Here is a 144,179-nt window from a genome sequence, read left to right as displayed (position 1 = left end):
GCAATCAAATTTGTTAAGACTTGATTAATTGAAATATGTTTCATATAGACAATTGACCACCCAAGTTGACCGGTGATTCACGAACGTTAAAACTTGTAAAAACTATATGATGACATATATATGGATATATATATAGTTAACATGATACTATGATAAGTAAACATATCATTAAGTATATTAACAATGAACTACATATGTAAAAACAAGACTACTAACTTAATGATTTTTAAACGAGACATATATGTAACGATTATCGTTATAAAGACATTTAATGTATATATATATATATATCATATTAAGAGATATTCATACATGATAATATCAAGATAATATAATAATTTAAAATCTCATTTGATATTATAAACATTGGGTTAACAACATTTAACAAGATCGTTAACCTAAAGGTTTCAAAACAACACTTACATGTAACGACTAACGATGACTTAACGACTCAGTTAAAATGTATATACATGTAGTATTTTAATATGTATTTATACACTTTTGAAAGACTTCCATACACTTATCAAACTACTTCTACTTAAAAAAAATGCTTACAATTACATCCTCGTTCAGTTTCATCAACAATTCTACTCGTATGCACCCGTATTCATACTCGTACAATACACAGCTTTTAGATGTATGTACTATTGGTATATACACTCCAATGATCAGATCTTAGCAGCCCATGTGAGTCTCCTAACACATGTGGGAACCATAATTTGGCAACTAGCATGAAATATCTCATAAAATTACAAAAATAAGAGTAATCATTCATGACTTATTTACATGAAAACAAAATTACATATCCTTTATATCTAATCCATACACCAACGACCAAAAACACCTACAAACACTTTCATTCTTCAATTTTCTTCATCTAATTGATCTCTCTCAAGTTCTATCTTCAAGTTATAAGTGTTCTTCATATATTCTACAAGTTCTAGTTACATAAAATCAAGAATACTTTCAAGTTTGCTAGCTCACTTCCAATCTTGTAAGGTGATCATCCAACCTCAAGAAATCTTTGTTTCTTACAGTAGGTTATCATTCTAATACAAGGTAATAATCATATTCAAACTTTGGTTCAATTTCTATAACTATAACAATCTTATTTTAAGTGATGATCTTACTTGAACTTGTTTTCGTGTCATGATTCTGCTTCAAGAACTTCGAGCCATCCAAGGATCCGTTGAAGCTAGATCCATTTTTCTCTTTTCCAGTAGGTTTATCCAAGGAACTTAAGGTAGTAATGATGTTCATAACATCATTCGATTCATACATATAAAGCTATTTTATTCGAAGGTTTAAACTTGTAATCACTAGAACATAGTTTAGTTAATTCTAAACTTGTTCGCAAACAAAAGTTAATCCTTCTAACTTGACTTTTAAAATCAACTAAACACATGTTCTATATCTATATGATATGCTAAGTTAATGATTTAAAACCTGGAAACACGAAAAACACCGTAAAACCGGATTTTCGCCGTCGTAGTAACACCGCGGGCTGTTTTGGGTTAGTTAATTAAAAACTATGATAAACTTTGATTTAAAAGTTGTTATTCTGAGAAAATGATTTTTATTATGAACATGAAACTATATCCAAAAATTATGGTTAAACTCAAAGTGGAAGTATGTTTTCTAAAATGGCCATCTAGACGTCGTTCTTTCGACTGAAATGACTACCTTTACAAAAACGACTTGTAACTTATTTTTCCGTCTATAAACCTATACTTTTTCTGTTTAGATTCATAAAATAGAGTTCAATATGAAACCATAGCAATTTGATTCACTCAAAACGGATTTAAAATGAAGAAGTTATGGGTAAAACAAGATTGGATAATTTTTTCTCATTTTAGCTACGTGAAAATTGGTAACAAATCTATTCCAACCATAACTTAATCAACTTGTATTGTATATTATGTAATCTTGAGATACCATAGACACGTATACAATGTTTCGACCTATCATGTCGACACATCTATATATATTTCGGAACAACCATAGACACTCTATATGTGAATGTTGGAGTTAGCTATACAGGGTTGAGGTTGATTCCAAAATATATATAGTTTGAGTTGTGATCAATACTGAGATACGTATACACTGGGTCGTGGATTGATTCAAGATAATATTTATCGATTTATTTCTGTACATCTAACTGTGGACAACTAGTTGTAGGTTACTAACGAGGACAGCTGACTTAACAAACTTAAAACATCAAAATATATTAAAAGTGTTGTAAATATATTTTGAACATACTTTGATATATATGTATATATTGTTATAGGTTCGTGAATCAACCAGTGGCTAAGTCTTACTTCCCGACGAAGTAAAAATCTGTGAAAGTGAGTTATAGTCCCACTTTTAAAATCTAATATTTTTGGGATGAGAATACATGCAGGTTTTATAAATGATTTACAAAATAGACACAAGTACGTGAAACTACATTCTATGGTTGAATTATCGAAATCGAATATGCCCCTTTTTATTAAGTCTGGTAATCTAAGAATTAGGGAACAGACACCCTAACTGACGCGAATCCTAAAGATAGATCTATTGGGCCTAACAAACCCCATCCAAAGTACCGGATGCTTTAGTACTTTGAAATTTATATCATATCCGAAGGGTGTCCCGGAATGATGGGGATATTCTTATATATGCATCTTGTTAATGTCGGTTACCAGGTGTTCACCATATGAATGATTTTTATCTCTATGTATGGGATGTGTATTGAAATATGAAATCTTGTGGTCTATTATTATGATTTGATATATATAGGTTAAACCTATAACTCACCAACATTTTTGTTGACGTTTTAAGCATGTTTATTCTCAGGTGATTATTAAGAGCTTCCGCTGTCGCATACTTAAATAAGGACGAGATTTGGAGTCCATGCTTATATGATATTGTGTAAAAACTGCATTCAAGAAACTTATTTTGTTGTAACATATTTGTATTGTAAACCATTATGTAATGGTCGTGTGTAAACAGGATATTTTAGATTATCATTATTTGATAATCTACGTAATGCTTTTTAAACCTTTATTGATGAAATAAAGGTTATGGTTTGTTTTAAAATGAATGCAGCCTTTGAAAAATGTCTCATATAGAGGTCAAAACCTCGCAACGAAATCAATTAATATGGAACGTTTTTAATCAATAAGAACGGGACATTTCAAATATTTTTACTACAAATCATTGTATTGTGAGTTTCATTTACTCGCCTTTTAATTGCTTTTGCAATATATATTTGTGGGCCGAGAATACATGCGCTGCTTTTATGTTTGACGAAATAGACATAAGTACTTAAAATATATTCTACGTTGAGTTGTACCACCTTGCATATCTTCCCTAATAGCTTGGTAACTAATATTTACATGTTGGAAGAACATGTAAGCGCGAATCCTATTGATAGATCTATCGGGTTTGACCACCCCAACCGGGCTAGTCGCTCTAGTATCGTAAATGGTTGCATAGTACTTCGTTTTTACTACACTTGGTACAGTGTAGGGAGATTTCATAATAAAGGGAATATGCCACATTAATTGTTAAGTATGGTTACGGAAGCGCTCAACAACTTATAGAATACTTTTATACACTTGCGAGTGTACATATATATATAAACAGAAATCTTGTGGTCTATTAAAATATTGAAGTGATTGTTATGATAAACCTATGAACTCACTAACCTTTTAGTTGACACTTTTAAGCATGTTTATTCTCAAGTATGAAAGAAATCTTCTGTTGTGCATTTGATTATTTTAAAGATATTTCATGGAGTTGTACATGGCATATTTAGGTCAGTACCTCGCGATGGGACCAGATGTTGAAGACTTCGTCCAGGAGGATTAGGACGGGTCATCACAACAGAATGTTCATGTTGGACATGGCTAGAGCTTTATTAATCTACACCCCCCGCTGAGCTTATTACACCTGATTGTAATAGTCTAATTAATGAAGGTGAAAGAGTAGATAGGAATTTTGACGCTAACGCCATATGGAGGCGTATGTCACAATTTAGGGAATTTACGTGGGGTGGAAGACACTCCTACTTAGATATTGATAGAGCCGAGCTTCGGATAATACATAGATTCTTAGCGAACTCGATTACACAACGAGGTAGAAAAAAAAGAAAAAATGACCCTAAACGATTTATTCTATCTTAAGTGTATTCGAGACCCGAGGAGCTTTGTTAACATTCCTTATTGCGTAGGCCACTATTTGTCTAAAGTTGTTGAGGGTATGTAAGCAGGAAGTATTATAGGGGGAGGTGTTTTTGTTACTCTCATTAGAGAGTACTTAGGTGTAGATAAAGAGCATGGGGTCCGATGGTAGAGATTGAGGAACAAGCCTAGAGCATAGGCTTGCAGGTTTATCAAGGTGCGAAGGTACTAAAACGGAGGCATAATATGTCAATACCATATTAGGGCACCCATTCACAGGTAGAGAGGGGTTCGGATGAGGAGATGGAGGAAGCAGATGACATTAGGGATGTCATTAGGGATAGTTATACTGATGTCTTCCAGCATGTAGATGAGGTGGAAATGAATAACCAGGCTAGGCATCATTATTATGTGTAGTGGAGAGCCGCGAATGAGTATGAGAACTCCAGGCAACGCCAACACGATAGCTGGCAAGTTCATCAGCACCAAATCATGAGCCAGCTATCATATTAGGTACCACATAACTACATCTCGACTAGACCTGCTTTTTATCCACCACATCAGCCCGACATGCGACCACCCTTTGACCTGTACGACCTCAATCAAGCCTACCAGGACACCTATCACCAACCATGGAACCCGAGCGATGATATGAACTGGAATCCCTATCCAAATCAATAATGTTCCATTGGTGATTTCTTATCTTTTATTATTTTTATCTATTTATGTTAAACATTTAACATTTTGATACTTTTATGTAATGTTTAACATTTTTATTATTTTGTACTAGTATTTCATTTTTGTAATTTGAAAGTGGGATATTAAATCCCATTTCAAAATACCATGCATGTTTATATTTGTATTGTATGTATTTTATTTCATGTACACAACAGGGTAAAACAGCGCACTTTCAAAGACTGGCATTAAGTTAAGCAAAAGCAACTAATTTTGACGACAAGATGCAAAATATATGTGAAATAAAAACTGCAGGAATGAATAAATGATGTGCACCATTTATCATTCAAACAAACAACAATATGTTTGGAAACTTTGGTAAAATTTAATCATTTTTCTACGCTAATCACCCTCAATAATTTAAATTGTTACTGATTTCTTGCAAATGAGGGCATTGCAAGATCTTAAGTGTGGGAAGGGATTAAATTCTTTCGGTTTTAAAAATTTGACTTATACACTTGGTTTAGCAGCCACCGTTAAACTTTACTATTAAAACAGTAGTTGTATTAGAATCTAGTACTCTCTGATAATAAAGAACAGCCCTAGTCTTATATACTGACTATCCACTTCTAGTAAAAATTTTAAAATTTTTTCAATTAAATGAACTCAAAATCATGTTTATACATATTTATGAACGATAAAACTAGGTGTTAACACCGAAATTATTGTTACCTCGGAAAGGACATAAATTGAGAAACAACCCAAAACGCTTGAATTCATTTAAAATGGAATAGAAGAGAATAAAAAGGCAAAGAAAGAAAAATAAAAGCCAAGTGTGGGAATATTTTACCAAGTTATTTAGAACATATATCACATATTATTGTACAAATAATTAAAGATACTTTTGTTTTGGACGATATTAAACAGTTTTACCTAGTTTATTGTAATATAAATGGAATGTAAAAGGAAGTAAAGTCTTCCGAGAAAAAGACATGTGCTTCTTGATTTCGGTCAAGAAGTTAGAGTCTACGAAAAACCATGAAAAGTTTTTTCGAAAATCAGCTAGAAATCCACGAACCTCAGCATCAAACAGGGTCGCCATGTGGTCAGACTTATCTTAACCATGAGAGGATCTGCCTCGTACAATGGGGGGGGGGGGCACCGTGCAAATTAGCTTATAAGACTAATGAATCAGATCCCCAGAAAGGATAATCTCCTTAAAGATCAAAAATCAGATTTTAAGCCTGATATTACTCAATCCTTGAGATTGAACTTAAAGATTGAGAATTAAAATTAGATGATATCTAAACTCGAGCTTGAACGAGAAAATATTTTGATCAAAATTACAAACCGATTTGTTTTCTGAAAACGCAATTTCAATGCGTTCATTACCATTGAACGTAAAATCCTAAGAATTCATCTGGAATTCAATAGGTCACCTGAACCAAATCGGGTGTCAACCGTAAGAACGGTGGTTGCAAAGCATGGTCGAAGACAGGACTTATGCCAGACCGAAAAACTATAGGGTGATCTTTACTATTGCTCCTATAAAGGATAGTAATTGCATCCGACACGTTATGGACCATGAAAATCTGCATGTCATTAGATTTTGCCTTAACAGTTGCTTGTTCAACGCTTTCCTTTACAACCGGACGGTAGTTTACCGAAAGGTAATATACGGAACAAGTAAACTGGACATGTTGCTTTCCTAATATAAGGTTAGCAAGTGGGTGATACAAAACAGCAAGTTTTGAGCTAAAATTTTCAAATCTGAAACCCACAAAAACATTTTGAAAATATCGGTGAAGGGTTATTCTGGAAAACTTATTTAGGGTAAAAGCTAGATTGAATTTTCAAAAGATCAAATGTTTTCATAAAGATCCAATTTCCTAAAAGGATCTAAATTTTTATAGTCATGTGGGACTGTAAACCACAACGTTACTATCATTGTTCATATGGCCGTATCAAAATCACTGATGTACAAAGTGTTAAGAATAAAGAAGTGATTCAAGTATGTTTTTATTTCAAGTTCTATATTGCTTGAGGACAAGCAACGCTCAAGTGTGGGAATATTTGATAATGCTAAAAACGAACACATATTTCATAGCATTATCCTTCAAGAAAGACAAGCTTTTAGTTGCAATTGTTCTATTTACAAGTGATATTCTTTTAAATAATAAAAGGTGAAGACTGAAATGTCCCGTTCTTATTGATTAAAAACGTTCCATATTAATTGATTTCGTTGCGAGGTTTTGACCTCTATATGAGACGTTTTTCAAAGACTGCATTCATTTTTAAAACAAACCATAACCTTTATTTCATAAATAAAGGTTTAAAAAGCTTTACGTAGATTATCAAATAATGATAATCTAAAATATCCTGTTTACACACGACCATTACATAATGGTTTACAATACAAATATGTTACATCGAAATCAGTTTCTTGAATGCAGTTTTTACACAATATCATACAAACATGGACTCCAAATATTGTCCTTATTTTAGTATGCAACAGCGGAAGCTCTTAGTATTCACCTGAGAATAAACATGTTTTAAACGTCAACAAAAATGTTGGTGAGTTATAGGTTTAACCAATAAATATCAAATCGTAACAATAGACCACAAGATTTCATATTTCAATACACATCCCATACATAGAGATAAAAATCATTCATATGGTGAACACCTAGTAACCGACATTAACAAGATGCATATATAAGAATATCCTCATCATTCCGGGACACCCTTCAGATATGATATAAATTTCGAAGTACTAAAGCATCCGGTACTTTGGATGGGGTTTGTTAGGCCCAATAGATCTATCTTTAGGATTCGCGTCAATTAGGGTGTCTGTTCCCTAATTCTTAGATTACCAGACTTAATAAAAAGGGGCATATTCGATTTCGATAATTCAACCATAGAATGTAGTTTCACGTACTTGTGTCTATTTTGTAAATCATTTATAAAACCTGCATGTATTCTCATCCCAAAAATATTAGATTTTAAAAGTGGGACTATAACTCACTTTCACAGATTTTTACTTCATCGGGAAGTAAGACTTGGCCACTGGTTGATTCACGAACCTATAACAATATATACATATATATCAAAGTATGTTCAAAATATATTTACAACACTTTTAATATATTTTGATGTTTTAAGTTTATTAAGTCAGCTGTCCTCATTAGTAACCTACAACTAGTTGTCCACAGTTAGATGTACAGAAATAAATCGATAAATATTATCTTGAATCAATCCACGACCCAGTGTATATGTATCTCAGTATTGATCACAACTCAAACTATATATATTTTGGAATCAACCTCAACCCTGAATAGCTAACTCCAACATTCACATATAGAGTGTCTATGGTTGTTCCGAAATATATATAGATGAGTCGACATGATAGGTCGAAACATTGTATACGTGTCTATGGTATCTCAAGATTACATAATATACAATACAAGTTGATTAAGTTATGGTTGGAGTAGATTTGTTACCAATTTTCACGTTGCTAAAATGAGAAAAATTATCCAATCTTGTTTTACCCATAACTTCTTCATTTTAAATCCGTTTAGTTAATGCTATGGTTTCATATTGAACTCTATTTTATGAATCTAAACAGAAAATGTATAGGTTTATAGTCGGAAAAATAAGTTACAAGTCATTTTTGTAAAGGTAGTCATTTCAGTCGAAAGAACGACGTCTAGATGACCATTTTAGAAAACATACTTCCACTTTGAGTTTAACCATAATTTTTGGATATAGTTTCATGTTCATAATAAAAATCATTTTCCCAGAATAAAAACTTTTAAATCAAAGTTTATCATAGTTTTTTAATTAACTAACCCAAAACAGCCCGTGGTGTTACTATGACGGCGTAAATCCGGTTTTACGGTGTTTTTCGTGTTTCCAGGTTTTAAATCATTAAGTTAGCATATCATATAGATATAGAACATGTGTTTAGTTGATTTTAAAAGTCAAGTTAGAAGGATTAACTTTTATTTGCGAACAAGTTTAGAATTAACTAAACTATGTTCTAGTGATTACAAGTTTAAACCTTCGAATAAGATAGCTTTATATGTATGAATCGAATGATGTTATGAACATCATTACTACCTCAAGTTCCTTGGATAAACCTACTGGAAATGAGAAAAATATATCTAGCTTCAAAGGATCCTTGGATGGCTTTAAAGTTCTTGAAGCAGAATCAAGACACGAAAACAATTTCAAGTAAGATTTCCACTCGAAATAAGATTGTTATAGTTATAGAAATTGAATTAAAGTTTAAATATGATTATTATCTTGTATTAGAAAGATAACCTACTGTAAGTAACAAAGGTTTCTTGATCTTGGATGATTACTTGGAATGGATTTAGAAAACTTGGAAGTAAACTTGCAATCTTGGAAGTATTCTTGATTTTATGAAACTATAACTTTTGGAATTTATGAAGAACACTTAGAACTTGAAGATAGAACTTGAGAGAGATCAATTAGATGAAGAAAATTGAAGAATGAAAGTGTTTGTAGGTGTTTTTGGTCGTTGGTGTATGGATTAGATATAAAGGATATGTAATTTTGTTTTCATGTAAATAAGTCATGAATGATTACTCATATTTTTGTAATTTTATGAGATATTTCATGCTAGTTGCCAAATGATGGTTCCCCCATGTGTTAGGTGACTCACATGGGCTGATAAGAGCTGATCATTGGAGTGTATATACCAATAGTACATACATCTAAAAGCTGTGTATTGTACGAGTAAGAATACGGGTGCATACGAGTAGAATTGTTGATGAAACTGAACGAGGATGTAATTGTAATCATTTTTGTTAAGTAGAAGTATTTTGATAAGTGTCTTGAAGTCTTTCAAAAGTGTATGAATACATATTAAAATACAACATGTATATACATTTTAACTGAGTCGTTAAGTCATCGGTAGTCATTACATGTAAACGTTGTTTTGAAACCTTTAGGTTAACGATCTTGTTGAATGTTGTTAACCCATTGTTTATTATAACAAATGAGATGTTAAATTGTTATATTATCATGATATTATGATATATAATATATCTTAGTATGATATATATACAGTTAAATGTCGTTACAACGATAATCGTTACATATATGTCTCGTTTCGAAATCATTAAGTTAGTAGTCTTATTTTTACATATGTATTTCATTGTTAATACACTTAATAATATATTTACTTATCATTTAACATAATTAACCAAGTGTATCAATATCTTAATATGATTCATATGTACCTAGTAAGACGTTGTCATAACGATAATCGTTATATATATCGTTTTCGAGTTTCTTAAATTAATAGTCTCATTTTTATGTATATAACTCATTGTTAAAATACCTAATGAGATACATACTTATAATAAAATCATGTTAACTACATATATAACCATATATATGTCATCATATAGTTTTTACAAGTTTTAACGTTCGTGAATCACCGGTCAACTTGGGTGGTCAATTGTCTATATGAAACCTATTTCAATTAATCAAGTCTTAACAAGTTTCATTGCTTAACATGTTGGAAACACTTAATCATGTAAATAACAATTTCATTTAATATATATATAAACATGGAAAAGTTCGGGTCACTACAGTACCTACCCGTTAAATAAATTTCGTCCCGAAATTTTAAGCAGTTGGAGGTGTTGACGTATCTTCTGGAAATAAATGCGGGTATTTCTTCTTCATCTGATCTTCACGCTCCCAGGTGAACTCGGGTCCTCTACGAGCATTCCATCGAACCTTACCAATTGGTATCTTGTTTTGTTTAAGTCTCTTAACCTCACGATCCATTATTTCGACGGGTTCTTCAATGAATTGAAGTTTTTCATTGATTTGGATTTCGTCCAACGGAATAGTGAGATCTTCTTTAGCAAAACATTTCTTCAAATTTGAGACGTGGAAAGTGTTATGTACAGCCGCGAGTTGTTGAGGTAGCTCCAGTTGGTAAGCTACTGGTCCGACACGATCTATAATCTTGAATGGTCCAATGTACCATGGATTTAGTTTCTCCCGTTTACCAAATCGAACAACGCCTTTCCAAGGTGAAACCTTAAGCATGACCATTTCTCCAATTTCAAACTCTATATCTTTTCTTTTACTGTCCGCGTAGCTCTTTTGTCGACTCTGGGCGGTTTTCAATCTTTGTTGAATTTGGATGATTTTCTCGGTAGTTTCTTGTATTATCTCCGGACCCGTAATCTGTCTATCCCCTACTTCACTCCAACAAATCGGAGACCTGCACTTTCTACCATAAAGTGCTTCAAACGGCGCCATCTCAATGCTTGAATGGTAGCTGTTGTTGTAGGAAAATTCTGCTAACGGTAGATGTCGATCCAAACTGTTTTCGAAATCAATAACACAAGTTCGTAGCATGTCTTCAAGCGTTTGTATCGTCCTTTCACTCTGCCCATCAGTTTGTGGATGATAGGCAGTACTCATGTCTAGACGAGTTCCCAATGCTTGCTGTAATGTCTGCCAGAATCTTGAAATAAATCTGACATCCCTATCAGAGATAATAGAGATTGGTATTCCATGTCTGGAGACGACTTCCTTCAAATACAGTCGTGCTAACTTCTCCATCTTGTCATCTTCTCTTATTGGCAGGAAGTGTGCTGACTTGGTGAGACGATCAACTATTACCCAAATAGTATCATAACCACTTGCAGTCCTTGGCAATTTAGTAATGAAATCCATGGTAATGTTTTCCCATTTCCATTCCGGGATTTCAGGTTGTTGTAGTAGACCTGATGGTTTCTGATGTTCAGCTTTGACCTTAGAACACGTCAAACATTCTCCTACATATTTAGCAATATCAGCTTTAATACCTGGCCACCAAAAATGTTTCTTAAGATCCTTGTACATCTTCCCCGTTCCAGGATGTATTGAGTATCTGGTTTTATGAGCTTCTCTAAGTACCATTTCTCTCATATCTACAAATTTTGGTACCCAAATTTTTTCAGCCCTATACCGGGTTCCGTCTTCCCGAATATTAAGATGCTTCTCCGATCCTTTGGGTATTTCATCCTTTAAATTTCCCTCTTTTAAAATCCTTGTTGCACCTCCTTTATTTGAGTAGTAAGGTTAGTGTGAATCATTATATTCATAGATTTTACTCGAATGGGTTCTCTGTCCTTTCTGCTCAAGGCGTCGGCTACCACATTTGCCTTCCCCGGGTGGTAACGAATCTCAAAGTCGTAATCATTCAACAATTCAATCCACCTACGCTGCCTCATATTCAGTTGTTTCTGATTAAATATGTGTTGAAGACTTTTGTGGTCGGTATATATAATACTTTTGACCCCATATAAGTAGTGCCTCCAAGTCTTTAATGCAAAAACAACCGCGCCTAATTCCAAATCATGCGTCGTATAATTTTGCTCGTGATTCTTCAATTGTCTAGACGCATAAGCAATCACCTTCGTCCGTTGCATTAATACACAACCGAGACCTTGCTTTGATGCGTCACAATAAATCACAAAATCATCATTCCCTTCAGGCAATGACAATATAGGTGCCGTAGTTAGCTTTTTCTTCAATAATTGAAACGCCTTCTCTTGTTCATCCTTCCATTCAAATTTCTTCCCTTTATGCGTTAATGCAGTCAGGGGTTTTGCTATTTTGGAGAAATCTTGGATGAATCTTCTGTAGTAACCAGCCAATCCTAAAAATTGACGTATATGCTTCGGAGTTTTTGGGGTTTCCCACTTTTCAACGGTTTCGATCTTTGCCGGGTCCACCTGGATACCTTCTTTGTTCACTATGTGACCGAGGAATTGAACTTCTTCCAACCAAAATGCACACTTTGAAAACTTAGCGTACAGTTTTTCTTTCCTCAATACTTCTAGCACTTTTCTCAAATGTTCTTCGTGCTCTTGATCATTCTTTGAGTAAATAAGTATGTCATCGATAAAAACAATGACAAACTTGTCAAGATATGGCCCACTCACTCGGTTCATAAGGTCCATGAACACAGCTGGTGCATTAGTCAATCCAAACGGCATAACCATAAACTCGTAATGACCATAACGCGTCCTAAAAGCAGTTTTTGGAATATCATCCTCCTTTACTCGCATTTGGTGATATCCAGAACGTAAATCGATCTTCGAATAAACCGACGAGCCTTGTAGTTGATCAAATAAGTCATCAATTCTCGGCAGTGGATAACGGTTTTTGATGGTAAGTTTGTTCAACTCTCTGTAGTCAATACATAACCTAAATGTACCATCCTTCTTCTTGACAAACAAAATAGGAGCTCCCCATGGTGATGTGCTTGGTCAAATGAAATCACGTTCTAATAGTTCTTGCAGTTGGCTTTGCAGTTTTTTCATCTCGCTGGGTGCGAGTCTATAAGGAGCACGAGCTATTGGTGCAGCTCCTGGTACAAGATCTATTTGAAATTCAACAGATCGATGTGGAGGTAGTCCCGGTAATTCTTTCGGAAATACATCGGGAAATTCTTTTGCGACGGGAACATCATTGATGCTCTTTTCTTCAGTTTGTACTTTCTCGACGTGTGCTAGAACAGCATAGCAACCTTTTCTTATTAGTTTTTGTGCCTTCAAATTACTAATAAGATGTAGCTTCATGTTGCCCTTTTCTCCGTACACCATTAAGGGTTCTCCTTCTTCTCGTACAATGCGAATTGCATTTTTATAACATACGATCTCTGCTTTCACCTTCTTCAGCCAGTCCATGCCAACTATTACATCAAAACTCCCTAACTCTACTGGTATCAAATCAATCTTAAATATTTCGCTACCCAGTTTAATTTCTCGATTCCGGCATATATTATCTGCTGAAATTAATTTACCGTTTGCTAATTCGAGTAAAAATTACTATCCAACGGCGTCAATGGACAACTTAATTTAGCACAAAAATCTCTACTCATATAGCTTCTATCCGCACCCGAATCAAATAAAACGTAAGCAGATTTATTGTCAATAAGAAACGTACCCGTAACAAGCTCCGGGTCTTCCTGTGCCTCTGCCACATTAATATTGAAAACTCTTCCGCGGCCTTGTCCATTCGTGTTCTCCTGGTTCGGGCAATTTCTAGTAATGTGGCCCGGTTTTCCACATTTATAACAAACTACATTGGCATAACTTGCTCCGACACTACTTGCTCCGCCATTACTCGTTCTGACACTATTTGTTCCTTTCATTCTGTTAACCCCTGGTCCATAGACCTCACACTTCGCCGCGCTATGACCATTTCTTTTACACTTGTTGCAAAATTTGGTGCAGAACCCCGAGTGATACTTTTCACACCTTTGGCATAGCTGCTTCTGATTGTTGTTATTGTTGCGGTTGTTATTGTTGTTGGGATGATTGTTGTTGTTGTTGTTGTTGTTGTTGTTGTTGTTGTTGTTGTTGTTGTTGTTGTTGTTGTTGTTGTTGTTGTTGTTGTTGTTGTTGTTGTTGTTGTTGTTGTTGTTGTTGTTGTTGTTGTTGTTGTTGTTGTTGTTGTTGTTGTTGTTGTTGTTGTTGCGATTGATGTTGCGATTGTTGGGATAATTGTTGCGATTATTATTGTAATTGCTGTTGTTGTTGTATTGGTGATTCTTATCACCGTTTTCCTCCCACTTTCTTTTGACTTGCTTCACATTGGCCTCTTCAGCCGTCTGTTCTTTAATTCTTTCCTCAATCTGGTTCACTAGTTTGTGAGCCATTCTACATGCCTGTTGTATGGAGGCGGGCTCGTGTGAACTTATATCTTCTTGGATTCTTTCAGGTAATCCTTTCACAAACGCGTCGATCTTCTCTTCCTCATCTTCGAACGCTCCCGGACACAATAGGCACAATTCTGTGAATCGTATTTCGTACGAGGTAATATCAAATTATTGGGTTCGTAACCCTCTAAGTTCTGTCTTGAGCTTATTGACCTCGGTTCTGGGACGGTACTTCTCGTTCATCAAGTGCTTGAATGCTGACCACGGTAGTGCGTACGCATCATCTTGTCCCACTTGCTCTAGATAGGTATCACCATGTTAACGCAGAACCTGTGAAGGTATGCGTAGCGTACTTCACTTTGTCCTCTTCAGTACACTTACTTATGGCAAACACCGATTCTACCTTCTCGGTCCACCGTTTCAATCCGATCTGTCCTTCGGTTCCATCAAATTCCAAAGGTTTGCAGGCAGTGAATTCTTTATAGGTGCATCCTACACGATTTCCTGTACTGCTAGATCCAAGGTTATTGTTGGTATGTAGCGCAGCCTGTACTGCGGCTATGTTTGAAGCTAGAAAAGTACGGAATTCCTCTTCATTCATATTCACGGTGTGTCGAGTAGTCGGTGCCATTTCCTTCAAAATAGTCAAATGGAACAAGTTAATCACACAGAATATTAAGAGTAGTTAATAGTATTTCGTAGCATAATATGAACTCATTTATAAAAGTTTTTTCTTCATATTAGCGTTTTATAAGTTTAAATTCGGGTAGTACCTACCCGTTAAGTTCATACTTAGTAGCTAATATACAATTCAACTACTACAATTCTATATGAAAAACTGATTATAATAATATTTCGCGTTCAAACTTTTATACAATATTTTACAAACTTACAATACCGCTTATCTTACATAAAGCATGAAATATAGCACACAATAACTTTGATACAAGATAGTTGTGAAGATAATTCTAGCTAGTACACAAGTCGTTCAGCAAAGGCAATAAAGACATGTAATTCATACGTCCAGAAACAAGTCATGCATTCTGGTTTTACTAGGACTACTTCCCATCCTTGATCTTGTGGAATATAACCGTTATGGCCATTGATAAGACAGCGTGTTGTAACGTCGTCAAAGGGACGAGGGTTACGTAATGACCAACAGTCTCGTAATAACCTAAAAACCTCATTTCTTACCCCAATTACCGACTCCGTCACTTGTGGGAACGTTTTGTTTAATAGCTGTAGCCCGATGTTCTTTTTCTCACTTTGGTGAGAAGCGAACATTACTAACCCGTAAGCATATCATGCTTCTTTATGTTGCATGTTAGCCGCTTTTTCTAAATCATGAAGTCCTATATTCGGATACATTGAGTCAAAATAATTTCTTAACCCGTTGCGTAAAATAGCATTTGGGTTCCCCGCAATATATGCGTCAAAGTAAACACATCGTAACTTATGAGTTTCCCAATGTGATATCCCCCATCTTTCAAACGAAAGTCTCTTATAAACCAAGACATTCTTGGAACGTTCTTCGAATATCTTACAAACTGATTTCTCCGTAAATAGTTGTGCCGAAGAATTCTGACCGACTCTAGACAAGATTTCATCAATCATGTCTCCGGGTAGGTCTCTCAAAATATTGGGTTATCTATCCATTTTGTGTTTTTATACTGTAAAATAGACAAGAGTTGGATTCATAAAAAAAAATACTTATTAATACAAGCAATTTTTACATATATCATAAAGCATAAGCATACTATATTACATATATTACACCACACGAATACAACTATCTTATTCCGACTCGCTCGTTTCTTCTTCTTCAATTTTGGTTCGTTTTGCCAAGTTTCTAGGGATATATGATGTTCCCCTAATACGAGCTGTCGTTTTCCACAACGGTTTAGAAAAACCTAGTGGTTTAGAGGTTCCCGGGTCATTGTTACAACTTAAGGGCTTCGGGGGTTGACGATACATATAAAGTTCATCGGGGTTGGAATTAGATATCTCTATTTTTATGCCCTTTCCCTTATTATTTTCTTTTGCCTTTTTAAATTCAGTTGGGGTAATTTCTATAACATCATCGGAATTCTCGTCGGAATCCGATTCATCGGAGAATTGGTAATCCTCCCAATATTTTACTTCCTTGACGGAAACACCATTGACCATAATTAACCTTGGTCGGTTGGTTGAGGATTTTCTTTTACTTAACCGTTTTATTATTTCCCCCACCGGTTCTATTTCCTCCTCCGGTTCCTCCTCTTCCGGTTCTGATTCTTCTTCCGGTTCTGATTCTTCTTCCGGTTCTTCTTCGGGAACTTGTGAATAAGTCCAATATATATTTGACTCTTAGTTATTATTAGGTGAGTCAATGGGATTTGTGCTAGAGGTAGACATCTATCACACAATATCAAACATGTTAAGAGATTAATATATCACATAATATATACATGTTAATAATATATAGTTTCCAACAAAAATGTTAAGCAATCATTTTTAAAGAAAACACGGTCGAAGTCCAGACTCACTAATGCATCCTAACAAACTCGATAAGACACACTAAAGCAAATTTTCTGGTTCTCTAAGACCAACGCTCGGATACCAACTGAAATGTCCCGTTCTTATTGATTAAAAATGTTCCATATTAATTGATTTCGTTGCGAGGTTTTGACCTCTATATGAGACGTTTTTCAAAGACTGCATTCATTTTTAAAACAAACCATAACCTTTATTTCATAAATAAAGGTTTAAAAAGCTTTACGTAGATTATCAAATAATGATAATCTAAAATATCCTGTTTACACACGACCATTACATAATGGTTTACAATACAAATATGTTACATTGAAATCAGTTTCTTGAATGCATTTTTTACACAATATCATACAAACATGGACTCCAAATCTTGTCCTTATTTTAATTTGCAACAGCGGAAGCTCTTAGTATTCACCTGAGAATAAACATGCTTTAAACGTCAACAAAAATGTTGGTGAGTTATAGGTTTAACTTATAAATATCAAATCGTAACAATAGACCACAAGATTTCATATTTCAATACACATCCCATACATAGAGATAAAAATCATTCATATGGTGAACACCTAGTAACCGACATTAACAAGATGCATATATAAGAATATCCTCATCATTCTGGGACACCCTTCGGATATGATATAAATTTCGAAGTACTAAAGCATCCGGTACTTTGGATGGGGTTTGTTAGGCCCAATAGATCTATCTTTAGGATTCGCGTCAATTAGGGTGTCTGTTCCCTAATTCTTAGATTACCAGACTTAATAAAAAGGGGCATATTCGATTTCGATAATTCAACCATAGAATGTAGTTTCACGTACTTGTGTCTATTTTGTAAATCATTTATAAAACCTGCATGTATTCTCATCTCAAAAATATTAGATTTTAAAAGTGGGACTATAACTCACTTTCACAGATTTTTACTTCATCGGGAAGTAAGACTTGGCCACTGGTTGATTCACGAACCTATAACAATATATACATATATATCAAAGTATGTTCAAAATATATTTACAACACTTTTAATATATTTTGATGTTTTAAGTTTATTAAGTCAGCTGTCCTCATTAGTAACCTACAACTAGTTGTCCACAGTTAGATGTACAGAAATAAATCGATAAATATTATCTTGAATCAATCCACGACCCAGTGTATACGTATCTCAGTATTGATCACAACTCAAACTATAAATATTTTGGAATCAACCTCAACCCTGTATAGCTAACTCCAACATTCACATATAGAGTGTCTATGGGTGTTCCGAAATATATATAGATGTGTCGACATGATAGGTCGAAACATTGTATACGTGTCTATGGTATCTCAAGATTACATAATATACAATACAAGTTGATTAAGTTATGGTTGGAATAGATTTGTTACCAATTTTCACGTAGCTAAAATGAGAAAAATTATCCAATCTTGTTTTACCCATAACTTCTTCATTTTAAATCCGTTTTGAGTGAATCAAATTGCTATGGTTTCATATTGAACTCTATTTTATGAATATAAACAGAAAATGTATAGGTTTATAGTCGGAAAAATAAGTTACAAGTCGTTTTTGTAAAGGTAGTCATTTCAGTCGAAAGAACGACGTCTAGATGACCATTTTAGAAAACATACTTCCACTTTGAGTTTAACCATAATTTTTGGATATAGTTTCATGTTCATAATAAAAATCATTTTCCCAGAATAACAACTTTTAAATCAAAGTTTATCATAGTTTTTTAATTAACTAACCCAAAACAGCCCGTGGTGTTACTATGACGGCGTAAATCCGGTTTTACGGTGTTTTTCGTGTTTTCAGGTTTTAAATCATTAAGTTAGCATATCATATAGATATAGAACATGTATTTAGTTAAATTTAAAAGTCAAGTTAGAAGGATTAACTTTTATTTGCTAACAAGTTTAGAATTAACTAAACTATGTTCTAGTGATTACAAGTTTAAACCTTTGAATAAGATAGCTTTATATGTATGATTTGAGTGATGTTATGAACATCATTACTACCTCAAGTTCCTTGGATAAACCTACTGGAAATGAGAAAAATAGATCTAGCTTCAAAGGATCCTTGGATGGCTTGAAAGTTCTTGAAGCAGAATCATGACACGAAAACAATTTCAAGTAAGATTTCCACTCGAAATAAGATTGTTATAGTTATAGAAATTGAATTAAAGTTTGAATATGATTATTACCTTGTATTATAAAGATAACCTACTGTAAGTAACAAAGGTTTCTTGATCTTGGATGATTACTTGGAATGGATTTAGAAAACTTGGAAGTAAACTTGCAATCTTGGAAGTATTCTTGATTTTATGAAACTAGAACTTTTGGAATTTATGAAGAACACTTAGAACTTGAAGATAGAACTTGAGAGAGATCAATTAGATGAAGAAAATTGAAGAATGAAAGTGCTTGTAGGTGTTTTTGGTCGTTGGTGTATGGATTAGATATAAAGGATATGTAATTTTGTTTTCATGTAAATAAGTCATGAATGATTACTCATATTTTTGTAATTTTATGAGATATTTCATGCTAGTTGCCAAATGATGGTTCCTACATGTGTTAGGTGACTCACATGGGCTGCTAAGAGCTGATCATTGGAGTGTATATACCAATAATACATACATCTAAAAGCTGTGTATTGTACGAGTACGAATATGGGTGCATACGAGTAGAATTGTTGATGAAACTGAACGAGGATGTAATTGTAAGCATTTTTGTTAAGTAGAAGTATTTTGATAAGTGTCTTGAAGTCTTTCAAAAGTGTATGAATACATATTAAAACACTACATGTATATACATTTTAACTGAGTCGTTAAGTCATCGTTAGTCGTTACATGTAAACGTTGTTTTGAAACCTTTAGGTTAACGATCTTGTTGAATGTTGTTAACCCATTGTTTATTATAACAAATGAGATGTTAAATTGTTATATTATCATGATATTATGATATATAATATATCTTAGTATGATATATATACAGTTAAATGTCGTTACAACGATAATCGTTACATATATGTCTCGTTTCGAAATCATTAAGTTAGTAGTCTTATTTTTACATATGTATTTCATTGTTAATACACTTAATAATATATTTACTTATCATTTAACATAATTAACCAAGTATATCAATATCTTAATATGATTCATATGTACCTAGTAAGACGTTGTTATAACGATAATCGTTATATATATCGTTTTCGAGTTTCTTAAATTAATAGTCTCATTTTTATGTATATAACTCATTGTTAAAATACCTAATGAGATACATACTTATAATAAAATCATGTTAACTATATATATAACCATATATATGTCATCGTATAGTTTTTACAAGTTTTAACGTTCGTGAATCACCGGTCAACTTGGGTGGTCAATTGTCTATATGAAACCTATTTCAATTAATCAAGTCTTAACAAGTTTGATTGCTTAACATGTTGGAAACACTTAATCATGTAAATAACAATTTCATTTAATATATATATAAACATGGAAAAGTTCGGGACACTACAAAGACAAAAGACAGATTCGACGTTTTGAAGACGCAAACGACCAAAAAGCTAAAAAGTACAAAGTACAATCCAAGTGGTTCAAATTATTGCTGAGAAACGTCTCAAAATTACAAGAGTACAAGCCGCAAAATGTAAAGTACAAGATGTTAAATCGTACAAAAGGACGTTCGAAAATCCAGAACGGGGACATAAGCCGAGTATCAACGCGCAACGAAACGGACCTAAAATTACAAGTCAACGATGCACAAGAATATAATATAATATAATATATATATATATAATTATATATATATTATATTATATAATAAAATAAACCAGCAACCCACGTTTTGCTAAACAAAATATCTGGATCCAGCTGGCCATGCGATCGCATGGCCTGGAAGAACAAAAACCATGCGATCACATTGTGACGACCCGGAGAATTCTGACCAAATTTAAACTTGATTTTAATATGGTTCGACACGATAAGCAAAGTCTAATAAACTGAATTTCAAAAACTTTGAACTGTGATCATGTATACATTTGACCTTTGACTAGTCCCGACGATTCACGAACAGTAGTTTACAATTAGATAAGCATATATACATATAACAATTTGTAAAACAATTACAAAGTATTAATTGATATACTATGAGATAATTGTATCAATACATGATTAATATATTTAACTACTCGATATTTAAAACATAATTATAAATCTATAATAGTTTAATTATATATATATATATATATATATATATATATATATATATATATATATATATATATATATATATATATATATATATATATATATATATATATATATATATATAAGATTGCTGAAAAGGATTACTGACTATTTTATATTAAATTAAAATGTAGTTGTCTTATTAGCACTAATATCATCATATGTATACTAGTATCAGTATTAGTATTATTGATATAATTATTATAAATATAGATATTAAAAATTCTAATAAAAGTTATGATAATAAAAATAATAATTTTAGATATAAATATTACTAGAAGAATAATAAAAACTAGAATTTACATCATCTACCATTAGTAAAACTTATCATAATATTTTTTCATTATCATTAGAAAATAATACATTTTTAGCATTTTTATCATTAATAATATTATTATTATCAAATTCATCAAAAATTAGTATTATTGTAACTTATTATTATTATTACTCTTATAATTATTATTAATATTATTATTAATTATTAATTATTAATATATTATTATTATATTTAGATTATTATTAAAACAATTAATTAATAATAAAAGTTATATAAAAACATACGCACAATCTCCTTTAGGATCAATTCAGTTTCATATACCTATCACAACTGTATATAGTTTTTGTTTATATCTCTAAAAACGTTTCCATCCCAATCAATCGTACAAATCATGGAAATTTATAACCAAACTTTATTTATTTTCTTCTTTTTTTATTTACTGATTGAATTATATGTCATCAAATTAAATTACTATATATCAAGCGAATTGTTCAATGAAAGGAAGTTACACATTCAGTCTATCATTAACATTATCACTTATCAATTTTAATTACTTCAACTTGTTCGAATTTATCAGAAAAAGAAAATGAAGAAAAAGGTCTGCTCTGTTCGGTGTCATTTAATCGATAGCTCGATTTCGATAAAAAACATTACAAAATCTAAAAGTGTAAACTTGTTAGAAATCCACTGTTGAATCTTTCTGCAAAATTAGAGCTTTCAATTCTTAAAAACGATTTCAAATTCTTGAGTCAAAGTTCTAAGTTTAAAAAGTCAACCATCTTGTTCATTGAGAAATTCGAATTCTGTTTGTTGTTTTTGGAAAAATTAAAGATTCAGAAAGTTTATAGAAGGTATTTAACACAGATTTCATGTTGTAACTTTTGTCTAAAAACAACTAAAAATCAAAAATCAAATGTCATGTTCTTCGCTATATTTTATGAGCACAGAGACATTTTTTTTTGTTGTTTTGTTTTATTTTGTGTTTGATAAATTAATATGTCAAGTATAAGCGATTTCTGTTTCACGTCTGTTGTTAAATCAAGTTTTTGCTTTGATTAGTCTATTGTTGGGTCGATTGACATACGAGGAAGAAGAACATACTCATAAAATATTACGGATTATAAAGAATTGTTGAGGGTTATAAAACAGAAAATGAGCGATAGCTCAATGGTTTGAATGGGTTTCGGTTTAGCGATAGGTCTCAAGTTCGAGCCTAGGCAAGGGCGATTTTTTTTTAAAAGACTTATTCTTGGAGGTAACAATCTTAAAAATTATTATTTTTATTAGTATTATTATTGTTGTTATTATTATTATAATTAATAATTAATATTGTTACCATTATTGATTATTGATATTATCATTATGCTTATGCATAGGATTATAATTAGGAGATAAAATGATGATAATAGAAAAATATTAAATAAGATAACTAGGAAACTATTAGCATTATGATTTAAAAGATGATGATAAAAATTATAAGTATAACATAATATATAATTACGATTAAAATTGTTATTTTGATTATTATCGTTAACCTCATTATTAGAATTATTATCATTTTAGTTATTAGTATAAATAAGTAGTATTATTATTAGTATTAATAACATAATTATCATTAATATTATCATTATTATTATTAATATGATTATTAGTATTGTTATTGTTAAACTTATTATCATAATTATCGTTATTACAAAAATTATTATATTGTTGCCATTAAAACTATCAATATTATTACAAATAGATATTTTTATATATATATAAATACATTACAATAGTATTAATATTACGTATCACGCTATTTTGTTATAATAACTAAGCTATATATGAAGAATATCAATTAATATATAAAAATACATTTTTTATCATATATAAACCTTAATATAAAATAGTATTATTAATATGTTATAATGAATATTAGTTATATAAAATATACATAAATTTAATACATTAACTTTATCTATATAACACATAATATTACAAGTATAATTATTAATAATAATATATATAAGTTTGATCGATTACGAGTATATGTTTTAATATATATACAAATGATATAGGTTCGTGAATCCTAGGCCAACCCTACATTGTTCAATATAGTCATATGTATTTTTACTACAAAATACATTAGGTGAGTTTCATTTGCTCCCTTTTTAAATGCTTTTGCAATATATATTTTTGGGACTGAGAATACATGCACCGCTTTTATAAATGTTTTACGAAATAGACACAAGTAATCGAAACTACATTATATGGTTGAATGATCGAAGCCGAATATGCCCCTTTTTGCTTGGTAACCTAAGAATTAGTAAACCAGTCTACTAATTGACGCGAATCCTAAAGATAGATCTATTGGGCCCAACAAACCCCATCCGTTGTAGCGCATGCTTTAGTACTTCGATGTTGTTTTTATCATATCCGAAGTATTTTCCCGGAATGATAGGGGATATTCTTATATGCGTCTTGTTAATGTCGGTTACCAGGTGTTCAATCCATATGAATGATATTTTTGTCTCTATGCATGGGACGTATATTTATGAGAACTGAAAATGAAAATCTTGTGGTCTATTAAAATGATGGAAATAATTATTTATGTTAAACTAATGAACTCACCAACCTTTTGGTTGACACTTTAAAGCATGTTTATTCTCAGGTATGAAAGAAATCTTCCGCTGTGTATTTGCTCATTTTAGAGATATTACTTGGAGTCAATCATGGCATATTTCAAAAGATGTTGCATTCGAGTCGTTGAGTTTATCAAGATTATTATTAAGTCGTTTATAGTTTGGATATATTATGAAATGGTATGCATGCCGTCAACTTTCGATGAAAAGAAAGTTTGTCTTTTAGAAACGAATGCAATGTTTGTAAAATGTATCATATAGAGGGAAAATACCTCGCAATGTAATCATATGTTATTGTATTCATCCTTATGGATTAGGACGGGTTGCTTCATGTGGTATCAGAGCGGTGGTCTTAGCGAACCAGGTCTTGCATTAGTGTGTCTAACTGATAGTTGTCTAGATGCATTAGTGGGTCTGGACTTCGACCGTGTCTGCATGTCAAAAGTTTTGCTTATCATTTAGTATCGAAAATTACCTACTTATCATTCTTAGTCTAGACACGTTTTACTGCATTGACTGCATGAACAGTGTATAGATAAAATTCATATCTTAGCGTATCTGATAATTCATATCTTAGCGTATATGTTACTGTAGACTTTGCCTGACAGCTTTCGTAGATTCCTCCGTAACTTATGGGATTTTAGTATTATATATGCATATGTAAATTATGTATTGCAGGGTACAAATCTACATCCTATAATCTATTTCTTATCAAAAATCCTTCATCTGATCGTACGAGATGAATCCCTCAACCAGATCGAATTCCTCGGATTCCGACAGCTATTCCGATATGGATATTCACCTGAGCTCTGAAAACAGTATAACCGGAATGGATCAACCAACCAGCCATCATCAATTCATCTGATGGGTTCATAGTCAACTTAATCAATGGAGACACGAAGAAGGCGATCCATTTCACCAACCGAATTTAGCTCTTGGCGATGAACCTGAAGCACTTACCGGCGAACCAGTCCGAAACACCATTTTCACCCTCATTTCCCGAATATCTCACCACGATTATATTCTATCTACAATTCTAAACCTTAATCATCCGCTCGTTTCGACCGACAATCGTCTCGGAATAATGGAAGAGGTCAACGGACTTCGCGCCCGAGTTGTAGCCTTGGAAAATATAGTGCAAAATTTACCAGCTTCAGCAGCATCACCAGCACCAACATCAATACCAGTACCACCAACAACCCAAGATTAACATCACACACCTCAACATCTCATTATGTACCTCGAGCATAATCATCAATCTGCGAATCGTTCTACATCATTTATCTTCGTTCGACATGACGATTATGTAATCTCTAATGTTTTAGAGGTTATATATTCTTGTTCTAACGGTAAATCAAATGAGTTTAATATCATATTGACTCATTAAATCCATGATTTCATCTGAAGAAAATATATATGTATATATATTTTTTCATAAAGATTGTAATTAAAATTCTTTTGTACAAACTGTTAATGGTGAAAATATTTTAACGGGTAGGTAATACCCGAGGAATATTCAGATTTCACATTAATAACTTACACTGTACATTCTTCGAAGCTGATTCAACAGTTGTTTACTATCCTACTTACATCCCCCGATATACAAATCCGTTCACCACAGAATAACCATATTCACCCAATTTCATATTTGGATTTTGATTTATCAGAATCCAACAAGTGGTATAATGAAGAAAACATTTGACAAAATAAAATTTGTTAGAAACAACAAATTAACTATGAGGAATTTTGTTAAGAATCCACGCTAACTGTTCCTAGCTAATTGTTCCTAGCTAACTGATTACATTTTATTTATCGCAATTTAATTATAGCAATTTACATTCTCGCAATTTAATTTATCGTCATTTAATTTCTATTATTTACTTTACGCACTTTATTTATCATCATTTAATTTCTGTTATTTATTTTTACGCACTTTAAATATCGGGACACGTATACAAGGTTTTGACATATCATATCGATGCATCTATATATATATTATTTGGAATAACCGTAGACACTCTATAGGCTGTAATGATCTAGTTCGCTATACAGGGTTGAGGTTGATTCTCAAATAATATATATACTTTGAGTTGTGATCGAGTCTGAGACATGTACACGGGTCATGATACGTATTAATTAATTTGAATATTATAAATTAAACTATATATGAATTATTGGACTGTTAACTGTGGACTATCGACTGTGGACTATCAAGATTGGACAATTAAAAATTAATTAAAATATTCATTATAACATATGAAACTAAACAATTCTTCAAGTTTGCCACTTGATTTCCTCTTAAACTTCATTTGTATCTTGACGATTTCAATCTGCATTCAAACTTTTCGTGATTCTTGAAAACACCTCAATCGAGAGGATGAACCCACCACACGTCATCTACGAAAATAAGAACTTATGCACATAGCTATGCACCTGAAAACACTCGGAACCTGAGTAAACGTTTAACACGTATCTGTGCTAATTCCTTTAGCGTTATTATTACCGAAAATAAATTTGTAACTTCGGTTCGAGATAGCCATTTTGTCACAGCTCCAGCAAATCAACTTCGACTTTCATTTGAATAAGCCTTATTATAACTTTGACATATAAGTTTGCCTTTTGTCATCGTTACCGGGGAACCGTTTATATTCCATCACATTAACAGTAAACTTACCAGCAATTTCATTACTCATTGGCTTAAGTCTCTCCGAAGAACCATTATATTTGTTCATTAAAACCCTATCATATACTCATCCGTATCTTGTAATGAGAATTGCCATACCAATTACCGAGAATCAGCAATCAGTATTTCGACATCTCACAGTGTTTCTATATCAACAGTTATATGTATACGTATAACATTTATCTCTTAGAATTATGATCTTTTATTCTGAAATTCTGAAAAGCACTCAGTCTACAAATCAATACTCTGAATGTTGAAAAAGCTGAATGAAGCAGTAGAAACCGTAGACAACCGTAAACGATATTAATCGTCGGAAGTTTGATGATAAATAATAGTATGTTGGAAAAGCTCAGAAAAGTTGGAACTGGAAAACGGATTGAGCTAACTACGAAGGAGACCAAGGACAAATACAAGGACCATACCATATATTCAAAGAATCCAGGTAATTCTGGATCCGATGAAACCTTCAACGAATATCTTGCTCCGTACTCATGTTAAAATCTTGCGGAAAATCTTTCTTCATTAACCATCGAACTTAGAAATTCCAAAATATCATCATAAATATCTTCGACATTTCTGAAGATATTTTCATAAATATTCTCGTTCGAAATTATTTATCTCTTCGTGCTATCCATATTACATCATAAAGGAAACTACTTTAGTTTCTAAATTTCTTTAAAATTCGAGTTTGAATTATGAATGATTTTGAAGTAGTGTTGGAAATTGATGCATGAGTTAGTATAATATAATGACACTTGATCAACGTAATTATATTACAGTAAGTCATGCTGAGTTTCTAATGGAACGTGATGATTCAGAGATCATAACGTCATCATGTGCCATGTTACATAACTCTTTCATTCTGCTTAACTTTTGAACATATCAAGAAAACATATTCTTGATAGTTCTATTCTCGGTGATTTTGGTAATTTGACAAATCAAATCGTGCTGTTAGGTTCTTTCTTGTTTAGAATATTAAGTTCATTCGAAACTCCATAACTATCAATTTTGGACCATTACATGCGGTACTTAATGGATAGAAGAGAAAACAGAGCATGAAGCTCCGAAATAGAAATAGGGGTATAAATCGCAACAAATAGGAGAGAGCATTAACTGTGGATGACAATGATTATAGGAGACAGAAGCAGAGACATCGAAATATAAGGGAAGATATAAAACCCAACAACAACGCAGAAATTACAAATCGTGGATATTAATACGAATAGCAATATAAAGACACGGTATAATTAAGAATAGTATCACCCAAGGTAATAGTAGAAGTAAACTGATTTTTCTGGTGGAAGATTGAAAAGAAGGATGACAGAAATGATAATTAGAAAAACATCAAGGATTAGAATTGGATTAAGCATTTTCACAATCTTTTGAATGTATGAACTAAGAAAGAAAGTATAGGAATGGTGAGAATAATGGAACGGAAGAGCTTAATTTATAATGGAAATATCAGACAGAGTAATCAAGGCAGATCATCGTATTTAATTATAGAGATCTTAATCTTAATTTCCTTATTCGCCGAAGAATCAAATCTTTTTGATTTCGAAGATTTTCTTTTAATCCCTTGAATTCCGGAATTCAACCAAGACAACGTCAAAAGTTAAGACGCACCTTATTTTCTAAATTCAACCGTGACTACGTCACCGGTTAAGACGAATCTGCAATTACTCATTTCACTCGTTTGTGATAACTTCACTCATACGCTTCAAATAATCGAATTTGTTTATCTGTATTACTCAAAAATGATAAAACTCTATTTATCAACTCATATTCGTCATGAAAACATTTTTATTGTTAGCCATGACAACCCCACTCAAATTTCGGGACGAAATTTCTTTAACGGGTAGGTACAGTGACGACCCGGAGAATTCTGACCAAATTTAAACTTGATTTTAATATGGTTCGACATGATAAGCAAAGTCTAATAAACTGAATTTCAAAAACTTTGAACTGTGATCATGTATAATTTGACCTTTGACTAATCCCGATGATTCACGAACAGTAGTTTACAATTAGATAAGTATATATACATATAACAATTTGTAAAACAATTACAAAGTATTAATTGATATACTATGAGATAATTGTACCAATACATGATTAATATATTTAACTACTCGATATTTAAAACATAATTATAAATCTATATTAGTTTAGTTATATATATATATATATATATATATATATATATATATATATATATATATATATATATATATATATATATATATATATATATAAGATTGCTGAAAAGGATTACTGACTATTTTATATTAAATTAAAATGTATAAATATTAATATACAAGATATCTTATTATGTGATATAAAAGTAGCAATATATAATGTTAATACATTAAATTTAAGTTTGAACTAAAATGTAGTTGTCTTATTAACACTAATATCATCATATGTATACTAGTATCAGTATTAGTATTATTGATATAATTATTATAAATATAGATATTAAAAATTCTAATAAAAGTTATGATAATAAAAATAATAATTTTAGATATAAATATTACTAGAAGAATAATAAAAACTAGAATTTACATCATCTACCATTAGTAAAACTTATCATAATATTTTTTCATTATCATTAGAAAATAATACATTTTTAGCATTTTTATTATTAATAATATTATTATTATCAAATTCATCAAAAATTAGTATTATTGTAACTTATTATTATTATTACTCTTATAATCATTATTAATATTATTATTAATTATTAATATATAATTATTATATTTAGATTATTATTAAAATAATTAATTAATAATAAAAGTTATATAAAAGCACACGCACAATCTCCTTTAAGATTAATCCAGTTTCATATACCTATCACAACTGTATATAGTTTTTGTTTATATCTCTAAAAATGTTTCCATCCCAATCAGTCGTACAAATCATTGAAATTTATAACCAAACTTTATTTATTTATTTTCTTTTTTTATTTACTGATTAAATTATATGTCATCGAATTAAATTACTATATATCAAGCGAATTATTCAATGAAAGGAAGTTACACATTCAGTCTATCATTAACATTATCACTTATCAATTTTAATTACTTCAACTTGTTCGAATTTATCAGAAAAAGAAAATGAAGAAAAAGGTCTGCTCTGTTCGGTGTCATTTAATCGATAGCTCGATTTCGAAAAAAAACATTACAAAATCTAAAAGTGTAAACTTGTTAAAAATCCACTGTTGAATCTTTCCACAAAATTAGAGCTTTCAATTCTTAAAAACGATTTCACATTCTTGAGTCAAAGTTCTAAGTTTAAAAAGTCAACCATCTTGTTCATTGAGAAATTCGAATTCTGTTTGTTGTTTTTGGATAAATTAAAGATTCAAAAAGTTTATAGAAGGTATTTAACACAGATTTCATGTTGTAACTTTTGTCTAAAAACACCTAAAAATCAAAAATCAAATGTCATGTTCTGCGCTATATTTTACGAGCACAGATACTTTTTTTTTGTTGTTTCATTTTATTTTGTGTTTGATAAATTAATATGTCAAGTATAAGCGATTTCTGTTTCACGTATGTTGTTAAATCAAGTTTTTTCTTTGATTAGTCGATTGTTGGGTCGTTGACATACGAGGAAGAAGAACATACTCATAAAATATTACGGATTATAAAGAATTGTTGAGGGTTATAAAACAGAAAATGAGCGATAGCTCAATGGTTTGAATGGGTGTCGGGTTAGCGATAGGTCTCAAGTTCGAGCCTAGGCAAGGGCAATTTTTTTTTAAAAGACTTATTCTTTGAGGTAACAATCTTAAAAATTATTATTTTTATTAGTATTATTATTGTTGTTATTATTATTATAATTAATATTGTTACCATTATTGATTATTGATATTATCATTATGCTTATGCATAGGATTATAATGAGGAGATAAAAAGATGATAATAGAAAAATATTAAATAAGATAACTAGGAAAATATTAGCATTATGATTTAAAAGATGATGATAAAAATTATAAGTATAAGATAATATATAATTACGATTAAAATTGTTATTTTGATTATTATGGTTAACCTCATTATTAGCATTATTATCATTTTAGTTATTAGTATAAATAAGTAGTATTATTATTATTATTAGTATTAATAACATAAGTATCATTAATATTATCATTATTATTATTATTAATATGATTATTAGTATTGTTATTGTTAAACTTATTATCATAATTATAGTTATTACAAAAATTATTATATTGTTGCCATTAAAAATATCAATATTATTACAAATAGATATTTTTATATATATAAAAATACATTACAATAGTATTAATATTTCGTATCACGCTATTTTGTTATAATAACTAAGCTATATATGAAGAATATCAATTAATATATAAAAATACATTTTTTATCATATATAAACCTTAATATAAAATAGTATTATTAATATGTTATAATGAATATTAGTTATATAAAATATAAATAAATTTAATACATTAAATTTATCTATATAACACATAATATCACAAGTATAATTATTGATAATAATATATATAAGTTTGATCGATTACGAGTATATGTTTTAATATATATACAAATGATATAGGTTCGTGAATCCGAGGCCAATCCTGCATTGTTCAATATAGTCATATGTATTTTTACTACAAAATACATTAGGTGAGTTTCATTTGCTCCATTTTTAAATGCTTTTGCAATATATATTTTTGGGACTGAGAATACATGCGCTGCTTTTATAAATATTTTATGAAATAGACACAAGTAATCGAAACTACATTATATGGTTGAATGATCGAAGCCGAATATGCCTCTTTTTGCTTGGTAACCTAAGAATTAGTAAACCAGTCTACTAATTGACGCGAATCCTAAAGATAGATCTATTGGGCCCAACAAACCCCATCCGTTGTAGCGGATGCTTTAGTACTTCGATGTTGTTTTTATCATGTCCGAAGGATTTCCCAGAATGATATGGGATATTCTTATATGCATCTTGTTAATGTCGGTTACCAGGTGTTCAATCCATATGAATGATATTTTTGTCTCTATGCATGGGACGTATATTTATGAGAACTGAAAATGAAAATCTTGTGGTCTATTAAAATGATGGAAATGATTATTTATGTTAAACTAATGAACTCACCAACCTTTTGGTTGACACTTTAAAGCATGTTTATTCTCAGGTATGAAAGAAATCTTCCGCTGTGTATTTGCTTATTTTAGAGATATTACTTGAAGTCAATCATGGCATATTTCAAAAGACGTTGCATTCGAGTCATTGAGTTTATCAAGATTATTATTAAGTCATTTATAGTTTGAATATATTATGAAATGATATGCATGCCGTCAACTTTCGATGAAAAGAAAGTTTGTCTTTTAGAAACGAATGCAATTTTTGTAAAATGTATCATATAGTGGCCAAATACCTCGCAATATAATCATATGTTATTTTATTCATCCTTATGGATTAGGACGGGTCGCTTCACGCATGGCACCCAGGAGATGGCCAAGTGCTATAAAAAGGCAGTTTGCTCGACGTTTTATGTACACCTTATTTCAATCTTATCTCTCAGTCTCTCAAAATATATTTATATTTATTTTATAATTATAATTTTAATATTAAGTTAATAATAAGGTTATAGTGGCGAATGTTTTAAGTTTGTAAGTCAAAATTCTGTCCGTGTAACACTACGCGATTAATACTCATTGTAAGTTATGTTCAACCTTTTTAAATTAATGTCTCGTAGCTAAGTTATTATTATGTTTATTTAAGCCAAAGTAATCGTGATGTTGGACTAAATATTAAGACGGGGTTATTGGGCTTTGGACCATAATTGGGGTTTGGATAAAAGACCGACACTTGTGGAAATTGGACTATGGGTTATTAATGAGCTTTATATTTGTTTAACTAAATGATAGTTTATTAATTTAATATAGAGATTTACAATTTGAGGTAATTATAAATAACCACATACACTCGATCAGACACAATGGGTGGGATATTTATAAATACTAATAATCGTTCATTTAATCAGACACGGGAATGGATTAATAGTCAATGGACTCATTAAAACAAGGGTGGATTACATACAAGGACACTTGGTGTAATTGTTAATAAAGTATTAAAACCTTGGATTGCACACAGTCGATAACCTGGTGCAATCATTATCAATGTATTAAAACCTTATTACAGTTTAAGTCCCCAATTAGTTGGAATATTTGACTTCGGATATAAGGGTAATTTGACGAGGACACTCGCACTTTATATTTATGACCGATGGACTGTTATGGACAAAAACCAGATGGACATATCGAATAATCCAGGACAAAGGACAATTAACCCATAGTAATAAATTAAAATTAACACGTCGAACATCATGATTATGGAAGTTTAAATAAGCATAATTCCTTTATTTTATATCTCATCGCTCTTTATTTATCGTCATTTTATTTATGTTACTTTAAATTATTGCACTTTTAATTATCGCACTTTTATCTTATCGCATTTTTATTTATCGTCATTTACTTTACGCTTTAAATTAAGTTGTATTTATATTTAATATTTTACATTAGGTTTTAATTGTGACTTAAGACATAAAATCGACAAACCGGTCACTAAACGGTAAAAAACCCCCTTTATAATAATAATACAACTACTTATATATATATATATATATATATATATATATATATATATATATATATATATATATATATATATATATATATATATATATATATATATATATATATATATATATATATATATATATATTTATACAAATATAGTTTAAAATATATATAGCTTTAAACTCAGCTACCTCCCTGTGGAACGAACCGAACTTACTAAAAACTACACTACTCTACGATTAGGTACACTGCCTATAAGTGTTGTAGCATGGTTTAGGTATATCCATTCTATAAATAAATAAATAACTTGTATAAAATTGTATTGTAATTAATAGTATTTCGTAGTAAAATATAATCTATTTCGTATACCACCGCTCGCACATCAACCGCGTATCACTAATCCCCGGGTGGCATCTTAATACCTCGATACTTCACCCCCGAGTGGCATCTTAGCACCTCGATGCTTCACCCATCGAACGTTCCAGAGTGGTGTCTTAACACCTCGACACTTCACTCCCGAGTGGCATCTTAACACCTCGATGCTTCACCCTTCAAACATTCCGGAGTGGTGTCTTAACACTTCGACACTTCACTCATCACGGGAAATGTGGCGTCTTAACACTTTGACACTTCACATCTCGCTACACAAATAAATACATCATATACATACACGTATAATTATTCCACTCACCTTAACACTTTTGGTGGAAGATATACAAGCTCGCAACCTTCAATGCAACGTACCTATTACATTATGCGAGTAATCAATCACACAATCAAGTTGATCAACTAACTCACCCACCAACTTAGGGTTATTTTGACCCATAGTGTAAATGTGACCCATTTGCACCTTTAACCCTCACACTAGGTCAAGATTACAACAAATCACTAACATCGATCAATTAAGGTCTTAATGCACCCATTAATACAAGGTTAGTGCATTTTCATACTCATTAGACAACTTAGGTAATTCAAACCTCATTTGACCCATTCCAACGTCAACACACCCATTTGGGTCATCTACCACCCGAATAACACCCATTCACTTAACACAAAGTGTGCTAGTGATTAACTAACTATTTAAGACCCATAAACACAATCATCACCTCAAAACCCTAGGTTAGTCATTATTGGGTCTCATAACCCAACTTACCCAAAATCCCCCAAAATTACCAACAAACGGGTTTCATGTTCATCACTAGCCCAAACCCTAACCCTTAATCAACTTAAAATAAAGGAAATCAAGATTTGAACATACCACCATAATCAAAACATAGCTAGTGACTATATGAACAACTTTAATACTCGCACTTTGACCCGAAGCAAGCTTCTTCCTCTTTGATTTGAGCTTTCTCATACTAGAACTCTTTCTCACTCTAAAATTGAAGTGGAAGAGATAAGGTAGGTGAAAAAGGAGTAAATGACACTCTAAATCTGACATTGGGATCTTAAATTCGTCCCACAAGTGAAAATACCAAAATGCCCTTCCTATTTACAATTTAATTTAAGAGACCCATTAATTTCTCCATCTAGGAGCGGCGCTTCTGAACTTAGGAGCGGCGCTCTTAGTGTCTTCTCAAAATATTTTTTGGTCGTTACAACATTAGACAAAGAAGTTGTAGCATTCTCAATCTTGCCCTTGTACACATCTACTACTAATCGGTTGGATTCATCATTTGATGCCTGGAGAAATTGGTTCTTTTCTACCAAATCCAGTAATCGCATAAACAAACTTTGATCAACAACAATCTGCTCATTATAAGCTCGCTCAATAAAGCGACCATCACCCCTCAAATTCTCACAGCCCATTGACGATTCACCATATCTACTTGGAGGAACAATAGTATGATTAGAGGTATACGTTATATTATTTCTGGAATACATACTTATTGCCCTCGAAATATTGAATGGCGATTAACCACATAACATTGGTGGCCCGAGCGTATTACAATAACCTGAAGATTTTGTTCATCAGCGACAACAGGAGCGTTACTTGTTTCCTTTACAATGGCATTAACACCCATATGAAATTCGTCATTATCAACCATAACGTGCACCCTTTTCTTAAAAGGAAGCTTTTCTTAATCTTCCATGAAAGGCTTTTCAGACACCCTTCGTTTCTCATTTTTTGGTGGAAAAATATTATCCGCACATAATCAAACCCATGAATATTCTCGGTGTGAACATGGTTTGAAGACACACCCTTGGGAAGCAGAGAAAGGTCGTGTGTCAAGTAAGCCATCATCCTAACATCTTCACATTTCAACATATTTTATCAATAAACTACTAAAAAGTATATACAAAATTCAGCAATACATATAACTCGAACCCAAAGGACACATTATTTACCTATGTCACTGGACTTCATTTCTTTCTTATCAATGTTTTTCCTAGCATCCATTAATACGAATTGCGAAAATTCACTGTCAAACACCTTGTATCCTTTTAACAGTTCAACATATTCCTGCAATAAAGGTTTCAGGTCCGGGCACTCATCACAAATTTCATCCATCTCTAGCAAAATGCCATTGCATCAATGATGGGAATAAATTTTCGTCAACCCAAAAAAAATTTAACTTGCCAATCAGGAACGTAAGTTCCAAAACCCTTGGCAATAGTAAAACGATGCTTCCGCACCACGAAGTTAAAGCAGTCTCCGCAAAGAGAAATACGATAGAAAAAACGGAACACCTCTAAATTAGGCTCTATATGTAGAGCACAACAAAGCAACTCGAAACAAAGAGTTTTATGATAGACGTTGGGTACAAGTTGTGATATATGAAAACCATAATGTTTTAAAATTCTAGACAAAAGTTTAGAAGTTGTAATGCAAAATCCAAAGTGCAAGAAATCCAAATAAAAACCAACATTTTTAGAGGGAGAATTGACAATACTCTGATTGTCAAGAGGGGCTTGTGAAATGTTCTGTTCATATTGATTATAAACGTTCCATATTAATTGATTTCGTCGCGAGGTTTTGACCTCTATATGAGACGTTTTTCAAAGACTGCATTCATTTTTAAAACAACCATAACCTTTATTTTATCGACAAAGGTTTAAAAAGCATTACGTAGATTATCAAATAATGATAATCTAAAATATACCGTTTACACACGACCATTACCTAATGGTTTACAATAAGAACATATTACATCAAAAATAAGTTTCTTGAATGCAGTTTTTACATAATATCATACAAGCATGGACTCCAAATCTTGTCCTTATTTTAGTATGCAACAGCGGAAGCTCTTAATAATCACCTGAGAATAAACATGCTTAAAACGTCAACAAAAATGTTGGTGAGTTATAGGTTTATCCTATATATTATCAAATCATAATAATAGACCACAAGATTTCATATTTCAATATACATCTCATACATAGAGATAAAATTCATTCATATGGTGAACACCTGGTAACTGACATTAACAAGATGCATATAAGAATATCCCCTATCATTCCGGGAAATCCTTTGGACATGATAAAAACGAATTCGAAGTACTAAAGCATCCGGTACTTTGGATGGGGTTCGTTAGGCCCAATAGATCTATCTTTAGGATTCGCGTCAATTAGTAGATCGGTTTACTAATTCTTAGGCTACCAAGCAAAAGGGGCATATTCGGCTTCGATCATCCACCTATATAATGTAGTTTCATTTACTTGTGTCTATTTCGTAAAACATTTAAAATAACTGCATGTATTCTCATCCCAAAATATTAGATTTTAAAAGTGGGACTATAACTCACTTTCACAGATTTTTACTTCGTCGGGAAGTAAGACTTGACCACTGGTTGATTTACGATATGTACATATATATCAAAGTATGTTCATAATATATTTACAACACTTTTAATACATTTTGATGTTTTAAGTTTATTAAGTCAGCTGTCCTCGTTAGTAACCTACAACTAGTTGTCCACAGTTAGATGTACATAAATAAATTGATATATATTATCTTGAATCAATCCATGACCCAGTGTATACACGTCTCAGGCTAGATCACAACTCAAAGTATATATATTTTTGGAATCAACCTCAACCCTATATACCTAACTCCAACATTACTTCATATAGAGTGTCTATGGTTGTTCCAAATAATATATATACATGGGTCGATATGATATGTCAAAACATTTGGATACGTGTCTATGGTATGCCAAGATTATATAATATATTAGAATACATGTATAATACAATATAAGTTAGCTAGGATATGATTTGTATAGAATTGTTAATATTTCCCGTAGCTACAAAAATCAAAAAATATCCAATCTTGTTTTACCCATAACTTCTTCATTTTAAATCCGTTTTAAGTGAATCAAATTGCTATGGTTTCATATTGAACTCTATTTTATGAATCTAAATAGAAAGTATAGGTTTACAGTTGGAAATATAAGTTACAAGTCTTTTTTGTAAGAGGTAGTCATTTCAGTCGAAAGAACGACGTCTTGATGACCATTTTGAAAAAACATACTTCCACTTTGAGTTTAACCATGATTTTTGGATATAGTTTCATGTTCATAAGAAAAATCATTTTTCCAGAAGAAAAACTTTTAAATCAAAGTTTATCATAGTTTTTAATTATCAAACCCAAAACAGCCCGCGGTGTTACTACGACGGCGTATGTCAGGTTTTACGGTGTTTTTCGTGTTTTCAGGTTTTAAATCATTAAGTTAGCATATCATATAGATATAGAACATGTGTTTAGTTGATTTTAAAAGTCAAGTTAGAAGGATTAACTTTTGTTTGCGAACAAGTTTAGAATTAACTAAACTATGTTCTAGTGATTTCAAGTTTAAACCTTCGAATAAGATAGCTTTATATGTATGAATCGAATGATGTTATTGTCAAGACCCATCCTAATCCATCCGGACGAAGTCCATATCAATTATAAACGATTCACAACAGTTGATTACATCGCGAGGTACTTGACCTCTATATGATACATTTTACAAATATTGCATTCGTTTTTGAAAAGACAATCTTTCATTACATCTAAAGTTGACGGCGTGCATACCATTTTATAATATATCTAACTATAATTGACTTAATAATAATCTTGATGAACTCAATGACTCGAATGCAACGTCTTTTGAAATATGTTATGAATGACTCCAAGTAATATTTTTAAAATGAGCAATTTCACAGCGGAAGACTTCTTTCATACCTGAGAATAAACATGCTTTAAAGTGTCAACCAAAAAGGTTGGTGAGTTCATTAGTTTATCATAAAGAATCATTTCATAATTTTAATAGACCACAAGATTTCATATTTCCAATTCTCATAAACATGCGTCCCATGCATAGAGACAAAAATCATTCATATGGTGAACACCTGGTAACCGACATTCACAATATGCATATAAGAATATCCCCATCATTCCGGGATCCTCCTTCGGACATGATATAAATTTCGAAGTACTAAAGCATCCGGTACTCTGGATGGGGCTTGTTGTGCATGATAGATCTATCTTTAGGATTCACGTCAATTAGGGTGTCTGTTCCCTAATTCTTAGATTACCAGACTATAAAGGGGCATATTCAGTTTAATAATCCAACCATAGAATGTAGTTTCATTTACTCGTGTCTATTTCATAAAACAGTTATAAAAGCAGCGCATGTATTCTCAGCCCAAAAATATAAAGGGTAAAAAGGCAAATGAAACTCACCGTATACCGTATTCTTTATCCCAAAAAAAACTCACCGTATTGTATTTTGTAGTAAAAATACATATAACGACATTGAACAACTAAATGATGCAAGGATGGCCTCGGATTCACGAACCTATATCATTTGTATAATTATTAAAATATATAATGGAGTCACATATTTTCATTTATTATTATTTGTTATTTATATATTTTAGTTATATAGAATTTATTCTAAAAATCCATTAAAACATTTACTTATATTATATCTTACATTATATGTTATATATATTTATTTGTATATATATTTAAAATGATTAATATTATATATTTAGTTGTATCAATATATCTATATATATTATATGATCAGTATTATATTTAAAATCATTAGTTGGTTATATGTAAGTACATATATATATATATATATATATATATATATATATATATATATATATATATATATATATATATATATATATATATATATATATATTTATAGTTATGAGAAATATAATTATAGTATATGTAGTAAGTATATTTTATATACAAAATATTTGTCTGGTTAAAGAGATAGTTTTGATAATAATAATGATTTAATAATAATAATAATAATAATAGTAATAACTAATATTAATAATTCTTATTAATAATACTAATACTAATAATAATTCTAACACTTAATAATAATAATAATAATAATAATAATAATAATAATAATAATAATAATAATAATAATAATAATAATAATAATAATAATAATAATAACAAAAATGATAAGTGTGATGATAATAATAATATCCATAATCATAATAATAATATTAATACTAAAATGGTAACTTTAAATAATAATAGTATTAATAATACTTATAGTAATTAATGATAATCACAATAATAATAATACCTAAGGATGATACTAAAATGATAATAATTTTCATGATACAATAATTATAATACTTTAAATGTAAATATGATAATAATAAGTATAATACAAAAGACTACCTCAAAAGAAATGAGTTCCAAAAAGAAAATAGCTCGCGCCCGGGTTCGAACCCCAGACCTCTCGATACCCGACACAACCACTTAACCATCCAGTCCAATTCGTTTTTCTGTAATAATAGCCAATCCATAACTATATAACCCCTAACTATTTTGTTCTAAGTTCATCTTCTTCTTCAATCCACTAGCTAATCAAATCGACATCTTACATGTTTAAATGGGACATGGTTTTGAAACAAATGAACGTAAATGTGATTGAAATTAATCAAAGAAAGAAAGAATGGAAGTAAAGAGAAAAATAAATAAAAAGAATTCTGCTGTTCGCAGATATACCATGAACTCAAAATTCAAACTTCAATTTATAGTTCGTTTTAGATAATTATCATAACATGAAAAAAGTTCTAAATGATTATTAGAAACTATCTGAAACATCAATTAAACTTTAAACATTGAAACAAACCCGAATTTGATGATGAACAAATACGTTGACTTTTTAAATACGAAGTTTGACTCGCAAATTCTCGATTAATAGGAAGAATTGAACCATGATATTTTACAGATAGTTTAAACAAAATATTTTTAACAGAACCTCATTATTACATTTTGGAATTTCACTCGAATTCGAAGTTTTAAAAAAAATAAAACAAAACAGAGGCAGGCCGCTGAGTTCTTGCTCAATTTTTATTAAATTCGACAGTTTAAACTTGTAAAAAATTTATAATTGAAAGTGAGTACGTATTGTTAATTGAATGTCTTAATATTTTAGAGAAATCCTTTGTTTTATAACACTAGATTGTCGACAGAAAAAATAATTGTTATGGGAAAGACATATAAAAAGAAAATATGACAGTGATAGCTAATAGATTATGATCGTGTTGTACTGGAATGACTTTATTCGATCTGTATTTTAGTTTAAAGTCAAAAATCGTCTACAGTTTAATAAAGAGTTGAATCAGAACACGCTCCTATATAATTGCATATATATTTATTTGTATAAATATTTATATATATAATTATATCTGTAATTTATATATATGTATTTATATATATATCCAGTTTTCTATGTATGTATATATCTAAATATATATATATATATATATATATATATATATATATATATATATATATATATATATATATATATATATATATATATATAAGGAAACACAATAATAATACCTATATTTATTCTTAATAAAAATGATGAAACTATTAATAATACTAATAGTAATGATAATAATAATAATATTACTAATTAGTATAATATTAATAATATAAATGATGATAATAATATCAATATTACTATTTTTAATGATAATAAATAATGGTAATTACAATAATAACTAAAATTAACATTTTAATTCTATAATGTTATTAGTAAAGTTAACAACAATATTAGTTAGAATAATAGTAATTTAACAAATTAAATATATCCAATTTCATATAAATAATATATATATATATATATATATATATATATATATATATATATATATATATATATATATATATATATAATAGTATTAATATTAATATCAATATCCATTTTGTTATGAAAGTGATCAATTGTATAACAACTATATTTATACATTACAATAGATATACAATTAATAATCATAATAATAATAATAACAATCTTATTAATGATATTAATAATGATACTAATAAGGATCATAATATTAATGTAACAATTATATTTAGCCTTGTAGTTAAGTTTAATATATTACTATTTATTATATTATATCCAAAAATTTTATAATTTAGTGAATCTTTAATACTTATTATTTATATATATAAATACATATATTACAATATATATAATGTTACTTATGTATAGAACTCATATACATATATATATATATATATATATATATATATATATATATATATATATATATATATATATATATATATATATATATATATATATATATATATATATATATATATATATATTTACATATTTATTTATACACAATTGTTCGTGAATCGTCGGGCATAGTCAAAGGGTAATTGATTACATGAATATAGATTTCAAAACTTTCGAGACTCAACATTACAAATTTTGCTTATCGTGTCGGGATCATATAAAGATTAAAGTTTAAATTTGATCGGAAATTTTCGGGTCATCACAGTTATAAACATCATTACTACCTCAAGTTTTGTGGAAAAACCTACTGGAAAAGAGACAAATGGATCTAGCTTCAAAGGATCTTGGATGGCTTGAAAGTTCTTGAAGTAGAATCATGACACGAAAACAAGTTCAAGTAAGATTTCCACTCGAAATAAGATTGTTATAGTTATAGAAATTGAATCAAAGTTTGAATATGAGTATTACCTTGTATTAGAAAGATATCTTACTGTAAATAAGAAATATTCTTGAGGTTGGAAGATCATTCTACAAGATTGGAAGTAAGCTAACAAACTTGGAAGTATTCTTGATTTTATGAAATTAGAACTTGTAAAATTTATGAAGAACACTTAGAACTTGAAGATAGAACTTGAAGATAGAACTTGAGAGAGATCAATTAGATGAAGAAAATTGAAGAATGAAAGTGTTTGTAGGTGTTTTTGGTCATTGGTATATGGATTAGATATAAAGGATGTGTAATTTTGTTTACATGTAAATAAGTCATGAATGATTACTCATATTTTTATAATTTTATGAGATATTTCATGCTAGTTGCCAAATGATGGTTCTCACATGTGTTAGGTGACTCACATGGGCTGCTAAGAGCTGATCATTGGAGTGTATATACCAATAGTACATACATCTAAAAGCTGTGTATTGTACGAGTACGAATACGGGTGCATACGAGTAGAATTGTTGATGAAACTGAACGAGGATGTAATTGTAAGCATTTTTGTTAAGTAGAAGTATTTTGATAAGTGTCTTGAAGTCTTTCAAAAGTGTATGAATACATATTAAAACACTACATGTATATACATTTTAACTGAGTCGTTAAGTCATCGTTAGTTGTTAAATGTAAATGTTGATTTGAAACCTTTAAGTTAACGATCTTGTTAAATGTTGTTAACCCAATGTTTATTATATCTAATGAGATGTTAAATTATTATATTATCATGATATTATGATATATTAATATACCTTAATATGATATATATACATTTAAATGTCGATACAACGATAATCGTTACATATATGTCTCGTTTCAAAATCATTCAGTTAGTAGTCTTGTTTTTACATATGTAGTTCATTGTTAATACACTTAATGACATGTTTACTTATCATTTATCATGATTAAACATAGTGTATCAACATCTTAATATGATTCATATGTATTTAGTAAGAAGTTGTTATAACGATAATCGTTATATATATCGTTTCGAGTTTCTTAATTCAATAAACTCAATTTTATGTATATAACTCATTGTTAAAATACCTAATGAGATACTTACTTATCATAATATCATGTTAACTATATATATAATCATATATGTGTCATCATATAGTTTTTACAAGTTTTAACGTTCGTGAATCACCGGTCAACTTGGGTGGTCAAATGTCTATATGAAACCTATTTCAATTAATCAAGTTTTAACAAGTTTGATTGCTTAACATGTTGGAAACACTTAATCATGTAAATAACAATTTCATTTAATATATATATAAACATGGAAAAGTTCGGGTCACTACACTACCTACCCGTTAAATAAATTTCGTCCCGAAATTTTAAGCAGTTGGAGGTGTTGACGTATCTTCTGGAAATAAATGCGGGTATTTCTTCTTCATCTGATCTTCTTGTTCCCAGGTGAACTCGGGTCCTCTACAAGCATTCCATCGAACCTTAACAATTGGTATCTTGTTTTGCTTAAGTCTTTTAACCTCACGATCCATTATTTCGACGGGTTCTTCGATGAATTGAAGTTTTTCGTTGATTTGGATTTCATCTAACGGAATAGTGAGATCATCTTTAGCAAAACATTTCTTCAAATTCGAGACGTGGAAAGTGTTATGTACAGCCGCGAGTTGTTGAGGTAACTCAAGTCGGTAAGCTACTGGTCCGACACGATCAATAATCTTGAATGGTCCAATATACCTTGGATTTAATTTCCCTCATTTACTAAATCGAACAATGCCTTTCCAAGGTGCAACTTTAAGTATGACCATCTCTCTAATTTCAAATTCTATATCTTTTCTTTTAATGTCAGCGTAGCTCTTTTGTCGACTTTGGGCGGTTTTCAACCGTTGTTGAATTTGGATGATCTTCTCGGTAGTTTCTTGTATTATCTCCGGACCCGTAATCTGTCTATCCCCCGCTTCACTCCAACAAATCGGAGACCTGCACTTTCTACCATAAAGTGCTTCAAACGGCGCCATCTCAATGCTTGAATGGTAGCTGTTGTTGTAGGAAAATTCTGCTAACGGTAGATATCGATCCCAACTATTTCCGAAATCAATAACACATGCTCGTAGCATGTCTTCAAGCGTTTGTATCGTCCTTTCACTCTGCCCATCAGTTTTTGGATGATAGGCAGTACTCATGTCTAGACGAGTTCCTAATGCTTGCTGTAATGTCTGCCAGAATCTTGAAATAAATCTGCCATCCCTATCAGAGATAATAGAGATTGGTATTCCATGTCTGGAGACGACTTCCTTCAAATACAGTCATGCTAACTTCTCCATCTTGTCATCTTCTCTTATTGGCAGGAAGTGTGCTGATTTGGTGAGACGATCAACTATTACCCAAATAGTATCAAAACCACTTGCAGTCCTTGGCAATTTAGTGATGAAATCCATGGTAATGTTTTCCCATTTTCATTCCGGGATTTCGGGTTGTTGAAGTAGACATGATGGTTTCTGATGCTCAGCTTTGACCTTAGAACATGTCAAACATTCTCCTATGTATTTAGCAACATCGGCTTTCATACCCGGCCACCAAAAATGTTTCTTGAGTTCCTTGTACATCTTCCCCGTTCCAGGATGTATTGAGTATCTGGTTTTATGAGCTTCTCTAAGTACCATTTCTCTCATATCTCCAAATTTTGGTACCCAAATCCTTTCAGCCCTATACCGGGTTCGGTATTCCCGAATATTAAGATGCTTCTCCGATCCTTTGGGCATTTCATCCTTTAAATTTCTCTCTTTTAAAACTCCTTGTTGTGCCTCCTTTATTTGAGTAGTAAGGTTATTGTGAATCATTATATTCATAGATTTTACTCGAATGGGTTCTCTGTCCTTCCTGCTCAAGGCGTCGGCTACCATATTTGCCTTCCCCGGGTGGTAACGAATCTCAAAGTCATAATCATTCAACAATTCAATCCACCTCCGCTGCCTCATATTCAGTTGTTTCTGATTAAATATGTGTTGAAGACTTTTGTGGTCGGTATATATAATACTTTTGACCCCATATAAGTAGTGCCTCCAAGTCTTTAATACAAAAACAACCGCGCCTAATTCCAAATCATGCGTCGTATAATTTTGTTCGTGAATCTTCAATTGTCTAGACGCATAAGCAATTACTTTCGTTCGTTGCATTAATACACAACCGAGACCTTGTTTTGAGGCTTCACAATGTATCACAAAATCATCATTCCCTTCAGGTAATGACAATATAGGTGCCGTAGTTAACTTTTTCTTCAATAACTGAAACGCTTTCTCTTATTCATCCTTCCATTCAAATTTCTTCCCTTTATGCGTTAATGCAGTCAAGGGTTTTGCTATTCTGGAAAAGTCTTGGATGAACCTTCTGTAGTAACCAGCTAGTACTAAAAACTGGCGTATGTGTTTCGGAGTTTTCGGGGTTTCCCACTTTTCAACGGTTTCAATCTTTGCTGGATCCACCTGAATACCTTCTTTGTTCACTATGTGACCGAGGAATTGAACTTCTTTCAACCAAAATGCACATTTTGAAAACTTAGCGTACAGTTTTTCTTTCCTTAACAACTCTAGCATTTTTCTCAAGTGTTCTTCGTGCTCTTGATCATTCTTCGAGTAAAAAAGTATGTCATCGATGAAAACAATGACAAACTTGTCAAGATATGGCCCACACACTCGGTTCATGAGGTCCAATTACACAGCTGGTGCGTTAGTCAATCCAAATGGCATAACCATAAACTCGTAATGACCGTAACGCGTCCTAAAAGCAGTCTTTGGAATATCATCCTCCTTCACCCGCATTTGATGATATCCAGAACGTAAATCGATCTTCGAATAAATAGACCAGCCTTATAGTTGATCAAATAAGTCGTCGATTCTCGGTAGTGGGTAGCGGTTCTTGATGGTAAGTTTGTTCAACTCTCGGTAGTCGATACACAACCTGAATGTACCATCTTTCTTCTTGACAAACAAAACAGGAGCTCCCCACGGTGATGTGCTTGGTCGAATGAAACCACGCTCTAAAAGTTCTTGTAATTGGCTCTGAACTTCCTTTATTTCGCTAGGTGCGAGTCTGTATGGAGCACAAGCTATTGGTGCAGCTCCCGGTACAAGGTCTATTTGAAATTCAACGGATTGGTGTGGAGGTAGTCCCAGTAATTCTTTCGGAAATACATCGGGAAATTCTTTTGCGACGGGAATATCATTGATGTTCTTTTCTTCGGAATTGACTTTCTCGACGTGTGCTAGCACAGCATAGCAACCTTTTCTTATTAGTTTTTGTGCCTTCAGGTTACTAATAAGATTTAACTTTGCGTTGCTCTTTTCTCCGTACACCATTAAGGGTTTTCCTTTTTCTCGTATAATGCGAATTGCATTTTTGTAACAAACGATCTCTGCTTTCACTTCTTTCAACCAGTCCATACCGATTATCACATCAAAACTCCCTAACTCTACGGGTATCAAGTCAATCTTAAATGTTTCGCTAACCAGTTTAATTTCTCGATTCCGACATATATTATTTGCTGAAATTAATTTACCATTTGCTAATTCGAGTAAAAATTTACTATCCAAAGGCATCAATGGGCAACTTAATTTAGCACAAAATTCTCTACTCATATAGCTTCTATCCGCACCCGAATCAAATAAAACATAAGCAGATTTATCGTCAATAAGAAACGTACCCGTAACAAGCTTTGGGTCTTCCTGTGCTTCTACCGCATTAATATTAAAAACTCTTCCACATCCCTGACCATTAGTATTCCCTTGATTCGGGCAATTTCTAATAATGTGGCCCGGTTTTCCACATTTATAACAAACAGCGTTGGTATTACTTGCTCCGACACTATTCGTTTCGGCATTACTTGTTCCGGCATTATTTGCTCCCTTAGTTTTGTTTAACTTTAGTCCGTAGACCTCACACTTTGTCGCGCTATGACAATTTCTTTTACACCTGTTGCAAAATGTCGTGCAAAACCCCTGTTGATTTTCTTCACACCTATGACATGGCTGTTTTTGGTTTTTGTTGCCGTTGTTGTTATTGAGGTTGTTGTTGGGATTGTTATTGTTGTTGAAACGGTTGTTGTAGTTGTTGTTGTTGTTGGGATGTTTGTTGTAGTTATTGTTAGGATTGCGGTTATTGTTGCGATTGTTGTTGCGGTTATTGGGATAGTTGTTGCGATTGTGGTTGTAATTGTTATTGTTGTTGTACTGGTGACTCTTGTCACCGTTTTCCTCCCACTTCCTCTTGAGTTGTTTCGTGTTGGCTTCTTCGGCCGCCTGCTCTTTATTTCTTCCCTCAATCTGATTTATGAGTTTATGAGCCATTCGACTTGCCTTCTGTATAGAAGCGGGCTCATGTGAACTTACATCTTCTTGAATCCTTATTGGTAACCCTTTTACAAACGCATCGATCTTCTCTTCTTCATCTTTGAATGCTCCCGGACACAATAGGCACAACTCTGTGAATCGTCGTTCATATGTGGTAACGTCGAACCCTTGTGTTCATAACTCTCTAAGTTCTGCCTTGAGTTTATTGACTTCGTTTCTAGGACGGTACTGCTCGTTCATCAATTGCTTGAATGCCGACCACGGTAGTGCGTAAGCAGCATTTTGTCCTACCTGTTCAAGATAGGTGTTCCACCACGTTAATGCAGTAACTATGAAGGTATGCGTAGCGTATTTAACTTTGTTCTCTTCAGTACACTTACTTATGGCAAACACCGATTCGACTTTCTCGGTCCACCATTTCAATCTAATTGGTCCTTCGGTTCCATCAAATTCCAAAGGTTTGCAGGTAGTGAATTCTTTGTAGGTGCATCCTACACGATTTCTTGAGCCGTTAGCTGCATTGCTAGATTCAGCGTTATTGTTGGTATGTAGCGCAACCTATACTGCGGCTATATTTGTAGCAAGAAAGGTACGAAATTACTCTTCGTTCATATTCATGGTGTGTCGAGTAGTCGGTGCCATTTCCTTCAAAATAGACAACTGAATCGAGTTAATCATACAGAATATTAAGAGTAGTCAATAGTATTTCGTAGCATAATATGAACTCATTTATAAAAGCTTTTTCTTCATATTAGCGTTTTATAAGTTTAAATTCGGGTACTACCTACCCGTTAAGTTCATACTTATTAGCTAATATACAATTCAACTACTCCAATTCCATATGAAAAACTGATTATAATAATATATCACATACAAATATTCTTCAAACTTACAACTTCGCTATATTACATATAACATGAAATATAGTACACTATGATACAGGACAGTTTTGAAGATAAATCTAGTTAATACGCAAGTTGTTCAGGAAAGGAAATAAAGACACGTAATTCATAAGTCCAGAAACAAGTCATGCATTCTGCTTTTACTAAGACGACTTCCCATCCTTGGTCTTGTGGAAAATAACCGTTATGACCATTGGCTAGGCAGCATGTTGTAACATCGTCAAAAGGACGAGGGTTTCGTAATGTCCAATAGCCCCGTAATAATCTAAAAACCTTGTTTCTCACCCCAACTACTGAATCCGTCACTTGTGAGAAGGTTTTATTTAAAAGTTGCAATCCGATATTCTTTTTCTCACTTTGGTAAGAAGCGAACATCACTAACCCGTAAGCATAACATGCTTCTTTATGTTGCATGTTAGAAGCTCTTTCTTTTTCTTTTTCTTTTTGAACGGCAAGATTGCATCAGTCCGGACCGAAGCCTAGTCATCATTTGCACATACACACACGTTCGAGTAGGAAACCCGAACCACGATCACAGGGATCCGAACCCTTAAACCATCCCGAGGGGCAGGCGGGCCGGACCTTAGTCCCGGATCGGGTCGGCAAAACCTTCCCTTTGGGCTGACCTCAATGGAGCCTATTTCAGTCCATGTTTAATTTGGTCATTCAGAAGCCAGGTTCGAACCCTGGACCTCTTACCCGACGAGGGTGTTGAACACCACCTCATACCACTCAGGCAAATGCCTCGGTGGTAGAAGATCTTTCTAATTCACGAAATCCTATGTTGGGATATGTTGAGTCAAAATAGGTTCTTAACCCGTAGCGTAAAATTGCATTTAGGTTCCCCGCATTTAACGCTTTAAAGAAAACACGACGTAACTTACGGTCTCCCCAATGTGATATACCACACCTATCAAAGGAAAGCCTTTTATAAACTAAGGCATTTCTGGAAAGTGTTTCAAATGTTTGACAAGTTAATTTCGCCATAACTAAATGTGCTGATGAATTCTGACCGACTCTAGACAAGATTTCCTCAATCATATCCTCTGGTAGGTCTTCTAAAATATTCGGTTGTCTACCCTTAACGTCCATTTTGTTTTTATACTGTAAAATAGACAAGAATTAGATTCGTAAAAGATAATTAACAAACAATACAAGCAATTTTTACATAGAATAAAAAATATACAAGCACACTACAATACATATAATACACGACATGATTACAACCCTCTAATCTGAATCACTGGTTTCTTCTTCTTCGGACTTGGTTCGTTTTCCTAATTTTCTAGGAATATATGGTGTTCCTCTAATACGAGTCGTCGTTTTATATAATGATTTAGAAAAACCTGGTGGTTTAGAGGTTCCCGGGTCATTGTTACATTTTATGAAATACGGATGTTGCCGATACATATAAAGTTCATCGGGGTTGGAATCGGGTTTCTTTATTTTTATACCTTTTCATTTATTTTTTTATTTTATTTTATTAAATTGGGTCGAGGTAATTTCTATAACATTATCGGAATCCTTATCGGGATCCGATTCATCGGAAAATTGGTAATCTTCCCAATATTTTGCTTCCTCGGCGGAAACACCATTGACCATTATTAACTTTGGTCCGTTGGTTGAGGATTTTCTTTTATTTAATCGATTTACTATAGGTATCAATATTTCTTCCTCCGGAACCTCTTCTTCTTCTGGTTCCTCCTCTTCCGATTCCTCCTCTTCTGGTTCCTCTTCTTTTGGTTCCTCCTCTTTCGATTCCTCCTCTTTCGGTTCCTCTTCTTCCGGTTCCTCCTCGGGAATTTGTGAATCTTCCCAAAATATATTCGACTCTTCATTATTATTAGGTGAATCAATGAGATTTGTACTAGAGGTAGACATCTATCACACAATATCAAACACGTTAATAGATTAATATATCACATAATATTTACATGTTAATAATATAAAGTTTCCAACAAAAAAATGTTAAGCAATCGTTTTTTTTTTTTTTTTTTTTTTGAAGAAAAACACGGTCGAAGTCCAGACTCACTAATGCATCCTAACAAACTCGGTAAGACACACTAATGCAATTTTCTGGTTCTCTAAGACCAACGCTCTGATACCAACTGAAATATTATAAACGTTCCATATTAATTGATTTTGTCGCGAGGTTTTGACCTCTATATGAGACGTTTTTCAAAGACTGCATTCATTTTTAAAACAACCATAACCTTTATTTTAGTATGCAACAGCGGAAGCTCTTAATAATCACCTGAGAATAAACATGTTTAAAACGTCAACAAAAATGTTGGTGAGTTATAGGTTTATCCTATATATTATCAAATCATAATAATAGACCACAAGATTTCATATTTCAATATACATCCCATACATAGAGATAAAATTCATTCATATGGTGAACACCTGGTAACCGACATTAACAAGATGCATATAAGAATATCCCCTATCATTCCGGGAAATCCTTCGGACATGATAAAAACGAATTCGAAGTACTAAAGCATCCTGTACTTTAGATGGGGTTCGTTAGGCCCAATAGATCTATCTTTAGGATTCGCGTCAATTAGTAGATCGGTTTACTAATTCTTAGGCTACCAAGCAAAAGGGGCATATTCGGCTTCGATCATTCACCCATATAATGTAGTTTCATTTACTTGTGTCAATTTCGTAAAACATTTAAAAAAACTGCATGTATTCTCATCCCAAAATATTAGATTTTAAAAGTGTGACTATAACTCAATTTCACAGATTTTTACTTCGTCGGGAAGTGAGACTTGGCCACTGGTTGATTCACGAACCTATAACAAATATGTACATATATATCAAAGTATGTTCAAAATATATTTAAAACACTTTTAATACATTTTGATGTTTTAAGTTTATTAAGTCAGTTGTCCTCGTTAGCAACCTACAACTAGTTGTCCACAGTTAGATGTACAGAAATAAATTGATATATATTATCTTGAATCAATCCACGACCCAGTGTATACACGTCTCAGGCTAGATCACAAGTCAAAGTATATATATTTTTGGAATCAACCTCAACCCTATATAGCTAACTCTAACATTACTGCATATAGAGTGTCTATGGTTGTTCCAAATAATATATATACATGGGTCGATATGATATGTCAAAACATTTGCATACGTGTCTATGGTATCCCAAGATTACATAATATATTAGAATACATGTATAATACAATATAAGTTAGCTAGGATATGATTTGTATAGAATTGTTAATATTTCTCGTAGCTACAAAAATCAAAAAATATCCAATCTTGTTTTACCCATAACTTCTTCATTTTAAATCCGTTTTGAGTGAATCAAATTGCTATGGTTTCATATTGAACTCTATTTTATGAATCTAAACAGAAAGTATAGGTTTACCGTCGAAAATATAAGTTACAAGTCATTTTTGTAAGAGGTAGTCATTTCAGTCGAAAAAACGACGTCTTGATGACCATTTTGAAAAACATACTTCCACTTTGAGTTTAACCATGATTTTTAAATATAGTTTCATGTTCATAAGAAAAATCATTTTTTCAGAAAAACAACTTTTAAATCAAAGTTTATCATAGTTTTTAATTATCAAACCCAAAACAGCCCGCGGTGTTACTACGACGGCGTATGTCCGGTTTTACGGTGTTTTACGTGTTTCCAGGTTTTAAATCATTAAGTTAGCATATCATATAGATACAGAACATGTGTTTAGTTGATTTTAAAAGTAAAGTTAGAAGGATTAACTTTTGTTTGCGAACAAGTTTAGAATTAACTAAACTATGTTATAGTGATTTCAAGTTTAAACCTTCGAATATGATAGCTTTATATGTATGAATCGAATGATGTTATGAACATCATTACTACCTCAAGTTTTGTGGATAAACCTACTAGAAAAGAGACAAATGGATCTAGCTTCAAAGGATCTTGGATGGCTTGAAAGTTCTTGAAGTAGAATCATGACACGAAAACAAGTTCAAGTAAGATTTCCACTCGAAATAAGATTGTTATAGTTATAGAAATTGAATCAAAGTTTGAATATGAGTATTACCTTGTATTAGAAAGATATCTTACTATAAATAAGAAAGATTTCTTGAGGTTGGATGATCACTCTACAAGATTGGAAGTAAGCTAACAAACTTGGAAGTATTCTTGATTTTTTGAAACTAGAACTTGTAAAATTTATGAAGAACACTTAGAACTTGAAGATAGAACTTGAGAGAGATCAATTAGATGAAGAAAATTGAAGAATGAAAGTGTTTGTAGGTGTTTTTGGTCGTTGGTATATGGATTAGATATAAAGGATGTGTAATTTTGTTTACATGTAAATAAGTCATGAATGATTACTCATATTTTTGTAATTTTATGAGATATTTCATGCTAGTTGCCAAATGATGGTTCCCACATGTGTTAGGTAACACACATGGGCTGCTAAAATCTGATCATTGGAGTGTATATACCAATTGTACATACATCTAAAAGCTGTGTATTGTACGAGTACGAATACGGGTGCATACGAGTAGAATTGTTGATGAAACTGAACGAGGATGTAATTGTAAGCATTTTTGTTAAGTAGAAGTATTTTGATAAGTGTCTTGAAGTCTTTCAAAAGTTTATGAATACATATTAAAACACTACATGTATATACATTTTAACTGAGTCGTTAAGTCATCGTTAGTCGTTACATGTAAATGTTGATTTGAAACCTTTAAGTTAACGATCTTGTTAAATGTTGTTAACCCAATGTTTATTATATTTAATGAGATGTTAAATTATTATATTATCATGATATTATGATAATATATCTTAATATGATATATATACATTTAAATGTCGATACAACGATAATCGTTACATATATGTCTCGTTTCGAAATCATTAAGTTAGTAGTCTTGTTTTTACATATGTAGTTCATTGTTAATACACTTAATGACATATTTACTTATCATTTATCATGATTAAACATAGTGTATCAATATCTTAATATGATTCATATGTATTTAGTAAGAAGTTGTTATAACGATAATCGTTATATATATCGTTTCGAGTTTCTTAATTCAATAAACTCAATTTTATGTATATAACTCATTTTTAAAATACCTAATGAGATACTTACTTATCATAATATCATGTTAACTATATATATAATCATATATATGTCATCATATAGTTTTTACAAGTTTTAACGTTCGTGAATCACCGGTCAACTTGGGTGGTCAAATGTCTATATGAAACCTATTTTAATTAATCAAATCTTAACAAGTTTGATTGCTTAACATGTTGGAAATACTTAATCATGTAAATAAAAATTTCATTTAATATATATATAAACGTGGAAAAGTTCGGGTCACTACAGTACCTACCCGTTAAATAAATTTCATCCCGAAATTTTAAGCAGTTGGAGGTGTTGACGTATCTTCTGGAAATAAATGCGGGTATTTCTTCTTCATCTGATCTTCTTGTTCCCAGGTGAACTCGGGTCCTTTACGAGCATTCCATTGAACCTTAACAATTGGTATCTTGTTTTGCTTAAGTCTTTTAACCTCACGATCTATTATTTCGACGGGTTCTTCGATGAATTGAAGTTTTTCGTTGATTTGGATTTCATCTAATGGAATAGTGAGATCATCTTTAGCAAAACATTTCTTCAAATTCGAGACGTGGAAAGTGTTATGTACAGCCGTGAGTTGTTGAGGTAACTCAAGTCAGTAAGCTACTGGTCCGACACGATCAATAATCTTGAATGGTCCAATATACCTTGGATTTAATTTCCCTCGTTTACCAAATCGAACAACGCCTTTCCAAGGTGCAACTTTAAGCATGACCATCTCTCCAATTTCAAATTCGATATCTTTTCTTTTAATGTCAGCATAGCTCTTTTGTCGACTTTGGGCGGTTTTCAACCGTTGTTGAATTTGGATGATCTTCTCGGTAGTTTCTTGTATTATCTCTGGACCCGTAATCTGTCTATCCCCCGCTTCACTCCAACAAATCGGAGACCTGCACTTTCTACCATAAAGTGCTTCAAACGGCGCCATCTCAATGCTTGAATGGTAGCTTTTGTTGTAGGAAAATTCTGCTAACGGTAGATGTCGATCCCAACTGTTTCCGAAATCAATAACACATACTCGTAGCATGTCTTCAAGCGTTTGTATCGTCCTTTCGCTCTGCCCATCAGTTTGTGGATGATAGGCAGTACTCATGTCTAGGCGAGTTCCTAATGCTTGCTGTAATGTCTGCCAGAATCTTGAAATAAATCTGCCATCCCTATCAGAGATAATAGAGATTGGTATTCCATGTCTGGAGACGACTTCCTTCAAATACAGTCGTGCTAACTTCTCCATCTTGTCATCTTCTCTTATTGGCAGAAAGTGTGCTGATTTGGTGAGACGATCAACTATTACCCAAATAGTATCAAAACCACTTGCAGTCCTTGGCAATTTAGTGATGAAATCCATGGTAATGTTTTCCCATTTCCATTCCGGGATTTCGGGTTCTTGAAGTAGACCTGATGGTTTCTGATGCTCAGCTTTGACCTTAGAACACGTCAAACATTCTCCTACGTATTTAGCAACATCGGCTTTCATACCCGGCCACCAAAAATGTTTCTTGAGATCCTTGTACATCTTCCCCGTTCCAGGATGTATTGAGTATCTGGTTTTATGAGCTTCTCTAAGTACCATTTCTCTCATATCTCCAAATTTTGGTACCCAAATCCTTTCAGCCCTATACCGGGTTCCGTCTTTCCGAATATTAAGATGCTTCTTCGATCCTTTGGGTATTTCATCCTTTATATTTCCCTCTTTTAAAACTCCTTGTTGTGCCTCCTTTATTTGAGTAGTAAGGTTATTGTGAATCATTATATTCATAGATTTTACTCGAATGGGTTCTCTGTCCTTCCTGCTCAAGGCGTCGGCTACCACATTTGCCTTCCCCGGGTGGTAACGAATCTCAAAGTCGTAATCATTCAACAATTCAATCCACCTACGCTGCCTCATATTCAGTTGTTTCTGATTAAATATGTGTTGAAGACTTTTGTGGTCGGTATATACTTTTGACCCCATATAAGTAGTGCCTCCAAGTCTTTAATGCAAAAACAACCGCGCCTAATTCCAAATCATGCGTCGTATAATTTTGTTCGTGAATCTTCAATTGTCTAGACGCATAAGCATATACTTTCGTTCGTTGCATTAATACATAACCGAGTCCTTGCTTTGAGGCGTCACAACATATCACAAAATCATCATTCCCTTCAGGTAATGACAATATAGGTGCCGTAGTTAACTTTTTCTTCAATAACTGAAACGCTTTCTCTTGTTCATCCTTCCATTCAAATTTCTTCCCTTTATGCGTTAATGCAGTCAAGGGTTTTGCTATTCTGGAAAAAGTCTTGGATGAACCTTCTGTAGTAACCAGCTACTCCTAAAAACTGGCGTATGTGTTTCAGAGTTTTCGGGGTTTCCCACTTTTCAACGGTTTCAATCTTTACTGGATCCACCTGAATACCTTCTTTGTTCACTATGTGACCGAGGAATTGAACTTCTTCCAACCAAAATGCAGACTTTGAAAACTTAGCGTACAGTTTTTCTTTCCTTAACAACTCTAGCACTTTTCTCAATTGTTCTTCGTGCTCTTGATCATTCTTCGAGTAAATAAGTATGTCATCGATGAAAACAATGACAAACTTGTCAAGATATGGCCCACACACTCGGTTCATGAGGTCCATGAACACAGCTGGTGCGTTAGTCAATCCAAATGGCATAACCATAAACTCGTAATGACCGTAACGCATCCTAAAAGCAGTCTTTGGAATATCATCCTCCTTCACCCGCATTTGATGATATCCAGAATGTAAATTGATCTCCGAATAAACAGGCGAGCCTTGTAGTTGATCAAATAAATCGTCGATTCTCGGTAGTAGGTAGCGGTTCTTGATGGTAAGTTTGTTCAACTCTCGGTAGTCAATACATAACCTGAATGTACCATCTTTCTTCTTAACAAACAAAACAGGAGCTCCCCACGGTGATGTGCTTGGTCGAATGAAACCACGCTCTAAAAGTTCTTGTAATTGGCTCTGAAGTTCCTTCATTTCGCTAGGTGCGAGTCTGTACGGAGCACGAGCTATTGGTGCAGCTCCCGGTACAAGGTCTATTTGAAATTCAACGGATCAGTGTGGAGGTAGTCCCGATAATTCTTTCGGAAATACATCGGGAAATTCTTTTGCGACGGGAATATCATTGATGTTCTTTTCTTCGGAATTGACTTTCTCGACGTGTGCTAGCTCAACATAGCAACCTTTTCTTATTAGTTTTTGTGCCTTCAGTTTACTAATGAGATTTAACTTTGTGTTGCTCTTTTCTCCGTACACCATTAAGGGTTTTCCTTTTTCTCGTATAATGCGAATTGCATTTTTGTAACAAACGATCTCTGCTTTAACTTCTTTCAACCAGTCCATACCGATTATCACATCAAAACTCCCTAACTCTACTGGTATCAAGTCAATCTTAAATGTTTCGCTAACTAGTTTAATTTCTCGATTCCGACATATATTATCTGCTGAAATTAATTTACCATTTGCTAATTCGAGTAAAAATTTACTATCCAAAGGCATCAATGGGCAACTTAATTTAGCACAAAATTCTCTACTCATATAGCTTCTATCCGCACCCGAATCAAATAAAACATAAGCAGATTTATCGTCAATAAGAAACGTACCAGTAACAAGCTCCGGGTCTTCCTGTGCTTCTGCCGCATTAATATTGAAAACTCTTTCATGGCCCTGCCCATTAGTATTCCCCTGATTCAGGCAATTTCTAATAATGTGGCCCGGTTTTCCACATTTATAACAAACAGCGTTGGTATTACTTGCTCCGACACTATTCGTTTCGGCATTACTTGTTCCGGCATTATTTGCTCCCTTAGTTCTATTTAACTTTGGTCCGTAGACCTCACACTTTGTCGCGCTATGACCATTTCTTTTACACCTATTGCAAAATGTCATGCAAAACCCCTGTTGATTTTCTTCACACCTATGACATGGCTGTTTTTGGTTTTTGTTGCCGTTGTTGTTATTGAGGTTGTTGTTGGGATTGTTATTGTTGTTGAAACGGTTGTTGTAGTTGTTGTTGTTGTTGGGATGTTTGTTGTACTTATTGTTAGGATTGCGGTTATTGTTGCGATTGTTGTTGCGGTTATTGGGATAGTTGTTGCGATTGTGGTTGTAATTGTTATTGTTGTTGTACTGGTGACTCTTGTCACCGTTTTCCTCCCACTTCCTCTTGAGTTATTTCGTGTTGGCTTCTTCGGCCGCCTGCTCTTTAATTCTTCCCTCAATATGATTTATGAGTTTATGAGCCATTCGACTTGCCTTCTGTATAGAAGCGGGCTCATGTGAACTTACATCTTCTTGAATCCTTACTGGTAACCCTTTTACAAACGCGTCGATCTTCTCTTCTTCATCTTCGAATGCTCCCGGACACAATATGCACAACTCTGTGAATCGTCATTCATATGTGGTAACGTCAAACCCTTGTGTTCGTAACTCTCTAAGTTCTGCCTTGAGTTTATTGACTTCGTTTCTAGGACGGTACTGCTCGTTCATCAATTGCTTGAATGCCGACCACGGTAGTGCGTAAGCAGCATTTTGTCCTACCTGTTCAAGATAGGTGTTCCACCACGTTAACGCAGTACCTGTGAAGGTATACGTAGCGTACTTAACTTTGTCCTCTTCAGTACACTTACTTATGATAAACACCGATTCGACTTTCTCGGTCCACCGTTTCAATCCAATTGGTCCTTCGGTTCCATCAAATTCCAAAAGTTTGTAGGTAGTGAATTCTTTGTAGGTGCATCCTACACGATTTCTTGCGCCGTTAGCTGCATTGCTAGATTCAGCGTTATTGTTGGTATGTAGTGCAGCCTGTACTGCGGCTATGTTTGCAGCAAGAAAGGTACGAAATTACTCTTCGTTCATATTCATGGTGTGTCGAGTAGTCGGTGCCATTTCCTTCAAAATAGACAACTGAATCGAGTTAATCATACAGAATATTAAGAGTAGTCAATAGTATTTCGTAGCATAATATGAACTCATTTATAAAAGCTTTTTCTTCATATTAGCGTTTTATAAGTTTAAATTCGGGTACTACCTACCCGTTAAGTTCATACTTATTAGCTAATATACAATTCAACTACTACAATTCCATATGAAAAACTGATTATAATAATATATCACATACAAATATTCTTCAAACTTACAACTTCGCTATATTACATATAACATGAAATATAGTACACTATGATACAGGACAGTTTTGAAGATAAATCTAGTTAATACGCAAGTTGTTCAGCAAAGGAAATAAAGACACGTAATTCATAAGTCCAGAAACAAGTCATGCATTCTGGTTTTACTAAGACGACTTCCCATCCTTGGTCTTGTGGAAAATAACCGTTATGACCATTGGCTAGGCAGCATATTGTAACGTCGTCAAAAGGACGAGGGTTTCGTAATGTCCAACAGCCCCGTAATAATCTAAAAACCTTGTTTCTCACCCCAACTATAGAATCCGTCACTTGTGGGAAGGTTTTATTTAAAAGTTGCAATCCGATATTCTTTTTCTCACTTTGGTAAGAAGCGAACACCACTAACCCGTAAGCATAACATGCTTCTTTATGTTGCATGTTAGAAGCTCTTTCTAATTCATGAAATCCTATGTTGAGATATGTTGAGTCAAAATAGGTTCTTAACCCGTAGCGTAAAATTGCATTTGGGTTCCCGCATTTAACGCTTTAAAGAAAACACGGCGTAACTTACGGTCTCCCCAATATGATATACCCCACCTATCAAAGGAAAGCCTTTTATAAACTAAGGCATTTCTGGAAAGTGTTTCAAATGTTTGACAAGTTAATTTCGCCATAACTAAATGTGCTGATGAATTCTGACCGACTCTAGACAAGATTTCCTCAATCATATCCTCTGGTAGGTCTTCTAAAATATTCGGTTGTCTACCCTTAACGCCCATTTTGTTTTTATACTGTAAAATATACAAGAATTAGATTCGTAAAAGATAATTAACAAACAATACAAGCAATTTTTACATAGAACAAAAAAAATACAGGCACACTACAATACATATAATACACAACATGATTACAACCTTCTAATCTGAATCACCGGTTTCTTCTTCTTCGGACTTGGTTCGTTTTTCTAATTTTCTAGGAATATATGGTGTTCCTCTAATACGAGTCGTCGTTTTATATAATGGTTTAGAAAAACCTGTTGGTTTAGAGGTTCCCGGGTCATTGTTACATTTTAGGAAATACGGATGTTGTCGATACATATAAAGTTCATCGGGGTTGGAATCGGGTTTCTCTATTTTTATATCTTTTCCCTTATTAATTTCTTTTGCTTTATTAAATTGGGTCGAGGTAATTTCTATAACATCATCGGAATCCTCATCGGGATCCGATTCATCGGAAAATTGGTAATCTTCCCAATATTTTGCTTCCTCGGCGGAAACACCATTGCCATTATTAACTTTGGTCCGTTGGTTGAGGATTTTCTTTTATTTAATCGATTTACTATAGGTATCAATATTTCTTCCTCCGGAACCTCTTCTTCTTCTGGTTCCTCCTCTTCCGATTCCTCCTCTTCTGGCTCCTCTTCTTCCGGTTCCTCCTCTTCCGGTTCCTCCTCTTCCGGTTCCTCTTCTTCCGGTTCCTCTTCGGGAATTTGTGAATCTTCCCAAAATATATTCGACTCTTCATTATTATTAGATGAATCAATGGGATTTGTACTAGAGGTAGACATCTATCACACAATATCAAACACATTAAGAGATTAATATATCACATAATATTTACATGTTAATAATATATAGTTTCCAACAAAAAAAATGTTAAGCAATCTTTTTTTTTTTTTGAAGAAAAACACGGTCGAAGTTCAGACTCACTAATGCATCCTAACAAACTCGGTAAGACACACTAATGCAATTTTCTGGTTCTCTAAGACCAACGCTCTGATACCAACTGAAATGTCTCGTTCATATTGATTATAAACGTTCCATATTAATTGATTTCGTCGCGAGGTTTTGACCTCTATATGAGACGTTTTTCAAAGACTGCATCCATTTTTAAAACAACCATAACCTTTATTTTATTTACAAAGGTTTAAAAAGCATTACGTAGATTATCAAATAATGATAATCTAAAATATACCGTTTACACACGACCATTACATAATGGTTTACAATAAGAACATATTACATCAAAAATAAGTTTCTTGAATGTAGTTTTTACATAATATCATAAAAGCATGGACTCCAAATCTTGTCCTTATTTTAGTATGCAACAGCGGAAGCTCTTAATAATCACCTGAGAATAAACATGCTTAAAACGTCAACAAAAATGTTGGTGAGTTATAGGTTTATCCTATATATTATCAAATCATAAGAATAGACCACAAGATTTCATATTTCAATATCCATCCCATACATAGAGATAAAATTCATTCATATGGTGAACACCTGGTAACCGACATTAACAAGATGCATATAAGAATATCCCCTATCATTCCGGGAAATCTTTCGGACATGATAAAAACGAATTCGAAGTACTAAAGCATCCGGTACTTTGGATGGGCTTCGTTAGGCCCAATAGATCTATCTTTAGGATTCGCGTCAATTAGTAGATCGGTTTACTAATTCTTAGGCTACCAAGCAAAAGGGGCATATTCGGCTTCGATCATTCACCCATATAATGTAGTTTCATTTACTTGTGTCTATTTCGTAAAACATTTAAAAAAACTGCATGTATTCTCATCCCAAAATATTAGATTTTAAAAGTGGGACTATAACTCACTTTCACAGATTTTTACTTCGTCGGGAAGTAAGACTTGGCCACTGGTCGATTCACGAACCTATAACAAATATGTACATATATATCAAAGTATGTTCAAAATATATTTACAACACTTTTAATACATTTTGATGTATTAAGTAGATTAAGTCAGCTGTCCTCGTTAGTAACCTACAACTAGTTGTCCACAGTTAGATGTACAGAAATAAATCGATATATATTATCTTGAATCAATCCACGACCTAGTGTATACACGTCTCAGGCTAGATCACAACTCAAAGTATATATATTTTTAGAATCAACCTCAACCCTATATAGCTAACTCCAACATTACTGCATATAGAGTGTCTATGGTTGTTCCAAATAATATATATACATGGGTCGATATGATATGTCAAAACATTTGCATACGTGTCTATGGTATCCCAAGATTACATAATATATTAGAATACATATATAATACAATATAAGTTAGCTAGGATATGATTTGTATAGAATTGTTAATATTTCCCGTAGCTACAAAAATCAAAAAATATCCAATCTTGTTTTACCCATAACTTCTTCATTTTAAATCCGTTTTGAGTGAATAAAATTGCTATGGTTTCATATTGAACTCTATTTTATGAATCTAAACAGAAAGTATAGGTTTACAGTTAGAAATATAAGTTACAAGTCGTTTTTGTAAGAGGTAGTCATTTCAGTCGAAAGAACGACGTCTTGATGACCATTTTGAAAAACATACTTCCACTTTGAGTTTAACCATGATTTTTGGATATAGTTTCATGTACATAAGAAAAATTATTTTTCCAGAAGAACAACTTTTAAATCAAAGTTTATCATAGTTTTTAATTATCAAACCCAAAACAGCCCGCGGTGTTACTGCGACGGCGTATGTCCGGTTTTACGGTGTTTTTCGTGTTTCCAGGTTTTAAATCATTAAGTTAGCATATCATATAAATATAGAACATGTGTTTAGTTAATTTTAAAAGTCAAGTTAGAAGGATTAACTTTTATTTGCGAACAAGTTTAGAATTAACTAAACTATGTTCTAGTGATTTTAAGTTTAAACCTTCGAATAAGATAGCTTTATATGTATGAATCGAATGATGTTATGAACATCATTACTACCTAAAGTTTTGTGGATAAACCTACTGGAAAAGAGACAAATGGATCTAGCTTCAAAGGATCTTGGATGGCTTGAAAGTTCTTGAAGTAGAATCATGACACGAAAAAAAGTTCAAGTAAGATTTCCACTCGAAATAAGATTGTTATAGTTATAGAAATTGAATCAAAGTTTGAATATATGTATTACCTTGTATTAGAAAGATATCTTACTGTAAATAAGAAAGATTTCTTGAGGTTGGATGATCACTCTACAAGATTGAAAGTAAGCTAACAAACTTGGAAGTATTCTTGATTTTATGAAACTAGAACTTGTAGAACTTCTGAAGAACACTTAGAACTTGAAGATAGAACTTGAGAGAGATCAATTAGATGAAGAAAATTGAAGAATGAAAGTGTTTGTAGGTGTTTTTGGTCGTTGGTATATGGATTAGATATAAAGGATGAGTAATTTTGTTTACATGTAAATAAGTCATGAATGATTACTCATATTTTTGTAACTTTATGAGATATTTCATGCTAGTTACCAAATGATGGTTCTCACATGTATTAGGTGACTCACATGGGCTGCTAAGAGCTAATCATTGGAGTGTATATACCAATAGTACATACATCTAAAAGCTGTGTATTGTACGAGTACGAATACGGGTGCATACGAGTAGAATTGTTGATGAAACTGAACGAGGATGTAATTGTAAGCATTTTTGTTAAGTAGAAGTATTTTGATAAGTGTCTTGAAGTCTTTCAAAAGTGTATGAATACATATTAAAACACTACATGTATATACATTTTAACTGAGTCGTTAAGTCATCGTTAGTAGTTACATGTAAATGTTGATTTGAAACCTTTAAGTTAACGATCATGTTAAATGTTGTTAACCCAATGTTTATTATATCTAATGAGATGTTAAATTATTATATTATCATGATATTATGATATATTAATATACCTTAATATGAGATATATATATATATATATATATATATATATATATATATATATATATATATATATACATTTAAATGTCGATACAATGATAATCGTTACATATATGTCTCGTTTCGAAATCGTTAAGTTAGTAGTCTTGTTTTTACATATGTAGTTCATTGTTAATACACTTAATGACATGTTTACTTATCATTTATCATGATTAAACATATTGTATCAATATCTTAATATGATTCATATGTATATCGTAAGAAGTTGTTATAACGATAATCGTTATATATATCGTTTCGAGTTTCTTAATTCAATAAACTCAATTTTATGTATATAACTCATTGTTAAAATACCTAATGAGATACTTACTTATCATAATATCATGTTAACTATATAGATAATCATATATATATATACGTCATCATATAGTTTTTACAAGTTTTAACGTTTGTGAATCACCGATCAACTTGGGTGGTCAAATGTCTATATGAAACCTATTTCAATTAATCAAGTCTTAACAAGTTTGATTGCTTAACATGTTGGAAACACTTAATCATGTAAATAACAATTTCATTTAATATATATATAAACATGAAAAAGTTCTGGTCACTACAGCTTGCATATCAAAATTTTCACAACATTTAAACTTATTACTTAATAATGATAACAAAAGAGGTGTCAATCTTGACATATAGCTATGCATATATATTTTTTTTTTTTCATCTTTAAAACATTCAAATAAACTGCTACATCAAAAACAAAGTAAATTTTTTTGTAAACATAAACTTACAAAGGAGTAATAAACCATGAGAAGAAAGATACAATTTTTTTTTAAACATGGAGTATACCAAAGAAAGGGAGTAAAGTTTATATATAAAAAGTGTAATGATTGAAACTTTATGCCTCCCACCTACCTACTACTTTATAAACCACGAAATTAGCCAAACTCACGTGACATCGAGAACCTTGTTGTAACACCTTAGACGAATCCCACATCGATCATGGACATGAGTGATCAATGGATTATAAGATGACATTCACATTTACATGAAACAACGTGTTTTAGGACCACAGACAGAACGGGTGTGTGAGTATGCTACAGTTAAGCGTGCTCGGGCGAGGGCACCACCAGGATGGGTGACTTCATGGGAAGGTGGTCTCCTAGAAAAGTGGTCATCATGTGTGGTCGTCAAGAAAAAGTCGTGCGCCTAGAGAAAAGTAGACAATATTGCAGTCATGTAAGCTAGAGTGTTACAGTATGGTATCAGAGCCACTCATGTGCCGTTAGGGGTGGTGTGGAAAACCTCATCGAGGGCGATGAGTTCGGGGAGGGGGGGGGACCTCATCGAGGGCGATGAGTCCCCGGGGGGGAGGGGGGGTGAGTGTAACACCTTAGGCGAATCTCACATTACCCATAGACATGCGATCAGGGGATTATAAGATATCATTCACGTTTACATGAAACAACGCGTTTAGGGACCACATACAGAGTGAGTGTGTGAGTACGTTATAGTTAAGCGTACTCGGGCGAGGGCACTACCAGGATGGGTGACCTCCTGGGAAGGTGGTCTCCTGAGAAAGTGGTCCTCGTGTGTGGTTGTTAAGAAAAAGCTATGCGCCTGAGGGCAAAGCGGACAATATTGTCGTCATGTAAGCTGGGGTGTTATACTTGTCTACACATATTAATATTTTTATTATTATATTATACATAAAAGAAAATTAAATTTTATAGATAGATTATAGTCATAAAACTTTAATTGAACAAGAGGATACAAAGTAATTTTAAAGTTGGAAGACATAGTTTTTAATTGATCATAGACTATGCATGTAAATATTATATAATACTACGTAAATATATATAGATAGTTTAGAGGACTCACTGGAGTATAGAGTATTTACATTAATATAAATTAAATATCAATCAATATTAACTAATATACGGTAATATGTAAAAATTAGACAATTAATATTTAACATTAATGATAAAATAAATCATTACTTTTCGTACATGACATGGATGAATTTAGTTAATGATCAAGATAGATGAATTTAAGGTGTTGTTTGTTTTTTCAATTGAAGACCTTATTACATCTTATGTCTGCGGGCGGGCAGACATTTTCATTTAAGACAGTTTGTTTTTTTGAAGACATAACACAAAATAAGATCTTCAAATGTCTTCAAATTCACAGCTATAGAATAAAGCTTCTAAACTTGGAAAACATTTTAACACTGTATCTGAAATGTCCCGTTCTTATTGATTAAAAACGTTCCATATTAATTGATTTCGTTGCGAGGTTTTGACCTCTATATGAGACGTTTTTCAAAGACTGCATTCATTTTAAAACAAACCATAACCTTTATTTCATCAATAAAGGTTTAAAAAGCTTTACGTAGATTATCAAATAATGATAATCTAAAATATCCTGTTTACACACGACCATTACATAATGGTTTACAATACAAATATGTTACAATAAAATAAGTTTCTTGAATGCAGTTTTTACACAATATCATACAAGCATGGACTCCAAATCTCGTCCTTATTTAAGTATGCGACAGCGGAAGCTCTTAATAATCACCTGAGAATAAACATGCTTAAAACGTCAACAAAAATGTTGGTGAGTTATAGGTTTAACCTATATATATCAAATCATAATAATAGACCACAAGATTTCATATTTCAATACACATCCCATACATAGAGATAAAAATCATTCATATGGTGAACACCTGGTAACCGACATTAACAAGATGCATATATAAGAATATCCCCATCATTCCGGGACACCCTTCGGATATGATATAAATTTCGAAGTACTAAAGCATCCGGTACTTTGGATGGGGCTTGTTGGGCCCGATAGATCTATCTTTAGGATTCACGTCAATTAGGGTGTCTGTTCCCTAATTCTTAGATTACCAGACTTAATATAAAGGGGTATATTCGATTTCGATAATTCAACCATAGAATGTAGTTTCACGTACTTGTGTCTATTTTGTAAATCATTTATAAAACCTGCATGTATTCTCATCCCAAAAATATTAGATTTTAAAAGTGGGACTATAACTCACTTTCACAGATTTTTACTTCGTCGGGAAGTAAGACTTGGCCACTGGTTGATTCACGAACCTATAACAATATATACATATATATCAAAGTATGTTCAAAATATATTTACAACACTTTTAATATATTTTGATGTTTTAAGTTTATTAAGTCAGCTGTCCTCGTTAGTAACCTACAACTAGTTGTCCACAGTTAGATGTACAGAAATAAATCGATAAATATTATCTTGAATCAATCCACGACCCAGTGTATATGTATTTCAGTATTGATCACAACTCAAACTATATATATTTTGGAATCAACCTCAACCCTGTATAGCTAACTCCAACATTCACATATAGAGTGTCTATGGTTGTTCCGAAATATATATAGATGTGTCGACATGATAGGTCGAAACATTGTATACGTGTCTATGGTATCTCAAGATTACATAATATACAATACAAGTTGATTAAGTTATGGTTGGAATAGATTTGTTACCAATTTTCACGTAGCTAAAATGAGAAAAATTATCCAATCTTGTTTTACCCATAACTTCTTCATTTTAAATCCGTTTTGAGTGAATCAAATTGCTATGGTTTCATATTGAACTCTATTTTATGAATCTAAATAGAAAAAGTATAGGTTTATAGTCAGAAAAATAAGTTACAAGTCATTTTTGTAAAGGTAGTCATTTCAGTCGAAAGAACGACGTCTAGATGACCATTTTAGAAAACATACTTCCACTTTGAGTTTAACCATAATTTTTGGATATAGTTTCATGTTCATAATAAAAATCATTTTCTCAGAATAACAACTTTTAAATCAAAGTTTATCATAGTTTTTAATTAACTAACCCAAAACAGCCAGCGGTGTTACTACGACGGCGTAAATCCGGTTTTACGGTGTTTTTCGTGTTTCCAGGTTTTAAATCATTAAGTTAGCATATCATATAGATATAGAACATGTGTTTAGTTGATTTTAAAAGTCAAGTTAGAAGGATTAACTTTTGTTTGCGAACAAGTTTAGAATTAACTAAACTATGTTCTAGTGATTACAAGTTTAAACCTTCGAATAAGATTGCTTTATATGTATGAATCGAATGATGTTATGAACATCATTACTACCTTAAGTTCCTTGGATAAACCTACTGGAAAAGAGAAAAATGGATCTAGCTTCAACGGATCCTTGGATGGCTCGAAGTTCTTGAAACAGAATCATGACACGAAAACAAGTTCAAGTAAGATCATCACTTGAAATAAGATTGTTATAGTTATAGAAATTGAACCAAAGTTTGAATATGATTATTACCTTGTATTAGAATGATAACCTACTGTAAGAAACAAAGATTTCTTGAGGTTGGATGATCACCTTACAAGATTGGAAGTGAGCTAGCAAACTTGAAAGTATTCTTGATTTTATGTAACTAGAACTTGTAGAATATATGAAGACCACTTAGAACTTGAAGATAGAACTTGAGAGAGATCAATTAGATGAAGAAAATTGAAGAATGAAAGTGTTTGTAGGTGCTTTTGGTCGTTGGTGTATGGATTAGATATAAAGGATATGTAATTTTGTTTTCATGTAAATAAGTCATGAATGATTACTCATATTTTTGTAATTTTATGAGATATTTCATGCTAGTTGCCAAATGATGGTTCCCACATGTGTTAGGTGACTCACATGGGCTGCTAAGAGCTGATCATTGGAGTGTATATACCAATAGTACATACATCTAAAAGATGTGTATTGTACGAGTACGAATACGGGTGCATACGAGTAGAATTGTTGATGAAACTGAACGAGGATGTAATTGTAAGCACTTTTGTTAAGTAGAAGTATTTTGATAAGTGTATTGAAGTCTTTCAAAAGTGTATAAATACATATTAAAACACTACATGTATATACATTTTAACTGAGTCGTTAAGTCATCGTTAGTCGTTACATGTAAGTGTCGTTTTGAAACCTTTAGGTTAACGATCTTGTTAAATGTTGTTAACCTAATGTTTATAATATCAAATGAGATTTTAAATTATTATATTATCATGATATTATCATGTATGAATATCTCTTAATATGATATATATACATTAAATGTCTTTACAACGATAATCGTTACATATATGTCTCGTTTAAAAATCATTAAGTTAGTAGTCTTGTTTTTACATATGTAGTTCATTGTTAATATACTTAATGATATGTTTACTTATCATAGTATCATGTTAACTATATATATATATCCATATATATGTCATCATATAGTTTTTACAAGTTTTAACGTTCGTGAATCACCGGTCAACTTGGGTGGTCAATTGTCTATATGAAACATATTTCAATTAATCAAGTCTTAACAAGTTTGATTGCTTAACATGTTGGAAACATTTAATCATGTAAATATCAATCTCAATTAATATATATAAACATGGAAAAGTTTGGGTCACTACAGTACCTCACGATCCATTATTTCGACGGGTTCTTCGATGAATTGAAGTTTTTCGTTGATTTGGATTTCATCTAATGGAATAGTGAGATCTTCTTTAGTAAAACATTTCTTCAAATTCGAGACGTGGAAAGTGTTATGTACAGCCACGAGTTGTTGAGGTAACTCAAGTCGGTAAGCTACTGGTCCGACACGATCAATAATCTTGAATGGTCCAATAAACCTTGGATTTAATTTCCCTCGTTTACCAAATCGAACAACGCCTTTCCAAGGTGCAACTTTAAGCATGACCATCTCTCCAATTTCAAATTCTATATCTTTTCTTTTAATGTCAGCGTAGCTCTTTTGTCGACTTTGGGCGGTTTTCAACCGTTGTTGAATTTGGATGATCTTCTCGGTAGTTTCTTGTATAATCTCCGGACCCGTAATCTGTCTATCCCCTACTTCACTCCAACAAATCGGAGACCTGCACTTTCTACCATAAAGTGCTTCAAACGGCGCCATCTCAATGCTTGAATGGTAGCTGTTGTTGTAGGAAAATTCTGCTAACGGTAGATATCGATCCCAACTGTTTCCAAAATCAATAACACATGCTCGTAGCATGTCTTCAAGCGTTTGTATCGTCCTTTCGCTCTGCCCATCAGTTTGTGGATGATAGGCAGTACTCATGTCTAGACGAGTCCCTAATGCTTGCTGTAATGTCTGCCAGAATCTTGAAATAAATCTGTCATCCCTATCAGAGATAATAGAGATTGGTATTCCATGTCTGGAGACGACTTCCTTCAAATACAGTCATGCTAACTTCTCCATCTTATCATCTTCTCTTATTGGCAGGAAGTGTGCTGATTTGGTGAGACGATCAACTATTACCCAAATAGTATCAAAACCACTTGCAGTCCTTGGCAATTTAGTGATGAAACCCATGGTAATGTTTTCCCATTTCCATTCTGGGATTTCGGGTTGTTGAAGTAGACCTGATGGTTTCTGATGCTCAGCTTTGACCTTAGAACACGTCAAACATTCTCCTACGTATTTAGCAACATCGGCTTTCATACCCGGCCACCAAAAATGTTTCTTAAGATCCTTGTACATCTTCCCCGTTCCAGGATGTATTGAGTATCTGTTTTTATGAGCTTCTCTAAGTACCATTTCTCTCATATCTCCAAATTTTGGTACCCAAATCCTTTCAGTCCTATACCGGGTTCCGTCTTCCTAAATATTAAGATGCTTCTCCGATCCTTTGGGTATTTCATCCTTTAAATTTCCCTCTTTTAAAACTCCTTGTTGCGCCTCCTTTATTTGAGTAGTAAGGTTATTATGAATCATTATATTCATAGATTTTACTCGAATGGGTTCTCTGTCCTTCCTGCTCAAGGCATCGGCTACCACATTTGCCTTCCCCGGGTGGTAACGAATCTCAAAGTCGTAATCATTCAATAATTCAATCCACCTACGCTGCCTCATATTCAGTTGTTTCTGATTAAATATGTGTTGAAGACTTTTGTGGTCGGTATATATAATACTTTTGACCCCATATAAGTAGTGCCTCCAAGTCTTTAATGGAAAAACAACCGCGCCTAATTCCAAATCATGCGTCGTATAATTTTGTTCGTGAATCTTCAATTGTCTAGATGCATAAGCAATCACCTTCGTTCGTTGCATTAATACACAACCGAGACCTTGCTTTGATGCGTCACAATAAATCACAAAATCATCATTCCCTTCAGGCAATGACAATATAGGTGCCGTAGTTAGCTTTTTCTTCAATAACTGAAACGCTTTCTCTTGTTCATCATTCCATTCAAATTTCTTCCCTTTATGCGTTAATGCAGTCAAGGGTTTTGCTATTCTGGAAAAGTCTTGGATGAACCTTCTGTAGTAACCAGCTAGTCCTAAAAACTGGCGTATGTGTTTCGGAGTTTTCGGGGTTTCCCACTTTTCAACAGTTTCTATCTTTGCCGGATCCACCTTAATACCTTCTTTGTTCACTATGTGACCGAGGAATTGAACTTCTTTCAACCAAAATGCACACTTTGAAAACTTAGCGTACAATTCTTCCTTCCTCAATACTTCTAACACCTTTCTCAAATGTTCACCGTGTTCTTGGTCATTCTTTGAGTAAATAAGTATGTCATCAATGAAAACAATGACAAACTTGTCAAGGTATGGTCCACACACTCGGTTCATAAGGTCCATGAACACAGCTGGTGCATTAGTTAAACCAAACGGCATGACCATAAACTCATAATGACCGTAACGTGTTCTGAAAGCAGTCTTTGGAATATCATCTTCTTTCACCCGCATTTGATGATACCCTGAACGTAAGTCAATCTTTGAATAAACAAACGAGCCTTGTAGTTGATCAAATAAGTCGTCGATTCTCGGTAGTGGGTAGCGGTTCTTGATGGTAAGTTTGTTCAACTCTCGGTAGTCGATACACAACCTGAATGTACCATCTTTCTTCTTGACAAATAAAACAGGAGCTCCCCACGATGATGTGCTTGGTCGAATGAAACCACGCTCTAAAAGTTCTTGTAATTGGCTTCGCAGTTCTTTCATCTCGCTGGGTGCGAGTCTGTAAGGAGCACGAGCTATTGGTGCAGCTCCTGGTACAAGATCTATTTGAAATTCAACGGATCGATGTGGGGGTAATCCCGGTAATTCTTTCGGAAATACATCGGGAAATTCTTTTGCAATGGGAACATCATTGATGCTCTTTTCTTCAGTTTGTACTTTCTCGACGTGTGCTAGAACAACATAGCAACCTTTTCTTATTAGTTTTTGTGCCTTCAAATTACTAATAAGATGTAGCTTCGTGTTGCCCTTTTCTCCGCACACCATTAAGGGTTTTCCTTTTTCTCGTATAATGCGAATTGCATTTTTGTAACAAATGATCTCTGCTTTCACTTCTTTCAACCAGTCCATACCGATTATCACATCAAAACTCCCTAACTCTACTGGTATCAAATCAATCTTAAATGTTTCGCTAACCAGTTTAATTTCTCGATTCCGACATATATTATCTGCTGAAATTAATTTACCATTTGCTAATTTGAGTAAAAATTTACTATCCAAAGGCGTCAATGGACAACTTAATTTAGCACAAAAATCTCTACTCATATAGCTTCTATCCGCACCCGAATCAAATAAAACGTAAGCAGATTTATTGTCAATAAGAAACGTACCTGTAACAAGCTCCGGGTCTTCCTGTGCCTCTGCCGCATTAATATTGAAAACTCTTCCGCGGCCTTGTCCATTCGTGTTCTCCTGGTTCGGGCAATTTCTAATGATGTGGCCCGGTTTTCCACATTTATAACAAACTACATTGGCATAACTTGCTCCGACACTACTTGCTCCGCCATTACTCGTTCCGATAACATTTGTTCCTTTCGTTCTATTAAGCCCTGGTCCGTAGACCTCACACTTCGCTGCGCTATGACCATTTCTTTTACACTTGTTGCAAAATTTGGTGCAGAACCCCGAGTGATACTTTTCACACCTTTGGCATAGCTATTTCTGATTGTTGTTGTTGTTGCGGTTATTATTGTTGTTGGGATGATTGTTGTAGTTGCTGTTGTTGTTGTTATTATTGTTGTTGTTGTTGTTGTTGTTGTTGTTGTTGTTGTTGGGCCGTTTGTTGTAGTTGCGATTGATGTTGCGATTGCTGGGATAATTGTTGCGATTATTGTTGTAATTGTTGTTGTTGTTGTATTGGTGATTCTTATCACCGTTTTCCTCCCACTTTCTTTTGACTTGCTTCACATTGGTCTCTTCAGTAGTCTGTTCTTTAATTCTTTCTTCAATCTGGTTCACTAGTTTGTGAGCCATTCTACATGCCTGTTGTATGGAGGCGGGCTCGTGTGAACTTATATCTTCTTGGATTCTTTCCGGTAATCCTTTCACAAACGCGTCGATCTTCTCTTCCTCATCTTCGAATGCTCCCGGACACAATAGGCACAATTCTGTGAATCGTCTTTCGTACGTGGTAATATCAAATCCTTGGGTTCGTAACCCTCTAAGTTCTGTCTTGAGCTTATTGACCTCGGTTCTGGGACGGTATTTCTCGTTCATCAAGTGCTTGAATGCTGACCACGGTAGTGCGTACGCATCGTCTTGTCCCACTTGCTCTAGATAGGTATTCCACCATGTTAACGCAGAACCTGTGAAGGTATGCGTAGCATACTTCACTTTGTCCTCTTCAGTACACTTACTTATGGCAAATACCGATTCGACCTTCTCGGTCCACCTTTTCAATCCGATCGGTCCTTCGGTTCCATCAAATTCCAAAGGTATGCAGGCAGTGAATTCTTTGTAGGTGCATCCTACACGATTTCCTGTACTGCTAGATCCAAGGTTATTGTTGGTATGTAGCGCAGCCTGTACTGCGGCTATGTTTGAAGCTAGAAAAGTACGGAATTCCTCTTCATTCATATTCACGGTGTGTCGAGTAGTCGGTGCCATTTCCTTCAAAATTATCAAATGGAACAAGTTAATCATACAGAATATTAAGAGTAGTTAATAGTATTTCGTAGCATAATATGAACTCATTTATAAAAGCTTTTTCTTCATATTAGCGTTTTATAAGTTTACATTCGGGTAGTACCTACCCGTTAAGTTCATACTTAGTAGCTAATATACAATTCAACTACTACAATTCTATATGAAAAACTGAATATAATAATATTTCGCGTTCAAACTTTTATACAATATTTTACAAACTTACAATACCACTTATTTTACATAAAGCATGAAATATAGCACACAATAACTTTGATACAAGATAGTTGTGAAGATAATTCTAGCTAGTACACAAGTCGTTCAGCAAAGGCAATAAAGACACGTAATTCATACGTCCAGAAACAAGTCATGCATTCTGGTTTTACTAGGACTACTTCCCATCCTTGGTCTTGTGGAACATAACCGTTATGGCTATTGATAAGACAGCGTGTTGTAATGTCGTCAAAGGGACGAGGGTTACGTAATGTCCAACAGTCCCGTAACAATCTAAAAACCTCATTTCTTACCCCAATTACCGACTCCGTCACTTGTGGGAACGTTTTGTTTAATAGTTGTAGCCCGATGTTCTTGTTCTCACTTTGGTGAGAAGCGAACATTACTAATCCGTAAGCATAACATGCTTCTTTATGTTGCATGTTAGCCGCTTTTTCTAAATCACGAAGTCCAATATTCGGATATATTGAGTCAAAATAATTTCTTAACCCATTGCGTAAAATAGCATTTGGGTTCCCCGCAATATATGCGTCAAAGTAAACACATCATAACTTATGGATTTCCCAATGTGATTTCCCCCATCTTTCGAACGAAAGTCTTTTATAAACCAAGGCATTCTTGAAACGTTCTTCGAATGTCTTACAAACTGATCTCGCCTTAAATAGTTGTGCCGAAGAATTCTGACCGACTCTAGACAAGATTTCATCAATCATGTCTCCGGGTAGGTCTCTTAAAATATTGGGTTGTCTATCCATTTTGTGTTTTTATACTGTAAAATAGACAAGAGTTAGATTCATAAAAAAAATACTTATTAATACAGGCAATTTTTACATATATCATAAAGCATAAGCACACTATATTACATATATTACACCACACGAATACAACTATCTTATTCCGACTCGCTTGTTTCTTCTTCTTCGGTTTTGGTTCGTTTTGCCAAGTTTCTAGGGATATATGATGTTCCCCTAATACGAGCCGTAATTTTCCACATTGGTTTAGAAAAACCTGGTGGTTTAGAGGTTCCCGGGTCATTGTTACAACTTAAGGACTTCGGGGGTTGACGATACATATAAAGTTCATCGGGGTTGGAATTAGATTTCTCTATTTTTATGCCCTTTCCCTTATTATTTTCTTTTGACTTTTTAAATTCAGTTGGGGTAATTTCTATAACATCATCGGAATTCTCGTCGGAATCCGATTCCTCGGAGAATTGGTAATCCTCCCAATATTTTGCTTCCTTGGCGGAAACACCATTGACCATAATTAACATTGGTCTGTTGGTTGAGGATTTTATTTTACTTAACCGTTTTATTATTTCCCCCACCGGTTCTATTTCTTCATCTGGTTCCGATTCTTCTTCCGGTTCCGATTCTTCTTCCGGTTCCGACTCTTATTCCGGTTCCTCTTCGGGAACTTGTGAATCAGTCCACGAATCATTCCAATTTACATTTGACTCTTCATTATTATTAGGTGAGTCAATGGGACTTGTTCTAGAGGTAGACATCTATCACATAATATCAAACGCGTTAAGAGATTAATATATCACATAATATTCACATGTTAAAAATATATAGTTTCCAACAAAATTTGTTAAGCAATCATTTTTCAAGTAAACACGGTCGAAGTCCAGACTAACTAATGCATCCTAACAAACTCGATAAGACACACTAATGCAAAATTCTGGTTCTCTAAGACCAACGCTCTGATACTAACTGAAATGTCCCGTTCTTATTGATTAAAAACGTTCCATATTAATTGATTTCGTTGCGAGGTTTTGACCTCTATATGAGACGTTTTTCAAAGACTGCATTCATTTTAAAACAAACCATAACCTTTATTTCATCAATAAAGGTTTAAAAAGCTTTACGTAGATTATCAAATAATGATAATCTAAAATATCCTGTTTACACACGACCATTACATAATGGTTTACAATACAAATATGTTACAACAAAATAAGTTTCTTGAATGCAGTTTTTACACAATATCATACAAGCATGGACTCCAAATCTCGTCCTTATTTAAGTATGCGACAGTGGAAGCTCTTAATAATCACCTGAGAATAAACATGCTTAAAACGTCAACAAAAATGTTGGTGAGTTATAGGTTTAACCTATATATATCAAATCATAATAATAGACCACAAGATTTCATATTTCAATACACATTCCATACATAGAGATAAAAATCATTCATATGGTGAACACCTGGTAACCGACATTAACAAGATGCATATATAAGAATATCCCCATCATTCCGGGACACCCTTCGGATATGATATAAATTTCAAAGTACTAAAGCATCCGGTACTTTGGATGGGGCTTGTTGGGCCCGATAGATCTATCTTTAGGATTCGCGTCAATTAGAGTGTCTGTTCCCTAATTCTTAGATTACCAGACTTAATATAAAGGGGCATATTCGATTTCGATAATTCAACCATAGAATGTAGTTTCACGTACTTGTGTCTATTTTGTAAATCATTTATAAAACCTGCATGTATTCTCATCCCAAAAATATTAGATTTTAAAAGTGGGACTATAACTCACTTTCACAGATTTTTACTTCGTCGGGAAGTAAGACTTGGCCACTGGTTGATTCACGAACCTATAACAATATATACATATATATCAAAGTATGTTCAAAATATATTTACAACACTTTTAATATATTTTGATGTTTTAAGTTTATTAAGTCAGCTGTCCTCGTTAGTAACCGACAACTAGTTGTCCACAGTTAGATGTACAGAAATAAATCGATAAATATTATCTTGAATCAATCCACGACCCAGTGTATACGTATTTCAGTATTGATCACAACTCAAACTATATATATTTTGGAATCAACCTCAACCCTGTATAGCTAACTCCAACATTCACATATAGAGTGTCTATGGTTGTTCTGAAATATATATAGATGTGTCGACATGATAGGTCGAAACATTGTATACGTGTCTATGGTATCTCAAGATTACATAATATACAATACAAGTTGATTAAGTTATGGTTGGAATAGATTTGTTACCAATTTTCACGTAGCTAAAATGAGAAAAATTATCCAATCTTGTTTTACCCATAACTTCTTCATTTTAAATCCGTTTTGAGTGAATCAAATTGCTATGGTTTCATATTGAACTCTATTTTATGAATCTAAACAGAAAAAGTATAGGTTTATAGTCAGAAAAATAAGTTACAAGTCGTTTTTGTAAAGGTAGTCATTTCAGTCGAAAGAACGACGTCTAGATGACCATTTTAGAAAACATACTTCCACTTTGAGTTTAACCATAATTTTTGGATATAGTTTCATGTTCATAATAAAAATCATTTTCTCAGAATAACAACTTTTAAATCAAAGTTTATCATAGTTTTTAATTAACTAACCCAAAACAGCCCGCGGTGTTACTACGACGGCGTAAATCCGGTTTTACGGTGTTTTTCGTGTTTCCAGGTTTTAAATCATTAAGTTAGCATATCATATAGATATAGAATATGTGTTTAGTTGATTTTAAAAGTCAAGTTAGAAGGATTAACTTTTGTTTGCGAACAAGTTTAGAATTAACTAAACTATGTTCTAGTGATTACAAGTTTAAACCTTCGAATAAGATTGCTTTATATGTATGAATCGAATGATGTTATGAACATCATTACTACCTTAAGTTCCTTGGATAAACCTACTGGAAAAGAGAAAAATGGATCTAGCTTCAACGGATCCTTGGATGGCTCGAAGTTCTTGAAACAGAATCATGACACGAAAACAAGTTCAAGTAAGATCATCACTTGAAATAAGATTGTTATAGTTATAGAAATTGAACCAAAGTTTGAATATGATTATTACCTTGTATTAGAATGATAACCTACTGTAAGAAACAAAGATTTCTTGAGGTTGGATGATCACCTTACAAGATTGGAAGTGAGCTAGCAAACTTGAAAGTATTCTTGATTTTATGTAACTAGAACTTGTAGAATATATGAAGAACACTTAGAACTTGAAGATAGAACTTGAGAGAGATCAATTAGATGAAGAAAATTGAAGAATGAAAGTGTTTGTAGGTGTTTTTTGTCGTTGGTGTATGGATTAGATATAAAGGATATGTAATTTTGTTTTCATGTAAATAAGTCATGAATGATTACTCATATTTTTGTAATTTTATGAGATATTTCATGCTAGTTACCAAATGATGGTTCCCACATGTGTTAGGTGACTCACATGGGCTGCTAAGAGCTGATCATTGGAGTGTATATACCAATAGTACATACATCTAAAAGCTGTGTATTGTACGAGTACGAATACGGGTGCATACGAGTAGAATTGTTGATGAAACTGAACGAGGATGTAATTGTAAGCATTTTTGCTAAGTAGAAGTATTTTGATAAGTGTATTGAAGTCTTTCAAAAGTGTATAAATACATATTAAAACACTACATGTATATACATTTTAACTGAGTCGTTAAGTCATCGTTAGTCGTTACATGTAAGTGTTGTTTTGAAACCTTTAGGTTAACGATCTTGTTAAATGTTGTTAACCTAATGTTTATAATATCAAATGAGATTTTAAATTATTATATTATCATGATATTATCATGTATGAATATCTCTTAATATGATATATATATACATTAAATGTCTTTACAACGATAATCGTTACATATATGTCTCGTTTAAAAATCATTAAGTTAGTAGTCTTGTTTTTACATATGTAGTTCATTGTTAATATACTTAATGATATGTTTACTTATCATAGTATCATGTTAACTATATATATATATATCCATATATATGTCATCATATAGTTTTTACAAGTTTTAACGTTCGTGAATCACCGGTCAACTTGGGTGGTCAATTGTCTATATGAAACATATTTCAATTAATCAAGTCTTAACAAGTTTGATTGCTTAACATGTTGGAAACATTTAATCATGTAAATATCAATCTCAATTAATATATATAAACATGGAAAAGTTTGGGTCACTACAGTATCCTTCTCTTTCATTCTTTCACCACCAACCTTATCCCACTCTCTTTCATTCAAACACCACCAACCTACCTACATCCAACTCTAGCTGCATCACCTCTCTGGCCGCACCACTCTGGCGACGGCGGCACCACCTCCAGCCGCAACACTCCCGATTGCTCTATATCCCGCCACATTCCCGACACCACCACTTTTCAGATCTGGATAATCAATATATTTGATCTGGGTTTGCGATCTATTTTGACAAATCGATCAAGGTAGAGTGGCGGCAGTAATGGTGAGAATCGGAGCTCCAACATCCATGTTTCTAAATCTGAGCTATAATGTGGATGAATATGAATTGGAGAAAATTAGAGTGAGTTTCTATTGAGAATTTGTAAGTTTAAAAAACTAACTAAAGGTGAAAATGATTATATGGATTGAACGATGAAGAAGCAATAGTCTATTCTCTTATTTTGTATGTTAATTTTTTAAAGGGCAAATGGCCCGAAAAGGTAACTAAAGTTATCCAATTTGACAATCAAGGTAACCCCCAAGTTGCATAAGCCCGTAAAGGATTCCAATTTTATTTTTGTACAAGAAAAGGATTACGTGTTCAAAAATTTTAAAATTGAGGTAATCTTCGTCAAATTCAGTGATCGTTAATAAAAATACACAATTGGTCCCTAAAATTTCTTAAAAATTGTATCATCAGTCCTTCACCATCATCAAAATCTTAAACCATCGATTGGACTTATTTCTTCATCTATATATCTATTCATAAGTCAAAAGAACCCCATTAAATTCGTTTTTATTTTAATCTGTATCTGTATCAACTCAAAAACAAAAACCCATACTAATTCATAATAGAATTCATCTATCTATCTATTAAATTCATAATCATAATGCATAATAATTCATGAGGATAATTAAAAACAAAAATCCAATCCACAAAATACAAAAATTTCTCTGATATCATTCAGATATGAGTTTCCAGATTTAAAGCCACCATCGTTAATTTAAGCAATCTGATATCGGCCAAAAAGTCACATTTTTACCCCCAATATTAAGCCCTAAAACAATAATGATTCAAAATTTGTCAGCAAAATTATTGCTTTTTCGGTTTATTTTGTAGATTAAGTAATTACGAAGGCGATGCAAAAAAATCAAGTAAAAAGGAGCTAAAACGAAGATTCTAGAGTGAAAACGGTGAAAGACAAGAAATCAAGTTACGATCCAGAGAATTTCAGCTGACCAGGCAGCCAAACGGCCTGCCACACGCCCAAGATAAATGGTCCCTGCAAACAGCTTGATCTGGTAAATGGCCCCTGCAAACGGCCTGCCAAACGGCTTGCCAAACGGCCTGCCAGCCGTTTGTAGGCAAAATTCAAGTCTATTTAAAGGGCTCTCTCCATCCATTTCAACACACACTCAATTTTTAATTCACTTTATATTTTCAAAATTTTAGTTAGTTTTTAGTAGTAGTTAGCTTAGCTTTTATTTTTCAGAGGATATCCCGGCGAGTCCCTACGATCTCGGGCATATTTCTTTAGCCTTTTCAGGTTTTTATCCGAAATGCTTGTCTTTTGTATTAAACATGTGATCTTACTTTTTATGTTTAATAATGCATTCCGATATTACATGATAGCTTAATTAATCTGTATGTTTCCATGATAGAAGTTTGGGTTAGCGTAATTATGTTAATTTAGTACGATTACTGTCGTAATACTGAACTAGGAAGTCTGATAGATTTGTATGCTAGCATTTTAAGGATTGACCAACCTAGGTTGTGATCAGGACTTGTCCACCTATATGAAATTAGCTACTTCATAGGATCAAGACCCCTTGTTATACTGTATCTGAAGATTCTATGAACTCGGTATGGCCGGAGTTCCCGAGAGACATTTAATGTGCTTTTAGGACATGGAACTTAGGAATTGAGACATGAATGACCTAGTATGCCTATTGATTGTTCCGAAAAGACTTCTTAGGAGTTGTTAAGATCTAGTTAGTGCCTTCACTGTATGACCCAAACCTATTGCATGTTCTTGTTTGATTGTTGCCTTAGGATTAAGTCATATCAACTATTTAGGTATCTATTAGGTTTCTATCTGCTTTACTTTCAGTATATCAACTGTAATGCTGTATAATGCTTGAAATGATATGGTCTCATTAGTATGATGAAATGGTTGTTAGTTTTCATTTAAGGTTTTGCCAACTTAAATCGACGGACTCCTTCCATTTGTGATCAGTGTTCAATCAACACGGCACGTTGTTATTCAGTTAACCAAAATGATAACGAGGGTTAGGATTAGAGCTTAACTCAATAATAAACCTAGTACTTTACTGAGGATAACCTCCAAGTTATAGCTACCTTTTAATTATACAGCCAAGTGACATACTTATCACTGCTCAAAGAGAACTCCGAGAGTTCAGAGACAAGTAGGTCTGTGTAATTGGCTCATCCAATCAGATCTATATTATTCCAAGCATAGCCTTACATAAGCATAATTACCTTTCCCTAACCTAATACTAATATCTTGGTCAACATTTCCCTGATCTGCATACTCCAGATATCCTTACACTTATTTACTTTTCCGCACTTGGGACTTTTAGCTTAAATCAACTACTATCCTTTATCTAGGTAATTTAAATAAAAGACAATTATCCACTTGATTTTCAATTCGTTAATCTATTCAAAAATACGACACTAGGTTAACTTACACCTTCTACACCTTAGAAAGTAAAAGTAAATTTAGGCCCCGCACAATATAAATAAATAAAACCACTGTTTGCCACCGTGATCAACTGAATCTGACATCCTGCGGCCTAACGACACCGCACGAATAAAATCGTCCGTTTCAGCCATATCACAATCGTGAAAACATCGAGATTTGAAGCCACTAGCCGGAAGATGAATCATACATCGTCAAACTATAATGTCAGATCCGATTCATTTGACGCTGATGATCCGATTCCTTTCATCCAGGTGATGATAGTGATTATTAAAATGTTGACGATGACGATGAAATAGAATTAAATAAATAATGAAATAGAACCAGATCTGATCTTGTTTTTATGTAATTATTAAGTAAATTAATTTTTTAATCAACAAAAATTAAGATTTCATAAAAACCCATTTGCAATCAATTTACTGGAAGTGAAGCATAAGAAAGAAATTGAAAGAACAATCTTACGATGGAGAAAAAACAGCCGCTTGAACTGATACACATCATCACGTATTCTTTTCATTCCTTCACAGCAAGAAGAATAAATAAAATAATTGTTAATGATTAAAATATGATTATAGCAAAAAGATTGTATGAAAACTGTGTTTTTGAATCAATTGCAAGAAGGTGTTGTTAGCAAACTGTGTTTTTAAGAGAAAGAAAGAAACATTTTGTGTTTGTTAATGAAGAGGACGATGGGTGTAATTTTTAACAAACTTTCAGGGACCAATTGTGTATTTTTATTAATGACCGTTAATGAATTTGACGAAGATTACCTCAATTTTAAAATTTTTGAACACGTAATCATTTTCTTGCGCAAAAATAAAATTGAAATCCTTTTCGGACTTATGCAATTTGAGGGTTACCTTGATTGTCAAATTGGGTAACTTTAGTTACTTTTTTGGGCCATTTGCCCTTTTTTAAATAATGTTAAAATGATGAAAAAAAATTGTATGTGAAGCAATTTTTGATGTTAAAATAAGTAGTAGTAATCTGTTCTCTTATTTTGTATGTGAAAATGATTTAGAAAATTAATTGGGGTTCAAACATCTCTATAATGTGAAAAAAAATTTTAATGTTAAAATGATAATCATTCAATTGATGTAATCGGTTTAAATTTGAAGGATTGTAGGTATTTATGATGTGTAAAAGTGGAGTAAATTTAGGTGTGGTAATGAATTTAGGGACCTTAATGAAACGGTTAATGAAAAAGTAAAGTTGCAGGTGTGCTAATGTGTTTATAAAATATAGAAGGGAGAAGAAACAAATGGAGGAGAATAGTTGAAGAAAAATGGTCTTATTAATTAACGAAATATTATAGTTAGCAGAAGTAAAAACAAACAGTCTTTAATGTTCAGTCTACAGGCCTTCAAGCCACATCTTCTCTACAGATGTGGTTCGTAGATTTCAGACAAAAACATCTTAAAAATATACAGCACCTAAGTAAAGTATCATCCAATGAAAGTGGATGTATATGACATGAAGAACATCTACATAAGGATGGAACATTTGAGAGACCCACTAAATATATATGAAGTCCAAAAGTACATGAAATCCATGGTATGCCTATTAATAAGATAATAATTCATATGAAAAAGATATACATGTTACGAAAATTACATGCAATGTATAGACAATTTTGTTGAACAAATATAGTCAAATATGGATGCTATATATATTAATATTCAAATATTGTACAATGAAAATTATGTAGTATATATATGTGTGTGTGGTGCAGAGATAAGATTCATAATATAATTCTCACATATACTTCTTGATATAATATACATATTTCATATTCACTCTTTTCTTTAATTAGTATTCTATAGCCAAAAATCAGACCACTAAAGGTAGTTATAAGCCTACTGAATTATAACCCGTTATTAGCACGAAGTGCACCGTATAATCAAGGTTTATCTAAGCAAGCACACGTCACTAATCAAGGTAAGAAATTGTTTAACTTTTATTAACCTCACTAACATTTATATTTATGTTATTTAAGTTATATTTGGTCGGTTATACCGCCTGAATTATATTTCTGTAATCTAACTTTTATTAACTTCACTAACATTTATATTTATGTTATTTAAGTTATATATGGTGGGTTATACCACTTGAATTATATTTATGTAATCTAACTTTTATTAATTTCACTAACATTTATATTTATGTTATAAGTTATATATGGTCGGTTATACCGCCTGAATTATATTTATGTAATCTAACTTTTATTAACCTCACTAACATTTATATTTATGTTATTTAAGTTATATATGGTCAGTTATACTGCCTGAATTATATTTTTGTAATCTAACTCTTATTAACTTCACTAACATTTATATTTATGTTATCAAACATTTATGATTACTTATACAATTAATCATTATTTATTTCATGCATGTTAATGTTTATTCTTAAAATTTATTATTTATACATAATATGTTTATTCTCTTAATCTTCATATTTATACTAAACGTATTTATACTAAATATATTTATAGTAATCGTATTTGTACTAATATAATTCTTTAATTAAAAATTATTATTAATACAACGAGTACATAACAGTCGTTAACGTCAACTGACGACCTTACAATGACTATATTTTTCAAATATAAAATAAACATCTTCGTTTTCACATTTTCACAAATCAATCTTCCTTTTCTCAGATTACCACCAGCAATTTTTTTTTTTTTTTTTGTAAAGATGATTCACACAAGGATGATTTTTCCTATTGTATTGTGTAAGATCCTGTTTTCCCAGGTGGTTGGGATGCCGTCCAGATGGGTGGGACCCCATACCAGTGTGAAGGACTGGACGCCGTCCAGACTATTTGGACGCCGTCCAAATGGTCTGGCGGGCCAGCTGTCTTGTTTTTAGATATTTAAATGGGTATTTTGGTAATTTCACATGAGGGCCTAATTTAAAGCCCTAGATCAGTTTTTGGAGCATCATTTACTCCATCTACAACCACCACACCTCTTCCACTTGAATTCTAGAGAGAGAGTGTGATTCTTGTGTGAGAAAACTCAAATCGAAAAGGAAGAAGCTTGTTTCGGGTTCGAGCTCGAGTATTAAAGTTGTTCATCTACTCACTAGCTACATTTTTATTGTAGTGGTAAGTCTTAACCTTGATTTCCTTGTTTTAATTGTTTAATGGGTTAGGGTTTGGGTTATAGATGAGCATAAAACCCATTTGTTAGTGATTTGGGGGTTTTTTGGGTAAGTTTAGCTCATGAGGACTCAAAGACGACTAACCTAGGGTTTTGAAATGTTAAATTGTGTTTATGGGTCTTAAATGTTAGTAAATCACTAGCACATTTAGTGTTTAAAGTGAATGGGTGTATTTGGGTTTTGTTAGTGACCCAAATGAGCGTGTTAACCTTGAAATGGGTCAAATGAGTCTTTGATGACCTAAGTGAGTTAATGGGTGTGAAAATGTGATAACCTTGTGTTAAAAAGTGTATTAAGACCATAATTGAAGTATTGGTAAGGGTTTGACATAATCCCGACCTAGTGTTAGAATGAATGGTGCAAATGGATCACGTTTGCACTATGGGCCGAATGGCACTAGAATGGCGAATAAGTTGGTTGACCAACTTGAATGAATGATTGATATATGTACATAATGTAATAGGTACGTTACCTTGAAGTTGCGAGCTTGGTTTATCGATTCACCAAAGGCGTAAGGTGAGTGGAATAATTATGCGTATACGTATATAATGTATTTATTTGTGTAGTATGAGTGTGGCATTGTCGCAGTGTTCAAGATACAACATTCTAAGTAACGAGTAGTATTGTCGCGGTGTTCAAGACACTACTCATTGTTTGATTGACATGTGGTATTGTTGCGGTGTTTAAGACACCACATTGTCATGGGAGTGGATGCCGCAGTGTTCAAGGCACCACTCATTGTTTTGATTGACATGTGGAATCGTCGCAGTGTTCAAGATGCCACACTGTCATGGGGGTGAGTTAGTCGCGTTGTTCAAGACATCACCCGGGGGATTAGTGATTACGCGGTGTTTAAGTAACACTAATGGATGTTATAAACTTCGATGGTCTTTTACGAACACCGTTCCCTAGTACGATTGGTTAACCATGGTTGTATGAATTTTGTGTTAGCATATTTAATTGTGAACTATATGCTATTGGTATTGCTAGCTCATTGTGAATTGCGGATATTGGTATATGCATAATGTTTTGCATGGTTGTCGAATTACTAGCTTGTGTGTGGTATTGTGTAAGTAATGCAAGTAAGTAGGTTATATATGTATATGTATAACTATTGCACTCACTAAGCTTTAGCTTACCCTCTCGTTGTTTATCTTTTTAGTCTCGGGCTTGGATAAAGACAAAGGTATTCAATTGGATTAGTGGTCTCCCGCTTGTTTTGATAGGGGATGCTTGGGTGATTAGCTTTTGAAGTTTGACCGAGATTGGGTAGTTTAACCCCAAACACCGTGCTCTAAGTGTCGTTTGGAATTTAAACTCTTAAGGTCGAAACTTGTATTTTGAACGAAACTTGTAAAATGGGCGTTTGTGGGCCCGGTGATGTAAAACTTGTTTTGATGATAGAAATCTCTTAGTTTTACTTATTATGACTTGTAGTAAAAGGGTTTTCGTTTAAAAGTGTCGGGAAGCGGGATTTTCGCTTGTGTAAATTGGAACCCGAGATTAGAACCTGGCAGTTCATTGGGACGCCATCCCAAAAGGTTGGACGCCGTCCAAGCCTTCGTTACGGGACGCCGTCCAGAATTCTGGACGCCGTCCAGATGTATAGTCCCGGAATTTTATTTTTTTTAGGGTGTTTTTGGATTAATGAAGTCGGGCTGTTACAAGTGGTATCAGAGCATGGTCTAAGGGATTTAGGCGACTTGAGATAGGTGCCTAGACTTAGACTTGAATTGTGTATACGCGTTATGCGGGACATGTAGGAGACGGGTCGGACCGGAGATTGGTTAGTGCCTAGGTTTAGGCGAGCTAACTATGCACTAATTGTTTTGTGTTGTGTTTAAGCAATCATCAAGCGAGATGGATGTTGTACTAGCGAGTTAATGTGACGTGCTCACATAACAATGATTAGCTACCATTGTTACGGGTCCAAATTGTGTCAAGCAAGCGATGTACGACGATTGTTGAGCAGGATGGGGTGGTGAGGTGAATATTTGTATGTGTCATGTCTTTTAGTTCGTTGTTTAACCCATTTTCGTTTTATAGAATGAAGATGAGAAATGGACACGACACCAATGACGGAAGTACGAGTGAGGATTTTGAGTTCACGGCCAAAGTTGAGGCCATCTTTAAACGTCAAAAAGCGGAGTTTCTCGAAGATGTTAAGAAGATGTTCCTAGACACGATTGACGAGCAAATAGTCAATGTGGTAAAGGAACAAGATAAGGCCATTCTTCACGAAGATAATGTGGGAAGACGGGACTTTTTCTATAAGAATTTCAAGGATTCTCAACTTCCCACCTTTGAAGGTGAAAGATACCCTCTTAAGAGTGCCCGATGGATCTCCGATATGGAGGGGGCCTTTCGTACGTGTGAATGTCCTCTGTACTTGTGAATGTCCTCTCGATAAGAAGATAAGGTACGGGTGTAGTATGTTGAGGGGCGATGCTAAATTGTGCTGGGACGCGAAAATCCAAGTGTATGGCGAAGAACAATGTATGGAGTTCAAGTGGGATGAATTCAAGGCGGAATTTTTTGATGAGTACCGAACTTCGGCCGATCTTACTAGGCTTAAGGACGAGTTAGGTTCCTTGAGGCAAGGGTCGATGGATTTGAACACTCTCAAATCCGTGTTTTTGTCCAAGACCCAATTTTGCCCGGAGTATGTCGGGAATGATAAAATGTTGAAAGAAGATTTCTATCGAATCTTGAATGATAGTTATCAAGAGAAGATTAGTGTGAAATTGGTAAAGAGTTTTGATGAGTTGTTCAATATGGCCAAAGGTTTTGAGGCGCTCGTGTTGAGAAAGAGTGGCTTTACTTTTGGCAAGAGGAAGTTCGAAGCTACTAGACATTCGAACAAGAAGAGTAAAGGTGCCACCGAGAGTGTCGATAGTGTGAAGAAGAGTGTTTCCAGAGAATTCCGTTATTCTTGTCACAATTGTGGACGAAAAGGGCATATGGCCCGTGATTGCACAAACCCATATTCCACAATCAAGCTCACTTGTTATAATTGTGGTAAAGAAGGGCACAAGAGACCGGAATGTCCTGATTTGCGCAACAATAATGTTAAGCGGCTAGAGAAGGCGGCGGGTACGGCTAGGGGTCGCAATTATTTGATGACCAATGATGAAGCCAAGCAATCTAACGAAGTTGTCTCAGGTACTTTCATGGTTAATTCTAATCCGGCACGGATACTTTTTGATAGTGGTGCTAATATGTCCTTTGTGTTGCCTCGATTTGTGCCTAAGTTAAATAAACCGTTAGCTAAGTTAAGTCGTCCGGTAGAAGTTGAAATAGCGGATGGCAAGACGGTGCTAGTGGTTGATGTGTGTAAAAGTTGTAATGTAGTGTTTGGTGCCAAAAACTTTAAAATTGATCTCATCCCAATGACTTTGGGTGATTTTGATATCGTGGTTGGTATGGATTGGCTCGATCATAATAGAGCCGATATTGCATGCCATGAAAAATCTATTCGTGTGAAAACCCCAAGTAGGGGAGAGTTAATTATTCATGGCGATAAGCGAAGAAGACTTGTGCCGATATGCACTTTTGCACGGACACGTCGTTTCCTTGTTAGTGGTGGTATGGCTTTTCTTTCCCATGTTGTTGATTCTCGTGAAGGGCCACCACCCATTCGTGAAATTCCGGTGGTGAGTGAATTTGAAGACGTTTTTTCGGATGAGTTACCGGGTGTTCCAGCAGAAAGACAAGTTGAATTTCGTATTGAGTTGGTTCCGGGGGCTACCCCAATTGCTAAAACTCCTTATCGTTTAGCGCCAACGGAAATGCAAGAGTTGTTAAATCAAACCCAAGAGTTACTTGAAAAGGGTTTTATTCGACCGAGTGCTTCACCATGGGGCGCTCCGGTTTTATTCGTGAAGAAGAAGGTTGGAAGTATGCGGATGTGCATCGATTATCGGGAGTTGAACCAAGTGACGATAAAGAATCGTTATCCATTGCCTCAGATTGACGATTTATTTGACCAACTCCAAGGTGCAACGTATTTCTCTAAGATTGACCTACGGTCCGGCTATCACCAAATGCGGGTCCGTGAGGAAGATATTGAGAAAACGGCTTTTCGAACTCGTTATGGGCATTTTGAATTCGTAGTAATGCCTTTTGGTCTTACGAATGCACCGGCGGCATTCATGGATCTTATGAACCGAGTGTGCCAACCTATGTTGGACAAGTTGGTAATTGTGTTCATTGACGACATACTTGTCTATTTGAAAAGTAAGAAGGAACATGAACATCATTTGCGGGGTGTGTTAAAGACGTTGCGAATGGAGAAGTTGTATGCTAAATTCTCCAAATGTGAATTTTGGCTAAGGGAAGTTCAATTCCTTGGCCACATTGTGAACAAAGATGGTATTCAAGTAGATCCGGGGAAGATAGAGACGGTGAAGAGTTGGGGGCGACCGACTACGCCTACGTAAATTCAAAGTTTTCTCGAATTGGCCGGTTATTATCGTCGGTTTATCCAAGACTTTTCTAAGATAGCTTCTCCATTGACGAAATTGACGAAATTGACGAGAAAGAACGCGAGTCTTAATTGGGAGAACGAGCAAGAAATTGCTTTTTAATTGTTGAAAGAGAAGTTATGTCAAGCTCCGGTGTTAGTGTTACAGGAAGGGGTAGAAGACATGACGGTATATTGTGATGCGTCTTTGAATGGGCTCGGGTGTGTTCTAATGCAAAGGGGTAAAGTCATCGCTTATGCCTCTCGAAAATTAAAGGAACACGAAACGAGATATCCGACTCATGATCTTGAGTTGGCGGCGTTGTTCATGCGTTGAAAATTTGGCGCCATTACTTGTATGGTGTCAAGTGTACGGTTTATTCGGATCACAAGAGCTTAAAACACCTTTTTAATTAAAGAGATTTGAACTATCGTCAACGTAGATGGATGGATGTGGTGAAAGACTATGATTGTGAAATACTTTATCATCCGGGTAAGGCGAATGTGGTCGCGGATGCGTTAAGTCAAAAGAGTCAACATCCGAAGATACGAGTAGGATCGTTGCGCATGATTATTATCAGAGATTTTCTTGTAAAGCTTGGCGAGACTCAAATCGAAGCTTTTGTTAACAATAAGCATGAGGAACGAATCGTGGGACAAACAGAGTCTATTACCTTAGGTCCGCATGGTTTGTTATCCTTTCAAGGATGAGTGTGGGTGCCTAAAATGGGTGATTATCGGCGAGTGCTACTTGATGAAGCACATAAGTCAAAGTATTCCATTCACCCGGGTGCGACGAAAATGTGTCTTGATTTGAGGAAAGAGTATTGGTGGCCGGGCATGAAACGTGATGTTGTTAAATATGTCGAACAATGCGTCACGTATTTGTAAGTTAAAGCCGAAAACCAAAAGCCGTATGGTACGTTACAACCTTTAGAAATCCCAAAATGGAAATGGGAGCACATTACCATGGATTTCATCACAAAGTTACCAAAGACGGCGAGAACCCAATTTGACTCGATTTGGGTAATAGTTAATCGATTGACGAAGAGTGCCTTGTTTCTTCCCATTCGGGAAGCGATATCATCGGAGGCTTTGTCTAAGTTATTTATCAAGGAGGTGATATCGAGACACGGGGTTCCTATATCAATTATTTCGGATCGATATACCCGTTTCACATCTCGGTTTTGGGAGAAGTTTCATGAAGATAAGGGTACACAATTGAAATTGAGCACGGCGTATCATCCCCAAATGGCCGGTCAAACCGAACGTACGAATCAAACTTTGGAGGATATGTTACGGGCGTGTATTATTGATTTCGGTGGTAGTTGGGATGAGCACTTACCTTTGGTGGAATTCTCGTACAATAATAGTTATCATACTAGTATTGGGATGCCACCTTACGAGATGCTTTACGGGCGTAGGTGTCGAACCCCGATTTGTTGGGGTGAAGTGGGTCAAAGAGAAATCGGGAGTATCGATTTGGTTTTAGAGACGAATAGCAAGATTGATATGATACGGGCTCATTTTAAAAAGGCTCAAGATCGACAAAAAGCGTATGCCGACAAACGAAGGCGACCGATTGATTTTCAAGAAGGTGACATGGTGATGCTTAAAGTTTCGCCATGGAAAGGTGTCATTCGATTTCGAAAACGGTGAAAGTTAGCTCCTCGGTTTATTGGGCCATTTAAAATTTTATCTCGAGTTGGTGAAGTTGCGTATCGTTTGGAATTACCCGAAGAGCTTGCGGGGATCCATAATGCATTTCATGTTTCCCATCTCCGTAAGTGTCTTGCGGATGATTCATCATGGGTGCCCTTAGAAGAGATTGAGCTAAACAACAAGTTAGAGTACGTTGAGGAGCCGATCGCCATACTCGACGAGAAGGTCAAAAGATTGAGGAATAAGGAGGTGAGAACTTTTAAAGTTCAATGGAGTCGTAGTATAGGTTCCGAGTTCACTTGGGAGCCCGAAGAGTTTGTTTTAGTGTATCTTCTTGCTTGTCATGCGGCTTGGATTGCGAGGTCGCAATCCGGTTCAAGTGGGGGAGAGTTGTAAGATCCTGTTTTCCCAGGTGGTTGGGACGCCGTCCAGATGGGTGGGACGCCGTCCCAGTGTGAAGGACTGGACGCCTGTGATGACCCGGGAATATCCGACCAAATTTAAACTTAATCTTTATTTGATTCCGACACGATAAGCAAAGTCTGTAACGTTGAGTTTAAAAACTTTTGAACTGTTTACATGGATTCATTTAACCATTGACTATTCCCGACGATTCACGAACAATTATGAGTAATTGAATATATAAACCATATATAGATATAAATATAAATATAAATATAAATATATATAATGTTTTGAAATTAATAAGGTATACTTAATCTTTTGGAATTTAAAATGTAAAATAATAAACAGAATAATTAATTTATTATCAAAATGAATATATATATATATATATATATATATATATATATATATATATATATATATATATATATATATATATATATATATATATATATAAAATTTGATATGTATAAGTGATGATATTAGTATTCTCATTAATAATACTAATATTATTATAACTAAGAAGATTATTATTATCATTTATAATATTATTATCATTATGGATATAATTATAATTAAAAGGTGAAGATTATCAAAATAAAGATATTAAACATAAATAATACTATAAGAATAATTAAAACTATAATTTTAATTATTATTAGGATTATTTACTACCATTCTCATTTAAGAATATTATTATCAATATTTTTATTACTTTTACATTATCCTCATTATTATTATTATTATTATTATTATTATTATTATTATTATTATTATTATTATTATTATTATTATTATTATTATTATTATTATTATTATTATCATTATTATTATTACTAATAGCATTATTAACTATATTATTAATAATTAATATTGTTATTATTATTTATTAATTAGTAATATTAAAAGTATTTATATTTAATAATTATTAATACTAATTATCTGAAAAATTCTATACTGATATAAATTCGTGGAGATCTACACCAAGGAATTTTGTTTTTTTTTCTAAGATTGGATCACAGAATCATAGGCCGTCCCTACTGCTTTATCCTCATTTTTTTATATATTTTTTTTGTTTTCAACTCCTTGGCTCGAATATATTGTCGATCATTTTTCAATTTATTTAATGAATCGATTAGCTAGTGTTCAGAAGAAGTTCATTTCACTTTCTATCACCTCTATCAATTGTAACAACTTTTAACTTCCATTATTGGAGGAATTAAACTGAAAAAATAAATAAAAATTCAAATAACCTCTGTTCTTGAGGATTTTCTTCATATTTTAATTTTGAATCAATTAGCAAAATATAAAAATGCAGAAAGGTTAGAAATCTTCCTTTGAAACTATCTGTAAAGTCTCAACTCTCAAATCTTTATATCGATCTTGAATTTTGGAGTCAAAGTTTTAGAAGTAAAAGTCAACTAAATCGTTCTTTGTAAAATTCGAAATTGTTTTGAGGATTCCAGTTAAATTGATGGTTCCACTAGTTTCTACGAATGTTTTACAAACCAATTCGTGTTATAACATTTGTCTAAAATGCGTTTGAAATTGAAATCAAAATTTTTTTTTATATATAGCAGCCGCGACTGCAGCCTCTGTATAAACTTCTATATTTTTTTTCTTTTTTTTCAATCTAATAAAGTTCAAATAGATGTTTTGTATTATACATAAATTCCTAAAATCGATTTCTGTATTAAATGACAAGATAAAATTGATTTTGGGTCGTTTGTTTTAGTGGAGAAGAAGATGAAGGAAAGAACACAAAACAGTACGGTTTATATAAATAATGTACGAGTATAATTTCGGAAAAACAAGGTTAGCAGGGTGGTGTTGAGTGTTTGATGGGTAACCGAGAGGTCTCTGGTTCGATCCATTCTTGGTGAAATTTTTTTAAATTTGGCTCCTAAGGTAGTTTTATTACTCTTAAAAATTATTATTATTATTATTATTATTGTTATTATTATTGTTGTGGTTATTATTATGAGTATTATTATTAGTATTATTAATTTATGGTTGTTATTGTTATGAAGCATAGTTATAATTACCAATATTAATATTATTATAGTTGTAAGTATTAAATTTATTATTATTAATAATATTATTATTATAAGTGTTATTAATTACTAATATTATTATTATTATTCTTATAATTTTAGTATTTAGATTACGAAAATTATTATTATGAACCTCATAAAATTTATTATCATATTGATTAATATTAGTACTGGTATCATTAAATATATTAGAATTATTATTATAAACAGAAGCATTATTAATAAGATTATCATTATTAGTATGTTATTAGTATTAAAAGTTATTATTTTTACAACTATAGTAGTATTGAAAGAATTATTATTAGTAAAACTATCATTTTATCTTTATTACTAAAAACATCATTATTAGTAAAATTATTATTATTATTAAAGTTATTACCTTTATTAAAATTATCATTTTTTTTAAAATCAACATTTTATTATTATTATTATTAATACCATTATTACTATCATTATTATTACTATCTTTAATCTAGTATTATTGTTAAATTAACAAATAAGGGATCCTTATATAAAAATATATTTAATACACATAACTTAACTATATTAATATCTTTAATTACTTAAAATATATAAAATGAATATATTTAATTAAATAATGAAACCTATAAGTTATTAATATAAAAATTATATCATTAATAATAATATACATATATTTTTGTTCGTTTACGATTATATGATTTAATAGATATACAATTAATATAGGTTCGTGAATCCGAGGCCAACCCTACACTTGTTCATTGTCGTCATATGTATTTTTACTACAAAATATAGTATGGTGAGTTTCATTTGCTCCCTTTTTACTCATTACATTTTTGGACTGAGAATACATGCAAATGCTTTATTAACTGTTTTATAATATTTATACGTGTGAGTTTCATTACTCCCTTTTTAAATGCTTTTGCAATATATATATTTTTGGGACTGAGAATATATGCGCTGCTTTTATAATTGTTTTACGAAATAGACACAAGTAATCGAAACTACATTCTATGGTTGAATTATTAAACCGAATATGCCCCTTTTTATATAGTCTGGTAATCTAAGAATTAGGGAACAAACACCCTAATTGACGTGAACTCTAAAGATAGATCTATCGGGCCCAACAAGCCCCATCTAAAGTACCGGATGCTTTAGTACTTCGAAATTAATATCATGTCCGAAGGAGGATCCCGGAATGATGGGGATATTCTTATATGCATATTGTGAATGTCGGTTACCAGGTGTTCAATCCATATGAATGATTATTTTTGTCTCTATGCATGGGACGTATATTTATGAGAAATGAAAATCTTGTGGTCTATTAAAATGATGAAAATGTTTATTTATGTTAAACTAATGAACTCACTAACCTTTTGGTTGACACTTGAAAGCATGTTTATTCTCAGGTACGAAAGAAATCTTCCGTTGTGCATTTGCTCATTTTAGAAACATTACTTGGAGTCATTCATGGCATATTTCAAAAGACGTTGCATTCGAGTCGTTGAGTTCATCAAGATTATTATTAAGTCAATTGTAGTTGGATATATTCTGAAATGGTATGTATGCCGTCAATTTTCGTTGTAAAGAAAGTTTGTCTTTTAAAAACGAATGCAATGTTTGTAAAATGTATCATATAGAGGTCAAGTACCTCGCGATGTAACCAAATGTAATGTATTCGTCCGGATGGATTAGGACGGGTCTCTACAGTTGGTATCAGAGCGGTGGTCTTAGCGAACCAGGTCTTGTATTAGTGTGTCTAACTGATAGTTATTTAAACGCATTAGTGAGTCTGGACTTCGACCGTGTCTGCATGTCAAAAGTTTTGCTTATCATTTCTAGTCGGAAATCATCTGCTTATCATCCTTAGGAAATTACCTGCTTATCATTCTTAGTCTAGACATGTCTTACTGCCTCTATTGCATAGACAGTGTATAGATAAATTCATATCTTATCGTATCTGTTATTGTTACCTTTGCCTGACAGCTTCCGTAGATTCCTCCGTAACTTATGGGATTTTAGTATTATATATGCATATGTAAATTATGCATTGCAGGGTACTAATCTATATTCTATTCTATTCCTTATCGAAAATCCTTCATCTGATCGTACGAGATGAGTCCCTCAACCAGTTCGAGTCCCTTAGATTCCGATAACTATTCCGATAGTTATTCCGACAGCTATTCCGACATAGAGTTTCACTCAAGCTCCGAAAGCAGTGTCACCAGAATGAATCAACCAATCAGCCATCCCCAATTCATCTGATGGTTTCGTAGTCGACTAAATCAATGGAGACGAGAAGAAGGCGATCCTTTCCACTCACCAACCTGCACTCTTAGTGAAGAACCTAAAGCACTTACCGGCGAACCTGTTCGTAACACCATTTTCTCTCTCATTTCCAGAGTATCTCGCCACGACTATATCACAAGTCAGATTCAAAACCTTATTCATTCGCTCGTTTCTATCAACAATCATCCCGGAGTAATAAGTCGACGAGCTTCGCGCCTGAGTTGTAGCCTTAGAAAATATGGTGCAAAATGTACCAGCTTCAGCAACATCACCGGCACCAACAGTACAATCAGTAACAGTACCAGTACCATCAACAATCCATGCCTCAACATCTCATTCAGTACCTCGAGTATAATTATTGTTCTACGAATCGTTCTACAACATTTATCTTCGTTCGACAAGGCGATTATGTAATCTCTAATATTTTAGAGATTATATATTCTTATTTTAACGATAAATCAAATGAGATTAATATCACATTAATTCATTAAATCCATGATTATATCTGAAGAAAATATATATGTATATATATTTTCATAAAGATTGTAATTAAAAATTCTTTCGTACAAACTGTTAATGATGAAAATATTTTAACGGGTAGGTAATACCCGAGGAATATTTAGATTTCACATTAATAAGTTATACTGTACATTCTTTCAAATCTGATTCAACAGTCATTTACTATCCTATTTACATCCACCGATATACAAATCCGTTCACCACAGAATAACCATTTTCATCCAATTTCATAATTGGATTTTGATTTATCAGAGTCCAACAAGTGGCATAATGAAGAAAACATTTGACAAAATAAAATTTGTTAGAAACAAACAAATTAACTATGAGAAATTTTGTTAAGAATCCACGCTAACTGATCCTAGCTAACTGTAAATTCAGTATTACATTTTATTTATCGCAATTTAATTATCGCAATTTATTTATCGCAATTTAATTATCGCAAGTTATTTTATCGCAATTTATTTATCGCAATTTAATTATCTCAATTTATTTTATCGCAATCTTATTTATCGTCATTTAATTTATGTTATTTAGTTTACGCACTTTATTTATCGTCATTTAAATACTGTCATTTACGCATTTAAATATCGGGACACGTATACAAGGTTTTGACATATCATATCGACGAATATATATATATATATATATATATGTATATATATATATATATATATATTATTTGGAATCACCATAGACACTCTATATGCTGTAATGTTAGAGTTCGCTATACAGGGTTGAGGTTGATTCTATAATAATATATATATTTTGAGTTGTGATCGAGTCTGAGACGAATACGGGTCACGATACGTATTAATTAAATCGAATGTTATATATTAAACTATATATGAATTATTGAATTGCTAACTGTGGACTATCAACTGTGGACTACCAATATCGGACAATTAAAATGAATTAAAATATTGACTATAACATATGAAACTAAACAATTCTTCAAGTTTGCCACTTGATTTCATCTTAAACCTCATTTGTATCTTGACGATTACAATCCGCGTTCAAACCTTTCATGATTCATAAAAACACCTCAATCAAGAGGATGAACCAACCGCACTTCATCTACGGAAAGAAAAGATTGATACATATAGTTATGTACCCGAAAAACTCTCGAAAACTGAGTAAACATTTAACACGTAGCTGTGCTAATTCCTTTAGTGTTATTATTACCCAAAATAACTTTGCTGTTCTTTTTTTCAAATTAGCCAATTTTGTCACAGCTTCAGCAAATCGACTTCGACTTTCATTCGGATTAGCCTTATTATAATCTTGATTATATAAGTTACCTTTCATCATCGTTACCTGAGAATCGTTTATATTTCACGATCTTAACAGTAAATTTACCAGCAATTTCATTGATCTCTGACCTTCCGAAGAATCATTATATTCATTGAAACCCCATCTTGTATTCATCTATACCTTGTAACAATAATTGCCATACCAATTACCGGGAATCAGCAATCAGTATTTCGAATCTCGTAGCATTTCTACATCAATAGTTATATGTATACATATAACAATTATCTCCTAGAATTACGATCTTCAATTCTGAAATTTTGAAAAGGCACGTAGTTTACGAATCGATACTCTGAATGTTGAAAAAGCTGAATGAAGCAGCAGAAACTGTAGGCAACCGTAAACGACTTTAGTCATCAGAAGTTTGATGATAAAGAATAATATGTTGGAAAAGCTCAGAAACGTTGGAACTGGAAAACGGATAGAGTTAACCATGAAGGAGACCAAGGACAAATACAAGGACCATACCCTATATTCAAAGAATCCAGATAATTCTGGATCCGTTGAAATCTTTAGAGAATATCTTGCTCCAAAGTCATGTTAAAATCTTGCGAAAAACCTTTCTCCATCAACCATCGAACTTAGAAATTCCAAAATATCCTCATCAATATCTTCGATATTTCTGAGGATATTTTCATAAATATTCTCGTCCGAAATTATATACCTCTTCTTGCTTCCTGTGTATCATTATATTGGAAACATTCAATAGAAAATTTCGTACCGAAAAGCAGATTATGCGAAACTATGAAGAAAGCCGTGGACAAATCACAAAGAATAAGTTTGACTTCAAAGAATCCAAATGATTCAATGACTGCTAAAGTCTTTAGCGAATATCTTACTCTTTACTCTAAACCCTTGCGGACAATAGTTTCCATCATCCTCTGATCTTAGATATTCAAAGATATTATCGTATATTTCATTACAAATATCCTCCATATTTTTGAAGATATTTTCATAACTATTCTTATCTGAAATCAATAATCTCTTCGTGCTATCAGTGTTACATCATATAGAAACTGTTAGTTTCTATATTCTGTAAACTTTAAAGCTTAAAATATGAATGTTATTGAAGTAATGTTGGAAACTGATGCATGAGTTAGTATAATATAATGACACTTGATCAACGTGGTTATATTACAGTAAGTCATGCTGAGTTTCTAATGAGACGTGATGATTCACAAATCCTAACGTCATCACGTGCCATGTTACATAACTCTTTCATTCTACTTAACTTCTGAACATATCAATAAAATATATTCTTGATAGTTCTATTCTCAGTGATTCTGGAAATTTGACAAATCAAATCGTGCTATTACGTTCTTTCTGGTTTAGAACATTAAGTTCATTTGAAACTCCATACTTACGAATTCTGGACCATTACTCGCTTTACTAGAGGTTAAGAGGAGAATAAAAAGGCAAAGAGCTTCAAAATATAAGAGAAAATATAAAGCCCAATAACAACACGGAGGTTACAAACCGTGGATATTAATACGAATAGCAATATAAAGACACAGTAGAATTAAGAATAGTATCACCCAAGGTAATAGTAGAAGTAAACAGATTCCTCCGGTGGTAGATGAAAAAGGAGAATGATCAATATGAATGTCAGGAATATATCCAGAATTAAAACTGGATGAAGCATATTGACTGAGGATTTGGAAGTATGAATTAAAGTATAGAAAATGGGAGTGGGGGGAAATAATGGAACGGAAGAAGTTCATTTATAGTGGAAATACCAGACAAAGCAATCGAGACAGATGATCGCATTTAATTATAGAGATCTTAATTTCTTTACTCGCCGAAGAATCAAATCTTTTAGATTTCGAAGATTTTCTTTAAATTCCTTAAATTCCGGAATTCAACCATGACTACATCAAAAGTAAAGACGAATATCTAATGTCTTATATCAATCTTTTGTGATAGCTTCACTTGTACGCTTCGAGTAATCGAATCGTTTTATCCAAATTATTCAATGGTGATAAAACTCTATTTATCAACTAATATTCGTCATGAAAACATTTTTATTGTTAGCCATGACCACCTCACTCAAATTTCGGGATGAAATTTCTTTAACGGGTAGGTACTGTGATGACCCGGGAATTTCTGACCAAATTTAAACTTAATCTTTATTTGATTCCGACACGATAAGCAAAGTCTGTAACGTTGAGTTTAAAAACTTTTGAACTGTTTACATGGATTCATTTAACCATTGACTATTCCCGACGATTCACGAACAATTATGAGTAATTGAATATATAAACCATATATAGATATAAATATAAATATATATAATGTTTTGAAATTAATAAGGTATACTTAATCTTTTGGAATTTAAAATGCAAAATAATAAACAGAATAATTAATTTATTATCAAAATGAATATATATATATATATATATATATATATATATATATATATATATATATATATATATATATATATATATATATATATATATATATATATATATATATATATATATATATATATATATATATATATATATATATATAATTTGATATGTATAAGTGATGATATTAGTATTCTCATTAATAATACTAATATTATTATAACTAAGAAGATTATTATTATCATTTATAATATTAATATCATTATGGATATAATTATAATTAAAAGGTGAAGATTATCAAAATAAAGATATTAAACATAAATAATACTATAAGAATAATTAAAACTATAATTTTAATTATTATTAGGATTATTTACTACCATTCTCATTTAAGAATATTATTATCAATATTTTTATTACTTTTACATTATCCTCATTATTATTATTATTATTATTATTATTATTATTATTATTATTATTATTATTATTATTATTATTATTATTATTATTATTATTATTATTATTATTATTATTATTATTATTATTATTATTATTATTATTATTATTATTATTATTATTATCATTATTATTATTACTAATAGCATTATTAACTATATTATTAATAATTAATTTTGTTATTATTATTTATTAATTAGTAATATTAAAAGTATTTATATTTAATAATTATTAATACTAATTATGTGAAAAATTATATACTGATATAAATTCGTGGAGATCTACACCAAGTGTTTAAAAATTTTGTTTTTTTGTCTAAGATTGGATCACAGAATCATAGGCCGTCCCTACTGCTTTATCCTCATTTTTTTATATATTTTTTTTTGTTTTCAACTCCTTGGCTCGAATATATTGTCGATCATTTTTCAATTTATCTAATGAATCAATTAGCTAGTGTTCAAAAGAAGTTCATTTCACTTTCTATCACCTCTATCAATTGTAACAGCTTTTAACTTCCATTATTGGAGGAATTAAACTGAAAAAAATAAATAAAAGTTCAAATAACCTCTGTTCTTGAGGATTTTCTTCATATTTTTGATTTCAAATCAATTAGCAAAATATAAAAATGCAGAAAGGTTAGAAATCTTCCTTTGAAACTATCTATAAAGTCTCAACTCTCAAATCTTTATATCGATCTTGAATTTTGGAGTCAAAGTTTTAGAAGTAAAAGTCAACTAAATCGTTCTTTGTAAAATTCGAAATTGTTTTGAGGATTCCAGTTAAATTGATGGTTCCACTAGTTTCTACGAATGTTTTACAAACCAATTCGTGTTATAACATTTGTCTAAAACGCGTTTGAAATTGAAATCAAATTTTTTTTTCTATATAGCAGCCGCGACTGCAGCCTCTGTATATACTTCTATATTTTATTTTCTTTTTTTTCAATCTAATAAAGTTCAAATAGATGTTTTGTATTATACATAAATTCCTAAAATCGATTTCTATATTAAATGACAAGATAAAATTGATTTTGGGTCGTTTGTTTTAGTGGAGAAGAAGAGGAAGGAAAGAACACAAAACAGTACGTTTATATAAATAATGTACGAGTATAATTTCAAAAAAACAAGGTTAGCGGGGTGGTGTTGAGTGTTTGACGGGTAACCGAGAGGTCTCGGGTTCGATCCTTTCTTGGTGCAATATTTTTAAATTTGGCTCCTAAGGTAGTTTTATTACTCTTAAAAATTATTATTATTTTTATTTTTATTTTTATTGTTATTATTATTGTTGTGGTTATTATTATGAGTATTATTATTAGTATTATTAATTTATGGTTGTTATTGTTATGAAGCATAGTTATAATTACCAATATTAATATTATTATAGTTGTAAGTATTAAATTTATTATTATTATTAATATTATTATTATAAGTGTTATTAATTACTAATATTATTATTTTTATTCTTATAATTTTAGTATTTAGATTACGAAAATTATTATTATGAACCTCAGAAAATTTATTATCATATTCATTAATATTAGTACTGGTATCATTATAAATATTAGAATTATTATTATAAACAGAAGCATTATTAATAAGATTATCATTATTAGTATGTTATTAGTATTAAGTGTTATTATTTTTACAACTATAGTAGTACTGAAAGAATTATTATTAGTAAAACTATCATTTTATCTTTATTACTAAAAACATCATTATTAGTAAAATTATTATTATTATTAAAGTTATTACCTTTATTAAAATTATCATTTTTTTTAAAATCAAAATTTTTTTTATTATTATTATTAATACCATTATTACTATTATTATTATTACTATATTTAATCTAGTATTATTGTTAAATTTACAAATAAGGGATCCTTATAAAAAAAATATATTTAATACACATAACTAAACTATATTAATATCTTTAATTACTTAAAATATATAAAATGAATATATTTAATTAAATAATGAAACCTATAATTTATTAATATAAAAATTATATCATTAATAATAATATACATATATTTTTGTTCGTTTACGAATATATGATTTAATAGATATACAATTAATATAGGTTCGTGAATCCGAAGCTAACCCTACACTTGTTCATTGTCGGCATATGTATTTTTACTACAAAATACAGTATGGTGAGTGTCATTTGCTCCCTTTTTACTCATTACATTTTTGGGCTGAGAATACATGCAAATGCTTTATTAATTGTTTTAAATATTTATATGTGTGAGTTTCATTACTCCCTTTTTAAATGCTTTTGCATTATATATATATATTTTTGGGACTGAGAATACATGCGCTGCTTTTATAATTGTTTTACAAAATAGACACAAGTAATCGAAACTACATTCTATGGTTGAATTATTAAACCGAATATGCCCCTTTTATATAGTCTAGGAATCTAAGAATTAGGGAACAGACACCCTAATTGACGTGAACTCTAAAGATAGATCTATCGGGCCCAACAAGCCCCATCCAAAGTACCGGATGCTTTAGTACTTCGAAATTTATATCATGTCCGAAGGAGGATCCCTGAATGATGGGGATATTCTTATATGCATATTGTGAATGTCGGTTACCAGGTGTTCAATCCATATGAATGATTATTTTTGTCTCTATGCATGGGACGTATATTTATGAGAAATGAAAATCTTGTGGTCTATTAAAATGATGAAAATGTTTATTTATGTTAAACTAATGAACTCACAAACCTTTTGGTTGACACTTGAAAGCATGTTTATTCTCAGGTACGAAAGAAATCTTCCGTTGTGCATTTGCTCATTTTAGAAACATTACTTGGAGTCATTCATGGCATATTTCAAAAGACGTTGCATTCGAGTCGTTGAGTTAATCAAGATTATTATTAAGTCAATTATAGTTGGATATATTCTGAAATGGTATGCATGCAGTCAAATTTCGTTGTAAAGAAAGTTTGTCATTTAAAAACGAATGCAATGTTTGTAGAATGTATCATATAGAGGTCAAGTACCTCGGGATGTAACCAAATGTAATGTATTCGTCCGGATGGATTAGGACGGGTCTCTACAATGCTGTCTAGACTGTTTGGACGCCGTCCAAATGGTCTGGCGGGCCAGCTGTCTTGTTTTTAGATATTTAAATGGGTATTTTGGTAATTTTACATGGGGGCCGAATTTAAAGCCCTAAATCAGTTTTTGGAGCATCATTTACTCCATCTACAACCACCACCCCTCTTCCACTTAAATTCTATAAAGAGAGTGTGATTCTTGTGTGAGAAAACTCAAATCGAAGAGGAAGAAGCTTGTTTTGGGTTAAAGCTCGAGTATTAAAGTTGTACATCTACTCACTAGCTACATTTTTATTGTAGTGGTAAGTCTTAACCTTGATTTCCTTGTTTTAATTGTTTAATGGGTTAGGTTTGGGTTATAGATGAGCATAAAACCCATTTGTTAGTGATTTGAGGGTTTTTTGGGTAAGTTTGGGTCATGAGGACTCAAAGACGACTAACCTAGGGTTTTAAAATGTTAAGTTGTGTTTATGGGTCTTAAATATTAGTAAATCACTAGCACATTTAGTGTTTAAAGTGAATGGGTGTATTTGGATTTTATTAGTGACCCAAATGAGCGTGTTAACCTTGAAATGGGTCAAATGAGTCTTTGATGACCTAAGTGGGTTAATGGGTGTGAAAATGTGATAACCTTGTGTTAAAAAGTGTATTAAGACCATAATTGAAGTATTGGTAAGGGTTTGACATAATTCCGACCTAGTGTTAGAATGAATGGTACAAATGGGTCACATTAGCTCTATGGGCCAAATGGCACTAGAATGGCGAATAAGTTGGTTGACCAACTTGAATGAATGATTGATATATGTGCATAGTGTAATAGGTACGTTACCTTGAAGTTGCGAGCTTGGTTTATCGATTCACCAAAGGCGTAAGGTAAGTGGAATAATTATGTGTGTACGTATATAATGTATTTATTTGTGTAGTATGAATGTGGCATTGTCGCGGTGTTCAAGACACCACATTCTAAGCAACGAGTAGTATTATCGCGGTGTTCAAGACACTACTCATAGTTTGACTGACATGTGGTATTACCGCGGTGTTTAAGACACCACATTGTCATGGGAGTGGATGCCGCGGTGTTCAAGGCACCACTCATTATTTTGATTGACATGTGGAATCGTCGCGGTGTTCAAGACTCCACACTGTCATGGGGGTGAGTTAGTCGGGTTGTTCAAGACATCACCCGGGGGATTAGTGATTACGCGGTGTTTAAGTAACACTAATGGATGTTATGAACTCCAATGGTCTTTTACGAACATCGTTCCCTAGTACGATTGGTTAACCATGGTTGTATGAATTTTGTATTAGCATATTTAATTGTGAACTATATGCTATTGGTATTGCTAGCTCATTGTGAACTGCGGATATTGGTATATGCATAATGTTTTGCATGGTTGTCGAATTGCTAGCTTGTGTGCGGTATTGTGTAAGTAATGCATGTAAGTAGGTTATATATATATATATATATATATATATATATATATATATATATATATATATATATATATATATATATATATATATATATATATATATATATATATATATATATGTATAACTATTGCACTCACTAAGCTTTAGTTTACCCTCTCGTTGTTTATCTTTTTAGGCTCGGGCTTGGATAAAGGCAAAGGTATTAAATTGGATTAGTGGTCTCCCTCTTGTTTGGATAGGTGATGCTTGGGTGATTAGCTTTTGAAGTTTGACCGAGATTGGGTAGTTTAACCCCAAACACCGTGCTCTAGGTGTCGTTTGGAATTTAAACTCTTAAGGTCAAAACTTGTATTTTGAACGAAACTTGTAAAATGGGCGTTTGTGGGCCCGGTGATGTAAAACTTGTTTTGATGATAGAAACCTCTTAGTTTTACTTATTATGACTTGTAGTAAAAGGGTTTTCGTTTAAAAGTGTCGGGAAGCGGGATTTCCGCTTGTGTAAATTGGAACCCGAGATCAGAACCTGGCAGTTCATTGGGACGCCGTCCCAAAAGGTTGGACGCCGTCCAAGCCTTCGTTACGGGACGCCGTCCAGAATTCTGGACGCCGTCCAGATGTATAGTCCCGGAATTTTTTTTTTTTTAGGGTGTTTTTGGATTAATGAAGTCGGGCTGTTACAAGTGGTATCAGAGCATGGTCTAAGGGATTTAGGCGACTTGAGATATTGCCTAGACTTAGACTTGAATTGTGTATGCGCGTTATGCGGGACTTGCAGGAGACGGGTCGGACCGGGGATTGGTTAGTGCCTAGGTTTAGGCGAGCTAACTATGCGCTAATTGTTTTGTGTTGTGTTTAAGAAATCATCAAGTGAGATGGATGTTGTACTAGCGAGTTAATGTGACGTGCTCGCGTAACAATGATTAGCTACCATTGTTACAGGTCCAAATCGTGTCAAGCAAGCGATGTACGACGATTGTTGAGCAAGATGGGGCGGCGAGGTGAATATGTGTATGTGTCATGTCTTTTCGTTCGTTGTTTAACCCATTTCCGTTTTATAGAATGAAGATGAGAAATGACACGACACCAATGACGGAAGTACGAGTGAGGATTTTGAGTTCACGGCCAAAGTTGAGGCCATCTTTAAACGTCAAAAAGTGGAGTTTCTCGAAGATGTTAAGAAGATGTTCCTTGACACGATTGACGAGCAAATTGAAAGGACCCGTTCATATACATTACAAACATTGCATTCGTTTTTAAAAGACAAACTTTCTTTACATCAAAAATTGACAGGCATGCATACCATTTCATAATATCCACTATCCAACTATAAATTGATTTAATAATAATCTTTGATGAACTCAATGACTTGAATGCAACGTTCTTCGAAATATGCTATGAAAGACTCCAAGTAATATCTTTAAAATGAGCAAATGCACAGCGAAAGATTTCTTTAATACCTGAGAATAAATATGCTTTAAAGTGTCAACCAAAAGGTTGGTGAGTTCATTAGTTTATCATAATCATTTATTTCCATCATTTTAATAGACCACAAGAATTTCATTTCCAGTTCTCATAAATATACGTCCCATGCATAGAGACAAAAATAATCATTCATATGGTGAACACCTGGTAACCGACATTAACTAGATACATATAAGAATATCCCCATCATTCCGGGATCCTCCTTCGGACATGATATAAATTTCGATGTACTAAAGCATCCGGTACTTTGGATGGGGTTTGTTAGGCCCAATAGATCTATCTTTAGGATTCGCGTCCATTAGGGTGTCTGTTCCCTAATTCTTAGATTACCAGACTTAATAAAAAGGGGCATATTCGATTTCGATAATTCAACCACAGAATGTAGTTTCGATTACTTGTGTCTATTTCATAAAAACATTTATAAAAATTGCGCATGTATTCTCAGCCCAAAAATATAAAGAGTAAAAGGGAATCAAATGAAACTCACCATACTGTATTTAGTAGTAAAAATACATATAACGTCATAGAACAAGTGCAAGGTTGGCCTCGAATTCACGAACCTAAATTAATTATATATATATAAGTTGGTCAAAATTTGTCTAACAATTAGGTCAGGTCATAGTGTACCACAATCCTAATGCTCGAGACTAATATACAAAAGTCAACAAAAGTCAATTTGACTCAAAATAATTTCCAAAATTTATACATGATTATAATATATTTTAAACATCGTCGTTTTATATTTTTAAAAGAATTACTAGAGTAAATAATATAATTCTTTTATTAACAAATATAATTTTATATAAAAATATACTTTTATATATCTTAAGTAATAAAATTTATAAAGTTCATTTGATATCATAAAAATATTACGATAGGTTTTATTATGGTAATTATATTATTTGTATTACATATTTATTTGATAAAATAACATTGGTAATAGTAATAAGTAAAAGTTGTATTATTTTGTAATAATAATGATTATTATCCTATTAATAAAAATATTAATTTTTATATTTACTAAAAATGATGTTATGATAAAATGATAGTTCTAATTCATCATAATAATGAAATTTTATATTAAAAATGATATTCCTCTTAAAAATAATAATTTTTGTAAAAATGATATTTTTAATATTAATAATACTTTTAATAATAATAGTGATAAGAATAATGAAAAATGATAATTTTATCTATATCAATGTCTTACAATATTTTAAATTTTATCATGATACCCATACTCATTATTTCCTAACCGATTTGTTAGTAACTTTTAAATCGTCTTTCATTTCGCGTTCATTTTGATGATAATAATAGTAGTTATAATAATTAAGTGTCACTTAATATTATAATACTAATAATAATAAATGTTATGATAATGATATTACTAATAACTATTTTAATGATTAATAATAATAATAATAATAATAATACTAATTATAACTTTAACAATAGTAATAATAATAAAAATAACAATTTTTAATGATAATACTTTTTATTGATAATAAGAATAATAATAATAATAATAATAATAATAATCATAATAATAATCATAATAATAATAATAATAATAATAATAATAATAATAATGATAATAATAATAATAATAATAATAATAATAATAATAATAATAATAATAATTTGATAAAAATTAGAACGACGATAATAACGACGATGAAAATAATCATTTTTAATAATAATATCAAAACTTCAATTGACTATAACTTCTAATCCGTTCATCGAATCCATTCGACATCTAAATGAAAAGTTCTTAATTTTTCGCTAGCTTTCCAACGACATGCATATCTTATACCTTATCTCAACCGCATAGGTAACTAATTTAAGATTCAACATAACCTATCTAAGAGCAATATCAAAAGTACAAGCATGCATAATCCTAAATACTCGAGCACTAGTCAGGGATACACTATTAATATATAAAAGTTAATTTACGTGTACTCACATATCAATATTGAGATTCAATATTGCAGGAAAGGTACGTAGACGCCACGGAGACGATAAATACTAGGTTGACCTCACGAACACACCCATGAACCATACCCATCACCTCTATGGCTATAACCCATAATTTCCTTAGCCCTATCCTACTCGCAAAACTTGTCTTGAAATGACCCGCTCATGACCTCGTCGTAGTATTTTATGTATATTAATACTAATAATAATACTTCTAGTGATAATAATTAGATTAATAAAAATATTAATCTTAATAAAAATATTTATAATATAAATATATGTGTATATATCTTGAGAGAGATAAAGAGTGAAAACTGGATCCTGATCGAGTTGGTTTTATAGATATAATTTGTCACTATGCTTACGCACGAATAAATAATGGAACATGGTTTTGAACTTGGAATATGGTTTTGAACGTACCCTTGTTTTATAATTAATGTTATATATAAATTAATATTTAATCTATATAATTAATTATATATTATATTATATTTACGTGCATGGTAAAAATGTAATTTTTACTCAAATGACTCGTACGTTGTCACTCGACTCATGTACCACTTTCGGTTTTTCGAGCGCTCGTTCGTACATTTAGATAACTAGCCTTTTACGTTATGCGACGTGTACCCTTATCATTAATTTGACTTACTTATCAAAAAAATTACCTTATAATAAATGTAACTTATAAAATTGAGCGTTGTGGTCATTTGCTTCTATAAATCAGTGACTCGTTGTTTGTCAAAATATATTATTTTAAATCAGGACGTCTTATGACTAAGTTAAAATATATATATTTTTATTTAGAATTGTAAATTCGTACATAAAAAATATATTTGAAATATTTTAACTAATGATGTATTATTTAGTTATTTTTTTTCAAAATCAAATATTTTTCAAAGTTCGTTTTATTTAACTCGTTTTTAAATAATAGTAGTTATTTCACCAAATACTGTTTTTAATGTGAAAACTAAAGGGTTGTTTATCTAGGGACACGAGTTAATCAAGTAAAGTATATTTTTAAATTTAAACGGAAATGATTCCTAACTTTTGACTAACTCACGTTAATGACACTTTTGTAAATCACTTTTATCAAATATTCCGGATATCGTTAAAAAGGAAAGGTTTTATAAATCAAAGTGGACCTCTTAATAGAGACTCGTAATCCTAATTCAATGTATCTGTTAAGTCAATCATTTGATAACATCTTCTAATCCCATCGATAACTATTTGAATATATATATTTCGAAACAAATAAGTTTATGTAAAGTATTATACGCCTAATACTTTGTTAATGTTTTCAAGTTATAATATATACATATATACATATATAATTATATCCGTTCCTATAATGGTTCGTGAATCTTTGGAATTTGGTCGAGGTTAAATGAATGTATGAACACAGTTTAAAATTTTTGAGATTCAACTTACAAACTTTGCTTATCGTGTCGGGAATATATAAAGATTTAAAGTTTAAATTTGGTTGGAAATTTCTGAGTTATCACAGTACCTACCCGTTAAAGAAATTTCGTCCCGAAATTTGAGTGGAAAGGTTGTGAATGATAATAAGTATGTTTTCATGATGCATACGGGCTGAAAATTAGAGTTTTATCATCAGCGAATAATTTGGATAAACAATCCTTTTATATGAATAGTACGAATGAAGTTAACATAGAAGAGTGAAATGAGTAAGTGTAGATTCATCTTATCATTTGATGTAGATATGATTGATTCCCAGATTTCAAGGGATTTGAAGAAAATCTTCGTAATAAGATTTGATTCTCCGGTAACTAAGGGAATTAGGATCCACTTTAAATGAGATCGTCCATCTTAATTGTTCTGTCGGAGATTTTCTTATAAATTCACCTCCTTCGTTTCCTTACAACTCACACCTTCTGTTGATGCATTTTATGCAAGTCCCTAGACATCTACCCACGTTCATTGCAGGTACAACAGTTTACAGGCCACCATGATTGCTCGTTATTATCCTATCTGTGTTTGTATGTGGTTACAGGAACTGCAGGAATGAGATTTAGATGTTTGACTTTGTTAGACTTAGTCAGACGTACGAGTGAAGCCTCACTAGTACGGCTGACAGGCTCATACGCACAGTTGATGCTGAGCTAAGTCACAAATACAACCTAAATGAGAAGACACGAGTGAGTGATCACCCATACGGCCGATGAAGCCAACTCGTACGTGTGATGAATGAATCGTATGGGTGAGTCAACAGCAGGGGTATATAAAGTCTTATGTTCTTCATTTTAGGTTAAGCCTCTCATTTGTTACACACACTCAAATCTAGTGAGCTCCTCCGATTCTCTCTCAGTCCAAATCACCCAGGTGGTGAATAATAGCTCTAGGTGTTGATCTAATCACACTTGATTTAGTTGTAGTTTGACTAAATTAATCAAAAAAAAACTTAACCTATTCACTAGTGGGTTTGATTCACTTATTCCGCCATTGTGTGAGTTAAATCTGTTGATTTCTAAGTTTCTAGTCATGTTTCATCACCTTCTATTCTTTCCCCCTCAACTCATATTTTAAAGTATTCATCAATATGCTCCATCCGGTTCTGATTCTCGATATACTTCTAACTTTCATATCGGTCATTCTTCTTTTTCATCTACCGCCGGAAGAATCTATTTACTTCTACTATACTCTTGGGTTTATAGTGTTTCTTGTTCTCCCGTGTCTTTATATTGCTATATGCATCGATATATATGGTTTATAATTTCTGGTTTATCGTTGGGCTTTATATGTTCCCTTATATTTCAAAGTCTCTGCTTCTGTCTTCTATAATCATTATCATTCACAGTTAATGCTCTCTTTTATTTGCTGCAATTTATACCCCAATTTCTATTTCGGAGTTTTGTCCTTTCGTTTCTTCTTCTTGCGATTAAGCACCGCTTATAATGGTCCAGAATTCACAGATATGAATTTCGGAATGAACATTGTTAATGTTCTAGGAAGGAAATTGTGATGGTACGATCTTGACTTGTCAAATTACTAGAATACCTTGGAAAAGGCCGAATCATCAAGAAATATTTTCTTGATATTTTAGAGGTTAAATAGAATACAAGAGTCGTATAACATGGCACATGATGATGTTATGATCTGTGAATCATCACGTTCCATTTAGAAACTCAGCATGACTTACTGTAATATAATCACATTGATCAAGTGTCATTATATTATACTAATTCATGCTTCAGTTCCCAACACTACTTCAAAATATTCCTATTTTAAACTTGAATGTTTCAGAATTTAGAAACTAAAATAGTTTCTTTTATGATGTAATACAGATAGCGCGAAGAGGTAAATGATTTCAAATAAGAAAAATTAAGAAAATATCTTCAGAAATATGGAGGATATTTATAATGAAAGACATGATGATATTTTAGAATTTCTAATATCAGAGGATGATGAAGAATATTGTCCGCATGGGTTTAGAGTCAAGAGTAAGGTATTCGTTAATGGCTTCAGCAGGTACTGAATCATTTGGATCCTTTGAAGTCAGGTTCAGTCTTTGTAATTTGTCCACAGCCTCCTTCCTACTTTGCTCAATCCGTTTTCCAGTTCCAAGACTTCTCTTTTTCTGCGCTTTGCCAGCACACTTCATCATTATCATCCAGCTTTTACCGTTTAAAGTCGTTTATAGTTTTTGATGCTTCATCAGCATTTTTTCCATTTTCGGAGAACCAATTCTTAGTTCGGAGTATTTTTTAGAAACTTCACATTCAAATAAAGTCCAGAAGATAGATGTTATATATACACCTATAACTGTTGGCGTAGACATGCTGCTATATTTCAAAATACTTATTGCTAATTCCCAATGATTCGTATGGCAATTCTCATTACAAGATGCGAATGACTAAATGATGGGGTTTCAATGAATAATTATAATGACTTTTTGGAGAGGCTAAAGTCAAAGGGTAATGAAGTTGCTGGTACATCTGCTAATAATGTGATGGAATGTAAAAGATTCCCTGGTAACGATGGTGTATATCTCAAGGTTATAATAAGGTTAGTCTGACTGAAAAGTCGAAGTTGACTTGCTGGAGCTGTGACAAAACTGGCTACTTTGAATAGGAGTCGCAAAGTTATTTTTGCTAATAAATGCCAAAGAATCTGACGCGGATACGTTGTTTAAACTTTTGCTTTGGTTTCAAGAGTTTTTCGGGTACATAACTGTGGGTAACATGTGGTTGGATCATCATCTCGATTGCTCATTATTCGAAGTGTCTTCAGAAATTTTCGAAGGGTTTGAACATAGATTGTAATCGTTAACATACATTTGATGTTCTAACACAGTTTTGAAGTCAAAATATAGCTTGTGAAAGATGTAAGGATCTAAGAGTGATGATTTTGGTCATATCTCGAGTTGAATTTTGAGATTTCAAAATCAGAATATGTAATTAAATTCTGAATGAGTATGGTTGTTTTGATTTCTATAAAAGAATGTATATTGTTGTGAAAGTAGGGAGTATAATAGATGATTTGCTGAATCAGATTCGAAGAATGTAACATATTAATTATGAATTTATATATCTCTCGGGTATTACCTACCCGTTAAAAAAAATTTCACAATTAATATTTTGTACAAAAGAATTTTATTACAGTCTTTATGAAAAAATATATATGTATATTTTCTTCAGATGTAACATAGATTTAATGAGTTAATGTTAAATTAAACTCATTTGATTTACGGTTGAAACTAGAATTGAATAATCCCTAAAGGCTTTAAAAAGTACCTAACTTTTACGCAGTATTTCTTTAATGACATTGAAATTATGAATCAATACTTCGTTATTTGTTGATGTATGATGTTCGGTTCGTGGAATTCTTGTGAATTTCACAAAGTACGAATGATGTTATCTGAAAAGTTTCGAGAAGATCGATGATGAAAGTGTAAAATCAAATATATACTTGATTTATTATGAATTGGAATTTGTTGAATTGCGACAGAGATTGTAGTTAACGCTGGTTAAGTTGTGGCTGAAGGACGTACATTATTGCATATTTGTAATATGAATTAACCGAGTAGTTAAGATTCACACACAATAGCTTAGCACGGAAAGATTTATTTCAAAATATATATATATAATATACATATAATTTCTTCAGAGGGATTGAGTTAATTCTTCATAACTCGTTGATACAATATACACGTTATTGATTCGTAATGATGTCCACAGTGATTCTTGAACTGACGGAGTTTGTGATGTTATCGGTGTTGTTGATTCGGATGTTGACTGTACTGACGATGCTGGTAACGCTGACGGTACTGTTGATGCTGTTGGTAAAGCAAGTTTAGCTTGTTAATCACACACTATTTTTGTCAGGGTTTCTACTCTTCCTTCTATCATTTTGGTTCGCTTAACTGATTTATGGTTAGGGCTAGATTAGATAATCTCTAAGACTTTAGAGATTACATAATCACCGCGGAATGTTTCTCCAATGAAGTTATGAATTAATACTTCTTCAGTTATTGTTGTTGGTACTCCTTGGTATCTATGGTATGTATGACGTTGATGCTCGTGGGACAGATTGTGAAGTTGAGGTTTACGACGTGGTTGTGGTTGGGGGTGGTAATGGTACTGTTGGCATTGATGATGGTGGTACTGCTGATGCTGCTGATGCTGCTGCTGGTGTTTGTAACCTTTGCACCATGTTCTCTAAAGCCACTACCTGAGCGCGAAGCTCGTTGACTTCTTCTATTACACCGAGGTGATTGTCGTTTTGGACGAGCGGATAAATAAAATCTAAAATTTGATGTAATATATAATCGTGACGAGATACTCTGGAAATGAGCGAGAAAATGGTGTTTCGGACAGGTTCGCCGGTAAGTGCTTCAGGTTCTTCGTCAAGAGGGCAATGTAGTGGATGGAAGGGATCACCTTCTTCTTGTCTCCAATGATTGAGGAGGCTACGAACCCATCCCCAATTCATCCAGAATAGGTGATGACTGATTGGTTGATCCATTCCGGTCACACTGCTTTCGGACCTTGAGTGGGATTCCATTTCGGAATCCGAGGAACTTGAATTAATGACGAATTCCATTTCGTACGATTGAATAAAGGATTTTTCGATTGAAATGATTTCCGGCTATCGGATAGTATTCTAATTTTATATATATATATATATATATATATATATATATATATATATATATATATATATATATATATATATATATATATATATATATATATATATATATATATATATAGAGCAAAATATTTCGTAGATTATGGAAGAATTTACGGAATATGTCAGGCAAAGTTTACAGTGATAGATACGTTAAGATATGATTTAGCAGATACGATATGATATGAATTTTGTCTATACACCATTCATGCAATCAATGCAGTAAGATGTGTCTAGACTTAAGAATGATAAGCAGGTAATTTCCTACGGATGATAAATAAATGATTTTCGACACAAAATGATAAGCAAAACTTTTGACATGCAGACACGGTCGAAGTCCAGACTCACTAATGCATCCTAACGACTTATCAGTTAGACACACTAATACAGACCTGGTTCGCTAAGACCACCGCTCTGATACCAACTGAAAGGACCCATTCATATACATTATAAACGATTCACAATAGTTGATTACATTGCGAGGTATTTGACCTCTATATGATACATTTTACAAACATTGCATTCGTTTTTAAAAGACACACTTTCTTTACATCAAAAATTGACAAGCATGCATACCATTTCATAATATCCACTATCCAACTATAAATTGATTTAATAATAATCTTTGATGAACTCAATGACTCGAATGCAACGTTCTTCGAAATATGCTATGAAAGACTCCAAGTAATATCTTTAAAATGAGCAAATGCACAGCGGAAGATTTCTTTAATACCCGAGAATAAACATGCTTTAAAGTGTCAACCAAAAGGTTGGTGAGTTCATTAGTTTATCATAATCATTTATTTCCATCATTTTAATAGACCACAAGAATTTCATTTCCAGTTCTCATAAATATACGTCCCATGCATAGAGACAAAAATAATCATTCATATGGTGAACACCTGGTAACCAACATTAACTAGATACATATAAGAATATCCCCATCATTCCGGGATCCTCCTTCGGACATGATATAAATTTCGAAGTACTAAAGCATCCGGTACTTTGGATGGGGTTTGTTAGGCCCAATAGATCTATCTTTAGGATTCGCGTCCATTAGGGTGTCTATTCCCTAATTCTTAGATTACTAGACTTAATAAAAAGGGGCATATTCGATTTTGATAATTCAACCACAGAATGTAGTTTCGATTACTTGTGTCTATTTCGTAAAAACATTTATAAAAATTGCGCATGTATTCTCAGCCCAAAAATATAAAGAGTAAAAGGGAATCAAATGAAACTCACCATACTGTGTTTAGTAGTAAAAATACATATAACGTCATTGAACAAGTGCAAGGTTGGCCTCGAATTCACGAACCTAAATTAATTATATATATATATAAGTTTGTCAAAATTTGTCTAACAATTAGGTCAGGTCATAGTGTACCACAATCTTAATGCTCGAGACTAATATACAAAAGTCAATTTGACTCAAAATGATTTCCAAAATTTATACATGATTATAATATATTTTAAACATCGTCGTTTTATATTTTTAAAAGAATTACTAGAGTAAATAATATAATTCTTTTATTAACAAATATAATTTTATATAAAAATATACTTTTATATATCTTAAGTAATAAAATTTATAAAGTTCATTTTAAATCATAAAAATATTACGATAGGTTTTATTATGTAATTATATTATTTGTATTACATATTTATTTGATAAAATAACATTGGTAATAGTAATAAGTAAAAGTTGTATTATTTTGTAATAATAATGATTATTATCCTATTAATAAAAATATTAATTTTTATATTTACTAAAAATGATGTTATGATAAAATGATAGTTCTAATTCATCATAATAATGAAATTTTATATTAAAAATGATATTCCTCTTAAAAATAATAATTTTTGTAAAAATGATATTTTTAATATTAATAATACTTTTAATAATAATAGTGATAAGAATAATGAAAAATGATAATTTTATCTATATCAATGTCTTACAATATTTTAAATTTTATCATGATACTCATACTCATTATTTCCTAATCGATTTGTTAGTAACTTTTAAATCGTCTTTCATTTCGCGTTCATTTTGATGATAATAATAGTAGTTATAATAATTAAGTGTCACTTAATATTATAATACTAATAATAATAAATGTTATGATAATGATATTACTAATAACTATTTTAATGATTAATAATAATAATAATAATAATACTAATTATAACTTTAACAATAGTAATAATAATAAAAATAACAATTTTTAATGATAATACTTTTTATTGATAATAAGAATAATAATAATAATAATAATAATAATAATAATAATAATAATAATAATAATAATAATAATAATAATAATAATAATAATAATTTGATAAAAATTAGAACGACGATAATAACGACGATGAAAATAATCATTTTTAATAATAATATCAAAACTTCAATTGACTATAACTTCTAATCCGTTCATCGAATCCATTCGACATCTAAATGAAAAGTTCTTAATTTTTCGCTAGCTTTCCAACGACATGCATATCTTATACCTTATCTCAACCGCATAGGTAACTAATTTAAGATTCAACATAACCTATCTAAGGGCAATATCAAAAGTACAAGCATGCATAATCCTAAATACTCGAGCACTAGTCAGGGATACACTATTAATATATAAAAGTTAATTTACGTGTACTCATATATCAATATTGAGATTCAATATTGCAGGAAAGGTACGTAGACGCCACGGAGATGATAAATACTAGGTTGACCTCACGAACACACCCATGAACCATACCCATCACCTCTATGGCTATAACCCATAATTTCCTTAGCCCTATCCTACTCGCAAAACTTGTCTTGAAATGACCCGCTCATGACCTCGTCGTAGTATTTTATGTATATTAATACTAATAATAATACTTCTAGTGATAATAATTAGATTAATAAAAATATTAATCTTAATAAAAATATTTATAATATAAATATATAAATATATGTGTATATATCTTGAGAGAGATAAAGAGTGAAAACTGGATCCTGATCAAGTCGGTTTTATAGATATAATTTGCCACTATGCGTATGCACGAATAAATAATGGAACATGGTTTTGAACTTGGAATATGGTTTTGAACGTACCCTTGTTTTATAATTAATGTTATATATAAATTAATATTTAATCTATATAATTAATTATATATTATATTATATTTACGTGCATGGTAAAAATGTAATTTTTACACAAATGACTCGTACGTTGTCACTCGACTCATGTACCACTTTCGGTTTTTCGAGCGCTCGTTCGTACGTTTAGATAACTAGCCTTTTACATTATGCGACGTGTACCCTTATCATTAATTTGACTTACTTATCAAAAAAATTACCTTATAATAAATGTAACTTATAAAATTGAGCGTTGTGGTCATTTGCTTCTATAAATCAGTGACTCGTTGTTTGTCAAAATATATTATTTTAAATCAGGACGTCTTATGACTAAGTTAAAATATATATATTTTTATTTAGAATTGTAAATTCGTACATAATAAATATATTTGAAATATTTTAACTAATGATGTATTATTTAGTTATTTTTTTTCAAAATCAAATATTTTTCAAAGTTCGTTTTATTTAACTCGTTTTTAAATAATAGTAGTTATTTCACCAAATACTGTTTTTAATGTGAAAACTAAAGGGTTGTTTATCTAGGGACACGAGTTAATCAAGTAAAGTATATTTTTGAAATTTAAACGGAAATGATTCCTAACTTTTGACTAACTCACGTTAATGACACTTTTGTAAATCACTTTTATCAAATATTCCGGATATCGTTAAAAAGGAAAGGTTTTATAAATCAAAGTGGACCTCTTAATAGAGACTCGTAATCCTAATTCAATGTATCTGTTAAGTCAATCATTTGATAACATCTTCTAATCCCATCGATAACTATTTGAATATATATATTTCGAAACAAATAAGTTTATGTAAAGTATTATACGCCTAATACTTTGTTAATGTTTTCAAGTTATAATATATACATATATACATATATAATTATATCCGTTCCTATAATGGTTCGTGAATCTTTGGAATTTGGTCGAGGTTAAATGAATGTATGAACACAGTTTAAAATTTTTGAGATTCAACTTACAAACTTTGCTTATCGTGTCGGGAATATATAAAGATTTAAAGTTTAAATTTGGTTGGAAATTTCTGAGTTATCACACAAATAGTCAATGTGGTAAAGGAATAAGTTAAGTCCGTTCTTCATGAAGATAATGTGGGAAGACGGGACTTTTTCTATAAGAATTTCAAGGATTCTCAACCTCCCACCTTTGAAGGTGAAAGAGACCCTCTTAAGAGTGCCCGATGGATCTCTGATATGGAGGGGGCCTTCTGCACTTGTGAATGTCCTCCGTACTTGTGAATGTCCTCTTGATAAGAAGACAAGGTACGGGTGTAGTATGTTGAGGGGCGATGCTAAATTGTGGTAGGACGCGAAAATCCAAGTGTATGGCGAAGAACAATGTATGGAGTTCACGTGGGATGAATTCAAGGCGGAATTTTTCGATGAGTACCGAACTTCGGCCGATCTTACTAGGCTTAAGGATGAGTTAGGTTCCTTGAGGCAAGGGTCGATGGATTTGAACACTCTCAAATCCGTGTTTTTGTCCAAGACCCAATTTTGCCCGGAGTATGTCGGGAATGATAAAATGTTGAAAGAAGATTTCTATGGAATCTTGAATGATAGTTATCAAGAGAAGATTAGTGTGAACATGGTAAAGAGTTTTGATGAGTTGTTCAATATGGCCAAAGGTTTTGAGGCGCTCGTGTTGAGAAAGAGTGGCTTTACTTTTGGCAAGAGGAAGTTCAAAGCTACTAGACATTCGAACAAGAAGAGTAAAGGTGCCACCGAGAGTGTCGGTAGTGTGAAGAAGAGTGTTTCCAGAGAATTCCGTTATTCTTGTCACAATTGTGGATGAAAAGGGCATATGGCCCGTGATTGCACCAACCCATCTTCCACAATCAAGCTCACTTGTTATAATTGTGGTAAAGAAGGGCACAAGAGACCGGAATGTCCCAATTTGCGCAACGATAATGTTAAGCGGCTAGAGAAGGCGGTGGGTACGGCTAGGGGTCGCAATTATTTGATGACCAATGATGAAGCCAAGCAATCTAACGAAGTTATCTCAGGTACTTTCATGGTTAATTCTAATCCGGCACGGATACTTTTTGATAGTGGTGCTAATATGTCCTTTGTGTTGCCTCGATTTGTGCCTAAGTTAAATAAACCGTTAGCTAAGTTAAGTCATCCGGTAGAAGTTGAAATAGCGGATGGCAAGACGGTGCTAGTGGTTGATGTGTGTAAAAGTTGTAATGTAGTGTTTGGTGCCAAAAACTTTAAAATTGATCTCATCCCGATGACTTTGGGTGATTTTGATATCGTGGTTGGTATGGATTGGCTCGATCATAATAGAGCCGATATTGCATGCCATGAAAAATCTATTCGTGTGAAAACCCCAAGTGGGGGAGAGTTAATTATTCATGGCGAAAAGCGAAGAAGACTTGTGCCGATATGCACTTTTGCACGGACACGTCGTTTCCTTGTTAGTGGTGGTATGGCTTTTCTTGCCCATGTTGTTTATACTCATGAAGGGCCACCACCCATTCGTGAAATTCCGGTGGTGAGTGAATTTGAAGACGTTTTTTCGGATGAGTTACCGGGTGTTCCGGCGGAAAGACAAGTTGAATTTCGTATTGAGTTGGTTCCGGGGGCTACCCCCATTGCTAAAACCCCTTATCGTTTAGCGCCGACGGAAATGCAAGAGTTGTTAAATCAAACCCAAGAGTTACTTGAAAAGGGTTTTATTCGACCGAGTGCTTCACCATGGGGCGCTCCGGTTTTATTCGTGAAGAAGAAGGTTGGTAGTATGCGGATGTGCAGCGATTATCGGGAGTTGAACAAAGTGATGATAAAGAATCATTATCCATTGCCTCAGATTAACGATTTGTTTGACCAAATCCAAGGTGCAACGTATTTCTCTAAGATTGACCTACGGTCCGGCTATCACCAAATGCGGGTCCGTGAGGAAGATATTGAGAAAACGGCTTTTCGAACTCTTTATGGGCATTTTGAATTCGTAGTAATGCCTTTTGGTCTTACGAATGCACCGGCGGCATTCATGGATCTTATGAACCGAGTGTGCCAACCTATGTTGGACAAGTCGGTAATTGTGTTCATTGACGACATACTTGTCTATTCAAAAAGTATGAAGGAACATGAACATCATTTGCGGGGTGTGTTAAAGACATTGCGGAAGGAGAAGTTGTATGCTAAATTCTATAAATGTGAATTTTGGCTAAGGGAAGTTCAATTCCTTGGCCACATTGTGAACAAAGATGGTATTCAAGTAGATCCGGGGAAGATAGAGACGGTGAAGAGTTGGGGGCGACCGACTACGCCTACGGAAATTTGAAGTTTTCTCGGATTGGCCGGTTATTATCGTCAGTTTATCTAAGACTTTTCTAAGATCGCTTCTCCATTGACGAAATTGACGAGAAAGAACGCGAGGCTTAATTGGGAGAACGAGAAAGAAATTGCTTTTCAATTGTTGAAAGAGAAGTTATGTCAAGCTCCGGTGTTAGTGTTACCGGAAGGGGTAGAAGACATGATGGCATATTGTGATGCGTCTTTGAATGGGCTCGGGTGTGTTCTAATGCAAAGGGGTAAAGTCATCGCTTATGCCTCTCGACAATTAAAGGAACACGAAATGAGAAATCCGACTCATGATCTTGAGTTGGCGGCGGTTGTTCATGCGTTGAAAATTTTGTGCCATTACTTGAATGGTGTCAAGTGTACGGTTTATTCGGATCACAAGAGCTTAAAACACCTTTTTAATCAAAGAGATTTAAACTATCGTCAACGTAGATGGATGGATGTGGTGAAAGACTATGATTGTGAAATACTTTATCATCCGGGTAAGGCGAATGTGGTCGCGGATGCGTTAAGTTGAAAGAGTCAACATCCGACGATACGAGTACGATCGTTGCGCATGATTATTATCAACCATTTTCTTGTAAAGCTTGGCGAGACTCAAATCAAAGCTTTTGTTAACAATAAGCATGAGGAACGAATCGTGGGACAAACAGAGTCTATTACCTTAGGTCTGCATGGTTTGTTATCCTTTCAAGGACGAGTGTGGGTGCCTAAAATGGGTGATTATCGGCTAGTGCTACTTGATGAAGCACATAAGTCAAAGTATTCCATTCACCCGGGCGCGACGAAAATGTATCTTGATTTGAGGAAAGAGTATTGGTGGCCGGGCATGAAATGTGATGTTGTTAAATATGTCGAATAATGCGTCACGTGTTTGCAAGTTAAAGTCGAACACCAAAAGCCGTATGGTACGTTACAACCTTTAGAAATCCCGAAATGGAAATGGGAGCACATTACCATGGATTTCATCACAAAGTTACCAAAGACGGCGAGAACCCAATTTGACTCGATTTGGGTAATAGTTGATCGATTGACGAAGAGTGCCTTGTTTCTTCCCATTCAGGAAGCGATATCATCCGAGGCTTTGTCTAAGTTATTTATCAAGGAGGTGATATCGAGACACGGGGTTCCTATATCAATTATTTCGGATCGAGATACCTGTTTCACATCTCGGTTTTGGGAGAAGTTTCATGAAGATATGGGTACACAATTGAAATTGAGCACGGCGTATCATCCTCAAACGGACGGTCAAACCGAACATACGAATCAAACTTTGGAGGATATGTTACGGGCGTGTATTATTGATTTCGGTGGTAGTTTGGATGAGCACTTACCTTTGGTGGAATTCTCGTACAATAATAGTTATCATACTAGTATTGGGATGCCACCTTACGAGATGCTTTACGGGCGTAGGTGTCGAACCCCGATTTGTTGGGGTGAAGTGGGTCAAAGAGAAATTGGGAGTACCGATTTGGTTTTAGATACGAATAGCAAGATTGATATGATACGGGCTCATTTGAAAAAGGCTCAAGATCGACAAAAAGCGTATGCCGACAAACGAAGGCGACCGATTGAGTTTCAAGAAAGTGACATGGTGATGCTTAAAGTTTCTCCATGGAAAGGTGTCATTCGATTTCGAAAACGGGGAAAGTTAGCTCCTCGGTTTATTAGGCCATTTAAAATTTTATCTCGAGTTGGTGAAGTTGCGTATCGTTTGGAATTACCCGAAGAGCTTGCGGGGATCCATAATACATTTCATGTTTCCCATCTCCGTAAGTGTCTTACGGATGATTCATCATGGATGCCCTTAGACGAGATTGAGCTAAACAACAAGTTAGAGTACGTTGAGGAGCCGATCGCCATACTCGACGAGAAGGTCAAAAGATTGAGGAATAAGGAGGTGAGAACTTTTAAAGTTCAATGGCGTCGTAGTATAGGTTCCGAGTTCATTTGGGAGCCCGAAGAGTTTGTTTTAGTGTATCTTCCTGCTTGTCATGCGGCTTGGATTGCGAGGTCGCAATCCGATTCAAGTGGGGGAGAGTTGTAAGATCATGTTTTCCCAGGAGGTTGGGACGCCGTCCAGATGGGTGGGACGTCGTCCCAGTGTGAAGGTGATAATGCTAAAAATGAACATATATTTCATAGCATTATTCCTCAAGAAAGACAAGCTTTTAGTTGCAATTGTTCTATTTACAAGTGATATTCGTTTAAATAATAAAAGGTGAAGACAAAAGACAGATTCGACGAATTGAAGACGCAAACGACCAAAAAGCTCAAAAGTACAAAAGACAATCAAAAAGGTTCCAATTATTGATAAGAAACGTCTCGAAATTACAAGAGTACAAGATTCAAAACGAAAAAGTACAAAATATAAAATTGTACGCAAGGACGTTCGAAAATCCGGAACCGGGACCAGAGTCAACTCTTAACGCTCGACGCAACGGACTAAAAATTACAAGTTAACTATGTATATAAATATAATATAATATATAATTAATTATATTAATTATATATATATATTATATTTATATATATAAAACCGTCGGCAGAGAAAACTCCAAGGACTGAGCTGTAAATACTATCTCCGCGACTCGCGGAGTTTGAAGAGCATTTTGCCGCGAGTCGCGGAGCCCCAAAATTCAACTCTGGCTATAAAGCAAACCGAATTCTGATCAAATTTCATATCTTATTTCTCTCATCTCTCAATATATACGATATATATATATATATATATATATAATTTATATTTTAATTTTAATTTTAATTCTAATAATAAGGGTATGTTAGCGAATGTTGTAAGGGTGTAAGTCGAAATTCTGTCCGTGTAACGCTACGCTATTTTTAATCATTGTAAGTTATGTTCAACCTTTTTATATTAATGTCTCGTAGCTAAGTTATTATTATGCTTATTTAAAACGAAGTAATCATGATGTTGGGCTAATTACTAAAATTGGGTAATTGGGCTTTGTACCATAATTGGGGTTTGGACAAAAGAACGACACTTGTGGAAATTAGACTATGGGCTATTAATGGGCTTTATATTTGTTTAATTAAATGAAAGTTTGTTAATGTTAATATAAAGATTTACAATTGGGCGTCCCTATAAATTACCATATACACTCGATCGGACACGATGGGCGGGGTATTTATATGTACGAATAATCGTTCATTTAACCGGACACGGGAATGGATTAATAGCCACTAGAATAATTAAAACAGGGGTGAAATTACATTCAAGGGTAATTGGTGTAATTGTTAACAAAGTAGTAAAACCTTGGTTTACACGCAGTCGATAACCTGGTGTATTCATTAAACAAAGTATTAAAACCTTGTTACAATTCGAATCCCCAATTAGTTGGAATATTTATCTTCGGGTATAATAATAATTTGACAAGGACACTTGCAATTTATATTTATGACTGATGGACTGTTATGGACAAAAACCAGACGGACATATTAAATAATCCAGGACAAAGGACAATTAACCCATGGGCATAAAACTAAAATCAACACGTCAAACATCATGATTACGGAAGTTTAAATAAGCATAATTCTTTTATTTCATATTTAATTTCCTTTATTTTATATTTAATTGCACTTCTAATTATCGTACTTTTTAATTATCGCAAATTTTATTTTATCGCATTTTTATTATTCGCAATTTCATTATCGTTATTTACTTTACGCTTTAATTTAAAGTCTTGTATTTATTTTATATTTTACATTAGGTTTTAACTGCGACTAAAGTCTTAAAATCGACAAACCGGTCATTAAACGGTAAAAACCCCCCTTTATAATAATAATATTACTTATATATATATTTGTATTTTTATAAAAGTAAACTAATATAGCGTTGAGCTTTGTTTAAAGATTTCCCTGTGGAACGAACCGGACTTACTAAAAACTACACTACTGTACGATTAGGTACACTGCCTATAAGTGTTGTAGCAAGGTTTAAGTATATCCATTCTATAAATAAATAAATATCTTGTGTAAAATTGTATCGTATTTAATAGTTTTTCCTAGTAAAATATAAAAGCTATTTTATATACTACCCCGCTGCACATCAAGTATTTTTGGCGCCGCTGCCGGGGAATCATCTTAAAAGCCGGAAGCGCAACGCTAATATATAAAAAAAAAAAAGATTTTTAGTTACTTTTATTAAAAGTCGTTTTTGTAAAAATACGTTTTAAATATTCGAAAAATATAAAAAGAAAAACAAAAATATATGTATTTTTAAGATTTTGTTAAATATTTAAGTTTTATAAGTTTCTTTATTTTTATTTTAGTTTATAAAAATATAAGTTTTATTTTAAAATCTTTTATTTATTAAAAAACAGAAAACAGAAAATAAATAAAAAAAAAATAAAGAAAAACGCGTAAAAATTGAAAGCTGTCAACTGAATTTCTGAACCCCGCGACTCGCGGGGTTTTCTTCTTTAATTGCCGCAACTCGCGGAGCCACTCTGACACGCGAACAGAAGCCCTAAAACTGCATTAATTACGGGTTATTAATTATTATTATTATTATTTAAACCTAATTATGTATTATTATTATTATTAGTTTTATTTTTATTTTTACTTTTTATTTAATTTGTTTTATTTAGTATTAATTAGTTTTATTAAATTGTAAAATTAGTAGTTTTATAAAAAAAATAATATAAAAATAATATTTTTATAAAAATTGTACTTTTTACAACTTTTTGTATATTTTTATATTTTGTACCTTTTTAATCGCTGTAGCGTAATATTTGTATTTTTTAGCTCATAATTAATTTTAAACTTAGTTTTTGCTTTAGTTATTTTTACTCCTAGATTTTTAGGCTTTGCCGTAGAATTCCTTAAGTGCTTTTTCTTTAGACTAAGATTTAGGTGCTTTAGAATTTTGCGACGCCTTTTTAAGTTTTAGTTTCTTTTTAAGTTATTTCCATTTGGGATTTAGTTTTTCCTGTAAGCTTTAATATTTTTAGACCTTTTACTATGTACCAATTATCATTCCAATTAGTAATTTCAATTTGCGATTATAATTTTAAGTTAGTTGTAGTAATAAGGTTAGGTTAGTAAAGTATTTTTAAGTTTTGATAAGTTTCTTTTATTTTTTTCCGTCACCTTTTATTTTTCAACCATTTTTTTTTCTTTTTCGACCTTTTGCGACGAACTCTTTTTCTCTCTTATTTCTCGCTATTCTAGTTTTTAGGACTTAGAATTTTTTCTACTTCTTATCTAAATTTCTTAAAATTACGAAAATTTATTTTAAGTGGTTAAATTAATAGACATCAAAATTTTCTGGTTCGTAGTAATAGTTGGATTTGTACGTGGACCGGGTTATTGGAGCCAAACAGTCCTCAATTATATTGAGACCAAACGAATCCTGCCCCTCTGCTGCATCTTTTGGCTATTCGAAACGTGGGCAAAATCAGAAAAGTCTATTGATTGGATAACTTATTATAATTTTTCTTTCCTTTTAAAAACTAATAGGATATTCAGTGAATGCACCGAGCAAGACGTTCATCACCTTTTGTACGTTCACCACCTGTAACTAGATCAAGACATTTAGCAAATATAACCGCCGTTGATTTTTCTTTAGAATCGTCATCCAGTCAACCAAGTACTTCAGTTCAAATTTCCGATAATCCATTTTTTGAACCCAACCTCACAATTGAGAATCCAGAGAATATTCAGGAACGGTTCATAGATCCTGAACCATTAAACTTTCCTCCGGAACCACCAATCATTCAAACAGAGATTGTTGAGGAACGAACCATTAAATCAGAATCATCTAGTGATACCGATTCAACAAATTCAATTATGGAGAATCTGGAACCTTTAAGTATGGAAGACCGAATGAGAGCTAAACGCACTGGCTAAGGTCACGCAATTACTCATCCAGACATTAATGCGCCAGATTATGAAATCAAAGGACAAATTCTACACATGGTGACTAATCAATGCCAATTTAGTGGTGCGCCGAAGGAAGATCCAAATGAACATCTACGTACCTTTAATAGGATCTGCACACTATTTAAAATCCGAGAAGTGGAGGATGAACAGATATATCTCATGTTATTTCCCTGGACTTTAAAGGGAGAAGCCAAAAATTGGTTGGAATCGCTACCTGAAGGGGCGATTGATACATGGGATGTTTTAATTGACAAATTTCTTAAACAATTCTTTCCTGCATCTAAAGCCGTAAGACTTCAAGCAGAAATTGTTACGTTCACACAGAAACCAAATGAAACTCTATATGAGGCGTGGACAAGATATGGAAAGTTGTTAAGAGGATGTCCGCAACATGGTTTAGACACCTGTCAAATAGTACAAATATTCTACCGAGGATGCGACATCACTACAAGAAAAGACATAGATATAGCAGCTGGTGGTTCTATTATGAAGAAAACCGAAACTGATGCTTACAAAATTATTGATAACACTGCTTCCCACTCACATGAGTGGCACCAAGAAAAAGACATCGTTAGATCATCTAAAGCAGCTAGAGCCGATTCTAGCCATGACTTAGATTCCATTTCCGCAAAGATAGATGCTTTCGAGAGACGAATGGAAAAGATGACTAAAGATATTCACTCAATACGAATTAGTTGTGAGCAGTGTGGAGGACCACATTTGACAAAAGATTGTCTCAGTATTGAATTAACAATGGAACAAAGAGAGAATATTTCATACATAAACCAAAGGCCTGGAAATAATTATCAGAATAATTATCAACCTCCAAGACCGATTTACAATCAAAACCAGAATTATAACCGAAATATTCCATACAACAACCAACAAGGTCCTAGCAATCAACAAGTATCCAATAATACTTACAATCAGCAAAGACCGAATTTTCAAAACAAACCACCACAACAAACCGATGATAAAAAGCCGAATTTAGAAGATATGATGACGAAGCTAGTTGAAACTCAAACGCAGTTTTTCACATCTCAAAAACAAACCAATGAACAAAATGCTCAAGCATTTAGAAATCAACAAGCTTCTATTCAAAATCTGGAACAAGAAGTAAGTAACCTAGCAAGGTTAATAGGTGAAAGAAAACCGGGAAGTCTACCTAGTGATACAAATGCTAACCCCCGGAATGAAACAGCTAAAGCCATTACCACAAGAAGTGGTACAACACTTAAACCACCTGAAATACCTGTAACTTCTGATGAAACTATTCCTACTCCACAAGAACCACAACCTGATCAAGATAAGGAAAAAGAACCGGTAGTTGAAAAGGTTAATAAAGATAACACAGTTAAGGATAAACCTTATGTTAAACCATACCAACCACCACTTCCTTATCCGAGTAAAATGAAGAAAGAAAAACTTGAAGCCGAGCAATCCAAATTCTTGGATATGTTTAAACAGATAAATGTAAATCTTCCTTTCATTGATGTGATTTCAGGAATGCCTAGATATACTAAATTCTTGAAAGATCTAATCTCAAATAGAAAGAAAATGGAAGAACTCTCGGCTGTCACTATGAATGCTAATTGTTCAGCAGTGCTGTTGAATAAGATACCAGAAAAACTATCTGATCCAGGAAGTTTCACAATACCATGTTTTCTGGGTAGTCTTAGTTCAATAGAAGCATTGGCAGACTTAGGTGCTAGTATAAATCTAATGCCGTATTCACTATACGCTAAACTAGACCTTGGAGAATTGAAACCAATCAGAATAAGCATACAACTAGCCGATAGATCAATAAAATATCCTAGAGGGATAATGGAGAACATGCTAGTTAAAGTTGGTACTTTAGTATTTCCAGTAGATTTTGTTGTTTTAGACATGGAAGAAGATTCTCAAGTTCCTCTCATATTAGGAAGACCATTCTTAAACACGGCTAAAGCAATGATAGACGTGTTCGGTAAGAAACTGACCCTAAGTATAGAGGATGAGAGTGTTACCTTTTCAGTTGATAGAGCAATGCAACAACCACAATATGCAGATGATACATGTTATTATATTCAAACTATAGATGCACATGCAGAATTATTAGAAGAATTTCCAGAATTACAAGGAACAGGAGAATGTTCTTTAGGAGAAGGTAATGAACCAATTGATGAAGCTGAAATGTTAGCTACACTTATAGCTAATGGATATGAACCAACAACAGAAGAAATTCAAATGCTAAAAGAAGAAGACAGATATCGATATAAATCATCGATAGAAGAACCTCCGAAATTAGAGTTAAAGCCACTTCCAAACCATTTGGAATACGCTTATTTACATGGTGAATCTGAATTACCTGTAATAATATTGTCTTCTCTTACTGAAAATGAGAAATCACAACTCATTTCTGTGTTGAAAGCTCATAAACCAGCCATTGCATGGAAGATTCATGATATTAAAGGAATAAGTCCTTCGTATTGCACACATAAAATCCTTATGGAAGAAGGTCATAAAACGTATGTGCAACGCCAACGAAGACTAAATCCTAATATGCAAGATGTAGTTAAGAAAGAGATTATTAAACTGCTAGATGCAGGTTTAATATATCCAATCTCTGATAGTCCATGGGTAAGCCCAGTTCAATGCGTACCTAAGAAGGGTGGCATGACTGTCATTACAAATGAGAAAAATGAGCTTATTCCTACTAGGACTGTAACAGGATGGCGTGTATATATTGATTATAGAAAATTAAATGACGCCACCAGAAAAGATCACTTTCCCTTACCTTTCATAGATCAAATGTTGGAAAGATTAGCCGGAAATAGTTACTATTGTTTTCTAGATGGATTTTCCGGATATTTTCAAATTCCAATAGCACCCGAGGACCAAGAGAAAACTACATTCACGTGCCCTTATGGTACTTTTGCTTACAAACGCATGCCATTTGGACTTTGCAACGCCCCTGCAACCTTTCAAAGGTGTATGATGGCGATTTTTCATGACATGATAGAAGAATGCATGGAAGTATTCATGGATGACTTTTCAGTCTTCGGTGATACATTTAAATCATGTCTAGTTAATCTGGAACGAATGCTAATTAGATGCGAAAAATCAAATCTAGTACTTAATTGGGAGAAATGCCATTTCATGGTTAAAGAAGGCATCGTTCTTGGACATAAAATTTCAAAAGAAGGGATTGAAGTGGATAGAGCTAAAGTAGATGTAATTGCTAAACTTCCACATCCCACCAATGTTAGAGGAGTTAGGAGTTTTCTAGGGCATGCCGGTTTTTACCGACGTTTCATAAAAGATTTTTCTAAAATTGCCACTCCTATGAATAAACTCCTAGAAAAGGATGCGCCATTCATCTTTTCAGATGAATGTATCAAATCTTTTAATATTCTTAAAGAAAAACTCACTAATGCACCGATCATGATAACACCAAATTGGAATCTACCATTTGAACTAATGTGCGATGCAAGTGATTTTGCAATGGGAGCCGTTTTAGGACAAAGGATTGAAAAACGATTTCAACCTATATATTATGCTAGTAAGACGTTACAAGGAGCACAAACAAACTATACAACTACTGAAAAAGAACTCCTTGCTATTGTCTTTGCTTTTGACAAATTTCGATCATATCTCGTTCTAGCAAAAACGGTGGTCTATACCGACCATTCTGCTCTTAGATACCTATTTTCAAAACAAGATGCTAAACCAAGATTAATCCGTTGGATCTTACTCTTACAAGAGTTTGATATTGAAATCCGAGATAAAAGAGGAGCAGAAAATCTCGCCACTGATCATCTTTCTCGTCTTGAAAATCCCGAATTAGAAGTTCTAAATGAATCAGCCATACAAGACAACTTTCCTGATGAATATCTATTGAAGATAGATTATAAAGAAATCCCATGGTTTGCAGACTATGCAAACTACTTAGTTTGTGGATTCCTTGAAAAAGGATTATCGTACCAAAGACGAAAGAAATTCTTCAGTGATATAAAACACTATTTCTGGGAAGATCCACATCTGTTTAAAAGTTGTCCCGATGGAATAATACGCCGATGTGTATTTGGAGATGAAGCTAGTAAAATTTTAAACCATTGTCACACAGGACCAACAGGAGGGCATTATGGGCCTCAACTAACAGCAAGAAAAGTTTATGAAGCTGGATTCTATTGGCCTACAATTTACAAAGACGCACACCTTCTTTGCAAATCCTGTGATGCATGTCAAAGGGCCGGAAAAATAAGTCAACGTGATGAAATGCCACAAAATGTCATCCAAGTATGTGAAGTATTTGACATTTGGGGTATTGACTTTATGGGTCCATTTCCAAAATCTCATAATAATCTATATATACTCGTAGCCATTGACTATGTATCTAAATGGGCGGAAGCACAAGCTCTCCAAACTAACGATGCACGAGTTGTAGTCAACTTTTTAAAACGTCTTTTTGCAAGGTTTGGAACACCGAAAGCTTTAATAAGTGATCGGGGTACTCATTTCTGTAATAATCAACTTGAGAAAGTTCTTAAAAGATATGGAGTAACTCATAAAATCTCCACCGCATATCATCCACAAACAAGTGGACAAGTTGAAAATACCAACCGAGCTTTAAAACGTATTCTAGAGAAAACCGTAGGATCAAATCCGAAGGAATGGTCCATTAAATTGGAGGATGCACTCTGGGCTTTTAGAACAGCCTACAAAACTCCAATTGGAACCACACCTTTTAGACTTGTTTATGGAAAAGCATGTCATCTTCCAGTAGAAATTGAACACAAAGCATTTTGGGCTTTGAAGACATGTAATCTTGATTTACATGAAGCTGGACGTCTACGATTAAGTCAACTAAACGAATTAGAAGAATTAAGACATGAAGCATACGAAAATTCGTTAATCTATAAAGAAAGAACGAAGAAATGGCATGATAAAAGAATCAGAAGTTCAAAAGAATTTAAAGAAGGAGACAGAGTTCTTCTTTTCAATTCACGATTCAAGCTATTTCCTGGAAAATTGAAATCAAGATGGTCTGGACCATTCATAGTCAAAAGAGTTTTCCCATACGGAACGATAGAATTAATAAATTTAAATGGGATTGAATTTAAAGTCAATGGTCACAGAGTTAAACATTACATACATGGTCCGATGGAAGTCGACAACGAAGTTAATCACAATTTCGACACCACAGCTAACTAAGTGTGGGGAGAATCAAGTCTTTAAAGGATAATATATATTTCTGTTAGAGTTAGATTGTCTGTTTTCGTGTAGTTCTCGAAAATGGAACACGTATGGTCTTTCCCTAGCAGACCCTAAAGAACTAGTCTTCTCCCCCCATTCTGAATTTTTATTTTTTTATGTTTTTACGAAATGAAGACTGCCTGTGAACTAAACCATGGTCTAATGCTACACGCTTTGATCACTAAACGTAATAATGACATACTACCGAGTGAATTAGTATCAGTAATCAGAGAAAGAATGGACGGAGTTAGAAAAGAATCCAGATGCGAAGATAATAAGTTACAATTTGGTAAAGGAAAATCAAAATCCGCAGCGAAAAGAAGAGCACGACACCTAGAACGATGTCACAAATGCGGAAAATGGTCACATGGAGGTAAATGTTCAAATAATCAAACCTATTCAAATACCGAATTTGTTACTTTATGCAGAGACGGACCGTTCATATGTTTAGAAGAAAAGACACTGAATGCTCGAGGTTACGCCTTTGGAGCCATGGAAAACCAATTAAACCGACTATCTTATGAATGGAATAGATCATATAACTAAGATCTATTTCACAGGTATGTCTGTACAGTTTTTATTTTTTTTTATTTTTAACCTTTTGATAATAAACGCTAATTTGTTCGCTAAAAAGTATTAAATTGGTATTGAATAAAATTAGGTTTGGCGACCGAAATTATTGATATCATTCAAAAATTTATTACATCACTGCGAAATTTAACGTTTATTCTTAAGGTATAAATATCTTTAATCAATCAACCCAAAATATTTCAAAAATTCGTCATGAGTTAAATTAGGTCTTGGAACCGAAATTACTTTACCGAAAAGAGGGGCGCATATTTTTGATAATATTTGATTGATTAAAGTGGGATAAAAAGACAAAAAGATTTTTAATTATATTTTTACCATGTTTTTAATCTTAATATTTAAATCTTAAATTAATATTGTAAACTTTATAAAAACAATATATTTAAAATTGTAAATATTTGAAAAAAATAATATAAGTTTGATATGAATTTATAAATTTTTAAATTAAGTTTGGTATGAATTTTTAATTTTTAAAATATTAATTTTTAATTTTATGCATTTCAAATTTTAAGTTTGGTGTGAATTTTTAATATTAATTTTGAATTTTATATTTAAGTTGTGTGAATTTAAAAACAAAAATTTACTTTATCTCATTAAGTTAAGAATATGATTTTTAAAATTCGTCGTAAGTTGAAGACTAGGTCTTTGAACCGAAATTGCTTTACCCAAGGGAGGGACGAGAACTTTTATTATCATTATTTTTAATCTTATTAATTTAAAGTATGCCAAAAACATTAAAAAAACCCAAAAATCTTAGCTTTTAAAACAATCGCTACAAAAAGACAAATTTTAAAATTTTGTCGAAGGACGGACTAGGACATCGATCTGAAACGACCTCGTCCTAAATAACAAGGGAAACAAAATTTTAAAATTAATTACTTAATTGTTTTAATAAGTTAATGATTATAAAAAAAAAAAAAAAAAAAAGAGCAAACTCCGCGACTCGCGGAGTTTGAAGTGCAAAACCTCCGCGACTCGCGGAGAGACTAAAAACCGAAAAAAAAAATATAACTGAACAACAGATCAGTTTCACTCCCCACACATAAACACCTGAATTCTGCACGCGAAAAACCCCGAAAATACACCCAAAAATCCCAATTTTTAACCGTTAATCACCAAATTTTTTGCTAAAATCATGTTGAGAAGGATGCTATCTAAGAATTACTCAAGAAAAACGGTAAATTTCTACACCTAAACACCATTTAATCCGAATTTTGGTGTTCTTGAGCTATTTTTTCCCCAATTTGATTTTGATACTTTTTAGTGTAATTAGACTTAAATTGTTTATGTATTATGCTTGTATAACCTAGATTGATGCTGTTTAACATGATTAGAAGCCTTAAACTTCAAATTTTGAGTAATCTAGGGTTTGTGTTCTCGAGCAATTTGGGGCTTTTTGATATAAACAGGTTATGGCCGATTTTTGTCATGAATTGTTGCTAAATTGAGTAGTGTAACATGTCTAGGTAGTTAAATGATCCAAACTTTGAGCCTAAACATGATTTTGAGAATTAAAGTGGACTTTTTCAAGTCTAAAATTCATGAACTTGATTTTTGAAAGATAATGCCATTTGAGACTTGTTTGATTGCTAGTAATGATTATTTTGACATGTTATTTGAGTTGAATGCTTATGAACTTGGCGAACATTTTCGTATATGCTTATTTGAAAAAGTGTAGATTTGAAAAAATGTGAAAATGAGCTTAAGTTTGATATAAATTGATAATGTCATTGTAATTATTTTGATTGATGATTTTGCTGACACTAATGCATATTTGGATGCACAAAATTTGTGTTTGATGTGTTTTGCAGAATGAAAGGGGTGAATCTTCATCCCAAGCCCGCAATGCTCCTGCTGAGAATTTGGAACAACAGGAGGTGGATAACTACTACAAGCAGGATGTACCTCATCCAGTCATGACCTTTTCCGATATGCACTTGGAAGAGTTGCACCCGAACCTGAGATTTGACAGACTTTGGATAGATTATCCAAAATATCAACGGGGTTTGCATACTCTTCACTCTAAGGTTGTTGAGGTACCGAGGGTCATAGAATGGGGACCCTTAGAAGCTGTAGAATTGGCCGGGCCAATTAGGGAATTACTTGTACAGAGGTATGGTAGTTCTTCTTTTAATGACTGGATATGTTTATTCACCATACGTAGACCTGTATATAAAGTATGGTGTGAAGAGTTGTTATGTAGTATAGAGTTGAATGATCGGGTAGCTAGTTTAACCGATCGTTCTTTTATTAGATTTTTGTTAGGCGGTTCGATGCGCCACATGTCTTTACTAGACATGGCTCAGGCTTTACGTATATATACGCCTGAGGAGTTAGCGTCTGCCGATTGTAGAGGATTGATACTAAACGGTAGAAAGATAGATGAGAATTTTGATACACACGGTGTGTGGAGTCAAATGACAAGCCATCACCGTTTCAAAGGGGGAAACTACTCTTATTTGGATATAGATAGAGCCGAATTAAGAGTGATACATAGGTTTTTAGCTAATTCGATTACACAAAGGGGTAAGAACAAAGAAAAAGTAAATGAACAAGATTTGTTTTACCATATGTGTATTCGAGACCCACAGAGCGCTGTAAGTATACCATATTGTGTGGGTTATTATTTATCAGCTATGGTTCGGGGGATGCGACCACATAGCATAATAGGAGGTGGTATTTTTATTACTTTGATTGGTGAATATCTCGGTGTGGATATAAGTCGGGGGGAATTATTACTAGAAGAGCCGGAACCCCGCGATACTATAGGTTTAAATGTATACCATGGTGCGAAAGTTTTGAAGAGGCGAAATAACGCCGCAGTACGATACCATGGTAGACATCCACAGGTGGAGAGAAACCAGCAACAAGGTAATGTAGGAGGGGGGAATGAGATGCAAGAGATGCATAGGTTTATAGCTTCTCAGGAATACGAAAATGCTAGACAGAGAGCATTTGAAGATTGGCAAGTTCATCAGAACCTGATCATAGCTCATTGCCAAAACATAGGTAGAAACTATATTCCTACACCGAAACCCGTCTTCCCTCCTTGGTCGATAGAGATGCAGCCACCATATCCTACGTATGACCCTGCCGAAGCATTCTATAGCACTTATGGTTATGCCTGGAACCCCTATTGGTACCAATATCATCCTTAGTTTACTTATTATTATTTTTTTTTATTTTGTAATTTGTAATTATTGATACATTTAATATTTTTGTTAATATTGTAATCATTTTTATAATTATCTAACTTTTATTCTTAGATTTTAATAATTTTTGAATGTGGGGTAATATACCAAACTTCAAAAATATGTATATATGTTTGCAGTTTATCTTATGTACACAACAGGGTAAAACAACGCATTTTCAAAGACTGGCATTAAGTTCAGCAAAAGCAACTAATTTTGACGACAAGATGCAAAATATATGTGAAATAACAACAAGACGGAATGAACAAATGATGTGCACCATTTATCATTCAGCAAACAAACGCCAATATATTTGGAAACTTTGGTAAAATTTAATCATTTTCACACTAATCACCCTCAATAATTTAAATTGTTACTGATTTCTTGCAAATGAGGGCATTGCAAGATCTTAAGTGTGGGAAGGGGTTAAATTCTTTCGGATTTTAAATTTTTTACTTTATACACTTGGTTACCATTAAAAATACTAGTAAAGCAGTAGTTGTATTAGAATCTAGTGCTCTCTGATAAAAAAAGAACAGCCCTAGTCTTATATACTGACTACCCAATTCTAGTAAACTTTTTCAATTAAATGAATTCAAATCATGTTTATACATATTTATGAACGATAAAACTAGGTTTTAACACCGAAATTATTGTTATCTCAGAAAGAACATAAATTAAGAAACAAACTAAAATGTCAAAATTCATTTAAAATGGAATAGAGGACGATAAAAAGGAAAATAAAAGCCAAGTGTGAGAAAATTTACCAAGTTATTTTAAACATATGTCACATATATCTGTAACAAATAACTGAAAATACTTTTGCTTTGGACTAAACTAAACTGTTTTACCCGATGAAAGAAAAGAAGAGATGGATCTACACGATGAATCAATTCCATCATTAAAAGGAAGTAAAGTCTTCCGAAAAAGACACGCGCTTCTTGATTTAGGTCATGAAGTTGTCGTCCAGACCAGCTGTAGGTTGACGAAAAATCTAGAAAAGTCATCACTAAAATCAGCAGGAAATCCACGGACCTCAGCATTAAACAGGGTCGCCAAGTGGTCAGATTTATCCTAACCATGAGAAGGATTTATCTCGTACAATGGGGGGGCACCATGCAAATTAGCTGGATAAGACTAATGAATCAGATCCCCAGAAAGGATAATCTCCTTAAAGATTAAAAATCAGCTTTTAAGACTGATATTACTCAATCCTAGAGATTGACCTTAAAGATTAAGAATTACAAACTCATGGAATTCGATGATATCTAAACTCGAGCTTAAACGAGAAAATATTTTGATCAAAATTACAAACCGATTTGTTTTCTGAAAACCCTATTTTTAATGCGTTCATTACCATTGAACGTAAAATCCTAGGAATTCACCTGGAATTCATTAGGTCACCTGAACTAAATCGGGTGTCAACCGTAAGAACGGTGGTTGCATAGTGGTCAAAGACAGGACCTTGTGCCAGACCGAAAAATTATAAGGGTAAGCTTTACTATTGCTCCTACCAAGGATAGTAATTGCGTCCGACACGTTATAGACCATAATCAAAAACATGTCACGGGACATTGCCTTCACAGTTGCTTGTTCAACGCTTTCCTTTACAACTGGACGGTAGTTTGCCAAAAGGTAATATACGGAATAAGTAAACTGGACGTGTTGCTTTCCTAATACAAGGTTAGCAATTGGGTGACACAAAACCGCAAGTTTTGAGCTAAAATTTTCAAATCTGAAACCCACCAAACCCACAAAAATATTTTGCAAACACCGGTAAAGGGTTATCCCGGAAAACTTATCTAGGGTAAAAACTAGATTTAATTTTCAAAAGATCAAATGTTTTCATAAAGATCCAATTTCCTTAATGGATCTAAATTTTTATAGTCATGTGGGACTGTAAACCATATCATTACTACCATTGTTTATACCGCCGTATAGAAATCACTGATGTACAAAGTGTGAAGAATAAAGAAGTGATTCTAGTGTTTCAAGACGATATTGCTTGAGGACAAGCAACGCTCAAGTGTGGGAATATTTGATAATGCTAAAAACGAACATATATTTCATAGCATTATTCCTCAAGAAAGACAAGCTTTTAGTTGCAATTGTTCTATTTACAAGTGATATTCGTTTAAATAATAAAAGGTGAAGACAAAAGACAGATTCGACGAATTGAAGACGCAAACGACCAAAAAGCTCAAAAGTACAAAAGACAATCAAAAAGGTTCCAATTATTGATAAGAAACGTCTCGAAATTACAAGAGTACAAGATTCAAAACGAAAAAGTACAAAATATAAAATTGTACGCAAGGACGTTCGAAAATCCGGAACCGGGACCAGAGTCAACTCTTAACGCTCGACGCAACGGACTAAAAATTACAAGTTAACTATGTATATAAATATAATATAATATATAATTAATTATATTAATTATATATATATTATATTTATATATATAAAACCGTCGGCAGAGAAAACTCCAAGGACTGAGCTGTAAATACTATCTCCGCGACTCGCGGAGTTTGAAGAGCATTTTGCCGCGAGTCGCGGAGCCCCAAAATTCAACTCTGGCTACAAAGCAAACCGAATTCTGATCAAATTTCATATCTTATTTCTCTCATCTCTCAATATATACGATATATATATATATATATATATTTTATATTTTAATTTTAATTTTAATTCTAATAATAAGGGTATGTTAGCGAATGTTGTAAGGGTGTAAGTCGAAATTCTGTCCGTGTAACGCTACGCTATTTTTAATCATTGTAAGTTATGTTCAACCTTTTTATATTAATGTCTCGTAGCTAAGTTATTATTATGCTTATTTAAAACGAAGTAATCATGATGTTGGGCTAATTACTAAAATTGGGTAATTGGGCTTTGTACCATAATTGGGGTTTGGACAAAAGAACGACACTTGTGGAAATTAGACTATGGGCTATTAATGGGCTTTATATTTGTTTAATTAAATGAAAGTTTGTTAATGTTAATATAAAGATTTACAATTGGGCGTCCCTATAAATTACCATATACACTCGATCGGACACGATGGGCGGGGTATTTATATGTACGAATAATCGTTCATTTAACCGGACACGGGAATGGATTAATAGCCACTAGAATAATTAAAACAGGGGTGAAATTACATTCAAGGGTAATTGGTGTAATTGTTAACAAAGTAGTAAAACCTTGGTTTACACGCAGTCGATAACCTGGTGTATTCATTAAACAAAGTATTAAAACCTTGTTACAATTCGAATCCCCAATTAGTTGGAATATTTATCTTCGGGTATAATAATAATTTGACAAGGACACTTGCAATTTATATTTATGACTGATGGACTGTTATGGACAAAAACCATACGGACATATTAAATAATCCAGGACAAAGGACAATTAACCCATGGGCATAAAACTAAAATCAACACGTCAAACATCATGATTACGGAAGTTTAAATAAGCATAATTCTTTTATTTCATATTTAATTTCCTTTATTTTATATTTAATTGCACTTCTAATTATCGTACTTTTTAATTATCGCAAATTTTATTTTATCGCATTTTTATTATTCGCAATTTCATTATCGTTATTTACTTTACGCTTTAATTTAAAGTCTTGTATTTATTTTATATTTTACGTTAGGTTTTAACTGCGACTAAAGTCTTAAAATCGACAAACCGGTCATTAAACGGTAAAAACCCCCCTTTATAATAATAATATTACTTATATATATATTTGTATTTTTATAAAAGTAAACTAATATAGCGTTGAGCTTTGTTTAAATATTTCCCTGTGGAACGAACCGGACTTACTAAAAACTACACTACTGTACGATTAGGTACACTGCCTATAAGTGTTGTAGCAAGGTTTAAGTATATCCATTCTATAAATAAATAAATATCTTGTGCAAAATTGTATCGTATTTAATAGTTTTTCCTAGTAAAATATAAAAGCTATTTTATATACTACCCCGCTGCACATCAGAAGGACTTGACGTCGTCCAGACTGTTTGGATGCCGTCCAAATGGTCTGGCGGGCCAGCTGTCTTGTGTTTAGATATTTAAATAGGTATTTTGGTAATTTCACATGGGGGCCGAATTTAAAGCCCTTGATCAGTTTTTGGAGCATCATTTACTCCATCTACAACCACCACACCTCTTCCACTTGAATTCTAGAAAGAGAGTGTGATTCTTGTGTGAGAAAACTCAAATCGAAGAGGAAGAAGCTTGTTTCGGGTTAGAGCTCGAGTATTAAAGTTGTTCATCTACTCACTAGCTACATTTTTATTGTAGTGGTAAGTCTTAACCTTGGTTTCCTTGTTTTAATTGTTTAATGGGTTAGGGTTTGGGTTATAGATGAGCATAAAACCCATTTGTTAGTGATTTGGGGTTTTTTTTGGGTAAGTTTGGGTCATGAGGACTCAAAGACTACTAACCTAGGGTTTTGAAATATTAAGTTATGTTTATGGGTCTTAAATTTTAGTAAATCACTAGCACATTTAGTGTTTAAAGTGAATGGGTGTATTTGGGTTTTGTTAGTAACCCAAATGAGCGTGTTAACCTTGAAATGGGTCAAATGAGTCTTTGATGACCTAAGTGGTTTAATGGGTGTGAAAATGTGATAACCTTGTGTTAAAAAGTGTATTAAGACCATAATTGAAGTATTGGTAAGGGTTTGACATAATCCCGACCTAGTGTTAGAATGAATGGTGCAAATGGGTCACGTTTGCACTATGGGCCGAATGGCACTAGAATGGCGAATAAGTTGGTTGACCAACTTGAATGAATGATTGATATATGTGCATAATGTAATATACATTACCTTGAAGTTGCGAGCTTGGTTTATCGATTCACCAAAGGCGTAAGGTGAGTGGAATAATTATGCGTGTACGTATATAATGTATTTATTTGTGTAGTATGAATGTGGCATTGTCGCGGTGTTCAAGACACCACATTCTAAGTAACGAGTAGTATTGTCGCGGTGTTCAAGACACTACTCATTGTTTGATTGACATGTGGTATTGTCGCGGTGTTTAAGACACCACATTGTCATGGGAGTGGATGTCGCGATGTTCAAGGCACCACTCATTTTTTTGATTGACATGTGGAATCTTCGCGGTGTTCAAGACGCCACACTGTCATGGGGGTGAGTTAGTCGCGTTGTTCAAGACATCACCCGGGGGATTATCGATTACGTGGTGTTTAAGTAACACTAATGGATGTTATGAACTCCGACGGTCTTTTACGAACACCGTTCCCTAGTACGATTGGTTAACCATGGTTGTATGAATTTTGTATTAGCATATTTAATTATGAACTATATGCTATTGGTATTGCTAGCTCATTGTGAATTGCGGATATTGGTATATGCATAATGTTTTGCATGGTTGTCGAATTGCTAGCTTGTGTGCGGTATTGTGTAAGTAATGCAAGTAAGTAGGTTATATATGTATATGTATAACTATTGCACTCACTAAGCTTTAGCTTACCCTCTCGTTGTTTATCTTTTTAGGCTCGGGCTTGGATAAAGGCAAAGGTATTCAATTGGATTAGTGGCCTCCCGCTTGTTTTGATAGGGGATGCTTGGGTGATTAGCTTTTGAAGTTTGACCGAGATTGGGTAGTTTAACCCCAAACACCGTGCTCTAGGTGTCGTTTGGAATTTAAACTCTTAAGGTCGAAACTTGTATTTTGAACGAAACTTGTAAAATGGGCGTTTGTGGGCTCGGTGATGTAAAACTTGTTTTGATGATAGAAACCTCTTAGTTTTACTTATTATGACTTGTAGTAAAAGGGTTTTCGTTTAAAAGTGTCGGAAAGCGGGATTTCCGCTTGTGTAAATTGGAACCCGAGATCAGAACATGGCAGTTCATTGGGACGCCATCCCAAAAGGTTGGAGGCTGTCCAAGCCTTCGTTACGGGACGCCGTCCAGAATTCTGGACGCCGTCCAGATGTATAGTCCCGGAAAAAAAAAATTAGGGTGTTTTTGGATTAATGAAGTCGAGCTGTTACATATTGGTCATACTAACTATCATCATTGTTACTAATATACCACCGGGTGAACCTATATTCTATCCTGCTCTTGTGGTTTTATCATTTGTAATCATGCCATTATTCTGTTGTTTGCTACTTATGAATTTAAAATAATTCTAATTTCATTTTATTATTTGTCTATGATTAGAAATTGATTATGATTATAATTTATGTTGTTCATCTTTCTGAAAATAGAAAATGTCAAACTTATCAAAGCTTGAGTTTGATGCCCTAGACGTATCGGGAACAAACTACACATCATGGGTCATGGATGTAGAAATAAATCTTGGATCATTGGGTATTCTTGAAACTTTAAAAGAAAACAATACTTGTTTTGATCAAGATAAATTAAAATCAATTGCTTTTATTCGCAAACATATTGATATCACCTTAAAACATATGTATCTCACTATCAAAGATCCACATGTTTTATGGGAAAGTATCAAGAGTAGATTCGATAATCAAAAGAAAATATTACTCCCAGCTGCGAGGGAAGAATGGAGAAATCTAAGGTTCCAAGACTTTAAAAAGGTAAGTGAATACAGCTCGGCCATGTTCAAGATCCGTTCAAAGCTTCAATTCTGTGGTCAATAAATAAGTGATGCTGATATTGTCATACCCCGTCCAAATTCTTCCTGAACGAATACAATAACATTTGGTACCATTGCGATGAACGGACCTCTATATGCCCTGAACGACTCCATGTAATATCTTTAAAATGAGCAAATGCACAGCGGAAGATTTCTTTCATACCTGAGAATAAACATGCTTTAAAGTGTCAACCAAAAGGTTGGTGAGTTCATTAGTTTAACATAAATAATCATTTCATAATTTTAATAGACCACAAGATTTCATATTTCCATTTCTCATAAACATACGTCCCATGCATAGAGATAAAAATATCATTCATATGGATTGAACACCTGGTAACCGACATTCACAATATACATATAAGAATATCCCCATCATTCCGGGATCCTCCTTCGGACATGATATAAATTTCGAAGTACTAAAGCATTCGGTACTTTGGATGGGGCTTGTTGGGCCCGATAGATCTATCTTTAGAGTTCGCGTCAATTAGGGTGTCTGTTCCCTAATTCTTAGATTACCAGACTTAATAAAAAGGGGCATATTCGATTTCGATCATTCAACCATATAATGTAGTTTCAATTACTTGTGTCTATTTCGTAAAACAGTTATAAAAACATCGCATGTATTCTCAGCCCAAAAATATAAAGGGTAAAAAGGCAATGAAAACTCACGCATATAAATATTGTAAAACAGTTAATAAAGCATTTGCATGTATTCTCAGGCCAAAAATGTAAAGAGTAAAAAGGGCGAATGAAACTCACGCATATAAATATTGTAAAACAGTTAATAAAGCATTTGCATGTATTCTCAGGCTAAAAATGTAAAGAGTAAAAAGGGCGAATGAAACTCACGCATATAAATATTGTAAAACAGTTAATAAAGCATTTGCATGTATTCTCAGGCCAAAAATGTAAAGAGTAAAAAGGGCGAATGAAACTCACCATACTGTATTTTGTAGTAAAAATACATATGACGTCATTGAACAAAAGTAGGATTGGGCTCGGATTCACGAACCTAGCTCGGATTCACGAACCTATATCATTTGTATATGCATTAATACATATACTTGTAATCGAATTTATATATCTTTAGTTTATTATTAAGATTAATATATATATATATATATATATATATATATATATATATATATATATATATATATATATATATATATATATATTATAATGTTCATTTGATTTATAGTTTAATTAACGTTATATCAATATAGATGACATTATATTAGTTAAAATGTAATATTAGTATACTTAGGTAATAAATATATTCTTATAAAATTTTCTTTTGTTTGAAAAATATTTATTATAATAGTACTAGAATAAGGGTATTAATAGTTATGATACTAATAATAATAATATTAGAAATGATAATACTATTAGTGTTTGTAAATGATAATACTAATAATAATAAAAATGATAATATCGTAATTTACATTAATGAACTTAACGCTATCAATCATATTAATAACTAACAAAAGGACCATATCTAATAATAATAATAATAATAATAATAATAATAATAATAATAATAATAATAATAATAATAATAATAATAATAATAATAATAATAATAATAATAATAATAATAATAATAATAGTAAATACTACCTTAAGAGTATAAGCTTCCAACAAAAATTAGACTGTCTCAGTACGAGCTCGAACCCATGACCTCTCGTACACTCGCTACACCCTCCACCACTCGTCTGCTTATGTTTTTCCTGTATTTAATTGTAACCCAAACATACTTAAACCGTTCCTTCTGTTTCTATTTCTTCTTCTTCTTCTTTTATAGAAAAAAATATGTCACAGACCAGGATTGAACCTGTGACCCCTTGCTTAAACACCAACACTCTATACCATTGCACCAC

This window comes from Rutidosis leptorrhynchoides, chromosome 2, assembly GCF_046630445.1.
Source record: "Rutidosis leptorrhynchoides isolate AG116_Rl617_1_P2 chromosome 2, CSIRO_AGI_Rlap_v1, whole genome shotgun sequence".
Lineage (NCBI taxonomy): Eukaryota > Viridiplantae > Streptophyta > Magnoliopsida > Asterales > Asteraceae > Rutidosis > Rutidosis leptorrhynchoides.
This window is presented reverse-complemented; position numbering follows the sequence as displayed.